The sequence below is a fragment of the Dipodomys spectabilis genome, unplaced genomic scaffold (genome assembly GCF_019054845.1).
Source record: "Dipodomys spectabilis isolate Male_0828 unplaced genomic scaffold, ASM1905484v1 ptg000422l, whole genome shotgun sequence".
In the NCBI taxonomy this organism is placed as follows: Eukaryota; Metazoa; Chordata; class Mammalia; order Rodentia; family Heteromyidae; genus Dipodomys; species Dipodomys spectabilis.
Window position 1 is genome coordinate 8,072,497 of NW_024871099.1, and position 117,785 is coordinate 8,190,281.

A 117,785-nucleotide genomic window follows, 5' to 3' on the forward strand; every position below is an offset into this window, starting at 1 on the left:
GGGCGCGAGTTGTAAGCAGAGGCCCCGCCCACCCCGCCTGGAACTCAGGCCCTGGGTGTAAATAGCCTATTTGCATAACCACGCCCTCCGAACGTGACCCCGCCTCCACGTGGAGGGGCCCTGCTCCTAAATGTCCTGATACCTGAGCCTAGACCCCCCCCAGCCTCACCCCATGAGCCCGGGCTCAAGTGCTGCCCGGAATCACACTGAGGGGAGAGGAGGCAGGAGGTGGTGAAAGTTGATGCCTCTTTCTGGGAGGATTTCGGGATGATCACGGATGCTAGAAATGGACACCTTGGTACAATGTGTGGAAAGGAGGGGGGGAATCTTTGACAGCTTTGGGGACCCAGGAAGGAACCCCATTTGGAACTCCTCAAGACATTCCATACAGGGTGAGGGGGAAGCAGAGAGTACGCGCTTGGGGGACTGGGGATAACTGCTGTACAGGAATTCAGTTAGGAGAAAAGAGAAGCCACATTTTGAGAGATCAAATAGGGAATCTATTGGCAGGTAGACTCCTGATTGAAAGCCCAGAATGTCTCTTGCACAAAGATTTTTTTTTTTTTGTCGGTCATGGGGCTTGAACTCTGGGCCTGGGTGTGCTCTTCAGCTCAAGGCCAGCACTCTACCGCTTGAGCCACAGGGCCACTTCCGGTTTTCTAGTGGTTTATTGGAGTAAGAATCTCACAGGGGGGCTGGGAAGGTGGCTCAGTGGTAGAGTGCTTGCCTTGCATGCATGAAGCCCTAGGTTCGATTCCTCAGCACCACATCAGCAAAAAGAAAAAAGCTGGAAGTGGCGCTGTGGCTCAAGTGGTAGAGCGCTAGCCTTGAGCTGAAGAGCTGAGGGACAGCGCCCAGGCCCAGAGTTCAGGCCCCACACACATACACAAAAAGAATCTCACAGGGATTTTTTTGCTCAGGCAACTCATCCTTAGATCTCTGCCTCCTGAGAAGCTAGGATTACAGGTGTGAACCAGTGCCCAGCTTGCATAAAGCTTTTAAAATAATCTTTCTTTATTGAGATTATATACATTTCACAATATTGTGGGATAGTGATACTTAGCTAAAGTCACAGATACATTTTAACCTTCACAAGGCGAATTGTCATTATCACGCTCAATAAAGCTTGTGAACTCTACAAACTGTTTCTTCCAAATTGGGTGATATGTACATTTCTTTTCTTTTGCTTAGTGTTAGCTGTTCCCTCTTTCGCTCTCCTTCCCTCCCTCCCATTGCTGCCCTTGATTTTTTTTTTTTCTTTTTGGGTCTGGTCGTGGGGCCTGAACTCTGGGCCTGGGCGCTGTCCCTCAGCTCTTCAGCTCAAGGCTAGCGCTCTACCACCTGAGCCACAGCGCCACTTCTGGTTTTTTTTCTTTTTATGTGGTGCTGAGGAATCGAACCCAGGGCCTCATGCATACAAGGCATGAGCCACCTTCCCAGCCCCCATTGCTGCCCTTGAGTTGCTTAATTCCCTTTCATCAATGTCCAGTACAGTTGATGGGCCCCTCTGCTGTATTTCTTCACCTGTTTCCTTCTGATTCTGTGCCCTCCTCCTAGCTTCCCTCAGATGTGCACATGTGTCTACCATATGTGGGGTCAAGAACATGGAGTCATCTAAAAACCATATGACAAATTAAGAAGAGGTCCTTTGTTTCTTGAGTCCTGTTTACTTTGTCATATCTCATTATGTTTTGAATTTAACATCCACATATCAGGGAAATCATATGCCATTTGTGTCTCTGATCTTGGCTTAATTTGCTCAACATGACTTGTTCTAGTTCCATGCATTTCCCTGAGAATGCCATTATTTTGTTCTTTCTAATGGCTGCATAATATTCCATTGTATATAGATACAATTTTGGACCCATTCATCTGTAGTGGGGCATCTGGGTGTTTCCCTATCTTGGCTATTGTGAACAGTGCAGCAATGAACAAAAGGTGCATGTGTCCTTATATCCTGGTTCCTGTTGCTCAGGGTAGATGCCTAGGAGTGATATGGCTGGGTCGTAGGGGAGGTCTATATTTAGCTTTCTGAGGTACCTCCAGACTGCTTTCCAGAGTGGTTGTATTAGTGTACATTCCCACCAGCAGTCTTGCACAAAACTTTTAAAGGCAAAGACCATATAACCAGCGTGAGAAATTAAACCTAACAAAAGTGTTACACATAGGCAAAGCAAACAACCCAGGGGAACAATCCAGGGCCATCAGGACCCTGATTATCTAGGGGAAGCAAGACTTTCCTGGAGCTCAACAACTCAGGACACATCTGCCATCCACAGTACGTCCTATCACCTCTAGTTCGAGAGTCCCCATCTTCTATTAAGACGCCAAGATGGCATTACTTAGATTTACTGTCCATAGTTAAATACTTCATGTGCTAGCATACTTTTGAGGAGAGCCTCCAACATTGAGTTAGCAGGAGGAGGACTAGGTCAAGATGGCTGGCCGCTTCTTCCTGTCCCCCCCAGGTCCCCAGCAGGCCCTGGCAGAGAAGCCCAGCCCGTTATTGGCTGTAGCTCCAGCCCCCGGGTCCCCCCTTGTTTAAGGGGGGTGCTCCCCCAGGACTTGCTGGCACCCCCTGCCCTAGCGCTCACACTGTTGCCCTGTCAGGCCTTCTCCTACCCGTCAAGCTGGCTGCCCACTGCCTGTTCCATGACCCTTCCACCCCGCCAGGCAGCTAGGGCACTGGCCAGCACGAACCTGTGGCCAGAGACACCTCCTGTGAGTTCACCAGTGCAGCCACTACCGGGGTACAGGGAGTGAGCACCAGGGAGACACACACCCTGCCAGCTCTCATCAATAAAGCAGTGGGCTTTCTAAACCTGCCTGTGGGCATTGGCCTCTCTCGGCAGGGCAGACACTGGCTTTCATACAGGGCTGGCCTCAAGGCTGAAGAACTCTGCTCATCCTGAGGGGCAGAGCTAACGCTGGGTAAACCAACAGCCCAGGAACTGTGGCCACATGGTCCTGAGCTCTGCTTCTCCTCACCGCTTTACCTGGCCAAGGTGGAAGGGCTGGCAGTATTCAGGGCTGGTGAGGAAGGTGGGCACACATTTAACTTGGCATCTCCATCTTGGTTCCCTGTGACTGGAGTTGAGACATTTAAAGCACACGCACTGGCTTCTTTCTATAAACGCATGCTGGTGAGGTTGCTCACTGTCTGGCGGATGGTGTGGCCAAGAACTGGCAGGAGTCCTGTGCCCATCAACAGGGGTACCTAGCCGGAACACAGCCAGTGCTACAGTGACGTGGAGTCCTGACCCCCACTGGGGGGTGGGGTGGGGGAATGTGGACACAGAGTCCATCTAAAAGCCCAGACCTAGACCTGCTCTGCAGTTTGGGGGCCTTGGCGCTCCTCTGCACACATAGCCCATCTGTGAGCCAGGGTGTGGTAGAGGGGTATAGGGAGGGGCTGGCACCTCCCTTCCTCCACTCTCTAGTGGGGATGAGCTGGCAGAGGATGGCTGCATGGGACACAGGGACACAGTGGTGCAGATAAACGTGGTCCAGGTAGGACAGTGGGTACAAACAGGTGGTGGCCAAAATCAAGTCACAAGCCATGTCCCTTACAAGTGCCTCACGCCTGTAATCCTAGCTACTCAGGAGGCTGAGATCTGAGGATCAGGGTTCAAAGCCAGCCCAGGCTGAAAAGTCCCTGTGACTCTTATCTCCAATGAACCCCCAGAAAACTGGAAATGATGCTGTGGCTCAAAGTGGTAGAGTGCCAGCCTTGAGTGAAAGAGCTCAGGGGCAGTGCCTAGGTCCCGAGTTCAAAACCCAGGACCTCGGAGTGTGTATGGGGGGGGAGGGGTAGGGGGGAAGCCAAGTCCTTTGACGGCAAGTTCAGGAGCTGGACTGGCTGGCGCCGGTCCTCAGATGCGAGAATCTCAAGGCTGTAGTGTTGCCCAGTGGATCTCAGACTCTGATGCCGTCCATGCCTGAACCCCCTGCTGCTCCCCCCACTCCCACTATGGAGTCCAAACTCCTAGGTCTGGAGTTCACAGGCCTTGGGGCAGCCCCACACGAGGACCTGCCACTGCCTCTTGGCTAGTGGAAGGGTAGAAGTATCTTGGAGCCCAGGGTGACATTGAGATGGGGCAGCTTCTCCAAACCAAGTCTTTATTAAATACCTGTGTGCACACACGCGCATGTACGTAACACATGCAGGCAGGGCCCCTCAGGCCTGGGGCACCACCCCGTACAACTGGTGTGGAAGTAACCCCTGCTTCTCATTGCAGGAGTAGATCCATCGGGGACGGACGAACGCCAAGGAAGGGTTTTCCATCAGGGCCTGGGGGGGTGGAGGGTGAGGAGAGTACACAGAGGAATGTGTAACTAAGGGGTTGCCAGGGGATGGCAGGGCGGGTTTGGGCAAGGGGTTCCTTTGTTTCTGCCCTTTGGAGGCTCACCTCCTCGAAGCTGGGATGCCAGTCCTGGGCTGTGATCACAAACTGGACTCGGTCGCTCATATAGTCCTCGAGCTCCCTGGTGGGAAAGGAGAAAAGGGGCAGAGGGCACAAGAGGGACATCATACTCCATGTCATTCTCAAAGACTCCAGCCTCCCCCAGGCCCAGGCTCTGCCCCCTTGGAGCTGCCTGTGGGCCTCCGTCTCCTATGTGCTGGCCTTGCCCTGCCTCAGTGGTAGCGGCTCAATGTTGTGCCACATTCTAGAGATGGGTGGAGGGGACCACTTGGAAGGGGGGCAGCCTGAGGGGAGGCGGGGCATGTAGGGCTGCCCTGCATGGTGAGCGTGGCTGTCCCGTGGCCACCCCCCCTCCCTGCCCGCCCCAGTCTGGCTGGCCCTTTCTCCATCCTCCCCACAACCCCGATGCTCCCTCATGTCCCCGGGACTGACCCGTTGAAGGCCGTGACGTAGCGGACGAGCCTCCGGCGCTCATCCCCGGGGAACTCGCCGTACAGGAAGAAGTGCTTGCCCTGGAAGAAGTCTGTCGAGGGAGGAGGAGGAGGACTGAGTCACGTGGGGTGGGCACTCATGGCATGCGATGGCCCCTCAGAACCTTCCAGGAGGCTTATCTGTGTCTGTGCCTGCTGCAATGCTAGTTCACCGTGTCAGGTTGGTTTTGGTGGCGCGGTGCAGGCTGGCAGCCCCAGAGCCCCATGTGGGCCGGTCCCTTCCTCCCCACGTCCCCTGGGCTCAGCCACTTGCAGCTGCCACTGTGGGGGTGCTGCAGGCTCAAGTGTGCTGCCCTGTGAGCAGTCTGGCTGGCAGCTATCCCAGCAGCCCAAACCTCACCTCTAATGGGGCCCTGACTCCCTCCTCTTCCCTCCATCATCACCCCAAGAGGCTCTGCAGGCCCCGCCCCCCACCTCCTAGCACGCGTGTGTGCCTGGTGATGAAGACAATGGAAGCACACGGTGCCACCACTGAGGTCCCAAGGAACTGCAGTGCCCTTGGCACAGGCCCGAGGAGGGTGGGGTCAAGAGGGCAGAGCCGCTGGCACTGGGGGCCCAGGGGGACCCACGTGGGATCGCACCCCAGAGGAAGCTGAAGGGGAGGGCCAGCCCAGGAGAGGGTGGGCACGGCCAGCAGGCAGCGGGCAGGGCGGCACCATGCCAGGCTGCAGGGGGCACGGCACCGCTGCGATGCTGCGGGAGGGCCGCAGGGCCGCCCCACCTGGGAGCTCAGGAACCGGCAGGTCCGGGGGCTCCCTGTCGTCTTCACGGTCCGTGTTCTCGTCCGTGGAGCCCGCGTACGGGTCCTCGCCGTTCTCCCCGGACGCTGGGGGCTGCCGCTGCTCCCTCTGCTCTGCCACCCTGGGGGAGCGGAGGGTTTCAGAGGGGCATGCGCTCCCCTCACCCCGCGCCTGAGCCAGCTGAGCTCACCTCCGCAGCTCGTCCTCCGTGTCCCCGGACTCGTCCGCCCCGGTGTCCTGTCCTGCCAGGAGAAGCTCAGTCACACACAGCCTGCGCTTCTGGGAAACTGGCCGCCCCTAACTCCTGCAGTGGCACGAGGCAACCAACCCAGCACCCCAACCCCAGGGCCAGTGATCCCCACCCAGTGACCCTCTCCTTCCACCTTTACCTTACAGACCCGCCACTCGTCCCTCAGACCCAGCCTCCTCCCCCAGACCCAGGAGTCCAGGCCTTAGCCCTCCTCCTCAGACCCCAGCCCTCCTCCCTCAGACCCTAGCCCTCCTCCCTCAGACCCTAGCCCTCCTCCCTCAGACCCTAGCCCTCCTCCCTCAGACCCCAGCCCCCTCCCTCAGACCCCAGCCCCCTCCCTCAGACCCCAGCTCCCTCCCTCAGAGCCAGGGATCCACCCCTCCCTTAGCCTCACACCTGCCGGCTGCTCCTCACTATCTGTATCTTCCTGGGGTCCTGGAGAGGCTGCTTTGGTCATTTCAGGGGTTGGGGGTTTCGGGGGTGAGCTGGGTTCTGGTGCCTGGGGGGGCTTAGCTTTGGTCTGTGGACGCTGAGAAGGGGGATGGGGTAAGGATGGGGAAGGCTGCCCACAGGAAGGGGGTGGGTAACCACAGCCTCCCTGGTGCTCCCTCCCACCCCCCTTCCTCCTGCCAAGGCTCCAGACCTTTCGGGGACGCTTGGGGGCTTCGTCCCCACTGCTGCCGCTGTCGGAGCCCCCCTCATCCTCACTGCTGGAGCCAGGCCCCGCCATGAGGTACCTAGGGAGGAATGGGGGGGTCAGACAGGCAGATCAGTGTGGGTCATAAGGGGGAGGTGAGAGGGCACTGGGCAGCAGCAGCCACAGTACTTAACTACACTCCTGTGTCCCTCCTGCCTGCCCCAAGGACCCCACAAACTCTGAGCACCCTCTCTCCTCCCCTCCTTTTGTGAAAAAAGTATCCCAGTTCAGAGGGAAATAAAATCAAAGTCAGCTACACATCAGGAGAGCTAGCTGGTGATTCATGCCTGTCATCCTAGCTACTCAGGAGGCTGAGATCTGAGGATCATGGTTCAAAGCCAGCTTGGGCAGGAAAGACCGTGAAACTCTTATCTTCAATAAACCACCAAAAAGACAAATGTAGAGCTGGGGCTCAAAGTAGTAGAGCACTAGCCTTCAGCAAAAGAGCTCAGGGACAGTGTCCAGGCCCTAAGTTCAAGTCTCATGACCAAAAAATAAATTATAGGTATCTGGGTGGAAAACATGGCATCTGAATGCAGGTCGGTGCAGTGGCTGGTCATTTAGGATGATGCGGAACAGAACCTGTACGCAGGCTGGAACTAGGGCTTGAACTCAAGGCCTTGAGGTCTTGCTTGGCTTTTTCACTCAAGGCTGGTGCTCGGTCACTTGAACCATAGTGCTACTTCCAGCTTTTTTTTTTCTGGTTTACTGGAGATAAGAATTTCATGGAGGGCTGGGAAGGTGGCTCAGTGGTAGAGTGCTTGCCTTGCATGCCTGAGGCCCTGGGTTCGATTCCTCAGCACCACATAAGCAAAAAGAAAAAAGCCAGAAGTGGCGCTGTGGTAGAGCGCTAGCCTTGAGCTGAAGGACAGCGCCCAGACCCAGAGTTCAGGCCCCATGACCGGACCCCCAAAAAAAAAAAAAAAAAAGAATTTCATGGAGTTTTCTGCCCAGGCTGGTTTTGAAGCTCAGTCTTCAGATCTCAGCCTCCTGAGTAGCTGGGATGACGGGTGTGAGCCACCCCTGGGCAGCAACTAACAGGTCAGGTAGACCCCACCGCCCCTCCCAGCTCAGAAGTCTTCTGTGGCCCCTCTGCCCCCAGGGTGGGGTCAGGATGTCCCTTCCGCACGCCAGTCCTCTCTCCATGTTACAACATGCCCAGCCCCCCATCCAAGCCAGAGGCTTCCAGGAGGACGCCATGCAGAGCCCTGGGACTGAATGACTGAACTGTCCCATGCCTGCCTCTCCCCCCCCCCCCCCCCCCCCGCACAGCTGTCTGTGCCCCCTCACCCCCTGCATGGCTGTCCCCACGGCAGCTCCTTTTCCTTCTGTGTCAAGGACAGGTCACCATGTCCTGTGACCCATCCAGGTCCCAGGCCCTGCCCTGTCATAGAAGCTGCAGACTCTGGGCCCCCTGAGCTCAGGACTAGTGGGGGGGCCAGTCCTGGGGTGAGGGGGGGGCGGGGCTCACCTTCGGGAGGGGAGCCTCCGGCGCATGCGGTGACAGTCCAGCACCCACTCTTTGCGCACAATGCGGCCTCCCAGGCCCAGGACCTGGCTGTACTTGGGGGTGTTGGCAAAGGCACAGCTGGTAGGGGACAGAAGAGGGGATGTCGGTTAGCTGTGATCTGAGGGGCGCAGGGGAAGAGGGAGGGGTGAGGGAGGAAGAGAGAATAAGAGAAAACAGACAAGACCAGAGAGAAAAGCAGGCAGAGGCTGCAGACGGACTGCAAGGGACAGAGGGACAGAAGTAAAGGGGGAGGCAGGGAGGGGAGGGAGAGATGGAGGGGGACACAGGCTCCAGGGAAGGCACAGGCCTACATGAGGTGGGTGCTGTCCGGGGTCCAGTCTGGCCGGTACTTGGCCCCCAGCTCCAGGGCCTTGTCCCGCAGCTCGGAGCGGAAGGGGTTCTGGAAGCCGCTCAGCACCACTACCACGCCCTGAAGCACCTTCCCCAGCTCCTGCACGCCAGCCCGGGCGACCTTGGGCTTAGGGCCTTCTCCCCGAGGCTTCTCTGGTACTGAGGCCGGCACTGGGGTGGACACGGGGGGTGCAGTTGGGGTCCGGGTGGGAGCTTGCACTGCAGAGCCAAAGGGAAGATTCAGTTAGTTTGTTAGCAGACCTCCCTCAGACCCAGCGGTCCAGGCCCCAGCCTCCTCCCTCAGACCCAGTAGGACCCCGGAGCCCAGCCCCGAGGCAAACAAGGTGCTCACATTTGGGCTTCTTGAGGGTGGGTGACAAAAGCTGGGCTGATGGCTTGCTAGGGGCCTTCCTTTCTTCTATGTTCAAATCCAACTTCCTCTTCCCTTTGGGGGGCTCCTGAGGCTGAGGGCGGCGGGGTGGGGGGGCAGGCTGAGGACTCCAGTGGCTCTCCTCCCCGATTCCCCCATCGGCTCCTGATCTCACCTTGGAGGCGCTGCCTGCAGCCTTGGACGTGGGAGAAGCGGAGGCGGCGGCGGCGGCGGTGGAGCTCGAGGCCTGCAGTGTGGCCGCAGCGTAGCTGGGCCCGGCAGGCTCACTGGAGGTGGCTACAGAGGGAGAGATGGACCTGGGATGAAAGACCAGTGGCCTGGGGACCTGGCATTGCCCCCACAGCACCGGGCAGCGACTGGGGGTCCAGCGCTGTGGTTTTCACACGCACCTGGGGACACCTTGCTGATGCGGCTAAAGAAGAGCGAGCCGGGCCGCAGGGAGCTGGCGCTCTCGTCCTCCTCCTTCACTCTGAACTGGCCAAGCTTGGTCACGGTCCCCTTCTAAGTTCCCGCAAGGTCAGTGGGGTGGGAAGGCTGCAGGCAGGTGGTGTGGGGAGCTAGGGAGAGGGGGTCTGGGGGAAGAGGGGGGAAGCTTACCTGGGCAGGAGCCTCGGCCTCCTCTTTGTCTGGGGGGCTGTGAAGCCGTATAAAACTAAGGCCGTAGGGGGAGTCCTGGGGAAGCAGGGGTGGGAGCCGGGGTGTCAGGCCTGGACAGGGCCGGGCCCCAAAGACCCCTTTACTTGGAGCAGACAGGAGGTCTGATGAGGCTGACGATGAGGATGATACACTGAACTTGGCTGGCTGGCCCACCCAATCCACTTTCTGGCCTGAGCCACTTCCAGAACACAAACCTCCACGGGCGTGTCCCTCTGCCGCTGGAGGCAGGGGCAGATGTTGCGGGGAGCCTAGGACGTTCCCAAAGGGCCCTAGCTGCTCACTGCACCCAGCCCTGGAGAACTCAGCCTCGGCCCTGGCTCCTCCCGCCCCAGGCCCTAGGCCCTGGCCGCTCCCTGGGCACCTTGCTGTAAGGCTGGCTGCACACAATCTTCACACGGTCCCAGCGCTTCTCCGCAGCGGCCCGGACCAACTTGTCAGACCCAAATAAGCGGACGCGGTTGAGGTTGGAGCCACTGCGACTCTCGGAAGGGGACATGAAGGACGAGGTGACCAGGAGAACCTGGGTGGAAGGACACGTGGGATGAGAATCGGGATGGTTCCAATGATACCACCCAGGGACTGGGCAAGGGGGTGCAGGCCGGGGCAGCCCGGGCAGAGGAGCGGGAGGTCACCAGCTTCAGTGCCCGCATTTCTGGACCTCCAATGGGTCAGCCTCCAAGGGACTTTACATATACGCAGACATCTTAACAGGGTGTTGTGTGACATTTCAATACTCCACTCAGGTGTCACTGTTCCTTTACTGGGAATATCAAAGTCTCTATTAGCTACTTGATTTTTTTATTTTACTTTTTTGGTCGGTCATGGGGCTTGAACTCTGGGCTTGGGTGCTGTTCCTCAGCTCTTCAGCTCAAGGAGAGCGCTCTACCACTTGAACCACAGCGCCACTTCCGGTTTTCTAGTGGTTTATTGGAGATAAGAGTCTCACGGACTTTCCTACCTGGGCTGGCTTTGAATGCGATTCTCAGATCTTAACCTCCTGAGTAGCTAGGATGACAGGCATGAGCCACCAGCACCAGCTTTGATTATTTCTTTTTTTCTGACAGTTCTGAGGTTTGAACTCAGAGCCAAGCACTCTGCCCCGTGGACCACATCCCAGCCTTCTACCAGCTATATTGAGATATACAATCAATGGCTGCCGGCCTGTTGCCCTCCTGCATTCAAGGGCACTAGACAGTACTTTCCCCCTCGTGACACCCCCACGAGCTGTTCCTCTCCTTTCCAGATTCCGCCCTCTGCCGGTGGACCCTCAGTTGTTTCTGTAGCTTTTGTTACTGTAATAGACACAGGGGTGCGGCCATCTCTGTGGCATTCTGACTTCCTTCCTGTCCTGATCTCACACACCGGGGGTGGGATTTCTGGGTCATCCTGCAGTCTAGATGGGTCGTCCTAACCCACAGATATGAATGGCCCTTCTCTATACTCTTCCAGGGAGTCTTCAAGATCAGGTGACCTGAGGGCCACATGGGCCAGGGAACTCTCCTGTGGAGAATGGTCAGAGACTGGTACAGTATTTAAGCATCTTTTGGAAGTGCAACACGGAGCGGGCAGGAAGGCCAGGAGGAGCATAGGCAGACAGAAATGAGGATGCATCCTCCAAAGAGGCAGGAGAGGCAGGGGAGCAGTGTCAACTATTAGGGGAGTGTTTCTCCGCTCAGACCCAATTGGCTCTGGGATATGAGCCTTGCCTGGGGAAAAAAAAGAAAACACATTGCTGCAGGCCAGCTGTGCACTGCAAGCACTGCCAGGAGGCGGAGCTGGCGAGAGGCACACTTGCCAGGTTCTGCCAATAGGGGGAGCTGGCGAGAGGCGGCTTGCCAGGTCCTGCCAGTAAGAGGAGCTGGTGAGAGGAAGCCCGCTTTGTGGGGGTGGCTAGCAGGCTAGATGACTCCCAGCTAAACCCCAGGTGGGCTTCCTCCTGGGGCAGCCCCTTCCCACCGCCCTCCGTGAACCCAGTTTTCAGCTTAGCACACCTTCAGAGCCAAGACTCTCTTGGGTACAGCAGCATCTGGGGAAGCAACACCTCAAAGTCTGAATCCTGGCTTCTGGTGACCAGACTCCCACACTTGATCCTCTGTTTCAATCAGTCCTGCCTGTCTTCGGTCCTCTACCCAGGGGTGGGAGCTCCCATATTGTCCCTTCACCAGACCTTAGCCATGCAATAGCACCTAATTTCTAAATCCCTGTGTTAAATTCTCTCTGTTAAAAGAACCAGCTGTGGTCTGTCTCCCTGGGAGGCGGGGGCTGGTGCAGGGTGAGCCTGTCCTGTCTGATCCATGGTACAGAACTTGATTTTACGGGCATTGACTGTGCATGTACACAATCCAAAATATACTTCAATTAAAAACTATTGCAAGAAGAAAACACATCTGGCAGGAAACAGGTTTGTTCACTTTGACTCCTAAACTCTTTGTCACAGTAGTTTTATTTTTATCCACCCAACATTTTGTTAATGAGCTAGCCAGAAAATCAGAGACGAAGAAGAAAGAGAAGGAGAAAGAGAAGAAGAGGTGGTGATGATGGTGGTGGTGGTCGTGGAGGAGGAGGAGAAGGAAGAGGAGGAGGAAGAGGAAAAGGAGGAGCCAGGTACTGGTGGCTCATGTTTGTAATCCAAGCTACTCAGGAGGCTGAGATCTGAGGATTGCAGTTCAAAGTCAACCCTGGCAGGAAAGTCAGTGAGACTCTTATCCCAAATAAACCACCAAAAAAACCAGAAGTACAGTTTTAGCTCAAGTGGTAGAGTGCTAGCCTTGAGCAAAGAAGTTCGGGATAGTGCCCAGGCCCTGAGTTCAAGCCCTAGGACTGGCAAAAAAAGAGAGAGAGAGAGAAAGGAAAGAAGAACCTACAAACCAGGCTTGGTGGTACATACGTGTGGACCCGCTTCTCTGAAGGCTGAGGCTATGAACTGTTTGAGCCCTGAGGTCAAGACTAGCTTGAATAATACAGTGACACCCATTTCAAAAACATGTTAAAGGGCCGGGTGCCAGTGGCTCACGCCTGTAATCCTAGCTACTCAGGAGGCTGAGATCTGAGGATCGCGGTACAAAGCGAGCCAACGCAGGAAAGTCTGTGAGACTCTTATCTCCAATAAATTACTCAGAAAACCGGAAGTGGTGCTGTGGCTCAAGAGGTAGAGCACTAGCCTTGACCTAAAGAGCTGAGGGTCAGCGCCAGGCCCAGAGTTCAAGCCCCACAACCGACAAAAAAAAAAAAAAAAAAGTTAAAGAGCCAGGCGACAGTGACTGGAGCTTGTAATCCTAGCTACTCAGGAGGTTGAGACCTGAGGATTGTAGTTTGAAGTTAGCCTGAGCAGGAAAATCCACAAGACTACTATCTCCAAAAATTCTGGAAGTAGAGATATGGCTCAAGTGGCAGAGTGCCAGTCTTAAGTGGAAAAAAGCAAACAGACAGCAGTTCAAGCCCCAGTTCTGGCACAAAGGAAAAGAAAAAGAAAAAGAAGTTAAAGAAGAACTGTGCTGGGCTGCAGACAAGATTCAATGGTAAGAGGACCTGCCTAGCACCTCAGTTTAAACCCAGTACCCTCCTCCCCACAACCACACTATGCCTTTTTTTTTTTTTTGGTTGGACATGGGGCTTGAACTCTGGGTCTGGGTGCTGTCCCTCAGGCTCTTCAGCTCAAGGCGAGCACTCTACCACTTGAGCCACAGCGCCACTTCTGCTTTCTGGTGGTTCATTGGAGGTAAGAGTCTCATGGCCTTTCCTGCTCAGGCTGGTTTTGAACCTCAATCCTCAGATCTCAGCCACCTGAGTAGCTAGGATGACAGGCATGAGCCACTTGCACCTGGCTACTGAGCTACTTTTTAAATATTCACAACAAAGTAACAGGTAGCAGACATTCCTTCTTGTAAATATTTGTCACAAATAAAACGGTTAACAGAGGCATCCCAAACAATGAAGAATCCAACTGGGTATGGTGATGCATACCTATAATCCTGGCCCTTGGGAGGCAAAGACAGGATGATCACAGTTTGAGGCCAGCCTGGGCACCTGCTCACCTCATAGTCTTGCTCGCTGGTCCCGGCTGCTGAGCTGCCCACCAGCACCTCCACGAAGGCCGAGCCGTCATTGCCGATGTCCAGGCTGTGGATCTGCTCCTCCTTCTCCAACTGCGGGTGGAGAAGAGCCGTGGTGATAGCCTGCTGCGTGCCGGCTCAAAGGAGGACCCCCTCCCGGCCCACCAGGTCTGTGCAGTATCACCCCTGGGTCACTGGGGACCATGGCTGGGTGGTGTCACTCTCCCCCTGGAAGCTCCCCGATGGAGGGGCAGGTACATGGGAGGGATGGCGGGGCAGGGTGCGCCTGGTTGTGCTCACTGATTCCTAGGGCAGGGGCCCCTAGTTGCAGGCCTTGCCAGCCCTTGAAGCCTCACCTCTCTTCCATAAGAAGGAACACCTCAGGAACAAGGAACAGAGTAGCAGGGCTGAGGAGAGGGAGCACGCAGAGATGGAAGTAGAGAGAGACTTCATTTTTTTTTTTTTAAATAGAGACAAGCCTCTCTATGTAGCCCAGGCTGGCCTGGAACTCTGGATCCTCCTGCCTCAGCCTCCTTAGTATAGGGACCCCAGGCATGCTCTATCATACCCAGCTTCCAGGTTTTCTTTTTTGAACAGTAAAGACTACAGTGGAAATTGCCATGCCACAGAGTACGATACATGGTGAAACCCAAAAACAGACATGAAGCTGGTGCCCCGTGGCTCACGCCTGCCATTCCTAGCTACTCAGGAGGTTGAGATTGGAGGCTCGAGGTTCAGAGCCAGCCCAAGCAGGAAAGTTTGTGAGAGACCCTTATCTGTAACTAAGCACCAAAAAAGCCGGAAGTGGCACTGTGGTTCAGGTGGTAGAATGCTAGCCTTGAGCAAAGAAAGCTCAGGGACAGTGCCCAGGCCCTGAGTTCAAGCCCCAGAACCAGCCCAAAAGTGAAACAAAACAAAAGCAGATATGAAACAGGAAATACTGTGACTCTACTGGCAGAAAATTCAAATGAGACAAAAGGAAATGTGTGCTGACAAGAAGCAGGGCAGGGCCAGTGACAGCAGGCGTGTAAGGGAGCCAGGCCTAGCAGGTCTGCTAACGGACCTGGCTGTGGGGGCGCCTGGCTCCAGTCTGGGGTCCAACCCTCACATGCGTGCTTAGCAACATGCGTGTCACCAACTTCAAACAGCACTGTGGCAAATGGAGTGATTGCAAAGCCAGCAGGTCCCCGAAAGCAAGTCAGGTGCCATGGAGCTGCTGGACATGGCTCAAGATGGCTGCCATGGTGACACGCGTGGCAGGGCTCCCAGGGGACCCACCCGGCCATCCCCTCCAGGCCAGGCATGGCTGGCACCCAGGCTGAACGCCCTGTCTGGGAGCAGGTGACTGGTTTATCACAAGGCCTCCTGTGGCCACAGCAAACAAAATAAATGTTGTGTGGGGCCATCACGAGCAGGGCAGAGGGCCGCACCCCAGGGGCGAGGCCCAGGTGGTTGTGTAACACGACCAGATTGGAGAATGCACGTGCAGCAGAGAAGCCCAGAGAAGACACCTGGCCAGCAGGTAGCCCAGATCTCTCCCCTCGCATAGATTGTAAAGAACACAACTTAGCAACTGAGAGTTCCAAGCCCGCTGCCTAGGGGACTCCTGGCATTTTCCAAATGTCTCCTATGTGTGTGGGTGGGAAGGGGGGGGCTGCCTTCTGCTATTGCACCCCACTCTGAATTTTATTCCCAACCCAGACCCCGAAGGATCCTATAACCATCAAATCAAACTCTGTCTCTCTCTGCTCAGCCTCCGGTGCCCGTATCGAGTGGAGGAAAAGGACGGGTCCTGACAAGGTTTTTCAGTCCTCGAGTATCTTGGACAGCTTCCACCTGCACCCCATTAGCTCAGCCCCTACCAGGTCTCCCTGCTGGGGCTCCAATGTGCAGGGCACCTCCTGCTCCGCCATCTCTGTCTCCTGTCAGCATAGAAGGACAGCTTGCTTTCTTTAAGCATTCCTGCTCAGGGAAACCCTCTGAGCCTTCCTCATAAAAACGGAACAAAAAACAAAATAAGCCCTGATTCCTGTCCTCCCCAGCCAGAGACCTTCAATCCCCTTAATTGTTGAAGTCCCTCTCCAGTGACTATGATCTGATAAACTTCTATTTGTGTGTGTGTGTGTGTTTGCACACTTACATCAATACTAAGGTTCTAATTCAGGGCCTCATGCTTACTTGGCTTCTTCGCTTAAGGGTGGCACTCTACCACTTGAGCCACACCTTCACTTCCAATCTGACAGTCCATGTGCCGAGTTGTTTGTGGTCTTTCCCCACTGACAGAAAGGTCCATAGGGCTGAATACATTTGCTTCATGACGCCCACTTCTTCAGCCTGGAAGCTAAGGCAGACAGCCTGGTCTACACAAAGCATTCATAAACACTCATGGAATGAATGAGTGGCTGAATGAACAAATGAACCGGTCCACTCCTGGATGTCTATCAGCTTCCATGATGAAAACTTCTACCTCGGCCTCCTGGATGTTACTTCTTCAAAGTCCTAGAGGCCCATCAAAGCTGGACAACCTAAGCCAGGCACCAGTGGCTACACCTGTCATTCTGGCTACTCAGGAGGCTGAGATCTGAGGATTGCAGTTCAAAGCCAGCCTGGGCAGGAAAGTCCATGAGACTCTTATCTCCAATTAACCACCAGAAGACTGGAGGTTGAGCTGTGGCTCAAAGTGGTAGAGCACTAGCCTTGAGCAGAAGAGCTCAGGCACAGCGCCCATGCCCTGTGTTCAAGCCTCATGATGGACAAAAAAGAAAAAAACAAAAACAACAAAAACCAAACAACCAAAACTGGACATCCCAGAGTGCAGCCCTTTTTCAAGTTGTTTCCATTCTGGGTTTCTCCCTTTGGTGATGGCTACAATACCCCCACTTTCTCCCAGGCCCGAGAATGCTATGCTTTGCCTCTCTTTCCTCCTTCCTCCAACCCTTCCCCACTGCAGCCCTCACCCCATGTCCTGTCTCTTCTTCCCCCAGCTTCTCTGCTCCCATTGTGGCTGAGTTAACAGAACCACATGGTATCTCCGGGGATCACCACCATCATCAGTGAGCCTGACACTGACAGCCCCACAGTAAAATCATAAGTCCCTCCCTTTGTATAAACACCCACATGCTGACAGATCTCTTCTTCAGACATCATGTCACCAAATTCCCACAACAGCTCTGGGCTTGGATGTCATTATTCTCAATGAACAGGCAGAGAGAGAGAGAGAGAGAGAGAGAGAGAGAGAGAGAGAGAGAGAGAGAGCCTGAGGCCACAGAGGGAGGAAGATGGGAGATGTGGATTTTGAATCCAGGTCCCAAATGAAATTATCAGCAACTCGGATCTGTTTACACTTAAAAGACTGGCTCTCAGGCAGGTTGCATAACTTGCCTGAGCCTCAGTTTCCTCATCTTTAAAATTCAGATAATAACAGAGCCTGGGTCACAGGGTTTTATGAGGATTCAATGAGTCGAATCATAAGAGGTATGAAGACTGCCAGCTGTTGTTATTTTTTCTTTTCCTGCTGTGACCAGTGCTAGAACCCAGGGCCTCTAACCCTCTGTTGCCTTTTTCACTCAAGGCTGGTATACTACCACCTGAGCCTCACCTCTATCAACAAGAACACATTCAGGATCAGACACAATCATGTACACTTTCCCCCCACACCAACACTCCTCCATTCAAGACTAAGGAATGCAGCTGACAGAGAGAAGGATGGATGGCCTGTGGGCTGGGTGTGTGGCTTGGTGGCTCAAGCCAGTATGTAAAGTCAAAGAAGAATGATGGAAAAAAAAAATGTAGTTTAAAGTACCAATGAACTCAAGCTGAAGCACTGTAGTCTATTAATGGTTGCATACAGGTAAAACACACAGGCCACAAACAGATACTTAAAAGGCATTCAGCCCTCTTTCTCCTATCAGCTCCTTGGACCTGTCAGTAAAGCCTCTTTGGAAGTGTAGAGCCATCTCAAGGCAAATCATCTTTTCTTCTTTGCCTCCCCCACCCCAATCCACAGGGCTAAGGTGTGGATTCAGTGAAGAATGTGTGCAGAAAGCACTCAGAACCCAGCTAGTATTCTAGAGATGATGGCTTGAACTGGCCACTCATTTCCCCTCCCTAGACTTGTTTCCTCATTTTAAAATAAAGCTGGAAGCCAGGCACTGGTGGCTCATGCCTATCATCCTACCTACTCAGGAGACTCAGATCTGAGGCTCACAGTTCAAAGCTAGCCAGGGCAGGAAAAGTCCTCCAGACTCTTACCTCCAACTGACCACCCAAAAACTAGAAGTGGCTCAAAGTGGTAGAGCACTAGCTTTGAGTGACTGAGCTCAGGGACAGTGCCCAGGCCCTGAGTTCAAGGACCATGACTGACAAAAAAATAAATAAAGGTGAAGCCAGGTGCTGGTGGCTCATGCCCATAGTCCTACCTACTTAGGAGGCTCAGATCTAATCAGATCTAAGAATCAAGGTTTTGAAGCTAGCCTGGGCAGAAACAGAATTTTTAACCAGTAAAAAGGAGGCATGAGTCAGGCGCCAGTGGTTCACGAATGTAATTCTACTTACTTAGGAGGCTGAGATCTCAGGATCATGGTTTGAAGCTAGCCTGAGAAAAAAGTCCCCGTGAGACTTATCTCCAATGAACTACTCAAAAACTGGAAGTGGTACTGTGGCTCAAGTGATAGAGAGCTAGCCTTGAGCACAAAGAGACTCAGGGACAGTACCTAGGCCCTGAGTACCTAGGCCCACAACTGACAAAAAAGGAGGTTTGACTCAAGTGGTAGAGCACCAACAGAGCAAGCAAGCTGAATAAGAGTGCAAGGTCCCCAGAACTGGCCAGAAGAAAGAAGGAAGAAGGAAGAAGGAAAGAAGACGAAGATGCAGCTGATGTGTAGGCTAGGTAGTCCCAGTTACCTTAGTTGGAAGACCTATATGAAAAAGAAACAAAGGACATGGAGTGTGGCTCCAGTGGTAAGTCCCAAGTTAGGCCCTGAGTTCAATCCCCAGTGTTGTAAACATAACTCAATTTGCTTAATGATCTTCCTGGACACCTTTCAGCCTGGCTCCTATTGACTTTAGAAGGAAAGGTACATGGTCATGACTCATTCTGCTTCAGATGAGGAAACTGAGGTCCAGAAGGTAGAAGCACCCCACCCATGGCTGATGATTTCTAGGGTCATCTTGGGCCTGATCCATGAGTCTCTTTTCTCCTTCCTGAGGGATACACACTCGTTTTCCTAAGAAGCTGAGGCCCAGAAGAAAAAAAAGCGATTGGACCTGAAGCCAGTTGGCTGAGCGGAATCTTGCCCCTGTGAATGTTTAAGCCCTATGCGTGGAAGGAGGAGGAAGGGGTGGGGGTGGGGGAGGAGGCAGAGGAAGCAGAAGGAAGGGGGATAGGGGAGGAAGGAGGTGGGAGGACTGGATCACCTGTAGGACCACGGAGATAGTCTTTTCGCCTGCCTTGGCAGCCCGCCATTTCCGGTAAGTGTCTGCTTTTAGCAGGTTTTCTGCACAGTGAGTCTGCAGACAGGAGTAAGAAACGAGAATTAGGGCACAGACGAGACCCCTAGGCTCCCAAATTCTCAAGAGTATTCCTTTGAGTCTACCACAGCCTCGGCGATCTCCCTCCCCACACCCCCAACAAACACTCTGCCTCGGGTTTCCCCTGAAGTTCCTTTCCCTGGTTCTCCTATTGCTCCTTTTTTGCTCTGAAAGTTCCAGACGCCCCACCCCCCACCCCCACCCCCCCGCAAAGTTCCCAAACTCCACGTTGCTCCCAGAATTCACTTAGGGCCTCTGAAAGTTCCTCACCCATCACCCTCCCTTCGACTTTACCAAGTTCCCCTTTTACACCTCAGAAGCCTTTCGTGAGTTCCCTCCCATCTTCTAACACCCCCCGTACCCCCTGACCCCCCGCCCGCCACCCCCATGCCAGTCCCTCACCGAGTCCTGGCTGCTGCAGGACACGACGTGGCGGAGACGGATCTCCGGCATGTCAAAACCGTGGATTCTCCGGGACTGACAGAAGAAGGGTCGGCGTTGTGTTTTTTTTTTTGCTTTGTTTTTTCTTTTTTTTGGGGGGGGGGGAGGGGGAGCAGAGAAGGCGGGGAATGGGGGGCGGTGTTGCTTCTCGCGCGGGCTTCAGTGCGCAAGCGCGCGAGGCTATGGGCCTTTCAAACAGCGGCGCGCCGGCGCTTCCGTCACCACGGCGCATGCCCAGTCACGTCTCTCCGCTCAGACGCGTTGCGTTCCCTAGCAACAGTCTTCTCCTTTGGCCCCGCCTTCCTCCGAATCCCACCAGTCTCTAGACGGGTTTTCTGATGACGTCAAGGCCGTGATTGCTGGGCGCGTAGCAACAGGAGTGTCCACGGGGATTGGTGCCTGGAAGAAATCCCCTGTTCTCATTGGATGATATCGCCACCAATCAAACGGAAGCCTGCAAACGCTGCGGGCGTCCGACACGTCTTCGCGGTGAGCCCAGACTGATTTGCAACCGGATCTCCTGCACCTGTTCGTGCCGACACACACACACACACACACACACACACACACACACACACACACACACACACACACACACACACACACACACACACACACACACACACACACACACACACACACACACACACACACACTCAGATCTCTTTTAGCTTTCTGCCTCACACACACACACACACTCAGATCTCTTTTAGCTTTCTGCCACACACACACACACACACACACACTCAGATCTCTTTTAGCTTTCTGCCTGAGGCCAAGAGAGAGTAAGGGGAGGAGGGGAGGTCTTAAATTAAACGCAGAACATGTTCCCAAACCGCACACTCACTCACTCACACACACAGAGCAGTTTAGAATGCTTCCACAAATGCCTCGATTTCCCAATATGTGACCTGCGGGCATTTATCTCCTCCCTCGCCCGCCTCTGGCCGCTGACAAGCACCCCTCTGTTCAGAGAACCAAGGGTGCCAGACCTAGGCGAGGTCGGAGCTGGAGGCAGCCCAAACACAGAAGAGCAAGTATAAGCCCGGCAACAGGAAGAAGGGAAGGGAGACAAAGGCGATCGGCCCCCGCAGGACGAGCCTGGACAGGCTGGGTGTTCCCAGGTACGACTCCACCCACGTTGGGTGCCTCCTTGGGAAGACAGCGGAAAGGGGATCCCAGTCCTTCGCAGGCACTGTACACCCACAGGGAATCAAGTGACCTACCTCCGACCTTGGACTTAGAGAAAAAAAAATGAGTGGTGGAAAGGTGAGAAAAAGACCTTCTGGGGCCTGGTGGAAGAGGGAGGGGCTGGAGTTGGCACTCGAGACTCCATGGAGAAAGGGGCTGGCTCTGAGATGTTCAGGTTCCTTTTGGATGATGGTTTCGCCTCCCCAACCTGTAGGCTGTGAAGGACTGCCCTGGGTTCTGACCTCAGTCATCTCTCACCCCAGGGTGAAGGTGGGTCCAGACCCGCCCCTCCTCAGCTTCCTATAAGGGCAGAGGACCCAGGACTGCAGACACACACACCATGAGACCATCCATGAGACAGAGGACCTTCCTGCTGGCCTTCACACTGCTCTGCACCTTCTTGGGCCTTGGTAAGTGACAAAGGACCTGGGCTTCTTCCTGGGACAGCAGAAAGAGGATTGACTGACCAAGAGAGGGTGGGGTGGGGAGAGGAGGTCTCCCCAGAATTTCAATTAATGAAGGAGTCTGGCCAAGGGTAAGGAAAGAAAGCCTAAGTCCCAAGAGGGTTTAATGGGCTCTTGAATCCTCTGCCTTTGAAGCAGGGTCTCAAAATAAGACATCTGGAATTCTAAGAAATGACTAGAAAGGGAAATTTTTAACACTTAATTTTAAAAGAAGGGAAGGGAGATTTTTTTATCTGTATAGATTTGGAGTTCAGACCTATAACCTCCTCCTCTACCTAGACACAGGGGTCCAGGCCAGCCATAGGTTCCTTAGGACCGGTGTTTAGGACGCTTATTTTCTCTCTTGGCCCCAAGTTCCCCCTTCCACTCTAGACCCCAGCCTCACATACCCCTGCCTGAACCCCTACTGTCTACAAAACCTTTGTATACGAGGAGGAGAGTTCCACACCCAAGAACCAGCTGGACCTGAAGTTTCACAAAAGCCCAAGGAAACCTTTGCCAGGACCCCTCCCTGCCCCCGAGCTTGCTCAGAGGACCCTGGCGTCCCCAGGTCCCAGCCTTGTAATTAAGTAAGCAGACTCCAGGGGAGTCGCTTCCCGCCCCTCTAGAAGCCGCTTTCTGGCATTAGCCCCACTTCCTTGTCAGACTCTGGATGGTTCCCTCGCATAGAAGTCAGTGACCCTACCCAAGACAAAGCAGCCAGAGGCTCAGGGCCCCTTCATTTCTGCACCCCCAAATCATCATCTCCCCTCCCTCATTGGAAGTTCAGAATCTTAATCACCTAAGACCACACCACTCGTGACCACAGTCCTCTACACTGCAGGAAGCCCTCTAAGCTGCGAGGTGTGCAAGAGCGCGGGACACACATGCAGCGGGAAAATGAAGACGTGCGAGGCCGGCAAGGACGCATGCATGATTCTTGTGGGGGAGTCCAGCACAAGTAAGAGGGCGTGGCTTCTACCGATGGGTGTGGCTTGGGCTGGTGGGCATGGCTTCTGCCTTGGGAGGGGATTGGATGATCCAGGGTGATACCACCGGTTGGGGTATTAACAAGCATCATCCCTGTTCTCTGGATGGTTGAAGCCTGGGAAGAAAGATTTAAGTTCAAGGGAGAAAATGACTATTGGGAGATGGAAGAAAGAGATTGAGTGAAGGCAATAAAAATCGTTCGTCTTCAGGGATATGGAGAATGAGACCCTCCAAAAGAGGAAGAAGGGGAGAAGGGGATGCAGACATGGAAAAACAACAATAACAACAAGGCTGGGAAGGTGGCTCAGTGGTAGAGTGCTTGCCTAACATGCATGAAGCCCCAGGTTCTAGTCCCTAATATCACATAAATAGAAAAAAGCTGAGTGGTGCTGTGGCTCAAGAGACAGTGCCCAGGCCTTGAGTTCAAGCCCCCAAAACAAAACAAAACGAACAACAAAAATGCCAGGCTCAGCCGGGCACTGGTGGCTCACGCCTGTAATCCTAGCTACTCAGGAGGCTGAGATCTGAGGATCGCGGTTCAAAGCCAGCCCGGGCAGGAGAGACCGTGAGACTCCTATCTCCAATAAACAACCAGAAAACTGGAAGTGGCGCTGTAGCTCAAGTGGTAGAGTGCTTGCCTTGAGCTGAAGAGCTGAGGGACAGCACCCAGGCCCAGAGTTCAAGCCCCACGACCAACAAACAAACAAAAAAAAATGCCAGGCTCTGGTGGCTCATGCCTGTCATCCTAGTTACTCAGGAGGCTGAAATCTGAGGTGTACTGATCAAAGCCATCCTGGGTAGGAAAGTCCTTGAGACCCTCATTTCTAAGAAACCACCAAAAAGCCAGAAGGAGAGCTGTGGTTCAAGTGGTCAAGTGCCAGCCTTGAGCAAAAAAGTTTAGGAATAGTTCCCAGACCCTAAGTTCAAGCCCCAGGACTGGAACTCCCCCCAAAACAAGAGTCTGGACAGATCAGGGAATGTGATCCTGAAAGACACCACCCAGCCTGGTGTGGGATCACTGTGTGTGTGTGTGTGTGTGTGTGCCTCTGTCTCGGTGGGCTTGAACTCGGGGCCTGGGTGCTGTCCCTGAGCTCTATTTTGCTCAAGGCTAGCACTCTACCTGTTTGAGACACAGCTCCACTTCTGGTTTTCTAGTGGTTAATTGGAGAGAAGAGTCTCACAGATTTTTCTGCCCAGGCTGGCTGTGAACCACAATCCTAGGATCTCAGCCTCCTGAGTAGCTAGGATGACAGGCCTGGAAAGTCACCTTTGGGATCAGGAAATCGCTCACACAAAATCTAGTGACAGCATAGAGGGACAGCACAAGGGTGAGCATAGATGCATCTAAGAATGTTGGGGTTGGGAAACAAATAGCCTCCTGGGGTTTGTTGGCAGAGACTTTTGGAGGTGGAGGGAGCAAAGTGCTGAGGGCTGGATGAGACCACTGTACACAAGCATGGGGGTGGCCACAGCAGCTTGGGAAAGAATTCCAGGCAGGCTGGACTGGGAGAAGGCTGGAGGGGTAGGATAGACCGGGGGCAAGCGACTGTGTCATGGAGGCATCTGGTCTACTAGCTACTGAACTGAAGCACCCCAGGCAGGCAACCAGGCAGGTTGCCAGGGCTATGGCTACGGGAAGCAGGGCTTGGCTTATGCCTCCCACCCACCCCTCTGTTCCTGTCGCCACCCTGCAGAGGGCCACAAGTCGGTAAACACCTTAAAGGCTTGCATGAAGTTCAGCGACTGCTACTCAGGCTTCGTGTCCACCACCATGGGCCCTGATGACTACATGGTGTCCAACGCGCACTGCTGCCAGAGCGACGGCTGCAACCGTGGATCGGTAGTCCGTGAGTGCCAGTGTGACCTCCCCCCTCCCCCGCAGGACAGATGACATCTTGCAAGCACCTTGCTGGTTTCTCAGCCCCCGTTTCCTCACCTGTAGGATTCAGTGGCCAAGCCAAGCATGGTAGCACATACCTGTCATCCCAGTACTTGGTGGGAGGCTTAAGGCAGGAGAATCACTAGTGGAGGCCAAGGGAAAGCAAGTAAAGTCTGTATCCATTAGCAACCCCAGAGTTCCTCGGGATTGGGGGAAGATGAGGGTAAGAGGTGTCAGAAGCCCCCAGGTACCTTACACTTCTCTCATCTGAAGCTCCACAGAACAACCGGACGAAGAACGGCCTGACGTGCCCCTCCTGCATCGTGCCCTTCCAGGAGACGTGCCCGAAAACCGAGGTCGCCAGCTGTGTTGGCAAGGAAACCCACTGCATCTACTTCGCGGGCAGCGTCCAGGCTGGTGAGGACGTGGTTAAGAGATCTGGAGGATGGAACTTATTTGGTCCAGTGAAGGGGGCAGCAGGCTGGGGGGAGAGGGGAACTCCTGGATCATTAGGGAAGGTACTCACCACCATGCTCCCTTCCCCTCCACAGGCATCATCAATGCCAGATTTGCCACCCGAGGCTGTGCCACACAGAGCGCCTGCCACACCAAGGTGGGGGCGGAAGTGCCCTCTCCTTCCTACCTCTACTTCCTCCGCCGGGCGGACTGCCTGCCAGCCTCCCATCCTCCCGGCAGGGCCAAGTGAGAGTGTGGCCTTAGGTCCTCATGTGTCCCCAGCACCCCCCCCCCCATGCCTATAAATTAAAACAGACCCACAGAACAAGTCCTATCTGTAATGCATCTCTAAGAGGTGGGTGGGAGAGGGTGTGGGTCTCCACCCCCCCCCCATCAATCCCCTCTTCAGATAAGGGGAGACCCTGCCTTTTATTTAAGGGGTACTGTTTTGCCATGCCCCTGGGCTAGTTCCCACATTCTGTCTCAGTTTACCATCACAACTCTGAACTTTTTTTGGGGGGGGGGGAGGTTGGTTCAGATAAGGTCTCACCATGGAGCTTAAACTAGCCTTAAACTTGCAATACTCTGGCTTCTGCCTCCCAGGGGCTGGAATTACAGGCATGCAATGCCATACTCAGCTTGTGTTAGGAAGGGTCAGAACCTCATTTGATTCCAAGACTGTTATGCTTCAGAGTCCTGGCTCACCTCTCACTTTTTTGCCTCAGTTTCCACTGAGGGCATTTTAAAGCCTTTATGAGTGATGATCCTGCAGACCATTTGCGTAAACAGTAATCACCCTGACAGCTGCCACTTACCAATGGCCATTAGTTGGCAGATGCCAAACCCTGGCACCAGCTGGGAGAGTCCAGATCACGCTCCAATAACAAGCCCCTAATCTCAGTTGCTGAAAACAACGAAGCTGTGTGAGTCAGCTAATGCCACAATAATGCTGTGTAACAACCATTTCCGGCCCAGATATTCTTGTTTCTAGGGGTTTGTGGGTTGGCCTAGGTGGCTCTACTTCTAGTTGCAGGTTGACTGGTTTGGATTTAGTTCAGGGGCAGGGCACGAAGTGTCTGTTCTTTCTAGTTGCAGGTTGACTGGTTTGGATTTAGTTCAGGGGCACGAAGTGTCTGTTCTGTGAACTTCTATAATGTTCTGGATCAGGGATTCTTGTTAGAGACTCTCATGTCTGATCACAGGATCACAAAAATTCAGTGCATGTAAATCTCACCATTGCTCCCAGCTATTTCCTGGAAGTACTGGGGACTGGACTCAGGCCTTAAGCTTGCTAGTCAGGCCTTCTGTTACTTGAGCCATAGCTCCACTTCTGATTTTTTTCCTGGCTCACTGCTGAGACTCTTACCACCAATAACCAGCAAAAAGCCGGAAGTAGAGCTATGGATTAAGTGGTAGAACCTAAGTCTTGAGCACAAAAGCTCTGGAACAGCACCCAGCACCTGAGTCAAGCCTCAGGACTGGCACACACACAGATCCCCTGCATGGAATCCCCCTTTCAAGACCCAAACATCACACAAGATTTTGCTCACTTTTTATTTATTCCTCCAAAACACACCATAGGCAGACCGTACCCACACTTTGTCCTACAGAGTTCCCCACTGCAAGGGACATGGTGTGGAATCCCACTGTGGGAAGGAATGAGGACCTCTGATCCACAACCCCATGCGCTTGGGGGCTCGTGAAGTGCTGGCAATGGCTGTACCAAGATTGTTGGTACATTTCCTAAAACGTGTGCTTGCCAAGTGGCCTGAGATGTCACAGACACACCGATGGCAGCCAGCAACCTATCTTGGAGTTTATTCTTTTCTTCTTGGTTGCTCCCAGAGACAGAAGCCTCACTCATAGCCTAAAATTCACCTAGTCAAAGGAAGCCCAGTGGGGTAGTGCCTGCCTGTAATCCCAGCATTTGGGAGGCAGAGATAGGAGGATCACTTGAATTCAGACCAGCTTAGGCAACATAGCAAGACTCCATTTTAAAAGAGAAAAAAAGGCAACTACCTGCCCCCCCAAACACCACCTACCCTCCCCCCGAAAACATCATGAACCCCATGGTGTCAGACACTGCAAACCCAGTGTCAGAATCAGATGCAGCACTGCATTCTTATAATCCCAGTGGCTCAGGAGGTGAAAGAAGTCAGGACCGTGAGTTCCAGGCCAGCCTGGGCAACAGAGTCCCTGTCTCAAAAACAAAGGCAGTAAATGGCGGGAAAACAGAAAGACACCCCGTGACCACTGTATGAGCTGGGCATAGTGATGCATGTTTGTAATCCCAGCATTTGGGAGGCTAAGGCAGGAAAACTGTGAGCTCCAGGCTGGTCTAGGCTACATAAAGAAAAATACGGCATATTGAAATATTTTGGGGGAGGATGTGGCATTAAACAAAACATACTGAGTTTCACTCCTTTCCTTTTCCCCTGGTCCTGGGGTTTAGAACTCAGGGCTTTGCACCTGCTAGGCAAGCCTTCTACCACTTGAGCCACCCACCTCCAGCCCTCCCCCCACCCCCCGCTTTGTTTGCTAGTTATTTTTCCAATAAGCTTTTGTATTTTTGCCTGGGCCTCACCTCTGACCAAAATCCTCCCGACATGTTCCCCGTAGCTGGGATTACAGTCATGTGCCACTGTGCTCCCAGCCATCGTGCTGGGTTGAGGGCTCTCAGACCAGTTGAGACAGAGGACAGTGGCGTGCCAGAATGTCACATAGACACACGAATCTCTCCTGGCTAAGGCTGAGCGGCTTTGCCCCCCATGCTCTCCCTGTCATGGCCCCTAGGTGCACAGTGGTGGGGATGAGTGTGCTGTGGCTGGGGTGCCACCTCCTTCCTACCTGAGCCTCGATCACTGGCCTTCATCATGCCAGCTTATGGTTCTGGCCCAGCTCTTCCATTTCTCAGATGGGAAGGTGAGGGCTGGCTCGGGGGACAGGGCCAGGGGCCAGCCTGTGCTGTGGCTTCCCACTCCCCTGACTTGGCACAGGGTGTGCTCATCCATTAACCTGGCCCCCGGGCTGCCCTGTGGCAAGAGGCAAAAATGGTGGTTCTCACTAGGCGCCAGCCCTCACACTTGCCATCCTTGCTGCTCAGGAGGCTGAGATCTGAGGCTGATGGTTCAAAGCCAGCCTGGGCAGTTAAGTCCGTGAGACTGTTATCTCCAATGAACCACTAGAAAACTGGAAGTGGAGCTGTGGCTCAAAGTGGTAGAAGGCTAGCCTTGAGGGGGGGAAAAAACTATTAAAAAAAAAGGCAGTCATCATCCTGCCACTATTCAATGAATCAGCACCCATATGTACCCTGCAATATCCAAGGTGCTGGGGAACACTGGAGGATAAGACAGGCAAGGGATCAAAGGCCATAAACAGGCAACGAAACAAGTAAATCAAGGTTAGTTTTGCTACGGGGAAGACCAGCTTGGGCAACATGGGTATGTGGTCCCCCTGGGGGTGGTCAGGGAGGGGCCTCCCAGAAGGGGCAATAACGTGAAGACTTGATGGACAAGAAGCCAGTGGTGGAAGAAGCCACGGAGAGGTGAACAGCAAGTGCCAGAGCCCTGAGATCTGCAGCTCCCTGGGGAGGGGCCAGGGCAGCGGACCGCAGTCTGGCAGCGCGCTGTTGAGCCTTCAGCCTGGGATCTCCCCCCGCTCCCCATCTACCATGGGTGATGAAGCATCTGGTAACACGTGACTTCCTTGCACATAGCTGGCCACCCAGCTCATTGCTGGTACAGTGGCCTCTGCCTTGCTCCTGGCCCCTCGCCGCACTCTCTGCCTGTGGGGGACACTGGTGCTCACACAGCACCTTGTGTGCACAGGCAAGCAGAGGCCTCTTGGGGCACCTGAGGAAGCCGGCCATGTCCCAGATGTCTGAACTGGGGCCTGAGGGTGTGGCTCAGCCGGAGCCAATTTGCCCAGAGTGCACAAGGCCTTGGGTTACATTCTCAGCATGCATGTGCACCCATATACACGCACCTGAAGTAGTGCAACGGTTCACTCACTTCTTTGAAAAGGCAGGTGCAGAAAACACCAGGCCAGAAAGGGCTACAGTTACAAAAATGACAACCACAAAAAAGACCTTTAGATAGGAAAGACAGGAGCACACACCTCTGAGACACCCAGATCACCTAGCACCTGTAAAATGGGTGTAGTCAGTCACACACCTGTCAGTCAGAGAGAAGGCAGCTGCTGGGATCCAAGTCCACCAGGAACCCATGGGAGGCATCTGAAGTGTGGGCTCCTGTCCCCCCCCCCCCCAAAACTCAGGACTTCCTGGCCTCTGGCCACCCTCACCATGCCCAGATCTGCCCCCTCCCTGCTTGTTTTGTGGGAGCATTCTCCCTGCATCAGGCCCTGGAGTCTCCCCAGATGGACAAGGTTGCAGCTCTCGTCTACCATGCACGAAACAGCAACCGAAGTTCACAGCCCTTCTGGGACACAGGAGTCTGAGAGCCCAGGGGCACCTCCCAAGTTAAGGTTCACTGCCTCTTGGGGTCCTCTGTGCAGGTCTGTTCCCCCCAGAAAACCTACTGAGATTGTTTGTCCTTGAGGCTCAGCAATCCAATCCAATACCGGAACCCCTCGCTCCAACAACGGAGTCGGGGGGGGGGGGGGGTCCAGTCGTGGCTCACCCTAATCAGGAATCGTCTGCCTCCCCTGGAAGGCCAGAAATTCCACCTGAAAACCAAGACGTAACCCTTTTTAGAAGTCGGAGGTGGGGAACCCCTAAAGCCTTCAGCCTGGAGGCCGCACTCCCTGGAAACGGGGAGTCCTGACCTGCACACTTTCTCCCCAGACCCCAGAAGCTAGGCAGCCAGAAATCACACACTACAGGTCGGCGCCGGCACCCCGCTCCCCGAGACCCCACCCCTCCCACCTCAGAGACCCCGATTTCCAAGCCCACCCCCCACAATTCTAAGGGAGAATCCGGATCCCTCACGGGGTGGGCTCGGGAGGCACCAGCACGGCCTCGGCGTCCGCCCGCATCTCCTCCAGGGCCTGCAGCAGGACCCCGTGCGCCGCGCGGTAGCCGAGGCCCCCGGTGGCGGCGGCGCCCCCCGCGGGCCACAGGAAGGAGAGGGCGCCGAGCGCCGCGCCCCCGGCCGTGCCCTCCCCGGCCCAGGCGCCCAGCCGGGCCTCCACCTCGGCGCGCGTCACCGGGCCCGGGAAGCGCGCGCGCGCCGCCAGCGCCCCGGGGGCCAGGCCCAGCGCCCGCTCGCGCCGCGCCAGCGCCGCGGGTTCCAGCCCCAGCGCCCGCCGCCACTCCGCCAGCTGACCCCGCAGCAGCGCCACGTCGCACGCCCAGCCCAGCCCCGGCACCGGGGCCGCCGCGGCCGCCAGGCTGGCCAGCAGTGCGGGTCTCCAGGCCCCGGCCCGCAGCGCCGCCGCCTTGCTCCGCGCCGCGCCCGGAGACGCCGGGGGCAGCGCCAGCAGCAGCGCCCCGGCCTGTGCCGCGGGCAGCGCGCGCCGCAGCCAGGCGCCCAGAGCCGGGAGCCCGGGCCGCAGCGGGAAGACGGGCGGCGGCGCGGCCTCCAGCACCTCCCACGTCTCGTCCTCGGGGCTGCAGGGCCCCCCGCGATCGGACTCGGCGCTGCCCGAGGTCCGGGCATCAGTGGCCCGCGCGCGATCGCCGCCACCCGCCTCCAAACCTGGCGATCCGGCGCCAGGCTTCTCCCCCACCTTCTCGCCCGGGCTGCTCAGGTGCCCGCCGCCGTCCCCGCCACTGCGCTTCTCCCACATGTCCTCGTCCACCCGTGCCTCGGGGGGATCCCCGCCCTGGCCATCGGTTCGCACACACACCAGCGGCGCATCGGGCGACACCAATCCACGGGCCTGGGCCCAGTCGTTGTCCGTGGGGACCCCCGGGGTGACGAGGATGAGGGCGTCGTAGTGGCTCGGGTGAGAGGTGGGGGCGGGGGTCGCCCCCATGGGGTCCAGAGGGATGGCCCACAGCACCACATTGGGGCGCTCCGGGGCCGGGAAGGCGGTGGGCACCGTGGGCATTGTAGCAGGCACAGCTCCTGGGTCCCCAGGATCCAACCCGAGTAGTTCGTTCAGCACAAGGCCTACGTTGGAGGTGCCGGCCACTGCCAGGTCCAGCCGGGCGCTGCCCAGGCGCTCCAGGCCTGCTCGCACCCATGACAATGCCGCCTCCAGGCCACCGGTCTCAAAGGCCTCACGCACCGCCTCCAGCTCTGCAGCACCCAGCACCTCGAAACCATCCTGGGCCGGTGGCAGGAACCTGCGGAGGGCGGCAAGGGATGGGGGGGTCAATGACAGAAAGGCGCCAAGTGTGGGAGAGGATCAAGGCTGTAGTAGATGGAGAGAAGCTAAGGAATCTAGAGGGAGGAGCGGGAAAGGCAGGGGCCAGGCTATGGGAGGAGCTTAAGGGAACGAGGGAGCCAGGATGCCCATGCCCGGGAGGGGTGGGCTGAAGTTCAGATATCCAGCAGAGCCAAAGATGGGAAGCCTGGTGAGACTGCTCTGAGTTACAGTCCTTGGGAGCAGGGTTGTTCCACGAGGCTGCTAGGCAGGATAGATGGAGGAGGGGTGGACCACACTGCAGTCTAAATGAATGCCAAGCACTATTTGACAAGAACCTTGTTGAGGTCCCCAGGGGCAATCTTTCCCAGGGCGTTAGAAGCCCTCTGTCGGCAGAAGTCTGTTTTTACCAAGGACGTGTGGCTAAAGAGAACAGGGAAAACAGAACATTAGACCTGTAACTCTCTCTTTGAGCCTCATTTGGAGGCCTATAAAATGGAACAGTCAGCAGGGTGCCGCCTGTAATCCTAGCTACTCTAGAGGAGGAGAGCTGAGGATTGTGGGTTGAAGCCAGCCCAGGTAGTAAAGTCTGTGAGATTTTTTTGGTCAGTTGTGGGGCTTTAACTCTGGGCCTGGGCGCTGTCACTCAGCTCTTCAGCTCAAGGCTAGCACTCTACCACTTGAGCCACAACGCCACTTCCGGCTTTTTCTGTGTATGTGGTGCTGAGGAATCGAACCCAGGGTCTCATGCATGCCAGGCAAGCACTCTACCACTGAGCCACCTTCCCAGCCCCTGTGAGATTTTTTTTTTTGGGGGGGGGGGGTCTGGTAGTGGGGCCTGAACTCTGGGCCTGGGCCCTGTCCCTCAGCTCTTCAGCTCAAGGCTAGCGCTCTACCACTTGAGCCACAACGCCACTTCCAGCTTTTTTCTTTTTGCTTATGTGGTGCTGAGGAATCGAACTCAGGGCCTCAGGCATGTAAGGCAAGCGCTCTACCACTGAGCCACCTTCCCAGCGCCCCCTGTGAGATTTTTATTTTCAATAAACTACCCCCAAAAAACTCAGGGACAGCACCCAGGTCCTGAATTCAAGCCCCATGACCAGCACAAAAAACAAGTGGCTCACACCTGGAATCCTAGCCAATCAGGAGGCTGCGATCTGAAGATCCGGGTTCAAAGCCAGCCCAAGGAGGAAAGTCCCTGTGTCTTTTATCTCTAATTAGTTATCAAAAAGCTAGAAGTGGGATCCCTCCTTATTCTTCTCTCTAGATAAGAGAATTTGTTCCTCCCCCCCAATGGCTTTTCTCTTTCAAATAAAAAAATGGGGAGCTGGGCTCTGGTGGCTCATACCTGTAATCCTAGCTACTCAGGAGGCTGAGATCTGAGGATCCCAATTCAAAGCCAGCCCAGGCAGAAAAGTCTGTGAGATTCTTATCTTCAATAAATCACTCAGAAAACTGGAAGTAGCCCAGTGGCTCAAGTGGTAGAGTGCTAGCCTTGAGCTGAAGAGCTGAGGAACAGTGTTCAGGCCCAAAGTTCAAGCCCCATGACTGACCAAAAAAAGTGGGGGGAGGTGCTGGGAATGTGGCTTTGTGGTAGAGTGTTTGCCTAGCATTCATGAAGCCCCTAGGTTTGATTCCTCAGTACCACATACACAGAAAAAGCTGGAAGTAGCACCATGGCTAATGTGGTAGTGACAGCCTTGAACAAAAGCAGTTCAGGGACAGTGCCTAGGCCCTGAGTTCAAGACTCTGGACTGGCAGGGGAAAAAAAATGAAGCCAGAAAGCAGTGGCTCCTGCCTGTAATCCTAGCTACTCAGAAGGCTGAGATCTGAGGATCTCAGTTCAAAGACAGCCTTAACAGCAAAGTTTCTGTGAGACTTTTTTTTTTTTTTTGCCGGTCATGGGGCCTGAACTCTGGGCCTGGGCGCTGTCCCTCAGCTCTTCAGCTCAAGGCTAGCGCTCTACCACTGGAGCCACAGCGCCACTTCCGGCTTTTTCTGTTTATGTGGTGCTGAGGAATCAAACCCAGGGCCTCATGCTTGTAAGGCATGCACTCTACCACTGAGCTACCTTCCTAGCCCCTCTGTGAGACTCTTATCTCCAATTAACCACTTAAAAATGGGAAGTGAGGAAATGGTGCGTGGCTCAAGTGGTAGAGTGCTAGCCTTGAGCTGAAGAGCTGAGGGACAGCGCCCAGGCCCAGAATTCAAGCCCCACGACCACAAAAAACAAACAAACAAACAAACTGGAAGTGGTGCTGTGGCTTAAGTGTTAGAATACTAGCCTTGAGTACAGAGGGACTCAAGGACAGTGCCCAGGCCCTGAGTTCAAGCCCCACAACTGAGAAAGAAAGAAAGAAAGAAAGAAAGAAAGAAAGAAAGAAAGAAAGAAAGAAAGAAAGAAAGAAAGGAAGGAAGGAAGGAAGGAAGGAAGGAAGGAAGGAAGGAAGAAAGGAAGGAAGAAAGAAAGAAAATAAAAGAAGTGGAGATGTGATTTAAGTGGGCTGGGTCCCAGACTTGAGCAGAAAAAGCTAAGGGATAGTGCCAACACCCTGAATTCAAGCCCCAGTACTGTCACTCACACACACACACAGCTGACAATTGGGATGGGGATAGGGGGCAATTTAAGAGGTAGCCAGCAAATGGGCAATGAAATATTAATGCTCATCAAGGTTTTGGTTTTAGGAAATGAGTATGGCTGGAGAACCAGGATGTTGGTGGAGAGATCATCTGGGAAAATCTTTGTGGGATCCTAACTTCTGTGGAGAGGTAAAATATGGAATTCTTCAACATTTTGCCTGCAGGCTGTATTTTAGTGGTAAGTCCAGGCTTATAGAATTCTTGCCAGGGGTGGGGGTGGGGAATAGGGGTTGTTTTCACCTCAGAAGGCTGGCAAGAACCCAGACATTCGAGACAAGTCCGGATCTCCAATTGATCTGTGGCTGGGGAGGGGCCTAAATGACAACAAAGGGTCAAACAGACACCGCTGACTTAGGGTGGAGCCTCTCGGATCTCAAAATCTGCAGAGCTGGGCGGGGTCTGGATGAAGAAGGAGAACCTCTGCAGGTAGCCAAGCCTAGCTCCAAACTCACTCTACTCGAGTGGGGTCTAGACTTAAGGGAACAGGCCTGTCTCTCCCACCCAAACCTGATCCCGCCTCTCACCTCTGCAGCGCCTCGGCCTGGCTCCGCAGCGCCGCCCGCAGGCGTTCTAGCTCCTCGCAGTGGTCGCCGCTGCCGTAGTCCACCGGCAACACGAAAAGGGAAGCCGCTCCTAGCCCGGCGCTGTCCAGCAAGGCCTCTGTCTGATCCCGGGCCTGGACCTCATTATGTGACTCGCTAGGACGCAGACTCCGCACAGCCAATAACGGGGTCCCTCGAGCCAGGGCAGCCCGCGCTGCCTCTCCCAGAGCTGGGGCTAAGGGCTCCCCATTCCCTTCAGGTCCGGGTAGTACCAATACCAACACGTTGGCCTCGGCAGCCCAGGGCCCTGGCGCCGCGGGTGGGCAGCTCAGCTCGCCTAGGAAGAGGCCGGGGCCCGCAGTTCTCAGGTTTGGGACCCCAGATTCCGGCCGTGCTTCGGGGATCTCTACAGTCTCCACGTTCTTGCCGCACAACGCGGAGATCAGTGCAGACTTTCCCGAGCCTGGAGGCCCCAGGAATAAAGCAGTCACGTCGCCCTGCGGAGGAGGCATTGCTGGAAAGCAAAGGGTGGGGGAAAGACACCGATCAAGGCGAACCTTTTTAAAAATGTTTTCTTCCCCACCTCCCTCCCGAGCCGCACCACTCTGAACCCCACACTTCAGTCCCCGACTTCCACTCTCGGGTGTCACCCTTTGGGACCTGGAAATCTAACGCCCAGGGCTGTATTCCCTAGACACCCAAGCACCTGTCAACACCTTTTTTTTTTTAATCTCCCCCTAAGGACGCAAACATTTCCCATTCTGCTTCCAATAGTTAGAAATCCGGCAAGTCAATCTCTTATCGCCACCCCCCCCACACACACACCCCACGCCATACCCGGGGGCGCCCTCCCCTCTCCCCCGTTCCAAATCACCGACCGATTAAAGATCAGACACCCCAGGAAGCGAAGCGCAGTCAGAAGCAAACCGGTCAGCCGCAGAGGAGCCCCCGCGCGCCCCGGGCACCCGGAGAACAGAGCCCAGAGAGAGGTTAGGGGGACGCCTTCTGGCGGCTCTAACCTGACGTCACTCCCTCCCTCCACCAGGGGGTGTGTCCGGGAGCGTGACCAAGAAGGTTCAGCGATGGCGACAGCGCCCCCCCCCCCCCCACTTCCCCCAAGAAAGGCCCGAGACGTCCCCCGGCTCCCCGCAGCGTCCGCGGCGCCCGCCGGGGACAATAAAGGGAGCCAAGGCGCCTGCGCAGTAAGCGCGGGTCTTCGCAGCACGCGCGGCCTGACGTCATCATCGCGCGCCCCGGCGCTGAGAGGGTTTCCCACGCACCTCCGTGGCTGGCGCGACCCCGCCATGGCCGGACGGCGACCGTCTGTGACTTGGGTTTCGGACAGACTTTTTAGGAGGAAAGGCTGACGACACCTTTTGGGGCCTCCGGACCATGTGATGGGACCCCCCACATCCCTACCTTCACCTCCTCGAACGCCTCCCACGGGCGCGGCGAAAGGCCGTCCTCGGCTGCACGGAGATATTCCCGGTGACCGGCCTTGGAATCGAGAGCCCGAGACGGTGTCCGGGAGCCGCAGGACCCCCGCGGGCTGGCAGTGGGCGTGGGCTCTGGGCGTCACAGCAAGGGTCACAGGATGTCACCCGGGAAGAGATGGGCTAAAGGGTGGGTACCACTACACTTCCAGTCTCTTGAGAGGCTGGACGGATGAGGCTGGTGCCAAAGATCAAGGGTCAAGGCTAGGGGAGGGGCGTGGCTCAGGCGCTGTAAAGCTCTGGTCTGGCACGTTCGAGACCCTAGGTTCGATTCCCTGTAGCAGCTCCACCTCCTCCACCTCCCCCCCCCCCCCAAAGGGGATCTACTCTCAACTAGTTTGGTGAAGGAGGACAACCTAATTGGAGAGGGATGAGATTCTTTTTAGTTAGAACGTCTTTAGGGTATGTATGGGATGGTGTGTCGTGAGGCTGTAAGTGGACCGTGTATGGCTGGTAACAGATGATCAGCTATATATGCCCCTTTTCTTGATCAGAGGGGTCCCAGTAGCCACGGAGGACCAACATCCCGAAGACACCACGGGGCCGCAGGATGCGTCCAAGGAGAAGAGTCCCTGCAGCCCTGGAGGCAACCTCTGTGAGTACTGCCATCTAGAGGAGGGTGGGTGCAGAAGCAGAGTTTAAAAGGGATCTCTCTTCTCCGTGTCCCCGGCTACAGGACTTCCCTTGTTGGGAGGGGCTGGGATGGTCCAGCTACCTGCCAGGAACTACCTTCTCTTCACCCTTGTACTCAGATAAATGCTTGGCCTGCCTGCTCAGGCCACACACACCGAAAAAGGCTCCCAATTCTACTGTAGACTTGCAGCTGAATCGCGCCTCAGTTTCCCTGTCAAGAAAGTGGTCACTGCTTGCCTGGCAGGGCTGTCACAAGAGTACCAGTAGAAGAAAGCCTAAAGCAAAAGGGCTGGGGATGGGGGGAAAGCATGGTTCAACTGGTAGAGCACCTTTCTATTTATCATGACGCCCCAAGTTCAAATTCCAGTATTCCCCCCAACACATACAAAGGCGGGTGGAACTTGATATTAACGAAAGTAGCTAGTTTATATGGTAGCAGCCCCTTCAACAAAGGGTTGTTTGCTGGATGTGTTCATTCTCATATTAGTGAGTTTAATAATGGACTCTATGTCATTGGAACTGTACCAAAGACCAAAGGGTACCAGAAATGCACTTACCTTGAACAAGTTATTGTGCATTGCAACACTTAGCACAGGGGACAGGAGAGTGTCTGAGAGGTTAGAATGGGTTGATAGGCTTGGGGTTTGTGTGTGATTTTTAGGAAGTCTTTAAAAAACCCTTTTGGCTCAGGATACCTCCCCTGCCTTGCAGTATGCAGGACTGGCTTCGTCTTATCTCAAAGGAGGGAAGAAACTGGCATGGTTCAAGCCTGTAATTGGTACAAAGCAGCGGTCACTTATCTTAGACATGTCCTTGGTTTTTGTTCTGACCTGATTGTGGTGTGATCTGGTCTGGATTCATCGAGTCATTCATCTTTTTTTTTTTTTTTGTCAGTCATGGGGCTTGAACTCTGGGCCTGGGCGCTGTCCCTCAGTTCTTCAGCTCAAGGCTAGTGCTCTACCACTTGAGCCACTGCACCACTTCCAGTTTTCTGAGTGATTTATTGAAGATAAGAGTCTTGAGGAGTTTCCTTCCCTGGCTGGCTTTGAACTACGATCCTTAGACAGGCGTGAGCCCCTGGCCCGGCAATTCATCTTCATTCATTCAATGGCTTTGTCTGCCTTGGATGTATTCTGTGAAATTGTTTGCATACATTGGAACGCCAAGGCCTAGCTGTGAGTAGCAGGTCAGCTACTAGACGTTTTGAGATATTTTTTCCTGTCTCAGTAGCATTAATTGCAAAGATTGAATAGCATTGTTTTGAGCACTGATATAAATTTTACACTCCTTTTAACACCCTGTAGAGTAGTTACTATGATTATCCCATTTTCCAGATGAAGAAATTGTTGTCCTTACTAGGAAAGTGGAGCTAGGGAATGCTATAATCACTGCATTTTTTGGTGGGCAGACTCTGGGTTCTAACTCCGGTTCTGCCTTTTCATTTCTGACTCTCCTGACTCAGTCTGCTCATCCATAAAGTGGGTCCACAAGCAGATATCCTGTACCACTGCCCAGCATTAGCCTAGAGCCGGGCCCAGAGAACATCAATGGTAACTTTTGGTGTGATTCTGGGGCTCAGGAGAGGCCCTGGAGGCTCCTGCTGGCCTCCCCCGACCTCTCCCCATCCCTCAGGCCGCCTAGGGGCCCCACAGTGCACCCACTGCCTCATCACCTTCGCCGATTCCAAGTTCCAGGAGCGTCACATGAAGCGGGAGCACCCGGCGGACTTCGTGGCCAAGAAGCTGCAGGGGGCCCTCTTCATCTGCTTCATCTGCGCCCGCTCCTTCCCCTCCTCCAAGGCCCTGATCGCCCACCAGCGTAGCCATGCTCCAGCTGCCAGGCCCTGCCTGCCCGGTGTGCCCACTGCTGCCCAGCCCACCTTCCCCTGTCCTGACTGTGGCAAGGTCTTTGGGCAGGCTGCTTCCCTGAGGCAACACCGCCAGGTACATGAGGCCCACACCCCTCCTGGTCCCTTTGCCTGTACTGAGTGCCGTCAAAACTTTGCCCAGGAAGCTGGGCTGCATGAACATTACATCCAGCATGCTCGGGGGGAGCTCTGAGTGCACCCCCAAGCCCTCTCCACACACACACACACACACACACACACACACACACACACACACACACACACACACACACACACACACACACACACACACACACACACACACACACACACACACACACACACACACACACACACACAGACAGAGACTTTCTGGGGGTCTGGGGAGGGATTCTTTCCATCCCCACGTTGGCAATGGCTCTTGACAAGGTTCTCATCCAGCACTTTGTTCTTTGGTGGATACAGGGCCGTTAGGGAAGCAAAGAAATCAGATCTTTTGAAGAAAATGAGAAGGAAAAATGACTTCTTTCTCCCTCATTTCCAGCTAAATAACTAGCTGCAGATTATATAATCACCTTTAATTTTTCCCAGATGGATGCCATTGACTGTAGGAGCAAATTGCCCTGGATCTGTGCCTGCGTGGGTAGGAGGAGTGGAGGCAGGGAGCTGAGGCCCTGTTGCTCTGTAGTGCCAAGCTCCATCTTAGACCTGGAGCAACTCCCAAGTTGTCGGGGATGGAGCATCAGGGACCTGAGCTGGACCCAGAGTCAGGAAGGAGTTTAGGTTCATCTCTCCTCTATTCCTGTTAGCATTCCCCCCTCCAAAAGAGGGACCAATGCCACTGGATAGCACTAGTCCCCCAGATAATTTATTTTCTATTTAAGCAATTCTGTGTAGCATTCTAGTTGTACTAGAATACGTCTTATATGCAAAGAAGAGGTGGCATGAATAAGCTAACAGTAGCTAAAAACAAAGCATCTCTATTAAAGTGTCTAAATTGGGAGCTCTGGCTTTTGAGTGGGAATTGCTAGAGCACATAAGGATGGAGGGGAGAGGGGGAGGCGCTCAGGCCACACTGGCCTAGTCCTTTAGGAAAACTAGTTTGGAATCAAACAGAAATACCTTCGGTTTCGTGATTTACTTGGCCAGCTCTGGGAGAATTCCCGTTGAGGCCCTATTTTAATTTTTCTTGCGTGGCCCAATGTGAGGGCTTTACATGGTCAGCAGGAGCAGGGCAGCAGCTACAAGCTGGAGCTGAGCAGTAGCAGCTGCCTTCAGACTGGAGATGAATCTCACCCAGGCCCATTTTGTTTTCTGATATTACCTATTCTGTCCTTGGAGACTATGACTAGAGCCTCACATACAGTCTTCAAGGACTCCGGATTGAGGGATTAAAGTCTGAAAGTGAGGTGTGTGGTAGAGACTGATAGCTGTCTCTGAAATTTTAGTTATGAAGACTACATGTCCCAGATTCCCTTGCAGTTAGGTATAGTCACATGATGGAAAATACCTGGGTAGAATGCTCAAGTATCCTGGGAAAGGGACAGGCCTTTTCCTCATCCTTCCTAACTGGAATGTGAACATGGTACCCACTCATCTTGCACCACAAGAACAAAAGCAACCTGAGGGATGGCAGAGCAAAAAGGTAGTGGGAGTCTGGGTCTCTGGCCTGCTTCACAGAGCACTTGGAAGCTACTATATGAGAGAGCAAACTGTCTCAAGCCACCATTATTTTGGGTCTATGTGACGTGCAGCAGAACTTGTAGCTTAAGGCAGGGGTCTATACTACAGCCAATCCTGCCGGCTGCTTAGTTTTGCAAATAAACTTTTATTGGAACACACTTAAGACTCATTATTTTATTGTTGATGTAGTTGTGTCTGAGACCCCTGTGGCCTACAGTAGCTCTTTACAATCAAAGTTTGTTAATCCCTCATAAACTAGGACAATTGCTGTCCTCACTGCCCCAGATGAGTCTAGAAGCAAGGATTCCCAACCTGCGGAATATCACCTTCAGCAGAGGGTGTGTGTGTGCAGGATCTGGGGTAAGTCTACATAGACCTTCAGCAGAGGTGTTGTGTGCAGGATCTGGGGTAAGGGTACACAGACCTTCAGCAGAGGGTGTGTGTGTGTGTGTGTGTGTGTGTGCAGGATCTGGGGTAAGGGTACACAGACCTTCAAGCAGAGGGTGTGTGTGTGCAGGATCTGGGGTAAGGGTACACAGACCTTCAAGCAGAGGGTGTGTGTGTGTGTGCAGGATCTGGGGTAAGGGTACACAGACCTTCAAGCAGAGGGTGTGTGTGTGTGTGCAGGATCTGGGGTAAGGGTACACAGACCTTCAGCAGAGGGTGTGTGTGAGTGCAGGATCTGGGGTAAGAGTACACAGACCTTCAGCAGAGGGTGTGTGTGAGTGCAGGATCTGGGGTAAGAGTACACAGACCTTCAGCAGAGGGTGTGTGTGTGCAGGATCTGGGGTAAGGGTACACAGACCCTACCATGCCTGTTCACCTAGTGTCTCAGCTGCAGCCTGCCACATGGCTGTCATGCTGGGGTTTTCTGCAAACATTTCCCAGACTCTCTTGAGCTGATGCCCTAAAGTTTCATACCTGAAGAATGTGGACAGAATGGAGAGAAGTCAGGCAAGGGACTTGCCCACTTGGGGTAGAGGGGAGGCAGGGCTGAGGAAATGGTGATTACAGTGGTTATGGAAGCTCTTCAGCAGTTCTTGGGGCTCCAGCTGGGTCCCCTAGATATTTAACCCCAGCCATGCAGCACCATGTGTCGATCCCTGCATCAGTCCCCTGTGATTTATTCTCCCAAGTTCCAACCACCCGGCAATTTCACTTCTCTTTCTGTACCTGACACTGATCCCTGAGTAGCCTCACTTCTTCAAGTTGGGGTTTCGGGCTCTCTGGCACCTCTGACTCTCACGTTCCTCTCCAGAATGCCCTGCTTGCTGCCCACAGACTACCCGTGCTCAACACGGTGGTATAAAACAGGGCCTTTGGGCAGTATGATGTTAATCTTGTCAGCTTGCAGGAACTGTAGGTATCTAGACTGGTACAGCACATCCTGCCCATCAGCACAGCCTCTGCTTCCTGGCTGCCTCAGGGCAGGCAGCTCCGCTCTCCACCACACCCTTCTGCCATCTTCTGCCTCACCATAGTCCAGAACAAAGGGAGTCTTTGACAGTTCTGAGGCTCTGGTGCTCAGGAGTATTGGTTATGGAGACCCCATTTCAAAGAGGATCATGTTCTATGGTGAGAGATGTGAGGGAGTTGAGGGTACACAGCATCTGGCTATATAGTTCATGATGGCCTGGAACTCATGGTCTTTTTGCCTTAGCCTTTAAGTGCTGGGATTACAAGTGTGTACTGCCACACCTGGTTGAGAAGTATGGCTTTTGAAAGACAGGAGTCCCAGTGCCAATGTCCCACAAACCATTTTCTGCTTCCTGGGGCTTGGTGGGTACTTCTTTCCAGGCTCCCTTTGAATGCTAGCTGTGGACAGGGAACTGAGCTCAGCAAAGGCAAAGCAACGGACACAGCAGGCTCCTCAGCCTGGCCCGAGGGAGGGACGTCCATCTTAAGAGGCACCTCGCCCCCCAGCCATGTACCCAGACCCATTACCTGAGTGAAAAGCACAGATTGCTGTGTCTGGAATCTGAGGATGTGAGTGGGCCTCACCTCCATGTTGGTGCCTGCAGGAGGACCCGGGACAGTGACCAGCAGGAGTGCCCTGCACCTACCTCCACACCACACACTGGACCCCTAACACAGAACTGGTTTTTATTTCGACCTTCATGGATCTACTGCTAAGACAATACAGATGGGGAGCCCAGCCCAGCGACCTGGGATCTCCTCCGCCCCTCCTCCCACCCGCCCCTTGGTGGAGCTCGGCCTACACCTCCCCGCGCGCATGCAGCATGAAGTGGCCGTGCAGCTCCCCCAGGTTGTCGAAGGAATCCTCACACTCGGTGCAGTGGTAGGTCCCCCCCTCCTCCTCGTCTTCGTCTTCCTCCCCCCGCCCCGTGGCTCGGCCCTCCCCTGCCCGAGACAGCTCCTCCTCTTCCTCGCCCAGGGCCTGGCCTTCAGGAGCTGGAGCTTCCTGGGGTGCTGTGGCCGGGCAGCAGAGCCGGCAAGGTGGGGTGCCTGGAGGGACCTCCCCAAGTGGTGAGCGGCCACACAGCTGGCAGGGCTGGGCTGGGGGGCCCGAGGGCTGGGCTGCCCGAGGGGCCCGGCGGGATGGGCCTCCCCTGCCCCCTCCAAGGCGCTGCTTCACCTTGTATCCAGGGTCATATTCAGGGTCATCAGTGGTCTCCTCTTCCTCCTCCTCCTCATCTTCCTCCTCTTCAGAGTCTGGCTCTGAGAGGGTGTATTCAGAGTCAGAGGAGTGCTCAGGGCCTGTGGGGACACATAGGACAGACAGGGGTCTCAGAGGACAGAAGGATAGACGGCCCTGCCAGCTGGCCCTCCCAGAGCCCTACTCAGGCTAGCCAGGGTGGAGGGCAGGCCTGGCCCTGGGCATGCACCCTGTATCTGTGCAGCAGCATGTGATAGCTTGCAAGGACTGCACCTATTACTGTAGCTCTGTCCACTACATTCATTCCCTCCCTCCCTCCATCCCTCCCTCCCTCCTTCTTCCTCTCTTACTTGACTCAAGATCTTGCTGCTTTCCCTAGGTTGACCCAGAACATAGGCTCCTTTCTGCCTGGGCCTCTCAAGTGCTGGGATTACAGATGTGTACCACCTCACCCAACCATCTATTGTTATATTAAAAGCTGCTTTAATTGGGTTTGGGAAGGTGGCTCCATGGTAGAGTGCTTGCCTTGCATGCATGAGGCCTTGGGTTTGATTTCTCAGTACCACATAAGCAGAAAAAGCCAGAAGTGGCAGTGTGGCTCAAGTGGTACAGTGCTAGCCTTCAGCTGAAGAGCTGAGGGACAGCACCCAGACCGAGTTCAGGCCCCGCGACAGACAAAAAAAAAAAACAAAAAAACCTCAAGCCCCAGTACCACACACACACAAACTAAAAACTAAAAAATAAATTCGATCTTGTGTATGAGGCCCTGGTGGTACTGGGTGGTACTGAGTGTCGGGTGGTGCTGAGGGCCTCACACTTGCCAGCCTGGAAGGATTCCGCTGAGGCAGCCTGGTTATTTTTAGGATGGGATCTGGCTTCCGCCCAAGCGCGTGCCTGAGCTGTGATGTCTCCTTTTAGGCTTCCATCTTCACTTCACTGGGAACCCCAGGTGCACGTGACTGCGTCCTTCCACACAGACACCGTCTCAAGGACTTCTGCCTGGGCTAGCCCGGCACCCCAATCCTCCCCATCTCAGACTCCCAGGCAGGTAGGGATTAGAGACATGCACCTGTCAACCCACCTATGGGTTGCAAAGGGAGCTTGTGAACCAAGATCCTCCCTTCCTCAGTCTAGTAGCTAGGATTACAGGCATGAGTCACCAGTGCCCTGCAAAGTCCTATCCCAAGGGTGCAAAATCTACATGGATATCCATTAATTCTCAGCAACCTTGCTTTCCTGGACCATTAGCCTCAATGACATAGTCATTCAGTGTGATAAGACAGATGTAAACATCATCATGTAAATATGTGTGTATATGTGGGCATCACACAAATAGAAACTTGCTATAACCTACCCCCCTGGAATAGCACCTCTGCCCCTCAAAATGGTTATCTATATGCATCGGAAAGCTATTTCCTTCTTCCTTCTGTTTTTTTTTTTTCTTTCCTTTTGCTTTTAAAAGCAATGTTGTTATGTCTATTCTTGTGTATGATTTCACACATGTGACACAAGTCCTATATGGAGGAACTGGGCCAAAGGGAACATATATTTGCTTTTTCCTTGTTGTTTAACCTCAGGGCCTTTGCGCCTCTCTGTCCATAGACAGATCGAGTTCATTCCCTCCCCTCCCCCACAGCTGTGACTCAAGTGTCACCTTATCAGGGACATTGTGCTCCCTGGCACCCCCTCCCATGCTTTCTCTGCTTGCTTTCCTCCATTCACATTTCTGGTGGTGTGCTCTCTCCTGTCCCAGCAGGGCCTTGGCTCACTGTGGTGGCCCCCAACATCTACAGTGCTCTTCATGCCTGCCTGCCTATTCATGTAGTGAACCTGAGGGCTGGACTTGCCCACCCTGGGGTCCCGGCTCTTGTGCATTCTGCCATGACTGGTCTGCCGACCCAGCTCCATTGTCCTTGAGCTATGGTGTGTGCGTCAGGTGCCCTCCCCTGGGACCAGGCAAGAGGGACAGGTCTGCTGTGGCACCACGGGGCTGAGCTTCCCCAGCCTAGCAGGTTCTAAATGTCTGCTGAGCCAGGCGCCCGGTAGCTAGTCATTCTAGCTACTCAAGAGACTGAGATCCTCACTGCTTGAAGCCAGCCTGGGCAGGGAAGTCAAGCAGGAAAGTCTGTGAGACTCTTATCTGCAGCTGACCACCAGATAACAGGAAGTGGCACTGTGGCTCAAAGTGGTAGAGTGCTAGCCTTGAACAAAAAGTTCAGGGACAGTGCCCAGGCCCTGAGATCAAGCCTCATGACTGATAAAGATAAAAAAAAAATTTTTAATTAAAATTTAAAAAAAAAAAAGTCTGCTGAAGGGCTTCCATTAGCTCTTGTTATCTCTTATTCCTACCCTATCCTGCTATCTCCCAGCCATTCAACAAACTTTCTTTCTTTCTTTCTTTCTTTTCTTCCCCCACCCTCTCTCTCTCTCTCTCTCTTTCTTTTTATCAGTCCTGGAGCTTGAACTCAGGGCCTGGATACTATCCCTGAGCTTCTTTTGGTCAAGACTAGCACTCCACCACTTGAGCCACAGCACCATTTCTGGCTTTTTCTGTGTATGTGGTACTAAGGAATTGAATGCAGGGCTCCATGCATGCTAGGACAAGCACTCTACCACTAAGCCACCTTCCCAGCCCTCAACAAACATTTTCTGAGTTTCAATGTTTTTGGGGAGGTGGTGAGGATGGAGCTCAGGGCCTGGTTCATGCGAGGCAAGAGCTCTACTACTAGGCCACATCCTCATCCTTTTCCTGGGGCCTTCCATGTGCTGACCCCTCTGTCTGGAACACAATCCCCCACTCTGGCTGCCTCCTATTCACCCTTCGGGACCCAGCACAGGCTGTCTCCTATGAGACCACCACCCTTATGCCCCAGATCCCCAGCCAGGGTCTCTCCCCCATTTCTCTGCCCTACTCTCCCACTCCAGCATCCCCCAACACTGTCCAACAGGCTGTGGCCTTCAGGGCCCCGTATGTCTCCATCAGCCTTGAAGCTCCCCCCAGGACAGGTGTGATATATGGGCCCCGGCCTGACCTCCCTCCTCTGCCAGCAGGGCTTGCTCCCTCCACATCACCTTGTGGCCCACCAGGTGGTCAGCAGGCCCTGCTCAAGGCTCCTCCCACTCCTGTACCCCATCATACCACGCTGGGCCATGATTGCTTAGGTCTGGAGACTCCTCAGGAAAGGTCCTTAGGACAGGTCCCATCTCATGTCCCTAGCTGTGCTGAGCATGGGTCAGGGGCAGGATACATTGTCTGAATGGCTGTGGCATAGAGGGAGTGCCCCCACCATCCTCTCCCCTCGCCTGCAGAGCCTGAGTGCCCACTATGACGCCCACTATGACTTCACGCAGCGGGCCTGTGACAGGCCATCAGGCTGTTGTCCATGGCAACAAGCAGGTCTTGCCTGTCCACCAGGACCTAACATGGACCCCAAGCCCTTCTGTGCCCACCATGTCTTCTCCACCGAAGAGATCTTCAAAGTCCAGCATGGCCCCAGCTCCCTCCACTGGGCCTCCCATGCCCACCACAGCCTCCAAATCTGCCCCCGGAAAGACCAAATCAGCAACACCCAACAGCTCCTCACTGCCCCCAAAGCCAGCAACAACCTTCACCACGGTTATGAACCCAGGCAGCTCCAAGTCTGCTAAAGCCTCAAGTACGAACCAGCGCAGCAGCAGATCCCACGTCCGCAGCAAGGCAAGGGCACCCAGCCGGGCGAGCACCGACACGAAGGCCAGCAAGGCCAGCAAGGCCAGCAAGGCCAGCGGCACGGGACACCACCCTCGGAGGAGGGCACACAGCCGGGGTCGAACTCCAGGCAGAAAGGGAAGCCATGCATCCAAGAGGTCGCCGAGCCGGGCCAGCACCACCAGCAAGATGAGATGTCAAGGTACCAGACCAGGCGGAGCCAAGAAGGCGAGAACTCCTACTTCCCAGAGAAAACAGAGTCGGGGCAAGGGTTATGCCCGACCCAGAACCAGTGCCCAGGAAAGGACCGACGGCCAACCCCGAAAGATGAACAGGGAAAAGAGTTACAGCCCACCAGGAGTGTCTAAGAGAGGCTGCTTCACGCTGGCCGCCCTCCTGAGCAGGGCCAAGAGCTTCAGCCCAACTGGAACCGGCTTCGAGCACGTGGGTTACAAACAGACCATAGTGTCATTGAGGAGGGTGAAAAGCTTCAGCCAGATGATGCCCCTCAGAAGGGCGCGGAGTTACAGCCCCAATGACCCGTCCAGCAGGGTCAAGGCTTGCAACCACGCTCGAGTCCCCAGTCGGACCCGCAGTCCCAGCATACCAGGTGCCGTGAGAAAATCAAGAAGTCGCAGTCGGAAGTTGAGTCCCTATAGGAGCTACAGCTACAGCAGGTCTAGAACCCCTAGAAAATCAAGAAGTCACAGTCGGAAGATGGCTCATGGCAGGAGCCACAGTTCCAGCGGGTCCAGAACCTCTCACAAGTCGAGGAGTTACAGTCGGAAGAGGACCCACGATGGGGTGAGAAGTTACAGTTGGAAGAGAAATAGTAGTCGAGCACGAAGTCGTACCCGGAAGGCAACTCCCTCCCGGGTGACAAGACAAAGCCAGTCCAGACCGCCTCGAATGGTGAAACCCCAAAACCAATCTAAGACCCCCAAAAGGGAAAGCAGTGCCAGCAAGGAGAGAGTGAGCATCCAGTATAGATTATCTAGCAAGGACAAAGGATACAGCCAGTCACAAGGCTCCAGCAAGGAAACAGACCACAGCCAGGCTAGGGTAACCAGCACAAAGAGAGACCACAGCCACTCCACAACGCCCAGCACGGACAGGGGCCACAGCCAGTCCAGATCGTCTAGCAAGGAGACAAGTCGCAGTCAAGCTGGTATCACCAGCAAGGAGAAAGGCTGCAGGCGACCAAGACCTAGACCATCTAACACTAAGAAAGACCACAGCCGATCGAAGATCTCTAGTAAGAAGAGGGCCTTCAATCAGTCTAAATCTTCCCAAATGAGAGATTGGAGACAATCCAGAGCACCCAACAGAGAGACAGATCGCAGTCAATCCAGTATCTCCAGCAAGGAAAAAGGTCACAGCCTACCTAGAATGTTCAACCTAGAGAGAAAACGCAGCCGATCAAGAACTTCTAGTAAGAAGAGAGCCTACAGCCGATCTAGACCCCCCAAAACAAAACAGCACAACCAATCCAGAACATCCAGCAAAGACACAGATCCCAGTCACTCTATAACCCCCAGCAAGGAGAAAGGTCGCAGCAGACCCAGAATATCTAACACAGACAGAGACCCCAGCCAATCCTCAACCTCTAGCAAGAAGAGAACGGATAGCCAGTCTAGACTCCCCAGCGAAACGGTTGAATCTAGCCAACATGTAATCTTTGACAAAGAAACAGATCCCCGCCAAACTGAAAGTGAAGGCGTTAGCAACATCCCTAAGAGCTCTCCATCTAAGACGGACAGTCCAAGTCAGAACACAGACCAGAGCAAGACACGGAGCCCCTCCCCACCCAATCTCCTCAGTGAATCCCAAGCCCAAAGCCAGGATGACAATCAAGCCAACACCACCGCCTTTAAGACCATCTTACCTGGGGAAAGGTCTTCATTATCTTCTTCCAAGCTGGCATAGCCTCCAGTCTCGGCTGGCTCCCGGGTCTCAGTCATGGCCAAGGGAGCAGACAGGAGACAGGAGCAGAGCAGCAGCTGGGCAGCGTCCCTCCCCGGCCAGCTCTCCAGTCACAAGTTCTTCTAACACAGGATGTTGGCAGGTAGAGAGGGATGCTGGACATGAGGAAAGAAAGGCCTGTGGTAACTCAATAAATTTTTACATAGCACTTATCCCCTACTGCAAGCCCAGCTGTGCGTTTCCTAGTAGGCAGGGGTGGGGCGCCAGCTGTCAGACTGTCCACCCAGCTTTGAGCACCCATATTGCCCCCGTGGCCTCTCATTTTCCTCATCTAACCTAGACTTTTATGGTTATACGTGGGGTATCCCTAGCATGGGCACCTATGAGAACTAAGAGTGGAGTGGGGCCCAGGGCAGACATTACCTCTAGATGCTGCATTGGGTGGGGTGGGGGGAGGCAGGCTGGGAGAGGATCCAGTGTGTGGAGGAAACATGGTACTTGGTACAGCAGTGATATGCCCAGCAAATCTAGAAGCATGTCAGCATTTAAACAATCCAAGGGGCTGCACTAGGTAAGTGAATGTTGACTTTCTTCTGCATCTACTGACAAGTGCCTGTGTTTGAATGCCACAACTGTCACTCTACAGCTGTGTAGCTTTCAACAAAGGACTTCGCTCCTCCGGCCTGTCCCCTTCTGTAAGAATGGCATGCACTCCTCATATCCAAGTGGAGACAAGATCTCAGGAAAGCAGATGAGGAGGAAGCTGAGCCACAGAAAGGACAGACACATAGTCACGCATCTTACCGTCTTCTCCGTGGCTGTACTAGGGTTTACAGTCATGCTTCAAGGTGTTTTCAAGACAAACTATGTTTATTGGCATAACTTGCTGGTGCAGCAAGAACTCTACCACCAGTCTTCTTAACCCTAATCTTGCTATCTGGAATGTTCTCTTTCTCCCCAGTCAGCCTAGAGAACTCACCATTCAAAGCCCAGCAAGTTTAGCCAATAAAAACAGAAGGATTAGCCAGGCGCTGGTGGCTCATGCTTGTAATCCTAGCTACTCAGGGAGCTGAGATCTGAGGATAGCAGTTCAAAGCCAGCCTAGACAGGAAAGGTGGTGAGGCTCTTATACTCCAACCAACCACCAGAAAACTGGAAGTGGCATTGTGGCACAAAGCAATAGAATCCTACCTTTGAGCAAAAGAGCTCAGAGGTAACACCCTGGCCTTGAGTTCCATCCCTACAACAACAACAAAAAATAATAACAAAAACCGGGAGAGTTAAGGCTTAATTTTATGTAAATGATTAATATATGTATTTCTTGCACTATTTGAGTTGTATTTTTCTAAAGGATTACCTGAAATGCAAAATTAACTATGTGTGTTAACGGTGTGTATATACACATACATACATGCATACACATGTACCCATTTTTATGCTGGGGATAGAATCCAGGGCTAGCAATATTAGGCAAGTGTTCTACCTATAAGCCATGCCCTCTAGCATTTTTTTTTTTTTGTGACTGTCCAGGGGCTTGAACTCAGGGCCCAGGCACTGTCCCTGCGTTTTTTCACTCAAGTCGAGTGCTCTACCATTGGAGCCACAGCTCCACTTCTGGCTTTTTGGATGGACTTTCTTGCCTGGGCTGGCCTTGGAACTATAATCCTCAGATCTCAGCCTCTTGAGTAACTAGGATTACAGGCGTGAGCCACCAGTATGTAGCCTCACCTTTGTTTTATATATATGTGTGTATATGTAATGTATATACACATATGAACATACAGGTTCCTGAACTCAAGGCAACCCACTCACATTCTGCTTTCTTGCTCTACCATTTAGGCCACATCTCCCTTTGGCTTTTTTTTTGCTGATTATTTGGAGATGGGAGTCTTGTGGACTTTTCTGCCCGGGCTGGATCAGAATTTCCACCTTTGGATCTCAGTCCCCTGTGTAGCTAGGATTACAGGTGTGTGAGCCATCAGGGCCTGGCTATATCTTGTTTTTGGACAGAGTTTGCCTCGGCTGGCTTCACAGTAGATCCTTTGGCCTCTACATCCCAGGGATCTGGGATTACAGAGGCTGGCCAAGACACCACACCCACTTCAGGTATTTGCTATTCTAGCGTGCGCGTAGTCTGGCTAGGGGGACAATCAGGACATCTGAGGTTTCCACCAGTCTAGCTTACCCTTCCCTTTGCCAACACACCCAATACCAGAGTATTCCAGTAATCAGGGGGAGGCTTCTCTGGGGCGACCAGGCTGGCTCCCACAATCATAAAGGGTCATTCAACTACTACAAGTAACGGTGACACAGACCCCCAGAGCCAACACTAACCAGCCCCAAGATGGCCCTAAGTAAGGAAGCCTGACAGGCCACAGGCTTCCACAGAACAATAAGGACCCGGCCCCACAATGCCCCGCGGCAAGTTCCCAGGGTGCCTGGCGCCCGTAACGACCACGCTCCCCAACGCCATGCCGAAAGCCCTCGGCGTTGCCACGACGACGGCCGGCGTGTGACAAAAGGGACGTGGGGGGGGGGCTGTGCCTCCCAGAACGCCCCGAGCCTGACGGGACGGCTCCCGCACCGCCGCCCGCCGCGCGCCCCTCCCTCTCCTCGTGCTCCCCCCTCCCCAGGCCGCCCGGGGGTCGGGGTGGGAGGAAGGGCAGCCTCGGGTGCCGCCCATCCGGGCCAGCGGGCTCGGTCCTCGGCCACGCCGGCCGCTCGGGTCCCCGCGGCCCAGGCGTCTCGGCGGGCTCCGGGGTGACGCCGGCCGCCGCTCCCAGCATGCAGCGGGGCCGTAGCGCCCGCTTCCCGGCATGCCCCGCGCGCCCCGACCCCGGACAACTCACCGGCGTCGGCGGCTCGGGCTCGGCGGAGGCGGCTGCACGCCCGGGCTCTGCGCCTGCGTTGCGAGAGGAAAGAAAAAAAAAAGAAAAGAAAGAAAAGAAAAGGAAGAAAGAAAAAGAAAAGGAAAAAAAAAAAGGCAGGGTGGGAGGGGGAGAGCGAGGGGCGTGAGGAGCCTAGGGCGCTTGCGCGGCCAGTTGGACCATTCCCGGGGCACGGTGGGAAGAGGGGGCTCTCGGGAGTCGGGTCGTCGACGCCACCCACGCAGCGGTTGCGGTGCTTTGGCCCCTCAGTACCCGGCTCGGACTTGGTACGGTCCGCGGTCTGAACGACCGAGGCGCTTCGGGGGCATTGCGCGTGCGTGTGCCAGGCGGGAACGAGCCTCGTCAAATAAATAAATAAATGGGCGACGCTGGGGAGTGGAGGTCGAACTGCGAGGCCGGGTCTCAGACCCGAGGCTTGCTCATTTGCATAACCCTCGCGCGGGGGCCCCCGAAAGGCCTCCTGCCACGGGGCGATTTGCATATTCCTGGGAGAGGCTGTCCTCCGGAGCGCAGTGATTTGCATATGGGCCAGCGGTGGGGGAGGGTCGCCTGAGCGGAGCGCCTGCGCAGAACTGCAGGCTAGGGCGAAGTGTGTGTGTGGCGGAGGAGGGGGGTGGGAGGGAAGGACGGGACACCCTGGTCGTATTCAGGGACCCTTCGAGCACAAAGGGCCAAGACCTCGACCAACACTCACAGCTTCTCACCCAGGATAACTTGTGCCGGGTAGATTTTTGCAGTGAACAAATAACCAGTCTGGTCCCCATCCTAGTAACGCCCCCCCAAGGAAAAGGAGAGCCACACGGATTAGATTGTTACCTAGAACTGTTAAGACTTAGACTAAGGGGGAGCATAACACGAGCGTCTGCCCCAGCCTAGGGTTCTAGAAAGGCTTCCAAGAAGTTATTTTTTTTAAGCCAAGTATGAACAGGAGCCAACTAGAATGGAAATCATTCTGGCAGAGGGACCAGCAAGGGCAAACGCCCAGGAGCAAAGAAGTGCGTGGTTTGATTGAGGAAAGGAAAAGCAGCCTCCCACTCCAAGAAAGAAAGGCTCCTCTGGGTGATTTTTTTGAATCAGGAGTGGGAAGAGCCTCAGACCAGTCAGGCTTCGGAAGAACAGATTGTCATGTGGCAATTAAAAAATTCTCCAATGGGTTCCCATTAACTCTTTTATCTTTCTGACCTCACCCACCTTTCGTTCATGAATCCACCCTTCACACACCCTTAACAGCTTTACCTTCTTGAGCCTTAGGTCTTGCTGTTCTCTACCGGAGCATATTTTCACTCTGATTTCTGTAGAGCTGCTCTGGGCTCCCTATTCCTGTTTTGGCACTATGCCAATCCGAGAAGCAATAACCAGGATTCCAATCTGAGTGGGGTTACTTTAAAAGAGAAGGACTAGCACCATAGATGGTGGTTGAAAGCAGGCTGACGGGAACAAGGGACTTAGAGGCCCCTTTTGGCTACGGAGATATGCTTGAAACTTAGCATAATAGTCCCTCAAATCCCCTCCCTTTATTGACTTTAATAGTCCTCAATCCAATCTGAAATCGTTTCTTTGTTTCCTCTCTCCCCCCCACCCCCAGTCTGTTTCCTCACAAAGTCTCCCTGAGGGTCTCTGGATGTGCCCCACCTAGAGAGTATCTGATTTCACCTTAGTGTTCAATTGTATCACCTGACATTTTTTTTCTTGGCTGTTTCAAGAACTCGAAGCAGTAGCTGGCACACAGTAAGGATTTTGTTATTATACTTGTTTTTGAGCATGGGTCTTGCTATTATAGCTCAGCCTGACCTTGAACTTTTGCTCCTCCTGCCTTTTTGCCTTGACTGGATTTTATTTTTAACAGTCTCTAACCTGGTGCAAAGCCTGCATTTGGGAGGTAGAGACAGAAGAATCTAGGGTTTCAGACTAGCCTACCCTACATATCAAGACCGTCCCAAAACAAAGACAAAAAAAGATGATGGGGCTGGGTGCTGGTGGCTCACGCCTATAATCCTAGTTACTCAGGAGACTGAGATCTGAGGATCCAGGTAAAAAGCCAGCCTGGGCAGGAAAGTCTGTGAGACTCTTATCTCCAATGCTGTGGCTCAAGTGGTAGAGCACTTGCCTTGAGCTGAAGAGCTGAGGGACAGCGCCCAGGCCCAGGGTTCAGGCTCCACAACTCACACACACACACACACACACACACAGACAATGTTTCTGTTACCCAGGCTGGCCCAAACTCTAGCTTAAGCAGTTCTCCTTCCAGAGCTTTGGAGAGCCACATGCATGCAGCAGCCCAGGTCATAAAGGTTTCTTTCCTAACCTAAAGTTAGAACAATACACATGAGGGCTGGGAAGGTGGCTCAGTGGTAGAGCGTTTGCCTTGCATGCATGAGGCCCTGGGTTCGATTCCTCAGCACCACATATGCAAAAAGAGAAAAGCCGGAAGTGGCATTGTGACTCAAGTGGTAGAGCGCTAGCCTTGAGCTGAAGGGCAGCGCCCAGGCCCAGAGTTCAGGCCCCACAACCGGACCAAAAAAAAAAAAAAGAACAATACACATGAGATCTAGGTAAATGAGTGAGGAACCTGCCATGCTGTAGTAGGGAGATCCCAGCTGGAGCTGAATGGGTTTGTTGGGTTGGTTTTGTTCTTTCTTTCCTCTCTAAACTTTGTAGCTCAGTTTCCTAATGGTTAAGTGTATTTGCTGGCTGCTGGTCTTTGAGACTGGCATCCACCAAGCAGTTGCCGGCCTTTTAGTAGACTCCCTATTCTCTCTCTCAAAATGTGGCTTCTCCGTTTTCTCACCATACAACAGTGCCACACTGAAGGGACTTGATCTAGAGGACATGAGAAGGTAGAGACTGGTTTTGAACAGGGCAGGGACAGTAAGACGCGAACGATGGAAGTAGTGGGCCTGTGGCTCAATCTCAGTGCTCAGTGGTTGAGGCAGGAGGATGGAGAGGGTTCAAGGCCAGCTTGAGTTATGTAGCAAAACCCTGCCTCAAAAATATATAACAACAGCAAAAAAACAATAACGTTTCCCTGGAGATTAATGTCAGGGTAAAGGATTCGGATGTAGGCTATGAGGATGGGACTGGGTGGCTTAGTAGCTACCAGGCAGACTCAGTGGCTTATTTTATTACACTGAAAATTTGGATGGCGAGAGGAACTATCTAGGGTGTGGTCAAGAGCCTTTTCCAGTCTAGGCACCAGCAACTTGGGCTCTCCATCCCTTCCCTCCCCGACCCTTAGTCTCCCACCCAGTGATGCAGCCCTGGGCCTAGGGACAGATACACAGCCACCCCACACACTTGTTCTCTCCTCAGTTTAATGGTGGTTAGTGGGATTGCCAAACCCCCTCCCTTTCCCCTCCCCGTACAAAAATGTGTGTTTTTTTAAACAAGAAAAAGGGGGCAAAAGCCAGGAATAGGGGGGTAGGGGGTGCAATCTGATATTTCATACAGATTTTTGAATTTTTAATATATTATATATAAAACCATAGAGACCACGCACCCTCCCCCCAAACTCCTTTCTCCTCCCCGGGGGGCCTGGAGGAGAGATGGGGAAGGCCCCCCCAGGAGTGGGTGGACAAATATGGGTGGGACAGACATCAGGAGGAGGTGGAGGGACAGGGAGCCCAGGAGCCTAGGGAAGGGGGTTGGGGATAGAGCTGGGGCTGCCTCCCTCACTGCCCCCATCAAAGTTTTGACACAAAGACACAGAATCCTGTTTCCAGGCCCGCCCCCCCACCCGTCCCCCCACCGTGCAAACATGGCTTTGCAAAGAGGTGCCCAGAGCTCTGTGGAACTCTTACAATGGCTGGCATGGGGTCTGGGACCCCCAAAGAAATCTGTATTCCCCTTCCCTGCCCACCCCTCCCTTCCCAGAATCTGATCCCTCCCCACAAGACCTGGTTCTCTAGCCTAGGGGCCCTGGCTTTCCCCCAGTTATGTTCCCACAACCCAATCCCTACTGCCCTCCCTGGACTTGGGGGTGGACCTTTGGCCCCTGCCCCCTGGGGGACCCGGACCTCGGGGGCCCTCACTTCTGGCCCTAGCACAGATCCAGGTATCCAATCCCCCATCCCTGCCCAAGCATCTGAGGTGTTAGTGGTGAGGGGGAAGCCCACCATCCCAGACTCTGGTAATGTCTTTGCTGGTTCCTTGCAGCTGGCAGTAGGGGGGGACCCGGCCCAGGCCCAGGCCTGGGGTGGGGGTGGGGTCAGATGAAGAACTCTTCTTTCCTTTTATGCCCATCGCTGCCATTGAGGAAGGCTTCTCTTGCTTCGCCCTGCTCATCCAAGCCACTGGCCTCATGGGTCAGATAGGAGCCTAAGGTATGGTAGATTTCCCCCCAGGCAGTGGGATGTTCATGTGGACCGGCATGTTGGGCACAGACATGGAGAGAGGAAGACAGACCAGGCCAGACAGACAGAGGGAGAAATGGAACACAGGAAGAGGGAGTCAGGTCCAGGGAAGAACGGAATATGACAGGACAGTGGCAGAGAAAGAGGTAAAAAACGAGAATTAGGATTCCAAGTGCTCTGCTCTCCGGGGACTCTCAGCCTGAGGTCCCGCAGGATTCCCAATCTTCCAATCCACCCCTTTCTTCTGGCTCTAGGCCCCGCCTCTTTCCAACCCCACAGCCAACCACACCCATCGCTAGCCCTCGGGCCCTGCCCTCACCCCCACTCACCCTTCTGTCGCACGGAGCACCACACCATGCCCACTAGCACGCATATGATCAGAAACACCAGTAGCGCCAGGATGCCGCCAACAATGGCGTAAGGAACCGACGTCTGGGCTTCTACCACCGCACCAGGGTCTGCCAGAGGGACAGACAGGGCACGAGAAAGACCACGTCCTTAGGGATGTGGTCCCAGTCCTGGCCACACCTTCCTGCAGACTACATCAGAAACCTTGCCCCTTTCTCTGCGACACCCTTCCAAAACTTACTGCTCCCCCTCAGGCCCTTCTAGGGGTCCTCTTTCCAGATGCTCCATTTCCTGGAAAAATACTTGGTTTTTCTCCCAATACCTGCCCTGCCTTCTGCCGGGATAGAAACATGACAGACATCCTCCCCCCAGCCCACCCCCTCCGTGACTCCAGCCCTGCGCCCGGCCCAGGGCCGCCGCTGCCCTCACCGTAGACCACCAGCACGTAGAGCGCCCTCGCGTGGCCGTGCTTGTTGGACGCCTCGCAGGTGTAGGTGCCGTTATCCGCAGAAACCAGGCCGGGAAGCGTGAGTGTCTCCCCCACGGCCTCCGCCCTCTCAGGCAGAGACTCATTCCCCCGGTTCCAGCGGATCTGGTTCGGCCTGGTGGGGGGGACAAAGGACAGTGAGAGTTAGGAACTCATGCTCCTTCCTAGCCCTTCATTGCTAGAAGACCATCAGGCCTGGGTCCAGCCTCCCCTGTCCGGGGATCTCAGGCTTCCTCGCCCTCCCAGGCCCTTCCACTCCTAGAACCCCCACCCAGAGTCCTGGGCTGCCCCAGGACCACCTCAGGATCAGCGCCCACCTGGGGTTGCCCGTGACGGCGCACGTCAGCACCAGCGTGTCCCCTTCCCTCACCACGGCTTGGGAGGCGTGGATCCGGGCCGTCGGGGAGTCTGTGGGCAGAGGGAAGGGGGGGGATGGCGGTGGGGCCAGGCCCGCCCTCCTCCCCCAGGCACGGGCGGCTGGCGTGGGGATCCCCGGGGTGGACCCTGCCCTCCAAGCACTTACACTGGACGTCCAGCACGTACTGCGTCTGCTTGCTGTGTCCCGAGGGCAGCGCCTGGTTCTGCGCCTCGCAGATGACGATGCCGCCATCGTCCTTCCGGTCCACGCGGAACCGCACGGTGCTCGCCACGCTCCACACCTTGCCATTTTCCTGGCCACTGCTCACGCCTGCCCCCAGCCCCGCCCCCCAACAACGTCAGGCCGAGGCTCCAGCTCCAACACCCCACCAATCGCAACGCAGGCGGCTCGCCAAGCCCCGCCCCCGTCCGCAGACCACACCCCCGCCGGAGCCAAGTTCTACCACAAGCCCCGCCCCTTCCGGAGCCCCGCCCCCGCCTGCCTCCAGCCCGGGCACCTTTCAGCTCCTTGCGGTCGCGGTACCAGCGCAGGACCGCGGCGGGACGCGATCGAGGAACCAGGCAGCTGAGCTCCACCTCGCCGCCCTCCACCGCCTGCTCTCGGACCTCCACCACAGGATTCTCCGGGGCCACTGCGAAGGCGAGAAGGGGCGCAGGGTGTCAAGGGAGGCACCCTCGAGGTGGACTCAAAGCAACCAGACGAAGCCGTGCACTGGGGGCTCACGCCTGTCAGTCTGACGACTCAGGAGACTGAGATCCGAGGGCGGCTACATCCAAAAGTCCATGAGACTCTTACCTCCATGTAACCACCAAAAGGCCAACAGTGGAGTTATGGCTCAAGTGGTAGAGCACCAGCTATGGGACAGCTCCTGGACTCTGAACTCAAACCTGAGTATCTCTCCCCCCCCCAGCCATCCCCCCCAAAAAGCAACCAGGCCAGACACTGGTAGCTCACGTCTGTAATCCTAGCTGCTCAGGAGGCTGAGATCTGAGGATGGCAGTTCAAAGCCAGCCCGGGCAGGAAAGTCTGTGAGACTCTTATCTCCAATGAACCACCAGAAAACCAGAAGTGGTGCAGTGGCTCAAGTGGTAGAGTGCTAGCCTTGAGCTGAATTGCAGAGGGACAGCGCCCAGGCCCAGCAGAGTTCAAGCCCCACGATTGAAAGGGGAAAAAAAAGCAACCTGGAGCAAAGATGTTCTGAGTGTCAGGGGTCAGTCACAGAGATCAAGATGTTCAGGAAGGCAGCCATGGTTGCTGGAGCCAGATGTCCAGGAACTGAACCACAGCCAGGCCAAGAAGGTCTCAGGAGAAGAGAGGTGCAGCCGAGGAGGGTGGGGGGCAGTACCTAGCACAGTGAGCGTGGCGATCTGGTGGTGTGTGTCTTCTGTGTAGAGCTGGCAGAAGTAGCCACCCTCATCCTCTAGGCGGGCATCTGAGAGCCGGATCCGCACCCGACGTGGGGAGAACTCTTCAAGCTGAAAACGCTCATCCTTCAGGGCTAGAGAGGAAAGGGGGAGACGTGAACATGGGACAAGCTGACCACAGGAGCTCACATCCAGCACTCTGCTTTTCTCCAGCTGGACCTATGAATAGTCTGAGCTGTCCAACTGCTTCCTCCCCGTGGGACCCATCACGATTCAGGTCCTTCTGCCTGCTGGAACCAGAAGCCAAGCCCCAGGCCCCTTCCTCCCTCCAGAATCAGTTATGTCCAAGCCCCAGCACTCACCTCGGGTGCCATTGAAGAAGAGGGTCTGCCGAGCCGGGTTCTGGATAACAACTATAGATCCATCATATTGGTGCAGACGACAGGTGATCTCAGCCACCCCACCCTCAGCCACTGTCACGTTCTCTGTCTGTACTTCTTGTCCGGCCCCTAGAACAGTGAAGATGATAGGAGACTCAGTCTTTTCCTTCTGTTTCACTTCCTTGTCCATCCAAGTAACTCACCAGTCTGTCTCCTGCCCTCTCAGCCAGTACATTACATCCAGCATCTCCCACAGGCTAGGAGCCAGGAGATCTCCAGCTCTGGAGGAGTTGAGACCAAGCCCCTGTGGCCTATGCTGCATGGGACAGCCCAAGGACACACCAAGGTCACAGAAGGCTCTAAAAGAAAGTCCCATTGGGACACTGAGCTGGAGTGCACCCAGTGTAGGAGGCTGAGGTGTATTCAGCAAATAGCACCTACCGTACCTGGGTACTCCCTGTGGCTTGTCTCCAAGCCACAGACATGGCCTCAGCAAGCAAGCTTGACTGTTCCTCCCAGAAAGGAGGGGCTCTGCCTCCCCTAAGCAAGGCAGGCCTTTCTATGGCACCCACCAGTAGCATTCGCTAGAGGTGACATAGGAGTCGTGGAACCTTCTGCCACCCACAGATGGTTAGTGGCCATGTTCCACTAGTGCTAAGCCCCATGAAAAGAGAAGCCCAGGAAATGGCCAGCCCCAATGTCTGCCATGTGAGTGGATCCATCAGCCACCAATGCATCACAGGGTAAATGGAGGTCACAGAAATAATTCCAGGTAAGACCAAAAGAAGACTGCCCACTTGACCTAGCCCAGCTTCAAGAAAAAATAGAATGAATGGTATTTAAGTCAGAAAGGTTTTGCTTTTTTGTTTTTTAAAATCTACTGGGTTTCTTGTTTTTACCATTACTCAGGGCCTGGGTGCGCAAGGCTGGTGCTCTACCACATGAGCCACAATGCCACTTCTGGTTTTCATTGGAGATGACAGTCTCACGGTCTTTCCTGCCTGGGCTAGCTCTGAACTGTGATCCTCAGATCTCAGCCTCCTGCGTAGCTAGGATGACAGGCGTGAGCCACCAGTGTCCAGTTGTCTAATGGGTTTTGAACTGAGCTTGTACTTGGTAGAGCCACTTGAGCCATGTTCTCAACACTTTTTTTGTTTTGTTTTGCTTTGTTTTTTTGGTCCGGTCATGGGGCCTGAACTCTGGGCCTGGGCACTGTCCCTCAGCTCTTCAGCTCAAGGCTAGCGCTGTACCACTTGAGCCACAGCGCCACTTCCGGCTTTTTTTTTCTGCATATGTGGTGCTGAAGAATCGAACCCAGGGCCTCATGCATGCAAGGCAAGCGCTCTACCACTGAGCCACCTTCCCAGCCCCATCCCAACCCTTTTTGATTTTGAAAGGGTCTTAAGCTTTTGCCCCGGCCTTTACTTTTAAATATAATTTTATTATTAACTTTCTTGTTTATGTGGTACAGAGGAATCGAACCTAGGGCTTCATGCATGCTAGGTAAGCACTCTACCACCAAACCATATTCCCAGCCGCTTACCCTGTTATTAATCCTTCTGCCTTCCACATAGCTGAGATTATATGCATGTACTACCAAGCCCAACCCTAGCCACTTTGAATGGTTTGTTCCATTGTAAAGTTAATGGATACATCACACACTAGGCTATGAGGCTACTTTCCCAGCATCCTTTGCAACTGAGCAGCACCATGTGACTGATCTCTGACCATCTGGATATAAATAGGAAAGATAAATACATCGTTCCAAGTAGCCCATAACTCTTGCAACCCTTCAGGCTGGGTGGGTATGGAGCACTCCAAGGAGAGCCCCAAGAAGTGTAGGAACACAAGCTGGCAGGATCTCTGATCCACAACTGACTACTCTCCTTGGTCTGTCCATTTAGGATTTGGATGAGAGCAAGCAACACACATTTTTGTTAAGCCATAAAGATTTCGGGGCTAGCTGGGTGCCGGTGGCACACAACTGTAATCCTAGCTATTCAGGAGGCTGAGATCTGAGGATCGTGGTTCAAGCCAGCCCAGGTAGAAAAGTTCCCATAAGACTCTTATCTCCAATAAACTATTCAACAACAATAACAAAAAAAGCCAGAAGTGGCACTGCAGCTCAAGTGGTAGAGCGCCAGCTTTGAGCACAAAGAGGCTCAGGGACAGCACCCAGGCCCTGATTTCAAGCCCCAGGACTCGCCAAAAAAAAAAAAAAGATTTCAGGGCTGTTTGTTATAGCAGCTAACTCACCCTGACAAATCCATCAGAGGAGCAAGTGGAAGACTAGAAAAGGTTGGCTGGGAGACTTGCTAGCTAGAGGCCCTGGACTCGTCCCTAGCACCCCTTCTCCCCTCCCCATAAATAAAAAAGAGGAAAAAGAAAAGAAGAAATGGAAAAAGAGAAAGAAGAAAAGCTACCGTATACAGAAAACAAAGCCAAGACTAATCAGCACTAGCCTTTCTGCCACCATCTCTAACATCTCCAAATAGCAATCACCACAGTAGCTACGGTTTGTTAGGTAGCTGCCAGGCTCAGCCCCGTGCTGAGGGCCTTACTGATTTATCTTGCACTTAATCTTCGCAGTACCTGCTCAAGGAAACCACTGCTGTCTCTCTCCCTCCCTTCCTCCTTTCTCTTTCCTTCTTTTTTTTCTCCCTCCTTCCTTTCTCTTCCTCTTCTTCTCGCCCTCTCCCTTCCTCAATGGTCCTGAGGTGGGAACTCAGGACCTCCTCATATCTCTGCCACTTGAACCACTTGAATCTTTATTGATTGCTTGGTGCTGGGGATTGAACTCAGGGTCTGACATCCCAGTTCCCATTTTACAAGTAAGGAAACTGACCCAGACGGATGGCTGGACTTGCCCAATGTCAGAACCAACTGGCAGAGCAAGCAACCTGCACCTGGATCTTTCAGACTGCCTATCCAGGACCTAAGTCCACTCTCAGTTCTCAGGGTGGCATGGTCAGCATTGGCAAGGGATTGTGGGACATGAGTGTCATGGGCTTGGGATGATGTCTTTGTTATTATTTGCGATGGAGGTGTGTCTAAGTGGTAGTGGTAAGTGGGTTGGGCTAACTGCTGCCCCCTGGTGCTGGAAGTGTGTATGGTATTTGATAAACACGAAGGAATTGGGGGGGGGGGGCGGGAAGAGAAGCTGCCCAACAAACTGGGGCACCTGGCAGGGTTTCATCACTGCAAAACCAGTAAGAACCGTTATTGTCATGGGAAACGCGGGTGGGTCGCAGCTGTACCACCTGCCACCAGTGCGACCTTGGGCAAGTGTGCTTACCTTGCCCAGAAAACCAGAAAACCAGAATGCTGCCAGTGCCAGCCTCATGGGAGCCAGCGTGGACCCTGCGGTTCAGGGAACCCCATCTGAAGGCCATGGTTATTTACAGCCCATGCCCGGGGAAACGGACTTGGGTGTCTTGGCCCTTTAAAAAAAAAAAAAAAAAAGCAAAACACCTCGCTGAGGGTCCTGGATCTGACACTAGTGTAAGCTAAGCCCCCCATTTTACAGATGTGGAGAATGAGGCTTGGGATGGGGCATCCAAGGCAAGTCAGTAGACTAAAGATACCCCTCTGTGGGAGCCATTTCCACCTCAGGATCTGCCTCCCCCCACCCCAATTTACCCACTGTTCTCTTAAGGGTGCACATGGGGTGAGGGGGGGGGCTTTTGTTTTCTTTCCTCCCCCTCCTGAGGAGTCAGTAACCAACAGGGCTTGTGCCTGGAATACTAATATTTTAAGAGCTTTTGTTTCAGGGTTCGGGGGTGGTGGGGGGGCGGGACTTTGTGGTTGGAGAGGGGCTGAGCCTTTGGGACTGGGGCGCTGGCCCTTTAAACTGTGTTGACAGATTTTTAGTAGTCATAGGGATGGGGTGCCTGGATAAAGGGGCAGGGGAGGGTTTGGAGAAGTGCAGCTGAGCAGGTGATAATGTAGAGAGCCAGGAATTCAGCTTCTTCTCTCAGACCCAGGGGTCCAGGCCTCAGGCCTCCTCCCTCAGACCTAGGGGTCCAGGCCCCAGGCCTTCATCAGACCTAGGGGTCCAGGTCCCAGGCCTCCCCCATCAGATCCAAGGGTCAAGGCCTTAGCCATCAAGGAGTCCAGGCCCCAGCTCTCTTTCCAAGTCCTCCTCCCTCAGATCTAAGCATCCAAGCCTAAGACCTCCTCCCTCAGACCCAAGACGTCAGGGCTCAGCCCTCCTCCCTCAGATCCAGGGATCTAGGCTCTCTGCATCCTTCCCCTTTCCAGACAGGAGTCTGAGACTCCAGCCTCCTGCCCCCCTCAGACCTAGAAGTCCAGGGCCCAGCCCACCCCCCCACCCCCTCCCTCCTTCAGGACCCAGAAGACAGGGGTCCAGAGCACACAGCTGGCGGATGTTTCCACGGAGACTAAACAGGATGGGGGGAGCACTTCCTGGGTCCTGAGTCAGCGAATGCCCAAGGGAGTCTCAAGGTCACTATTTCAGGAAGGTCACAGCCACCCCCCCATCTGTATCCGCTCCCCAGGGGGTTCCTGGCATCAGCCCTCCTTCCCCCTTCCTCTCCTAGGGAGGTGGTACATCCCTGAATCCCGATGGAACCCCCCCTACACCCCCCCATCAATGGCGGAGTCCGAACATCCTCACACAAAGCATCAATTCTTCACCAGCTCAGCCTTGTGAAGGCGCCTGTATTTGCAGGACCTAGGCATCAGGGTCCCAGCCCCCCCCCCACTGAAAACCCCAGCTTCATCCTCTCTCCGGACCCAGTCCTATGACCCCCCCTCTCCCCACCCCACCCCCAGCCACAGAACTTCCAAGTGCGACTTACAGACTCCTCCATCCTTAGACCCAGAGTCCAGGACCCAGCCTCCTCCCTCAGACCCAGGAGTCAAGACCTCAGACCTCCTCCCTCAGATTCAGGGGTCCGGACCCCAGTCCTCCTCCCTCAGATCCAAGAGTCCAAGCCCCAGTCCTCCTCCTTCAACTCATGCATGCTGGCCCATCCCCTCCCATCTTAGAAACTTTGGGCTCCAAGTCTACAGCCCTCAATCCCCAGAGCCCCAGTCCTGCCTTTCTCTGTCCATTGTCTCTTTGGGGACCCAGGCATCATCAGGTGGGGGCGTCCGGGTGAGTCAGCAGCCTCACACACAAAGTCCTCCCTGTGGCCCCCACGTTCCTGGAATATTAGGGACTCCCTGCATTCCAGGCCCAGGCTGGGAGGGAGTAGGACTTGGGAGGGTCACCCTGGGTGCAGGTTCGTGGAATAAATTCCTGCTCCCGGAAGAGTACCTCCTACAAGACCCCCCCACTCTGATCCGTCACCCCCCCCAGTGCCCCTTATTCACCCCCTTTCTCTGTGTCACCCCAGCTGTATCCCACCCCCTACCATAATGCGTGTTGCACGGAAGCGCTGGGGGCCTGAGCTCTGTGGACTGGGTCTGCCCAGGCAGAAACCATGAGTGTTTGGGGAGAGAGAAAGCTGTCTTTGTGTTCCCCGAGACGGGGACAGGCCAGGCTCGCACGACATTAACCCACCCCCCCCCCCTGGGCCCCAGCCCTGCTGGGGTTCAGGCCTTGGAATCCATGATGGAACCTGACTCCCACCCCTGGGGGGGTGCTGGGGACTCAAGGGTCCAGTTCATGGGTGGGTGGGGTGGGGGGGTGTCATGATAGAAATCTCCAAAGATCTACCCCTCTGGGTAGCATACAATGAGGGGAGGGTCCCCCTCTTCTCAGAGTGGCTGGTCAGACTTTAGCAAGGGGAAAAGTTGACTCACCCTGGGAGGAAAACATTATTTGGAATCAACAAGCTCCCCCCTCTGCCAGGCTCCCCAGTAACTGAACGGCTTCTTTCTTCTTTCTCGCTATGTGCATATCTGCTTTCTAGGCTGTTTTCCCCTCTTACCCTATTTTGGGGTTTGAGGGTCTCTGTTCCCTCCTTAGTTCTCACCCGCCTCTCTCACACCTTCCAACTTGCCCACCCTGAACACTTCTTCCTATTGACAGCAATCCCATCAGGCCTTCGGCGAGCCTCGGCGGCTGAGTGGGCCAGGATGGGAAGAATACGGTTTTGAAAAGACACAAAAATTGCTTCCATCTTCCATGCCCACTCCTGCTGGCTGGATCCCGTGAGGGGAAGAGGGAGAGAGAGGGGGGAATCCCTCATCCATTCCCTTCCACCCACAATCTGGTGGCCAAGACCACTCTGAAATAGCCAATGAATGACCAGGAAAGCAGGCCAGGACACTTAGAGGCCAAGTGTCACCGCTTCCTATTCCGACTCTGCAGAAGAGGGAAACTCAGAGGCTCAGAAGAGAAAGGTGACACAAAATACCAGAGGGGTAGCGACCTGGGATCTAGGTCCTTAGCTTCCAGCCCAGAATTATCTCCATAACGCCAAGCTTGCTCTGCATCTATAAAGTCCAGGCCTGTAATTGAGCAAGACATTTACAAGAGAAGAGTTGGCTACCAAGCAAGAGTGGCTACAAACAAACCAGGGGCAAAGGCTAGGTGCAAGTTCTTGAGAAAAAAAAAAAAAGGCATGGGAGGAAGGAATCCTGGGCCAAGTTGGTGGATCAGCTGAGAGACATTCTCATCCTGAGAAGCCAGTCCTTCCATTCTACACTCACAGACCAGAATTCCTTCCACAGGCCAGAAAGGCCAAGATCCAAGAACTCCAACAGCTCAAGATTGCAGAATTTTAAAGATGTCAAGATGCCAGCACGCAAAACCCTCATCGAGGTTCTAGAACTTCAAAGATGTCAAGGTTCTAAGGGCTTCCAGATTCTAGAATCCTAAAGATGGAAATGTTCTAAAGCCCCTCAGAGCTTTTGTTTACTGGGTTCATTGGCTCCAACATGCTATGAACCTGGCTTTAAAGTCTAAAAAAAAGAAAAAGGAAAGAAAATGGGTGGAAATGTAGCTAAGGTAACAAATCTCCCACTGGGGAGATCGGGGTTATGTGTTGTGAAGAAAGGATGGAAAAGAAGGTTACAGGAGAAAAGGGAGAGCATCTGGGTTCCTGAGACGAGGCGGGAGGGGGCTCTACCTCAAACCTTGGAGTGGGGTAGGTATGACCCGACTCCATGAACGGAATAATTTTCCCCTCTGAGCTGACATTCTTTATGTGAGTATATATGTGCTGGGCCTGGAGCTTGAACTCAGGGATTCAGTGCTGTCCCTTAGCTTTGTCACTCAAGGCTGGTGCCTACCACTTGAACCACAGATCCACTTCTGGCTTTCTGGTGGCTAACTGGAGATAGTTTCTCAGACTTTCCTGCCCGAGGCTAGCTTTGAACCGTGAGCCTTAGATCTCAAGTCTCCTGAGTAGCTAGGATGACAGGCGTGAGCCACCACGCTTGGCTGACATTCTCTTGTAAGTCACTTTACAGAAGGGGAAAACTGAAACCAAGGAAGATGGGGGTGTTTTGTCACTAGCTGCTTTAAACCCACATTCCCCCCCAGTCCTGTGCCACCTTGTCACAATTCCTTTCCCAAATCGCTGTAGCGTACACCCCAAACCCTGCTTCAGCTCAGCCTCTTCCAAAAGGGGTTTGACCCACCAGGGAAGGGGAGACCCATGGTAGCTCTGACACACACAATGTGAGTGTTTGGGTGACATTTCCTGACCTTGTCTCCATCCTCAGGGTCACCCTGTCTTGGGTGTTCCCAACTTCCCACAGTGAGTGACAAGGGTATGCAGATGGCTCCCTGGATGCCCCAAGGGGGGCTGCTCTGTCAGTCAGAGCCAGGATGTGTGGCTGGGTGGGGAGGGCTGAGGGGGGAGCATATGTTCCGTCCACGTGTGTACCACTTCCACACACATCCACATGGCCGGTCTCCCCCTGGGGGGGGGGTTCCATCAGCTGCTGGGCTGGACTGGAATTTCTCTCCAGGGGTACAGTGGGGTGCAGGCATGTTGGAAGGATGGGGGATCCCGAGGAAGACATTGTGTGAGCAGGGGAAGCAGATGGGCAGGGGACAGAGAAACATTGGGACAGAGAGAAGGAAAGAGATGACAGAGGTTAGGAAGAGAGACTAGAGGGGCACAGAGAGAAAGGGAAGAGAAACGGGGTGACAGCGACACAGGGGCTGAGGTGGAGAATGGGGGCATAGTGAGAGAGCCGAAAATACAGAGGGACAGGGCAGGGTGAGTGTTGACTGGGGGGGTGGGGGGTGGCTACAGAGTGACCCAGGGAAAAGGGGGGGGCAAGGGCAGGATGGAGTGATGGGGAACAGAGAGGCAAGGAGAACGGGGGACAGACAGAAGGGCTTGGAGACCGAGAGAGGACAAGGTGGAGGGACAAGGAGAGCGAGGGATCCGGAGACAGAGGGATGCAGAGACCGGGACAGAAGGACAGCGGGGTCCGAAGGGGAGAAGGCGGGCTGGGATGTGTGGGTACGGGAGGAGGGGGGGGTGTCTCAGGCCCTTTGTCCCCGCGGGGATCCGGGCCTGTGCGGGGTGTGGGGGGGGCTGCGGCACGGCGGCCGGGCCCGCGCCCCCTCCCCTCCCCTCCCCCCCGCCCCGGCTCGCGGCCCGCGCGCTGCGCTTTGTCCGGGGGAGGGGATCCGAGCCCGGGGCCCCGAGCGCGCATTGTTCGGCCTCTACGGCCCCGCACCAGCGGGGCTGTCACCGCGGCGCGAACCCCCTCCCCTCACCCCGCAACGCCGCCGCCGCCACCCGCAACCCAGTCCAGCCGGCCGACCCCCAGCCCCCGACCCTACCTGGCCCCGCCGCGGCCGCCCACAGCAGCAGCAGCGGCCACTGGAAGCGCCGGGCCCGGCCCATGGTGCCGCCGCCGCCGCCGCCGCCGCTCGCTCCCGGCCCGGCACCTGCACCGCCCGCGCCGCCAGCCCCGCCCCGCGCCCAGGCCCCGCCCCCTGCCCGCCCGGAGGCGTGGCTTTCTCTCCGGAGGGCGTGGTTTGCGGCGGTGGGCGGAGTCGGGAGGGGAGGCGCGGAGAGGCTGCGTCCTGGGAGCAGGTGGAAGGGGCGGCGCGGGCCCCCGGGACGGGTCCACGGGTGTTGTTGCGGGCGAAGGCGCCGAGGCGAGCGTGGGCCGGCCGCACGGAGAGGCCGCGCGTGGGAAGGGGAGAGGCGCGCGGGAGGCCCGTGCCGGGAGCGCGCGCCCAGGCTGGGGGGGTGGGGTGAGGGAGGGGTGGAGGGCGTGGGTGTGCGCCCCGAGGGAGGCGTGACCCGGGAAAGGTGAGCGGGAACGGACAGGTAAGGGTGCAGAGCCCCCACGGCTGGACAGGTTTCCCCCCCATCTCTCAGGCTAGGGCCCACCGGGGGCCCCCTCCCTCCCTGACGCGAAACCTGGGGTTTCAGCCTCATTCTCCTTGGAAAGCCAGCTCCTTGGAAGCAAGCCTGGATCCTGAGCCCCGGGGGAGAGAAGAGGGGAGGGAGGGAAGGAGGGAGGGAGGGAAGGAGGGAGGCTTCTATGGATACCTGCCAGGCCTAACCTCCCAGCGCCTTCTCCTGGTCCCCTCCTGCCTGCGCAGTCTGCCCTCTCCCGGTCATTGAGGCCCATTCGAGATCCCAGTCCCTTCTCCCTCCTAGGAGTTGGGGGACCCCCCCCAAAGCCCATTTCTAGGAAACTGGAGACCTACCTGGTGCAGAATTATCACCTGCAAGGTGCAGGAAGAGTGAGAAAGCCACGGGAAATAGGAGACTTCAACCTCTCTTGCGCCCATTGACAGCCAGGTAAACTGAGGCCCCGCTATGTCCATTCTGCCACGGTTTTCTCTTTGTCTCCATCACACCTAAAATTAAAAAAAAAAAAAACACACACACATCCATATGGATGGGACTTCATGTCCCATCAATCCCAGGACCCCAGGACCATAGCTCCTAGCATCCTCTTCTGTCCTCCATTTCCTGTATCCCCAAGAACATGGCTGTTTGTGAGCTCCTGTACACTGGAGAAAACAAGGCTGCCAAGTCTATAATTCCTGTTTCTTCTTCTTCTTCTTTTTTTTTTTTAATGAATCAGCATACATTCGTTATACAAGGGAAATTTCACTGTGACATTGCTGTACATGCGCACAGTGTACCCACATCAGCCTTTCCTACACTCTCCCTTCTGAAAACAATGTCAACAGGTCTCTTAATGCAAATCAACTCCTTCGACCCCGCATTCACCCTCATTCATTCTCTTCCTTAGCCCTCCCCCAGACTGCTGTTGCCCACCCTCCCCCCAACCCCCAACAAGAGTCCGTTTTACTTTTCTGTCATTCATTATTTTTAATGTGTATTAACTGGACCAAGGGGTTTCGCCGTGGGATACCTGACATTGCATCTATTCTATTTGAATCAGAATAATTCTCCATTGCTTTCTCTTTCTCCGTGCCACTTCACAACCTCTTATTGATCAACAGCTTTCATTGAGATTTCTTATCTGGCTGCTAATTTCCCTGTTTCCCGTGGTTCACGTTCCGTGGCCTGACCTAAGTGGAAAGAGAAGCGTTTGACTTGCATTCGGATCTCTGGCTGGGGGTTGTGGAGTGGGTTTTATAGCCTGCTTTCTCTTACTATCCCCAGGAACAATGCCTTACACTTGGTGAATGGCAAAGAAAAGGTTTATTTTGGCAAAGGATGAGGAGCCGCAGCTGCTGACGTCCTTCTTGGCTGGCAGAGTCCCCAGGTGGCATGGGGCATCACATGGCAAGACACAGGGAGCACACATGTCTCTATTGGTCTCTCCCTCCCTCCCCCCCCCCCCCCCGCCATGCTTACAAAGCTGCCAGAATTTAATCATGGGCACTCCACCCCGATGATTTATCTAATCCTACTCATACCACAGGCCCCACCTCTCAATGACATGGATTAAGTTACTACCCTCTTAATTCCTCCTAATAGGGAAGATTATATTTCAACATAGAAAGCCTTCCTAGGACATATTTAAACTACAAGAGAGTACCAGTAGTTACTTTTCCTAAAGATACAATAGGCTCTTTCTGACCAAGGGGCTAATGAGTGTCTATTACCTCAGCCCTGAGGAACACGTGTGTGTGTGTGTGTGTGTGTGTGTGTGTGTGTGTGTGTGTGTGAGAGTGTGTGTGTGTGTGTGTGTGTGTGTGTGTGTGTGTGTACCGGTTTGGGAGTTTACACTCAAGGTCTCTTGCTCCCTTTTAGCTTTTTTGCTCAAGGCTAGAACTCTACCAATTGAGAGCTCTACTTCCTGCTTTTGGGTGGCAAGTTGGAGGGAAGAGTCTCAGGGACTTTTCCTTTCCTGCCTAGGCTGGCTTTGAACTAGGAATCCCCCAGATCTCAGCCTCCTAAGGAGCTGACAGATGTGAGTCACCAGCAACTGGCTGAAAAAGTACATCTTTGAGGATATCTTCCAACAAAATCCGCCAGGAGCTGGTGATTGCTTGTACAGGGTCTGTTTGTCCAACTCTGCTTGAGAAGCAGCAGGAAACAGAGAAGCTATGTTTGAGCAACTCCAGTTGGTGACTTGGAGATGAACTTCCCTGGTCCTAGCAGAGGGAGTTGTAGCAGAGTCTTGCCCTTGGCCCTGACTGAACCCAGTCAGCCTTGTAGATAAGATTCCAGAACTAAGATTCAAGTGGTACTTGGTGTTTGACATTTCAGTGGGTACATTAGCACTATTTGTGAAGGACGTGTGTGTGTGTGTGTGTGTGTGTGTGTGTGTGTGTGTGTGAGAGGGGGGGGCCGACTCTGAAAGAGGGAGACATTTGAATTTACATAGCCTTTCTTTTTATATTTGTTTCTTCTTGTACAGTCCTGGGGATCACACCCAGGGCCTTGTGTGTGCTAGGCTAGTGTTCTACCTCTGTGCTACACCCCGAGTTTCTCCACATAGTCTTTCAATTCAATCTCTTGTCCCTGATGAGTCCAAGAGCCCTGGGCTGTGCTTGGGTTCTAAACTTCCAATAACAGTGTTTTTGCTTAAGTCAGCACAAACAGCTTTTCTTTCTTGGAACCAAAGATCTTTGAACAAAAATTCAGGAGCCACTAAAGATAAGGTCTTGATCGCAGATGATCGCCGATGACATTAAGAGAAACTTGTCCCTAGCTTCAGTATCTGCTGGAGGGCATCGTGGGAAAGGTGAAATTATCCTCAATTTAAAACATGGACCAGCTTAGAAAATGTCATTTTAGCTTTGATCTGCCGCAGGGCATTATGGGAAATCCAAGTCTGGCTGGTTTACTTGGAGGACAGCATCAAAAATATAGCTTTCCCTTTCTTTTCTTCCCTCCCTCCCTCCTTCGTTCCCTCCTTCCCTTCCTTCCTTCCTTCCTTCCTTCCTTCCCTCCGTAAGCTCCAGTGTATTCCAAACACTAAGAACACAGCAACAAGCAAGTAAATAAAATGCTTCATCCACTGTGACAATTATGGCATGATTTTGACAAAAATAAACACAAAGATCTAAGATGCTTCAGTTAACTACTAATGCATTAAAAAAAAAAAAAAGCACCTTAGCATGGTGGTGTAAAACCACAGGCTTTCTATTTTATGAATTTATAGGTTATGATTCCATTTGTTTAATTGAAGGGTCTCACTATGTAGACCAGGCTGGCCTCCACTCTCAATCCTCCTACATGGGCCTCCAAAGTGCTAGGATTACAGGCATGTACCACCACACCCAGCCAAGATTTCTCTTCCTGAAACTACCACCAGGACACTTGTTTGGAGGAAGTCCTAAAACCAAACCTTTTTCCTTCATCTGTCCCTAGACATCACTGGTGATATCCTATCTTTTTTTTCTTCTTCTTCCTGGGAAGTAAATTTAGAAATATAATTTATCTGTATGGGTTGCTTTAATAAACCACAGGGAAAAACAACTTCTGTGATAATTGTGCCATTGGAATAGTTGTTTTGCCCCCCCCCCCAAAGATAAACCTCAACATCCCATCTTAACTTCTAACATCCTAACTCTAAGCTTCACCCTAAAGAGAGACAGAGTAAAAGAAATGGTAGTCCAGCTTTTCTCCACCAGTCCTAAGGCATCTTGGCAAATGAAACCCAGCTTCTCTGCCCTTTCCTAAGCCCCCAGCAAAATGCAGCCTGGTACTGATTTCTCACTGAGTACATCTAAAGAGTTGGAACTAATAAGTTCTCTCTGGCCATGGCCTGCCCCAGAGCACCCTGGGAAATGCAGACCTGGCTCCTTAGAACAATGAAGTCGTTTTGACCTTGGATGTGGAAGAAGAGACGAATAGAAGGTTAGTGCTTGTGTGGCTGAATGAGAAGACTGCATTTGATCGCCAAGTGTGGTGGTGTACAGCTATAATCCCAGCACTCAGGAAGCAGAGGTAGAAGAATCACACATTTGGGATCAGAAAAGTCTGATTAACAAGCCAAAACCAGAAGTAGAGCTGTGGTTCAAGTGGTAGAGCATAGCCTTGAACAAAAAAGCTAAGGCAGAGTGCCCAGGCTCTGAGTGCAAGCCCCAGCATGCACACACACACACACACACACACACACACACACATTGTTGCTGGTGGACAAAAGTAGATGTTGGGGAAGCTTAAAAGCATAGCGTTGCGTGTGCTGGTGACTCACACCTGTCATCTTATCTACCTAGAAGACTGAGATCTGATCAACCCAGTATGAAGCCAGCCCAGGCAGGAAAGTCTGTGAGATTCTTATCTCCACTTAACCACCAGAAAACCAGAAGTGGTGCTGGGACTCAAGTGGTAGAGCACTAGCTTTGAGCAAAAGGAGCACAGGGACAGAACTCAGGCCCAGTGTTCAAGCCCAGGACTAGGAAAAAAAAAAGAAAAAAAGATAGGGTTAACTTAACTCTTTAGTGACCACACCGAAGACAGGGGCCTCAGATGCCTGCATCCTAGTCTGACCTACAGTTCCAGAAACCTAAAGAGCCAATGCCCCTTACCCCCACGTTCATATTCCCAAAGATAGATGCTAGAGAGACCAGGAAACTTAGCTTGTTCATTCATATAAAAAATTTATTGATAATATAAATAAATAATATGAATATTAGCTAACAACAGTAACAATTTTGGCAAAAAGTATTAATAAAGCCAAACAACACGCTGATGGCCCCCAGCTCCTCTGCAGATATCTCGGTGAGACAATGTTGTGGTGGGATGTTGGCGTTTCTTTGTTGTTGTTGTTCTGGTCCTGGGGCTTGAACTCAGGGACTGGATACTGTCCTTTAACTTTTTCTTTCTTTTGCTGGTCATGGACCTGAACTCTGGGCCTAGGCGCTGTCTCTCAGCTCTTCAGCTCAAGACAAGCGCTCTACTGCTTGAGCCACAGCGCCACTTCCGGCTTTTTCTGTTGATGTGGTGCTGAGGGAATCGAACCCAGGGCCTCAGGCATGCAAGGCAAGCGCTCTACCACTGAGCCACCTTCCCAGCCCTGTCCTTTAATTTTTTCACTCAAGGCTTTCACTCCACCACTTGAGCCACACCTCCACTTCTGGCTTTTTGGTGGTTAGTTGGGAGATAAGACTCTCCCAACCCCAGAGCTGGCTTCCAACTGTGATGCGCAGATCCCAGCCTCCTGACTAGCTAAGATGACAGCACGGGCCACAGTAACTGATCAGATACGAGTTTTCTTTCTGACAGTGGAGGAAACAGAGAGGACAATGTACTGGCATACAAGTCTGCAGAGCTGGAACTGAGGAAAGGGCACAGGGGTCCCTGGATCCAGCCAGGGCAAAGGCTTTAAGAGTTCAGGTCCAGAGGAGAAGATCCCCTCCTAGTCTGGCAGTCGTGAGAAGGGTCATGGTGAGGCTGAGGTAGGTGGGGCGGGGCTGGGGGACCCCACCGCTGCGGTACTGGGCATCTCCAGCGGGGTGGTTGCAGCCACTGCCAGTACAGCAGGACACACTGACTCCAGTCAGGCTGAAGGTGTCGGCCATGTGGGAGCCTTCGCACCATGAGGCCGTTGCGCAGCCTCGCACTGTGTAGTTCGTGTTCTCCATCTCTGAGGACAAAGGAGACAGCGTGAGATTTCCTGGTTCTCTCTTAGACCCGGGATTCTCCAGTGAGCAGCCTGGCACCTTGCCCGTGGGTGCCACCTGCACTGTCACCTGGAGAAAGCAGCCAGTGTGGCCCAGGCACCTGGGATGGGAATCTGGGAATTCTACATTATTCTCATTATGCAAGGAATAGTCATGCATATCACCCAGCTACACGGAAGGCATAATAGGAGGATCAAGGGTCCAAGGCTGGCCCTGGGCACAAGAGAGGGAACCTATCTGAAAAAATACAGCCAAAAGGGCTGGGAGTGTGGCTCACATGGTAGGTGCCTGCCTAAGAAACCCTTTAAGTGCCAACATAAAATTTATTCTGAATGTAATCTAAGACATAATTTAGTGGCTGCTTGTTGTTGTTTTGCCGGTCGTGGGGCTTGAACTCTGGGCCTGGGCGCTGTCCGTCAGCTCTTCAGCTCAAGGCGAGCGCTCTACCACTTGAGCCACAGCGCCACTTCCAGCTTTTTCTGCTTATGTGGTGCTGAGGAATTGAACCCAGGGCCTCATGCATGCAAGGCATGTGCTCTACCACTGAGCCACCTTCCCAGCCCCATAATTTAGTTTTTGCTTTTAAGAGTATACAAGGGAGTTTTCCAGAAGCTCTGGAATAGGTGATGTGGCTACAGCTTAAATGCAAACATGGAGTCAAAAGTCCAGCTGATTTCTATTAAAACCAGACATCAAAGAGATTTACAGCACAGGAAAACCATGCTAGTCTTCTCATTTCATGTTTTTTTTCTTAAAACATGGCTGTTTTACATCAAAAAATGCTATGGATGTTCATGTTTATGAGACTTTCTTTTTTTTTTTACACAAAAGAAAAAGATTTTATTGTCTTATTAGTCAATATCCCTGGATGCCTTTTTTTGTTGTTGTTGGTCATGGGTCTGAACTCGGCCTGGGCACTGTCCCTCAGCTCTTCAGCTCAAGGCTAGCAATCTACCACTTAAGCCACAGTGCCACTTCCGGCTGTTTCTGTGTATGTGGTATTGAGGAATTGAACCCAGGGCTTCATGTATGTTAGACAAGCACTCTACCACTGAGCCACATTCCCAGCCCCACTTCCAACTTCTTGCTGGTTCATTGGAGATAAAAAGTCTAATGGAGGACTTCCCTACCCTAGACTGACTTCAAACCAAGATCTCAGCCTCCTGAGTGGTCTAGAATGACAGGTGTGAGCCACTGGCTCACTAACTGACTCCTCATTTTTAATTTCTGCGGCACCACATATCCGTAGATCTAACTGACACACACAGGTGTGGAGAGAGTGAAGGAGCCAAAATCTCCGGAGAATCCCTGGACTCCAGCTGCCTTTGGGAAGTAGGCCCCTGAAGGTCACAGGAAGTCCCAGCCATCCACAGGAAGTCCTTCGCCCTCAGAAGTTGCCCTGTGTGGACCCATGGTGGAAATACTTATTTCCTAATGGACAGTCTTTAATAGACTTTGGGGTTGGTACTCAGGGCCTTCCGCTTGCCAGATAGGCACTCCAGCCCTAGTTACCACCTCCAGCCCAAGTGCTAATTCTTTGTCACCTGTGGGGCTTGAACTCAGGGCCTGGATGCTGTCTTTGAGCCCCTGAGCTCAAGGCTAGGGCTCTACCACTCGAGCCACAGCGCCACTTCCGGTTTTCTGGTGGTTTATTGGAGATAAAGAATCTCACAGACTTTCCTGCCCAGGCTGGCTTTGAGCCCCGATCCTCAGATTTCAGCCTCCTGAGAAGTCTGGGATCACACCCATGAGTCACCGGGCTAATTCCTAATTCTGCCCAAGTCCTAATTCTCGGCTTCCAATTTGCACTTCACCTTTAGTACCAGTGGCTTCCAGGCATCGGTCCATGGGGCCTAGGCAGGGGATGAGGGTGGCCTCCTCCTCCGAGCACCCATGGGTGCTGTTCCCCTCACAGCTGTAGCACTGCACAGCATTGGGCGGCAGCTGCTGCAGCTGCATGGCTTGGGAGAGATGACACAGAGACAGAGGTTAGCGGTGGTCCTCCCCCCCATGTGGTCCCCTCCTGGGGCCCGGGCGCTAGGCGCCCTCCCCCCCTCCCCCAGCCCCATTGGTTAGGCATGAGAACGATACTTCCCTTTGTCCCTGAGGAAACCCCACCTTTCCACTCTCCATGAGCCCCACGTCTGGCCAGGCCCCAGACCTCGCCTTGCCTCTCTGTGACATCAGACAGTCCCTTCCTTCTCAGAATTGACCGACATGGTGGCCACTGCCTACCTCGATTACACTGAGTTACTAGAAATCACTGCCTCATCTAGTTCTTATGTCAGGTGCTCTGCACTGGGTGGCATCGGCAAAGCGTTTCCTCCCCCCGCAATGGAAAGTTCTGTGGGAACAGAGCTTTTCCTGGGGAAGGGGGCCGCTGGAAGTCTGAGGATAGCACATCAAAGTCAAGATGCACCATCTGGGGCAACAAACAGAAGGATCGTGAGTTTGAGGCCAGCGTTGGCTTCTCAGCCTGAATTAGAGAAAAAGATCTTGTCTAAAACAGGTGTGGGGGGGGGGGGGGGAGGTGTAGTATATCCCGTAAAACCACTGGACAGACCAAAAAGAAAAAGAAAAAAAGGATCCAAGGCAGGGAGGGTTATATCAGAGGTAGAGCCTTTGCCTGCCATGTGCACAATCCTGGCTTTCATTTCTGACACTGTGGAGGTGAAGAATGAGATGTAATCGATAAGCATTGGCCAGCCAGGTGAGCTCTTGCGGGGGGAGGGGAGATGCAGGAACACTCCTGGCTATAGGAAGGGTGTGTGCAAAGGCCCTCAGGCAGGATGGAGTTTGGCACAAACCACAGGAAGATCATGAGGCAGGTGGGTGCTAGAGCAAGCCCTTCTGATTGGATGGTCTGATTTAAGTCGTGGAAGTGCTTGAGGAAAGACTGAAGGACACATTACTTGCTGCAATGTTAAGCCAGGGAAAAGGAGAGGTGACAGTGGAGGTGAGCAGCAGTGGAAAGATTCAAGACATAGGAGGCGGAAAGCTTGCGTCTTGGCAAGTAGATTGATGGGCTCATTGAACTCCACAAAATCTTTCTTTCCACTTTTTTTTTTTTCCCCCAGTTCTGGGGCTTGAACTCAGGGCCTGGGCGCTGTCCCTGAGCTTCTTTTGCTCGCTACCACTTGAGCCACAGCACCACTTCCAGCTTTTTCTTTGTATGTGGTGCTGAGGAATCGAACCTGGGGCTTCATGCATGCTAGGCAAGCACTCTACCACTGAGCCACCTTCCCAGCCCCTTTGTTTTTTTTTTTTGTTGTTGTTGTTTTTTTTTGGGTCCGGTCGTGGGGCCTGAACTCTGGGCCTGGGCGCTGTCCCTCAGCTCTTCAGCTCAAGGCTAGCACTCTACCACTTGAGCTACAGCGCCACTTCCGGCTTTTTTCTTTTTGTTTATGTGGTGCTGAGGAATCGAACCCAGGGCCTCAGGCATGCAAAGGCAAGTGCTCTACCACTGAGCCATCTTCTCAGCCCTGTTTTGTTTTGTTTGGGTCCGGTCATGGGGCCTGAACTCTGGGCCTGGGCGCTGTCCCTCAGCTCTTCAGCTCAAGGCTAGCGCTCTACCACTGAGCCACCTTCCCAGCCCGTTTTTTTTTTTTTTTTTAAGGAGAACCCTGAGGCTCAAGAGAGCTGGAGCGAATGGATGAACATCCCCACATCTGGCCGGATACTAGACTTCCTGCCAGGTACCTCCCTTGGTAAGGCCCCGCCCCGTTGACGGCCCCGCCCCTTACCCGGGCCCTGGTTGCACTTGGTGGAGTTGCAGCACTGCAGGAAGTGGAAGGTGTGGTTGCTGTGGAAACCGGTGGGCCCTGGGCAGCCGGGAAGTTGGCCACAGCCTTTGATGTGCTGCTCATCCTCCCAGATCCCTGTGGGGGCGGGGACGTTCAGGAGAGGTCAGAGGTCAGGTAGCAGTGAGGGGTTAAGACTGGCCTTGCCCACTGTAGCAGGTGTGTACCCATTCTTTTTTTTTGGGGGGGGAGTGAACCCTCATTTTATTTAGGGTAACTAGAGAAAGGACATTTCCTGGTCTGTCCATGTTGATGATGTTGGAGTCGATGTGATCTACATGAAAGGGCTTTGGAAGGTGAGCCCTTACCCTTTTCTTTCCTTCTTGCTCTCTCCTGGAAGTTGGGACACAAAGTCCAGAGAGCTCTGGCAGCCATTTTGGGCCACGAGGCAGTATGTAAGGAATAGAGTGACATCGAGTGGAGGACAGGGGCTCCTGATCAACTCAGGAGCTGTCCTTTCCTAACGCTGGCCTCAGGAGCTGTCTTTCCTAACGCTGGCCTTCCAGTGGCTGCAATTCTGTGTGCAGTGTGAGGGAATTCAAGCACTTCTGTTGTGTGGGGGACTCACTTCCGGGACCGTGGTAGGTCACTACATCCACGCACTGCTCTCGGGGATGGCGGCACTGCAGGCTTTGCTCCCGGCCCCTCTCGCAACTCTCCGTCTGAGGAGCTGCAGGACATACACTCCAGGTAAACGGCCCACGGGAAAGGAGCGCGTCCGGCCTGCTGGGGAGAGGAGAGGGGCCTGATGGAGACGCGCTGGAGGTATAGTCCTGGAGCTCCAGCCTCCTCCTGGGTTCCCCCAAACACCCCAAGCCATTCAGAGCCCATCTCCTCTTTTCCAGCCCCATGACCCACTCCAGCTAGAAGCTCCTCTAACACCAGCCTCCTCCACACCCAGCCTTCCCTACTCGGTCACAGAGGGAAGATCCTTCCATAGATCCCTCTTGCTTTTACGATAAAATCCAAGCAGGACACAAGCAGCTCACGTCTGTAATCTTAGCTACCTTGGAGGCTGAGATCTGAAGATTGCAGTTTTGAAGCCAGCCTGGGCAGGAAAGTCAGTGAGACTCTTTATCTCCAATCAACCCGCAAACAGCCAGAAGTAGAGGTGTGGCTCAAGAGATAGAGCAGCAGCCTTGAGCAGAAAAAGCTCTAGCACAGTTCACAGGCCCTGAGTTTAAGTCCTAGTGGGGGGAGGGGGGCACCCGCGTGTACACACATACATACATGTACACACACACACACATCCTAAATAAACAGAATACAAGATCTTTAGTGTAGCATTCAAGGCCCATGGAAGACCATGACTTTCAGGCTCTACTCCACTGATTTCTCTCAGCCCCTTTGGGCTAACTGGCCCCTGGGCCTTTGCATATGCAGTTGCCTTAGCCTAACCAGTCTTCCCTGGCTTCTGACTTTCCCCAGTTCCATTCAATCTTCAAGTATCATTTCCAACGTCAGCTTTTCCAGGAAACCCCTCCTGTGGCAGCACATTGGGTTAGTGCCCGCGCCCCTCCATTTCCCCTCTCTCAGCCCTGCCCACTCTAAGCACTGTCTAGTGTCAGGCTGGAAGCCCCAAGAATGTATGACTAAAAGTGTCTCAGCCACGATTTTTGTCAGTCGTGGGACTTGAACTCTGGGCCTGGGCGCTATCCCTCAGCTCTTCAGCTCAAGGCGAATGCTCTACCACTTGAGCCACAGCGCCACTTCTGACTTTCTGGTGGTTCATTGGAGATAAGAGTTTGACAGACTTTCCTACCTGAGCTGGCTTTGAACCTTGATCCTCAGATCGCAGCCTCCTGAGTAGCTAGGATGACAGGCGTGAGCCACCGGCACCCGGGGAAGCCCTGGCCAATTGGACCAGTTACTTTTCCCTGGAAACACGGGGTCACCGCTGGGCCGGGGCCTTGGCTCACACCTCTCCCGGCCCAGCATGCCCTCCCTTCCCAGCCTACGGCATCCAAGCTGTGTCAGGGCCAAGATTTAGGAGGAAGACCAAGTGTGAGCCAAGGCTTTCCACTGGCAGGCTCACGGTCATTAGGTGAGTCACTCCCGGCCAAGGCCCAGTCATCACCATCAAAGAGGAATAGCCAAAGGCCCACGACCATGTCTTTTCAAGCGAACCCCACACAGATGGATGGTCCACGGCAGGGCATCTGCGTGGCCGCGCCCGGCTGGGCTCCTCTGTGAACCCTTCTACCTCCGCGGCTCCTCCCAGGGCCCTGGCCTTCCCTGCACCATCCATGCTTCTCGTTTCTTCTTCTTCTCCTCCTCTCCCCTTTCCTCCCATCCAACCTTCCTTCCTTCTCTCTCTCCCCCACCCCCTCTGGTTGGTAATGGGGCTTGAACTCAGAGCCTGGCATTGTCCCTGAGGTCGTTTTGCTCGGGGTTAGCCCTCTACCACGTTGAGCCACAGCTCCATTTCTGGTTTTCTGCTGGTTAACTGGAGATAAGGAGTCTCACAGGTGGGCTGGGAAGGTGGCTCAGTGGTAGAGCGCTTGCCTAGCATGCCTGAAGCCCTGGGTTCAATTCCTTAGTACCACATAAACAGAAAAGGCTGGAAGTGGCGCTGTGGCTCAAGTGGTAGTCTTGAGCACAAAGAGGCTCAGGGGCAGTGCTGAGGCCCTGAGTTCAAGCCCCAGAACTGGCAAAAAAAAAAAAAGTCTCACAGATTTTCCTGCCCTGGCTGGCTTTGAACTGCAATCCTCCTATCTCAGCCTCCTGAGTAGCTAGGATGATAGGCCTGTGAGCCACCGGCGCCCAGCCTTTCTTCCTGCCTTCCTTCCTTCGTCCTTTCTTTCCTCCCTTCGTCCCTTCCATCCTCCCCTCCTTCTTCCCTTCTCCCTCCCTTTCTCCCTTCCTTCCTTCCTTGGTCTCACTGTGTAGCCCAAGCTGGCTCCAAATTTATGATCCCCATGCCTCTGCTTCCCAAGTGCAGGGATTACAGGTGTGCACCACTGCACGCAGATGCTGGGCCTTTCACTTTTCATGTTAAAGATGATCTCCCACGGGGCAGGGGGTAATCCATCAACGTGGCTTCATTTCTATCCACCCACAAACTCTCTCCTGTCTGTTCAGCCAGCTGCCTCCGGGCTGTAGCACACACACCTGGCTCACGGCCTGCCCTGCCGGGGTAGGCTGTGGTTTGTCATCCAAGGGCCCACAACAGGGCAGCTGCGTCCTCAGCAAGGTGGAGGTAAGAAGAGGCTGGTAGGACCTTTAAGTGGAGCTTAGTGTGGGTACTAGGGCCTGGGGCAGGGTCCATGAGATTTTCTGCTCAAGGATGGTGCTCTACCAATTGAGCCGCTGCTCTACTTCCAGCTTTTTGGTGGTTTATCAGAGATAAGTGTCTCATGAACTTTCCTACCCAGGCTGACTTTGAAGTGTGATCCTCAGATCAGCCTCCTGAGTAGCTGGGATTACAGGCGCGAGCCACCGGTGCCCTCCTTGGAGAGGCTCTGCAAGGCCCAGGAGCCAGCTTGGCACGTCTCTCTGGCACCCCATGCCCACTGGAGGCCAGGCTTGTCTCTGTGATTTCTAGCTACGTTACTATTTTCTGCTGCATGCCTTGGCATCTTAGGCGAGGTGCACGCCGCCTGCCAACGCCTCGAGAGAAACTCGTTCACAGATCTGGGGACTTGTCTTTCTGGGGTCCCACTGATGGTAGGATTGTACCTCGCGTTTTCCTGCTTCTGCCTGCAACCTGGGGCTCTCGACTAGCGAGCATGCCTGGGCAGACAGATTGGAAAGCGAAGTCGAGGAACAAGCCAGGCTGGCTGGGGAACCCCCACATCTGCGCTCCCCTGATTTCCACGGCTGCAGCCCGCACAGCCGCTTCACATAAGGCACTGCATATGATGAGATCTGGAAGTCTCTGCCCCACATTTCACCAAACAGGAAGAAGGCCTGCCTGCCTGCCTGCCTGTCTACGTGACTAGACACCTCCATTTTGCTACTTCTGTCATCAACTCTGGCCACTTTCTTCAATGCTAGCCTTCACGAGGGCTTCTCTTTTTCTCCTCTCTTCCCCCTCTCCCCTCCACCTCCTCCATTGGTACTGAAGTTTGAACTCACAGCCTTGGACCTTGCTATGCAGACACTCGATCACGAAGTCACACCTGTAATCTTTTCTCCTTTCTTCTTTTTTCCTCCTTTCTTCCAGATAAGAGTCTCACGCTTTTGCCCAGGGCTGGCCTCAGCCCTTGTGCGATCCTACATCTGCCTGGTGTAGCTTAGATCACAGGCACACCCCAAAAACGCTTCCCCGCTCCCCCCACCAGTCTGTCCTCCATGCTGGGACTGGGTTAATTTGTTAAAAGTATAAAGATATGGGGCTGGGAAGGTGGCTCAGTGGTAGAGTGCTTTCCTGGCATGCATGAGGCCCTGGGTTCGATTCCTCAGCACCACATAAGCAGAAAAAGCCGGAAGTGGTGCTGTGGCTCAAGTGGTAGAGTGCTAGCCTTGAGCTGAAGAGCTGAGGGACAGTGCCCAGGCCTAGAGTTCAGGCCCCACAACCGATCAAAACAAAAACAAAAACAGTATGAAGACACGCTGGGTGTCAGTGACTCACGCCTGTAATCCCAGCTACTCAGGATAGCTGAGATCTGAGGATCACAGTTCAAAGCCAGCCCTGGCAGACGTAGCTGTGAAATTCTTGCCTCCACTTAAGTCACCAAAAAGCCAAAAGTGGAGCTGTAGCTCAAGTGGAGGAACACCAACCTTAAGGGGGAAAAAAAAGGCCAGCCAAGAGTGCAAGGCCCTGAGTTCAAGCCCCAGTTCTGACACAAAAATAAATAAAAAATTAATTAAAAGAGTGGGCGTTAGCCAGGCACCAGTGGCTCATGCCTGTAATCCTAGCTACTCAGAAGGCTGAGATCTAAGGATCCAGGTTCAAAGCCAGCCTGGGCAGGAAAGTCCATGGGACTTATCTCCAATAAACCACCAGAAAACCGAAAGTGGTGCTGTGGCTCAAGCGGTAGAGCGCTCATCTAGAGCTGAAGAGCACAAGGACAATGCCCAGGCCCAGAGTTCAAGCCCCAGGACTGACCAAAAAAAAAAAAAGAGGGTGTTGTGTCTCTCACACAACAAGCAGCCATACGAGCCTGTGGGCAGCAGATAATGAGCGAGGTGAAGGGACATGGTGCAAATGTGAGGCGGGGTTATAACTGAGTTGGTGTTGGAGGTGTTATTGGGGTGGCATGGGCTGATGGGATAGAGTGCTAGCTCAGGGCTGCAGCCAACAGGGGCTGTGGCATGTCCTTACCAGGCCTGGGTGCATTGCAGAGGTTGGAGCCGCACACCATCTCCCAGAGGCTGAAGATCTGCGCCCCCACGCGGTAGCTCATGGTTCTGTTGGTCTTGTTCCTATTGGCACAGCCTCTCTCCACCTCCTCCATGTCCCCTGTGGGGCAAATGGGTTTTGAGTGCCCTGGATGCTCCCTGGGCCCAGGCAACCTTTAGATACTCAGCCTCCGTCACCCACTTCCAGCACTGACCCTGGCCAGGTCTCTTGTTTTTGTTTTTTTGTTTTTTGTTTTGGTCTAGTCGTGGGGCCTGAACTCTGGGCCTGGGCGCTGTCCCTCAGCTCTCCAGCTCAAGGTTAGCGCTCTACCACTTGAGCCACAGCGCCACTACTGGCTTTTTTCTTTTTGCTTATGTGGTGCTGAGGAACCGAACCCAGGGCCTCAGGCATGCAAGGCAAGCACTCTACCACTGAGCACCTTCCCAGCCCCAGGTCTCTTGTTTTGTTTGAGCCCCAACTCCTGTGTTTTCTAGAAGTCTCTCCTACTGCTCCAACCTAACAATCTCATTAGGAATGAATATGCCAATTATAGGAATTTTTGTTGTTGTTGGTCATGAGGCTTGAACTCAGGGCCTGGGCGCTGTCCCTCAGCTCTTTTGCTCAAGGCAAGCATTCTCCTCCTTGAGCCACAGCACCACTTCCAGTCAGTTTTCTGGTGGTTAATTGGAGACAAGAGTCTCATGGACTTTCCTGCCCAGGCTGGCTTTGAACCGTGATCCTCAGATCTCAGCCTCCTGAGTAGCTAGGATTACAGGTATAAGCCACCTGCGCCCAGCTGTTTTTTCTTTTATTTTTGTGTTTATGCCAATCCTGGGGCTTAAACTCAGGGCCTGGACACTGCCCCTGAGCTTTTTTGTTTTGTTTTTGCTCAAAGCTAGCATTCATATACTTTCCTGTCTAAGCTTATTTCCAACTATGATCCTCAGATCTCAGCCTCCAGAGTAGGTAGGATTACAAGTGTGAGCCACCAATGCCTGGCTGGGTTTTTGTTGTTGTTTTGTTTTTGTTTTCATCATGGAATCGTGACCTGCCTAAAACTGGAGATCCTTCTACTCTGCCTACTGTGTGTTGGGATTATAAGTGTGCACAACCACATGCCTAACAAATAGAAATATTTCATAGTTTTATTTTTGTCTGACAGTACTGCGGCTTGAACTCAGGGCCTTGTGCTCTTTGCTTAGCTTTTTTTTTTCCACTCAAGACTGGTACTTTACCATTGGTGGCTCACTGGCTTTCTGCTGGTTAAGTGGAGATCAGAGTCTCTCAGGTTTGTCTGCCTGGGGTTGCCAGGTTCACCGTGATCCTCAGATCTCCAGAGCAGCTAGGATGACAGGCCTGAGCCGCCAGCGTCTGGCCTAATTATTCATTGAGCAGCAGGGTCTCCACCTTCGCCCAGGCTGGCCTTGAACTTGACATCATTCCTGCCTCAGCTGGTCAATGCTGGGATTACAGGCGTTGGCGGGGGGGGGGGGGGGGGGGGGGGGGGGGGGGGGGGGCTGGGGAGTCTCACCTTCCCAGGTTCGCAGGATGGTGATTCTGCAGAGGTCCAGGCCCGGGGCGCACTCCTCCACTCGGCAGCGCTCGGTGCTGTTACACCGCACACAGCGCAGGGCCCTGGAAGCTGGGCGGGGGAGGGGGGTAAGGTGATGACCGACCCCGGCCCCGAGCTCCCCGCGGAGGCCACGCGGAAATCCTGGCCCCGCCCACCTTCCCGCAGAGAGCCAATCACGGCCAATTGAATTTCCCTTAAGGTTCTCTCCCCGCCCCTAGGCACTAACCCCGCCTCCAACTCCGCCCCCAAACCATAGCCCCGCCTTCTAATCGCGCCTCAGGGCTGAGCCCCACCCAATGGTCTTTCCCCCCGGGCGCTGTGCAGGCCACAAGCCCCGCCCCGTTGTGATTTCTCGGCCTGGCTCCTCCCCCACGTGTTATCCCCGCCCACCTCCCTCTTGGCCCCGCCCCGGGGCCCGGAGCTGGCTCCCCCCGCCCCAGCCCCGCTGGCGTCCAGGCCCTGCGCTGTCCACTCCGCGCCCGGCCCCGCGCCCGGCCCCCTGGCTTCCCGGACGTCCCTTTCCGCTAAAAGAATTAGGAGTTATTACTCACCCTCGGCCTCCCGCGGCCTGGGCACCGGGGAGTGGTTTATTCATTGCGCCCGCCCGCCCGCACCCGCGCAGTTCCTTCCCGCTTCCCTCTCGTTCCTCTAACCTGAGCTCCCACGTTTCCCGGCGGATGCGGGTGAGCCCGCGGAAGTGGATGAGGGTGGGCAGGCCCCAGATCCCCAGCCCCCTCCACCCCATCCCAGCCTCCCCCCATCCCACCCCAGGTCCCAGCCCCTTCCATCCACGGGGGGGGGGTCCCATCCCCAGCCCCCCCAGGGTTCCAGCCCCTTCCATCCACGGGGGGGGGGTCCCATCCCCAGCCCCCCAGGGTCCCAGCCCCTCCCTCCACCTGGGGGTCCCATCCCCAGCCCCCTCAGGGTTCCAGCCACTCCCTCCACCGAGAATCCCATCCCCAGATCCCCCCCCCCCCCCCCGGGATCCCATCCCCAGATCCCCCAGCCCCTTCCGTCCCATCCCAGCCTTCCCCTGGATCCCAGTCCCTCCCTCCACCCGGGATCCCTCCCCCAGCATCCCAGCCCCAGCCCCCCCCCCATCCCAAGGTCCCAGTTCCCTGGTGCTGTACACACTCTGCCCTCCCTTAACTTTCAAAAGTGGCGAGGGGGCGTCCAGCAGAATAGCGAACACAGGCCCCAGTTGGGACATCAGAATAGGTTTCCTCAACCTCTCCTTACCTAAGGAGTTCATGGACTGTCACATTGCAATAGGCTTTAGAGCGCCAAGGAGGCCTACCAGGCGATGGTCCTCCCTAGACGCCACCCTCCCTAGATGCCCGCCGCTGCTCTGCTGATAGCATGCTTAGAGCACCTATGTGCCACAGAGCCAGGATCTTTTAGTGTGTGGAGGGGAGGGAGTTGCTGAGAACCGAACTCCTACCCACATGCTTACTCCCCAGCTCATTAGCTACCCCCCCCCCCCCTCAGCCCAGGTAGTGCAGCCGGCCCTTACCTGGGATGCAGGTGGAAATCCACAGTAGCTGTAGCAGCAGGCGGTTCATGGTCCCTGCTCCCGCTTTCCTGTACGGCTCCGGTAGGGCTCAGAGAGACAGTTTTGTGGCCCCAGGGTTCCTCCCAGCCTTTGAAGCACTGGCCTCACCACTCTCCCACAAAACTTCCCTTTCCTGGGGTTACTTACAGCTGGCCAGCCCCATCCAGCATGGCTATGTCCTGACTCATGAATTGAGGTCACAGCTCTGTGTCATCAGACTGTCTAGGTTCACCTCCCCAAACCCTCTCTCCTCCTCAACTGTGTGACAAACCTTGTTTAGAGAAAGATTACTCAATAACATTAGGATTCATGTTAATTCTGTGAGAGAAGATAGCCTTGAGGCTGAGTTAAAAAAAAACAAACCAAAACCAGCTGTCATTATCACTTCGAGAGAGAGGATCTGAAACTTGATGACGTGACAAAATAGCTGTCAACTGCCTTGAAACAATTCAGTCCTCTCGGAGAAGAGACCACCTAACATAGTGGGGAAAGCACTGTGGTTTAGTAAAGGAGATTGTTTTTGCTTCAAGAAATAAGACATTCCATGAAGTATTTAGGCATGAATGATATTAGTGTCTACTTTTAAATCCTTTAGAAGAAGAAAAACGCAAAACAAACAAAGCTGAGCATGGTGGCCCCTGCCTGTGATCCCAGCACTGGAAAGATTGAGGCAAGGAGGGAGCTCGATGCTTGGCTGGGCTGAGACCCTGTCCTCAAATGAATGAGAAGGGAGGGAGGGAGGGAAGAAGGGGGGGGAGAGAAAGAGGAACAGAAGAGGAAAAAGAAGAAGGAAAGAAGGAAAGCCGGGTGCCAGTGGCTCACACCTGTCATCCTAGCTACTCAGGAGGCTGAGATCTGAGGATCATAGTTCAAAGCCAGCCTTCGCAGGAAAGTCTGTGAGACCCTCATCTCCAATGAGCCACTCAAAAACCAGAAGTGGCGCTGTGGCCCAAGTGGTAGAGCCCTCACTTTGGGCTTGAAGAGCTCAGAGTTCAAGCCTCAGAATCAGCCAAAAAAATCTGTCAGAACTAGAAGGGAGGAAAAAAATAAAATAGTAAAATGCCAAAGATAAAATAGTCTGTGTTTCTTGATACATCCGGCCAATCAGAGCAGTGTCACACTTGGAAAATGCTTGGAATAATAGCTGACCAAAATAGGAACGCATTCTTGCAGCCTATACCAAGGATCGACTTTGTGCTAGACACTCTGAGGGTTGGGGACACAGCAGGAAACAGCAAAGCCACCACCCCAGTGGAGCTGAGGGTGGAAAGTTGAATTTTGTTATCTAATCTTTCCCTGTCAGCGATAAACAAAGCTGGGGAAACAAAGCAGGCTGAAAGGAGGTAATGGGGTATAAGGAGGTAAAAGGGGAGCGGTTTTAGGTGAGGTAATCCAGAAGGCTCCCCATTTCCCCCAACCCCAAGCAGATGGCTTTTTTTTTTTTTTTTTCCAGTCCTGGGGCTTGAACTCAGGGCCTGAGCATTGTCCCTGAGCTTCTTTTGCTCAAGACTAGCACTCTCCCACTTGAGCCACAGCCCCACTTACTGCTTTTTTTTCCGTGTATGTGGTATTGAAGAATTGAACCCAGGGCTTTACTCTACCACTAAGCCAAATTCCCAGCCCAGCAGGTGACACTGAACAGAGAAGGAAGAAGTCTGGTGGACCTGAAGGACAACCTTTCCAGGAAAAAGGAGCAGCCAGTGCAAAGGCCCTGAGGTAGAATGTAAGTGATGAAATCTGAGCTCAGGGTGGCTGATGAGTAGCTACTTAAACAGGAATAATTAGTCTTAAGCTGGTAATTGTGTGTGTGTGTGTGTGTGTGCGCGCGTGTCTGGGTGTGTGCACCTGTGCCAGTCCAAGGGCTTGAACTCTGGGCCTGGGCACTGTCCCTGAGCTCTTCAACTCAAGGTGAATGCTCTACCACTTGAGCCACAGTGCCACTTCCAGCATTCTGAGTGCTTTATTGGAGATAAGAATCTCATGGACTTTCTTGCCTGGCTGGCTTTGAACTGTGATCCTCACATCTCAGCCTCCTGAGTAGCCAGGATGACAGGCATGAGCCACCGGCGCCTGGTATCATACTTATGATTCTTGCTACAGGCAAGGGGCATAGTACAGACTCAGTAAAAAGGTAACCACCAGGGTGGTTGTTTGGCTCCAGCTCTGGACTTTGAGCCTGTGTTTCCCCTTCCTGGAGTGACGGGGAATCTGCACACACGTCATGGGGTCTGAAGTGACGCTGGTGTGGGCCACTGGGGCTGAGTCACCACGAGCGAAGGTGGACCTCAGTCCTGAGAAGCCTCTGCCTTCCGCCTCTGCTTCTATGGAAAAGTGGGTCCCTTCCTGTGCTGGGCAGGAAGAGGGAGGAAGAGGCCAGTGATGTGACAGGGAGAGGAGGAGAGTTGGGGTGTGGATGGTGCAGGCAGGTGTGGAGCCCCCCCACTCAGCTCCCGCTCCCCTGGTTCTCCCACCAGTCAAATGGATCTGGGGTGGGTGGGAGGAACGAGGACTGGGATTTGGTGGTGCAGGGGCTTGGGTTGGGGGGGGTGTGAGTGTGTGTGTTTCCACGCAGGCGCAGTTCCCACTTCCGGTTGCGATCTCATGACTTTTTTTGGCACAATTTCCTCTTTTATTTAAAGAATGACGAATGTTTCCTGGAATCGTTTCATCCTGCCTCGGATGTCTCTGGCTTCTTACATCCCTTTCTCTCCTCTTCTGTGTTAGTCTGTCTTCATTCTTCTCCTTGGCTCGTGTTTCACACACACACACACACACACACACACACTCCTCCGCCTCTCTCTCTCCCCCTCTCCCTCCCTCCCTCTTTTTGTGTGGGCCAGCACTGGGGCTTGAACTCACAGCTTCCTGCTCTTACTTGGCTCTTTCCATTTAGGCTAGTGCTCTACCATTTGAGCCACAGCTCCACCATCTGACTTCTTTAGCTGGTTCACTGGAGATAAAAGTCTTTTTTTTTTTTTTTTGGTCAGTCGTGGGGCTTGAACTCTGGGCCTGGGCGCTGTCCCTCAGCTCTTCAGCTCAAGGCAAGCGCTCTACTGCTTGAGCCACAGCACCACTTCCCGTTTTCTGAGAGGTTTATTGGAGATAAGGGTCTCACAGACTTTCCTGCTCAGGCTGGCTTTGATTTTTTTTTTTGGGTGGGGGGGTCTGGTCGTGGGGCCTGAACTCTGGGCCTGGGCACTATCCCTCAGCTCTTCAGCTCAAGGCTAGCGCTCTACCACTTGAGCCACAGCGCCACTTCTGGCTTTTTTCTTTTTGCTTATGTGGTGCTGAGGAATTGAACCCAGGGCCTCAGGCGTGCAAGGCAAGCGCTCTACCACTGAGCCACCTTCCCAGCCCTCAGCTGAGTCTTTGCGGCCTGCATTTATTTTCTGCTTTGGCCTCTCCTATATGTCTGTCTCTCTGTCTCTGCCTCTTGTCTCTCTCTGTCTCTGAGTCTCTCTGGCAGTTTCTGACCCCACCTCTGTCTCCCATGACTCTACCTTTGCAGGCTTCTTCTCCCTCTCGGGACACGCACCTATAAGTCCTGGTGACATGTGGAAGGCGGGGATGGGTTGGTGTCAGGGCCGGGGCACTGGCAGAGAAGCAACAGGAATGTTCCTTTCTGCTTTACTTTGACTCACCTGGGCCTCACCCACCTCCTGGCCTCAGGCTGTGCTGTGATCAAGCCCAAGAGTTTCGGGGGACTTCTTGGGCTTGAGGGAGGTAGGATTTGTGCAGAAGCAGGAGAGACAGAGGAAGGGGGGGGGGGGGAGGACAGAATTCCAGCTGGAAAGACAAGAAACCAACAACAATTGTCCAGAAGGAAGAGGATAGAACAGATATGGGTCAGAGGCAGTGGGGGTGCGGGGCAGGGGAGGAAAGAGGGCTGGAGAACTGGATTTGTTTATTTCCAATGAACTTCTCAAAAAAAAAAAAAAAAAAAGCTAGAAGTGAGCTGGGAATGTGGCTCAGTGGTAGAGTGCTTGCCTAGCATGCATGAAGCCCTGGGTTTGATTCCTCCGTATCATACACACACACACAGAACAAGCCAGAAGTAGTGGTGTGGCTCAAGTGGTAGAGTGCTAGCCTTGAACCAAAGAACCTCAGGGACAGTGCCCAGGCCCTGAGTTCAAGACCCAGGATCAACACATACAACAAAAAAAGAGAGCAAGAGACCCACCCCAGGGTGGGTCTGAACTTGGTGGCTCATGCCTGTAATTCCAGCTACCTGGGAGGCAGAAGACAGGAGGATAGTGAGGGTTTTGTGTGTGTGTGTGGGGGGGCAGTCCTGAGGCTGGATCTCAGGGCCTGGACACTGTCCCTGAGCTTCTTTTGCTCAAGGCTAGTGCTCTACCACTTGAGCCACAGCACCATTTCAGGTTTTCCAGTGGTTCATTGGAGCTAAGAGTCTCATAAACTTCCTTGCCTGGGCTGGCTTTGAACTGTGATCCTCAGATCTCAGCCTCTTGAGTAGCTAGGATGACAGGCGTGAGCCACCAGCCCCTGGCGAGATCCTCCTGTTTCAACTTCCTAAATATTGGAATTATAGGCATGGCCTACCACACCAGACTACATTCTTTAGATGCCACCTGGTTTATAGAACTCTGTCATAGCAGCCAGACTGACAGACAGGTGGCTCTGCTCACATGTCTAGGCCCTCAGCCAAGATGGTAGGGGCGGCTGGGTGCCAGAGGCTCACACCTGTCATCCTATCTACTCAGGAGGCTGCGATTTGAAGCCAGTTTGGGCAGAAAAGTCCCCATGAGACTCTTCAATTAACCACTCAAATACCAGAAGTGGCACTGTGGCTCAAGTGGTAGAGCACTAGCCTTGAGCACAAAGAGGCTCAGGAATGGCACCCAGGCCCTGAGTTCAAGCCCACAACTGACCCCCAAAAAGATAGCAGGGGTATTGGCAGCTTCTCCATGGAAGCCATGTTTTCCTAATCTGCAGACGCTGGCCTGGGGCTCTCTCTCCCAGTGGTGGAAGGGTCCTGGTGCAGCTTGGTGTAACTTCTCGAGATATCGGCTCAGAACCCCTGCCACATTAGAAATGCCACTGGTGGCCAGCTCCACCCTGTCCACAGTTCTCAGAGGGTTGGGGCAAAAATCAAGCAGGAAGCTGGGAACCAGTGGCTCACACCTGTAATCCTAGCTCCTCAGGAGGCTGATAGCTGAGGACAGCAGTTCAAAGCCAGCCTAGCCTGGGCAAGAAAGTCTGTGAGACTACCAAAAAGTGGAGGTATGGCTCAAGTGGGAGAGTGCCAACCTTGAGCACAAAAGCTCAGGGACAGCACTCAAGCCCTGAGTTCAAGCGCTAAGACTGGCACCAAAATTAAAAAAAATAATAATAATAATGCTGCAAGATTTGAGGCTCCATCGGGTTGCTGAAATGCTGAGAAAACAAACCTTATCTAGGGGAAGTATACATTGTTACAACACTCTGGAAGGCAATTTCAAGTGTTCTCAGAATTACAAACTCAGGAAATCTTTTGACATGGCCAAACCCCTAAAGTTGAGTGAGGTAATGCCTGCTTTAGTCTGAGCACTTTGGAGGCTGAGGTAGAAGGACTGTGAGTTGGAGGCTGGCCTGGGCTGCAAAGTACAATCCTGCCGCAAAAGAAAAAAATCAACACCAGCAACAAGAACTATAATTTGGAGAGAGGAGAACCAGGAGGAGGTGGAAAGGGGACACGAAGTGAGTGCTGGATGAAAAGAGCGAAGAAGCCGGGCGCTGATGGCTCACGCCTGTCATCCTAGCTACTCAGGAGGCTGAGATCTGAGGATCGCGGTTCAAAGCCAGCCCGGGCAGGAAAGTCTGTCAAACTCATCTCCAGTGAATCACCAGAAAACCGGAAGTGGCGCTGTGGCTCAAATGGTAGAGCGCTCGCCTTGTGCTGAAGAGCTTGTGGACAGTGCCCAGGCCCACAACCGACAAAGAAAAGACCCTAAAAAGCAGGCCTGGCTCCCAAGACCCCGCCCCCAGGACACATCTAGCCCCGCCCCGCCCCGGCTCGCCCCGCCCACTGACGTCACTGTTGCATTATGAGTCAAAGCCTGGCTGACCAATCAGCTGCCACTGGATCATACAATGGGTCCTAGCAACCGAGCGTGACGTGGGGCTCACAGGGGTGGAGACCCCACCTGTGGGGCGAGTGTGAGGGCAGAGGGAGAGCCTGCAGGGCAGGTGAGTCCCCACGGCCAGGGCTGGCCACCTGCGCCCTGCTGGTGGGTGCGCACAGCCCGGAGGGCTTGGGAAGGACCCAAACCTGACCCCTCAGCTCTAATTCCAACCCCAAGGCCACTGACTGCCACTGTCTGCCCCCTTGCTGCCAGGACCTTTCCCAGGCCTACTGAGGTGGGTTAGGGAGCGGTGTGGGAGGGGGTGGAGAGAGCTGGCTGAGGGAAATGTCCCTCAACCTGGTGGGGGGGGAGGGTCACCCAGGGTGGCTGGGGCTCAGGAAAAGCTTCCACAAAGTCACAGACCGTGAAAGAATAGTGATCGGGGTGGTGATGCTAAAAACTGAGCACCTACTATGTGCCAGGCACTGGGTTTTGTTTTTTTATATGTGTGTGTGTGGGTTTTTTTTTTTTTTTGGTGGTTTTTGTTGTTGCTTGTTTTGGGTGGTACTGGGATTTGAACTCATGATTTCACCCTTGTCTAAGAAGGAGTCTCCCACTGACGGCCACTTACGTAGTCATGTTTGTTTTAGTTATTTTTCAGATAGGGTCTAGCACACTCCCATTTTGAGACACAATTCCACCTCTGGTTTCTTTTTTTCTTTATTTTTTGGTCAGCCCTGAGGCTCGAACTCAGGGCCTTGGCACTGTCCCTAAACTCTTTTGCTCAAGGCTAGCGCTCTACCACTTTGAACCACAGTGCCACTTCTGGTTTTCTTTTTGGTTTGTTGTTTTTTTGTCGACTGTGGGGCTTGAACTCTGGGCCTAGGCACTGTCCCTCAGCTCTTCAGCTCAAGGCTAGCGCTCTACCACTTAAGTCACAGCTCCACTTCCAGCTTTTTCTTCTTATGTGGTGCTGAGGAATCAAACCCAGGGCTTCATGCATGCAAGGCAAGCACTGAGCCACTTTCCCAGCTCCCCCCTCCCCTTTTCTTAAAATTTTTTTTCTTTTTAGTTAATTGGAGATAAGATTCTCACGGCCTTTCCTTCTCCAGATAGTTCTGAATTGAGATCCTCAGATCTCAGCCTCCTGAATAGCTAGGATTATTGGCATGAGCAACCAGCTCCCAGCTTTATTTTAATTTTAATTTTCTGTGTGTGCTGTCCTTCAGCTTGAACTCAGGGCCTAGTCAATGTCTCTGAGCTTCTTTGGCTCAAGGCTACTGCTCTATCTCTTTTTTTTTTTTTTTTTTGGTCGGTCGTGGGGCTTGAACTCTGGGCCTGGGCGCTGTCCCTCAGCTCTTCAGCTCAAGGTGAGCGCTCTACCACTTGAGCCACAGCGCCACTTCCGGTTTTCTGGTGGTTTATTGGAGATAGGAGTCTCACAGTCTTTCCTGCCCGGGCTGGCTTTGAACCACGATCCTCAGATCTCAGCCTGAGTAGCTAGGATGACAGGCGTGAGCCACCGGCACCTGGCCAGGGTATTATTAAGTCAATAATTGGGGCCTACTGAAGCCAGGCACTGGTGGCTCATGCTTGTCATTCTAGCTACTCAGGAGGCCGAGATCTGAGGATCGTGGTTCAAAGCCAGTTTGGGCAGGAAAGTCCATGAGACTCTTAATCTCCAATAAACCACCAGAAAACTGGAAGTGGTGCTGTGGCTCAAGTGGTAGAGCGCAAGCCTTGAGCTGAAGAGCTGAGGATCAGTGCCCAGGCCCAGAGTTCAAGGCCCAGAACCAACACACACACACACACACACACACAAAAAGCACACTGGCATGGAGGAGCTTCCTGTGTTACACAGCAAGTTAACCACCTGGGCCACGTGTCCCCCAAGTTTCCTGTCCCACATTAAGACCCTCTCCCCTACCCCTCCTTTCTTCCCCAGACGCAGACTCTCCCTGGGTGTCCACCCAGTGCTCTGACCCCACTGGTCACCATGGCTACGTCCAAGTTGTCCTCGGTGTCTGGCGATGAGGACACCACCATTCTCATGACCAAGGAAGAGCTGGAGGCCCTGCGTACAGCCTTCGAGTCCGGCGACATCCCGCAGGCCGCGTCTCGCCTCCGGGAGCTGCTGGCGTCCACGGAGAGCACCCGGCTGGAGGTGGGCGTCACGGGCGAGTCAGGAGCGGGCAAGTCGTCCCTCATCAATGCCTTGCGTGGCCTGGGGGCTGAAGACCCTGGTGCGGCGCTCACTGGGGTGGTGGAGACCACGATGCAGCCCTCACCTTACCCACACCCCCAGTTTTCTGATGTCACCCTGTGGGACCTGCCAGGGGCCGGGTGTCCAGGTTGTCCAGCTGATAAATACCTGAAGCAGGTGGACTTTGGGCGGTATGATTTCTTCCTTCTGGTGTCCCCCCGGCGTTGCGGGGCTGTGGAGACCCGCCTGGCCTCTGAGATCCTCCGCCAGGGCAAGAAGTTTTATTTCGTGCGTACCAAGGTGGACGAGGACCTAGCCGCCACACGCACTCAGAGGCCCTCGGGCTTCAGCGAGGCTGCCGTGCTGCAAGAGATCCGGGAACACTGCTCTGATCGTCTGCGGGCAGTGGGTGTGACCGATCCCCGTGTCTTCCTCGTGTCTAACCTCTCCCCAGGCCGCTATGACTTCCCGTTGCTCGTGGCCACCTGGGAACATGATCTCCCGGCCCATCGGCGCCATGCGGGCCTCCTGTCTCTGCCCGACATCTCGCTCGAGGCCCTGCAGAAGAAGAAAGACATGCTGCAAGAACAAGTACTGAAGACGGCCTTGGTGTCCGGGGTCATCCAGACCCTGCCCGTGCCCGGCCTGGCCGCTGCTTATGACGACGCTCTCCTCATCCGCTCCCTGCGTGGGTACCACCGCAGCTTTGGCCTGGACGACGACTCGCTGGCCAAGCTGGCCGAGCAGGTGGGCAAGCAGGCGGGCGACCTCCGCTCCGTCATCCGCTCCCCGCTGGCCAATGAGGTCTCGCCGGAAACCGTCCTGAGACTCTATTCCCAGTCATCCGATGGCGCCATGCGGGTGGCCCGTGCCTTTGAGAGGGGCATCCCTGTGTTCGGGACCCTGGTGGCCGGGGGCATCAGCTTCGGCACTGTGTACACCATGCTGCAGGGCTGTCTCAATGAGATGGCAGAGGACGCACAACGTGTGCGCATCAAGGCCCTGGAAGAGGACGAATCCCAGGCAGCAGAGGTCAGCTTGGAGGCAGCTGGTGACAGTAGTGTGGAAAAGCGGGGACCTGCGGAAGGGGGTAGTGAGGACACTCCGCTCTCCACCCGCAGGAAGCTGGGCCTTCTTCTCAAGTACATGCTTGAAAGTTGGAAGAGACGCGACTTGTCAGAAGAGAAATAAAAGTGCAGCCCCACCCCCACCCCTCAGCCCCACTCCAAGCCTTAAAACCAACCTGCAATCCAACTGAGCCAATGTGATTGTTTTTTTTTTTTTTTTTTTGGTGGTGGGGGCGGGAAGAGATATGTGGGGAGATCATCTGGCTGAGTAAGAGGGTCACATATTTGTGGGGTTTTTTTTTTTGGTCAGTCATGGGGCTTGAACTCTGGTCCTGGACGCTGTCCCTGAGTTCTCCAGCACAGGGTGAGCGCTCTACCACTTGAACCACAGCACCACTTCGGGTTTTCTGGTGGTTCATTGGAGATGAGTCTCACAGCCTTTCCTGTCCAGGCTGGCTTTGAACCTCAATCCCTAGATCTCAGTTTCCTGAGTAGGATTACAGGCATGAAGCACCAGTGCCTGCGGGGTCACAGGTTGAATGGGGTAGGAACTGAGCCGGGGTGGGGGTGTGTTGTGGGGGTGGGGAAGCTCATGGTATGGCAATGGGTCCAGGACACCTCAGTGGCAGCCCCTGATGATCTCTGTGCCAGGACAGCACAGGCCTGGTGCCAAGATGAGAAGCCACAGCTCACCAGCTTCAGTGGCAGTGTTTTCTGGAGCTTGTAGGATGGGACACGAAGCTGAGGAGCCGGGGGGGGGGGGGGGGGGGGGGGAACACCTGGGAAGGGCCGAGAGCTCTGCGCAGCCTCTGACCTGACAGGTGGTTCTAGCTGCACCCGAGGCTGGATTTGGGGTGTTGAAGTTGAGCAGGGCAGGCCCTGCCTGGATACTGGTGGAAGGGGGTTCAGTTCCCATGGGGACGGGGGAGGGGAGGGAGGAGGACTCCATCCCATTTCCCAGGATGTGGCTGCATGTGAGTGTGGAGGAAAGGCACACGAACAGGCTTGCACAACTGTTTATTTGCACTACCAGATGGTTCCCCTCCCCCGCCCAAGCTCAGAGCTGTCCATCCGCCTCACCTCCAGAGCCGGCTGGGGCCTCCCCTGTCATGCCCAGGGCCACTCCCCTGCTGGCCCCATGGGGCTCAGGGTGGGCTGCTCCACTCAGGCTGGGGTGCAATGTCTCCAGTCACCCCCTGAGCAGCCGACCCCTCCCCCCTGGCTCTCTGATCTTCTCTGGCAGGGGCGTCGCCACCCCTGGCCCGTCTGGCCGCCTCGCTGCTGCTCTGTCAGCGTGTACTGCTTGCTCCCTGGCCGTCCACCGGGGACCCCCCCGTGCGTCCCCACACTGCGTCCTCCCTGGGTCTCAGGCCAGCAGGCGGCTGTACTCTGCCAGGGCGGAGGACTTCTTCACCCCGTCCCAGATGCGGGCGGCGTAGTGGAACCTGCGAGGAGCCAGGGGTGATCAGGATGAACTGGACCACCCAGGACCCACGCATGCCCAGCATAGGCCCCAGAGGAGTGGGAAACTGAGGCCCATGTCCAATCCAGCATGACTCGGTTGCCTGGAAGCCCCTGACACAGGGACACACAGATGCTCATCTGAAGGTGCCAGGTGTACACATGGACCCCCAAGCCACACCTGGACGCTGTGTCCCCCACAAACACCCAGTGTGCCTCCCGCACCCCGCCCCAGCTCAGCCCCCGGAGGCCGCACGGCCCCGCTTCCCAATCTTCCTCCTCCTCGGAGGCGTCTAGGACCCACTTGCTCTGGGCCCCAGACACGGATGCCCAGTGGCACAGGGGGTTGGGGTGGGTGCAGGGGAGGGGGTAGGGGGAGGATTATGAGGGACACAGAGCTGACTGCAGCTCCCGTGCAGCTCTGCCATCCAGAATGAGAAACCGACCTTCACACTTCACCAGGCATCCTGGGCCTGCTCCCAGCTAAGTGGCACCTAACGGTGTGAAGGTGGGTGACTTTGCTGTGACATTTTCTTGGAGCCTAACTTTCCCCTAGAAACATCTGATGACCTAGAGTGCTGGCTCCTCAGGACTGGAAGTGCCTGGGGGCAGCCGGTTGTCTGCAGGATAGGGGCCTGTGGGACAACAGCCAGCTCCACTGTTCCAGAAAGTTCCAGAAAGTTCCAGAAAGGTAAGGTCAGTTACACAAAGTCCTCCCTATGCAGACTCTTACTTTTTTTTTTTTTGTCAGTCATGGGGCTTGAGCTCTGGACCTGGGCTATCACTGAGCTCTTCAGCTCAAGGCCAGCGCTCTACCACTTGAGCCCCAGCACCACTTCTGGTTTTCTGGTGGTTTATTGGGGATAAGAGTCTCACAGACTTTCCTGCCCCGGCTGGCTTTGAACCAAGATTCTCAGATTTCAGCCTCCTGAGTGCCTAGGATTACAGGCATGAGCCACCAGCACTTAGCGCTGGTTTCTTTTGGTGGTTTGTTTTTTTTTCCCCCAGTCCTGACATTTGAACTCAGGGCCTGGGTGCTGTCCCTGGGCTTTTTTTTTTTTCCTCAAGGGTAGCACTCTACCATTTGAGCCACAGCACCACTTCTGGCTTTTTCTGTGTATGTGGTAACTGAGGAATCGAACCCAGGGCTTCATGCATGCTAGGCAAGCACTCTACCACTGAGCCACCTTCCCAGCCCTCTTACCAGTTCTTCTCGGTGAGGATGGTATGGGACAGCTGTGGCCGAGCCATGGACATCACCTGACTCCGGAGCTTGCTCACCAAGGACTGGAAACTGGGGTGGCCCCGGTACCCAGGCAGCAGGGAGAAAAGTGGGCTGGAACCAGGCCCTGGAAAATTGGGGTGCGCACCTCTGAGTTCAGCCCTAGCCAGCTCTTCAGAACTCTGAAACACGCCCCTAAGAAAGGGCCCCCAAACGCCTTGGGGACAGGCCCACCCCTCCCACCATGGCCCAGCTGCCCCGGAGGGAGTGAGGGCACCTGCTCTGGGCGGGTTCTCGCTCTCCGCCTCGCTGTCCATGAAAGGCACAAGGAACAGGTTGACCTCGGAGTCCAGGAAGTCGGGCGGCAGTCCCGGGAAGACGTTGCATTGGAGCATGGACAGGGTCCCTGTGGGAGGATGTGGTCAGCTTGCCGGTGCTGGGGCTGAGGCGGGGGGGGGGGGGGGACAGGGCATGGGGGGGGATGTGGGCTCACCCTTGTACCGCAGGTGGGAGTGGGCCATGAGCTGGTCGATCATCAGGTGCATCTGGCGCAGCTTCCGGGGGCAGAAGTCCTCCCGACGAGCCTTGTTCTGCAGAAAGACTGGAGGGGGGGGAGGGAGAAGGGGGGGAGGCCGCAGGTGTGAGGCTGGCCTCTCCTTTACCACGGGGGTGGGGAGGATGACCCAGGGGCAAGGCCTGGTTTCTGCAGGAGTCCCTGGGGTGCCGCAGGCTGGGGGATCGGGGTGGTGGGAGGGGAGAGGAGCGGGGGGGGGGGGGGGGGGGGGGAGGGGAGGTCCTGCCAAGGGGAGGTCAGGAAAAAGCACTTGGCACAAGAATAGCAGAGAAGGTGGGGTCAGGAGGAGAAACCCACTAGGTCACCCCAACACCCACTTCCCTGTCAACAGCTTATACTACAGGCGGGACCAGCAACAGGCAGACATGGTCATGTCCCCTTCTGTGCAGGGACCTGTACCCAGACTCGGTGGCTTGAGCTGGGCTGCTTCCCCGCCCCCACCCCCACGCTCCAAAATGCTCCTTACAGGCTCCCACTCCCTGACCCCCCCCGCCATTCCTCCCTCCCTCCTGCCCCTTCTGGTCCCGAACCAGCTCCTACCCAGGTGTGGGTAATACTCAGTGCCTTCCTCGGAGCCCGCGGAGCTGCTGGACTCATGGCTGGGCGACGGGGTAGAGGGCTTCACCATCTCCGCCGTTTGCAGGAATCTGGGGTGCAGAGGAGTGGGTGATACTGGGGCACTGTGGCCCCTGCCACCCCCCCCAGCCCAGATAGGCACCTCACACAATGTTGAGAGGTCAGGCACAGCAACCCCAGAGCAATGCTGAACCAATGAGAACTGTGTGAAACATTTTTTTTGTTGTTGGTTGTGGGGCTTGAACATGGGCCTGGGCACTGTTCCTGAGCTCTTCTGCTCAAGGCAAGCGCTCTACCACTTGAGCCACAGTGCCACTTCCAGTTTTCTGGTGGTTCATTGGTGATAAGTCTCATGGACTTTCCTGCCTGGGGCTGGCTTTGAACTGGGATCCTCAGATCTCAGTCTCTTGAGTAACTAGGTTTGTAGGCTTGTGCCAGCAGTGCCTGCCTCGCTCTGGGTGAAAGTGTAAAAGTTCTAAGAGTGTTTACCAGCCCCTCCACTCCCACCCGTTTTTTTCTTCTAAAAGAAAATGAGTGGGCGTGGTGGCATGGCCTCTTGTGGTCCCATTTACTTGGGAGGGTAAAGGTGGGAAGGATGCCTGAGTTCGAGGCTAGCCTAGGTCTCAAAAGAAACAAAAACAAGTTTAAAGTTTTCAAAAGGTTGCAGGTTCCCAGCAGGTTGTTTCCGTGCACCCCTTTGCCCTCCGTGCACAGCCCCCAGCCCTGCAAGCAGCATCCCCAGGGGGTGCCCGGCTTACAACAGTTGTTGTAACAGTTGCCTGCAACAATGTTTCCCCACACCCACAGCTGCCATCAGGGCTCTGTCTGTGGTTCTGGTTGGGGACACGGGACCGGATGGTTCTTACCGAAGGTGTGACTGGGAGGTCACAGCACCCCAGCATAAACTTCCCTCTCTTTCCTCCCCTGACCACAACCCCTCACCGTACCACCTTCTCTCCAGCCCTGACCACGCCCCCTGCCATGCCCCGCCCACAAGATTGTTCGTGGCCCGCCCCTCACTTAGCCCTGACCACACCCCCTTCAGCCCAACTCTGGCCCCGCCTCCTCGCTGTGCCTCACCTCACCCTAACACGGGACTCGCCCCTCACCGTGCCCCGCCCATTCTCCCCAGCTTGAGCCTGACCCAGCTTATAACTGCACCTTCACCATGCCCCGCCCTCCCCAGCTCTGGCCCCACCCCTAGCCAGGCCCCGCCCCGCCCCTCGCGGTGTCCCACCCTTCCAGCCCCGGCCACGCCCCTCGCCCCGCCCTGCCTCCCCAGCCCTGGCTGTGTCACTCAGGGGGAATGGCCGCGCAGCCTGCACACTTGGCTTGGTGTTTCAGAGCTCGGGGCTTTGTTCCCCTCGGCACTGCGTGGTACCCCACTGTCTCAGGTACCAGGTCCCCTGCCCAACCACCCAGTCAAAGACGTTTATGGGGCTTCCAGTCTTGGCTGTCATGAACAAAGCAGCTCTAAGTACCCTCGCTCGCGTCTCTGGATGCGGGATCGGTTTATGCCGTTTCTGGTCACTTCCCGGGAATGGAGAAGGAAACAAGCAGAGCCGGCCGGGATGCGGGCGGACCTGCGCGCGCATGCACACACATGCACATGCACACACACGCACATGCACACACACACACACACACTCCAGCATGACACCCACCGGATCCAGGGGCCGCCTGGCTCAAAATCAAGCCTCTTCCCGGGGCCTCCCCAGCTCATCCCCCACCTGTTTTCTTTACCCCTCTTCTCAGCACCCCGCGTGCACACTGGGACCCGGTACCCTTGCCACGTGGACGATCCCGGATCCTGGTGTGTGCGTGGCGGTAGGCCATGGTCAGGTCACCTAAACCCCCAGCCCCTCCCTCGCTGCCACCACTTCCACTGTCACCACACACACAGGAAGCCACACTGCCGGCTCTCTGCTGAGCAACCTGTGTATTGTCCCCACGTCCCACACAACAGTTATGACCAAGAACCTGCGGCCAACGATGCCCCAGCCAGCCAGGGCTAGGATTCAAACCTAGGGCCAGCTGACTTATGCAGTATCTACTTCCTAACCTCAGCTTGTCCTCCCTCCCTCCCTCCCTCCCTCCCTCCCTCCCTTCCTTCCTTTTTCCCTCCATCCCCCACTCCCCTTCCTCCTCCTTTTCCAGGGCCCGGGCCTCATTTCATTTCCTGCCTGCCCAGAGGGTCCTGGTGACTCCCCGCTCCCCCCCTCCCCCTCACCTGTACAGACTGAGGTCTGTGAACCAGTCCTGGACCACAATCACCACATGGCAGACAGTGAAGAGGAAGGCAGCGATCTGCAGGGACTGCGGCGTGGCAGGAGGGAGGGTAGAGTTGGGGGATGGCCCTGCCCAGACTGGGGACTCTGATGGCAGGACTCAGCCAGGAGCAGCAGCAGGACCAGGCCTCAGCCCTCTGTGGGCGCTGCGTGCTGGGCTCCTGTGGCCCTCTGGGGACCAGTGGGGCAGAGGACGCGAGGCGTGATGTGGCACTGCCAGGGAAAGCCCCTCCCACCGGGCCCTCCCTCCAGCCCTTGGGGTACCCTGATGCCCAGCTCCCCACCACAGCCCGGCACCCCTTCACCTGCATCTCAACGTAGGTGTGGGGAAGGTTGTACTCGGGGGGCAGCTTGCGGTCGTTATTGATGAGGTGGTCCAGGATGGAGGGGCTCAGGATGGGCTGGAGGGAGCAAGGGGGTGAAGGTCACTCAGTGAAAGGAATGGCCCGGGTCAGCAAGGGCCCCGTGCCGAAGACAAGTCCAGGTCCTCTGCAGCCAGACCAGGCCAGAAACGGTACCGGACACAAGGAAGCCTCTCAAAGCCCTCCTGCGCTTCATTGTTCTTCTTGGGGTCTCAATACATTTACCCTTGGGCTGGAAAGGTGGCTCAGTGGTAGAGGGCTTGCCTTGCATGCATGGGGCCCTGGGTTCCATTCCTCAGCACCACATACACAGAAAAAGCTGGAGGTGGCGCTGTGGCTCAAGTGGTAGAACGCTAGCCTTGAGCACAGGGATAGTGCCCAGGCTCTGAGTTCAAGCCTCAGATCTGGCTTAATAAATACATTTATCCTTCGCTGGAGGCTCCACAGCCCTTAAAGATGCTTTGTGATGCCTCTTGTTTCATAAGCTTTCAAAGCTTCGCGATGATAATTATTTAGGTCAAAAATAGTTGGCTGCTGGGGTTGGAGGCTCATGCCTATCATTCTAGCTACTCAGGAGGCTGAGATCTGACGATCATGGTTCAAAGCCAGCCTGGGCAGGAAAGTCTGTGAGACTCTTATCTCCAAAGAACCACTCAGAAACTGGAAGTGGTGCTGTGGCTCAAGTGGTAGAGTGCTCGCCTTGGGCTGAAGAGCTGAGGGAGAACGCCCAGAGTTCAAGCCCCAGGACACACACACACACACACACACACACACACACACACACACACACACTACTAACTGTATTAGTGGGAAGCTTGTGAGGATTTCAAAAGGTCATGGGGCACAGTAAATCACCAGCTAGCGTCTGAGGAGGGAAAACCTGGCAAGGAGAGACCTGCCCTGCCCAGGGCGCCCCGCATGTTTGGAGGACCCCTCAAGGTTCTGACTTAGGATGCTCCTGGATGGGCCGCATGGTGCATGCGGGGGTGGGGGGGGGGCTGGCACCTGTGTGTCCAGGAACACGATCCGCTCCTGTGTGATGAAGAAGTCGATGCCACTGGTCTGGTTGCCCCCTCGTTCCTTCATCTCAGCGCTCTGGGCCCGGAACACGTAGGCTCTGTGGAGGGAGGGGGGCAGGGGGGACCTGAGAGTGGTTCCTGACCTCTGCTGCCCGAAGGCTGGAGAGGAGAGAGGAGTGGGGTCCTGGCCTGTCCATATGGCCTCCCTATGGGACCTGTGCCCAGGAGCTACTTTACACCCCACACTTCACTCCTGCCACTCAGTTCATGAGCTCAGCCAACAGAGCCCGGCCAGGGAGGTGCTTAAGAGCGGGAGGCAAATAGAATTTGTGTGTATCCTGGTCCTGGGGCTTGAACTTGGGGCCTGGCCGCTGTCCTTGACCTTTTTTCCTCAAGGCTGGCACTCTACTACTTGTCCCACAACCCCACTTCTGGCTTTTGTAGTTTATTTATTTTGTGGTTAGTTGGAGATAAAGAGTCTCCCAGACTTTCCTGCCCTGGCTGACTTCAAAACATAATCCTCAGATCTCAGCGTCCTGGATTACAGGCATGCACAACCAGTGCTCCTATTTTCTGTGTCTCCCCCTCCCCCCTCCCCCATCCTCCTCCAGTAACCATCAGAGCCAGGGAAGGGTGGCAACTTCCCAGAAGCCTTTGGCAATAGCAATCACAATGCTCAGGCCTCCTGAGCTGCTCCCCCGCCCCCCCCCCCGGGTCTTGCCTCCCCCTGGCCTCCCCCCACACCCTGTACCCCCTCACCTCTGGTCTTCCTCTGGGGTGTTGCCTGACAACAGGGACATCACCATGGACTTGCCTGTCCCCTGGAGACCCAGGACCCCGACCACTAGCATGTCGGTGTGATCCAGCAGGTACTGTGGGTGGGGGAGACGAGGGGACCATGACCCTCACAGCCAGGGGCTAGGGTCAGGGTGATGGGGGGGGGCAGCAGAGGAGTGTGTGCCTTGTCCACCTGCTTTATTAGATAGTAAAGACAAATGTCCACGGACTCAAGCCCTCATTTGTAAAGAGGGAATATTCTGGCCTAAGCTAGGAAAGAGGATGCTGTGCTCCAGACTCTGTGGGACAGGAGGGGAGGAGGGGGGATAGAGGAGGGGGACAAAGGGGACAAGGAGGGGGAGGTCGGCGGAGGGGACCATGATGATTGCGGGAATCAATGAGCGGGCATAGGGACGTGGGCAGACTCCAAGAAGACAGGCCTGGGAAAGGAAGGGTCCCGGGGCAGCCGCCTGGCAGGCCCCCCCCACTCCAGGTGTCCGGGCACAGGGACAGAGCCAGCCAAGGAGAGTGCTGAGCACATCCAAGCTCTACCTGGGGCTCTGAAGAGCCTTTTGGCCTCTGAGTCACCTGCACTGCTGCCAGCCACCACCAGGGGGCGGACGAGACACACCTCCAGGCTATTGGCTCCACTCATTAGTATCAACAGAACTTTAATAATGATGATGATGATAATAATAATCAGAGCCATGACCAAGCATGGCAGGTGGTTGTGCACCTGCCAACCTAAATTTGGGAGTGCAACTGTCTCACTTGGATTTTTGTTGTTGTTGGTCATGGGGCTTGAACTTAAAAGGCCTGGGCACTGTCCCTAAGCTATTTTGCTCAAGGCTAGCGCTCTACCACTGGGAGCCACAGAGCCACAGAGATAAGAATCTCATGGACTTTCCTGTCCTGGCTGGCTCTGAACTGTGATCCTTAGATCTCAGCCTCCTGAGTAGCTAGGATGACAGGTGTGAGCCACCGGTGTCCAGCTCCAGATTTTTTAAGCCCTTAGTGATATGAACACAGAGCCAGCGGGGTAGGCAATTTGAGGGGTGGCATGCTGTCCTGGTTAGGTCAGGCCACACTTCCAGGAGGAAAAAGCAGGATGGGGAGGCAGGCAGGCTGCTCCAGGAAGGACAGGGGAAAGCGGGGAGCCCCTGCCAAGGGATGGTTTGGGGGAGGGTCCACAGAGCATCTGGAATGGGAGGGAGAGCACCTTCTTTGCTTTCTTTCTCTCTCTCTCTTATTTTTTTTTGGGGTCCAGTCGTGGGGCCTGAACTCTGGGCCTGGGTGCTGTCCCTCAGCTCTTCAGCTCAAGGCAAGCACTCTACCACTTGAGCCCCACATCACCACTTCTGGCTTTTGTTTTTCTGCTTATGTGGTGCTGAGGAATCGAACCCATGCAAGGCAAGTGCTCTACCACTGAGCCACCTTCCCAGCCCCTCCTTTTTTTTTTGGAACTTGAACTCAAGGGCCTGGCGCTGTCCCTGAGCTTCTTTTGCTCAAGGCTAGTGCTCTACCACTTGAGCCACAGCGCCACTTAGGACTTTTTCTGTGTCTGTGGTACTGAGGAATTGAACCCAGGGCTTCATGCATGCTAGACAAGCACTCTACCACTGAGCCACCTTCCCAGCCGCCCCCTCACCCCTTACTCCCCCCTCGCCACTTTTTTTTATTGTTTTAATTTTGGATAGGGCCTTGCTACGTAGCCCAGGCTGGCCTGGAACTTGCGGTTCTCCTGGATCTCCCTCCCACACACCGGGATTACAGGCATGCACCACTATGCCCGGCTGTGAGAATTCTCAACAGCATGGAAGTGTTTCAACAAGCAGCACAGCTCGGCTTACTCATGGGGGGGGCTCTCCTTGGAGCAGAGCAGCAGGCAGGGTGGGGGACAGGATGTTGGGGGACAGGGGAGCCGGTACCTCGATGGCACTGTCGCACCAGTTCATCTGGTCATCCACCAGCTTGATGCTGTGCTTCATGCGCTCAGGGGGCAGCAGTTTGGCCTGGCCCACGACAGCTGTGCGGAGAGTGGGAGACAGGGCTGTGGTGAGGATCTGCGTGGGGTGGGGTGGGGGGCTTCCAGCCGGGCCCCGCGTGCTCCCCCCCACTCACGGTCCATGGCGGTGGGGGCGGCCGTGCCCATGCCGCGGTTCTGGATCTGGTACACGGGCTGCGTGGGTCTCTGCCCCTCCTTCTCTCCCTTGGGTGGCGCTGGGGCGGCGGCGGGGGGCGGGGCAGTGCCCTCGGGGGTGGGGGCGCCCGTGGTGGGGGGCCCCTTCCCCTCATCCCGGGCCTTCATGAGCACGATGGGCTTCTCCAGGGGGGCGGGGGCGGGGGGCAAGGCGGGGGCCGCGGGTGGGGGCGGCTGCTTGGACTGTGGGGGAGAGAAGGGGGGCGGTGATGGGGGGTCCCCCCTGCACCCCGCCCCCTCCTCCCGCACCCCCTGTCCTCAGGGGTCCGCTCACCCGCTCGGCCGGGGGCTTGGACAGGATGATGGGCGTCTTCTGCATGAGGGCCGCGCTCGAGTCCTCACTGGCGTCCTGTGTGGAGGGAGGACAGTCACTCTGCGCCCCCCCTCTCCCCCCCACTGCATGCCGGGCTCCCCACCCAGCTTCCCATCGGTCATTGCGGCCCTCCCGCTGGACATGGACACAGAGAGGCTCTGGCGCTCTGCAGGGTCACACAGCCAATGTGCCAGGGCGCTGGGAAGTGACCTATGGGAAAGGGGGGTAGGGGGGGACACACGGGGTTTCCCCACCTGGGACACCTGAACTCAGGGCTCGGTCCCTGAGCCCCCTTATGCTCAAAGCTAGCACTCTACCACTTTGGAAGTGTCACGGCTCTGGGACGAGGGGGAGAAAGGGGGTCCTGGGCCGGTGCTGGGCAGTTTGCTGAGGGGTTAAAGGTAATGGGGGGGGGGGGGCGAGGCTGTAGGAAGATGAGAAATGGTCGCATTTGTGCTACGGCCTCAAAAGGAGGCACCAGCGAGCGGCCAGCCCCTGTGACCCATTCCTCGTGTTTGTATTTTCACCCCTCACAAAGGGGCCCGGATGTTAAGGCGCATCGGCCTTGCCCAGCATCTCTGATGTAGGGCAAAGTTCTAGAGAAGAACTGGAGGCACAGCTGGGCATGGTCGTGCATACCTGTAATCCCAGACTGCTGGGTTGGAGGCCAAGCCAAGCTACATAGCACTCCTTGGGGTGGGCATGGCTCGGATGACTGAGAGCCGGCCTCGCATGGTTCTTGGCTCAACACCGAATCCTGTAACCCTAGCTCACGCCTGCCGGGAGATCTCGGGAGGCTGAGATCTGAGGGTCTCGGTTCAAAGCCAGCCCAGGCGGGAAAGTCCGTTAAGACTCTTCTGGCCAATGAACTTCCAAGAACGGCTCCCAGGTGCACCCGTCTCAGCGGCTGGCTAAACACGTGGGGGACACAATGGGGACAGGAAAGGGGCACGCTTACCCGCCTCTCTCTCTCCCACGGTGCAAGGTAGTCTCTCTCCCGACCGCCAGGCCCAGAGAGATTCTGGGGGCCGATGGAGCCTGGCTCCTTCCACCGCCGCCGCCGCTCCATCCCGTAGAGCCCTGGCTGACTGTGCCCCGACTCCGACATGGCTCCCCTAGACACCAGAAGCGGGGTCAGGGAGGGGGGCCTCTGGCTCCACTCGGCTCACCTGGACCCAGGCTCTTCCAGTCAAGGCTACAGCGGCTGCTCTGATTGGCTATCCCCGTCACATGTGGGGGCGGGGCTAGGAAACCTACCATCCCACATTCAGAAGCTGGTTTGGTTTTTTGTTTTTTATTTTTTCTGGGTGCTGGTCCTGGGACTTGAACTCAGATCCTGAGTGCTGTCCTTTTGCGATCAAGGTTGGTGTTCTACCACTTGAGCCACAGTTCCACTTCTAGCTTTTGATGGTTCATTGGAGACTAGGGTCTCATGGACTTTCCTGCCGAGGCTGGCTTTGAACCGCGATCCTCAGATCTCAGCCTCCTGAGTAGCTAGGATGACAGGCGCGAGCCACCGGTGCCCGGCTCTGGTCACAATCTATTCCCCATGCTCCGCCCTTCTCTTACTCCCTGTTTCACTTCAAGTATCTCCCCACCCAGCCGGGCTCCAGTGGCTCACACCTGTCATCCTAGCTACTCTGGAGGCTGAGATCTAGAGGATCGTGGTTCAAAGCCAACCCGGCCAGGAAAGTCCATGAGGCTCTTATCTCCAATGAAGCAACAAAAATCTAGAAATAGAGCTTGTGGCTCAAGTGGCAGAGCACCAGCCTTGAGTGGAGAAAGCTCAGAGACAGTACCTAGGCCCTGAGGTTATATCCAAGTACTGGCACAAAAATAAAAGTCTCATCACCAGTACATAAGGTGTTCAGTGATCCGTGGCTGCTTAATAATGTTCAGAGATCCCTGGGGGGAGCTCCCAGGTGTCTGTGCCCCCTTCTAGAAGGGTCCTTGCTGGCTAATTTACTCAGTGACAACAGGGCCGTAGTGGCAGCCAACCTCCAGTTAGCTCAGGCCTATGGGCCACATCTGCTCTTTCCTCTGTTTACCCAGATTACAAGGTCTGGGGGAGGGCACCTGGCCACGCCCCCCTCCCTCCAAAGGCAGAGGCAAAAAGTCGAGATGGAGACAGCATGGCCTGCAGAGTCTACAGTAATGACCGGGCTCTTGCAGCAAATCTGCTGACTACAGATTGGCCCCCAGGGACCCCTCCTGACGGGAATTCCCATCTCATGACCTGTGACCTCTCCCCCACCCACACACTGGGTTGGAGATGGCCTTCAGACACAGACAGAGGAGCCCAAGGCGGGAGCATTGGCCAGTGCTTGTGGACGATGACTCATTCCACACTTAAATGGCTGTTTGCGTCTGGTTGGAGCTAGGGACTCCTTTCCCTGCAATTAAGTGTCTGTTCACCTTCTCTTGACTGCGTAAGTGTCCATTTACACACCCAAGAAGATCCCCTTCCCTGGCCATGAATGCTCCTTGCCACAAGTTTCTGTGATGACTCTCAAGATCTCGGTCTATAGCTGGGCACCAGTGGCTCACACCTGTCATCCTAGCTACTCAGGAGGCTGAGATCTGAGGATCGCGGTTCAAAGCCAGCCCAGGCAGGAAAATCCGTGAGACTCTTATTTCCCATAAACCTCTCGAAAACCGGAAGTGGCGCTGTGGCTCAAGTGGTAGAGTGCTCGCCTTGAGCTGAAGAGCTGAGGGTCAGTGGCCAAACTCAGAGTTCAAGCCCCACAACCAACAACAACAACAACAAAAAAGATCTTGGTCTACTTAACAGCCCTGAAGGTAAGCATGTCACATGAATGTCACAGCCCACTGACAAGGCAATCTGGGGACCCCTCAGGGCTGTTTTCCAGCTCCTTTGTGGGATGGCCTCCATGAAATTTACAAAGCCAGTCTATTTAAGTGTCTACAGTCTATTTAAGTGTCTATTTAAATCTAATTTACCCATTCTTTTTTTTTTTTTGGAGGGGGGTCCGGTCATGCGGCCTGAACTCTGGGCCTGGGCGCTGTCTCTCAGCTCTTTAGCTCAAGGCTAGCACCCTACCACTTGAGCCACAGTGACACTTCCGGCTTTTTCTTTTTGCTTATGTGGTGCTGAGGAATCGAACCCAGGGCCTCAGGCATGCAAGGCAGGCGCTCTACCACTAAGCCATCTTCCCAGTCCCAAATTTACCCATTCTTTAAGGGAAGGAACTTCCTCAGAATATAAGCATCTTGGGCTGGGAAGGTGGCTCAGTGGTAGAGTGCTTGCCTCGCATGTATGAGGCCCTGGGTTCGATTCCTCAGCACCACAGAAGCAGAAAAAGCCGGAAGTGGCCCTGTGGCTCAAGTGGTAGAGCGCTAGCCTTGAGGTGAAGAGCTGAGGGACAGCACCCAGGCCCAGAGTTCAAGCCCTACGAACAACAACAAAAAAGAGAAGAGTATGAGCATCTCTTCACACACCCCCTCTTGGGAATCTTCCAGAAAATAAATGTTTGTAAATTGTAGTTGTTTTTCCCCTATCTGTCCTGGGGTTTGAACTCAGAGCCTGGGCACTGTCCTTGACCTTTGTTGTTTGCTCAAGGCTGGTGTTCTACCACTTAAGCCATTCTGGCTTTTTGGGTAAGAGTCTCATGGACTTTTCTGCTGGCTTTTCCAGGCTGGCTTCAATGAACCATGATCCTCCTATTTCAGCCTTTTGAGTAGTTAAGATGACAGGTGGGAGGCACAGAAGCTTGGTTTATGTTTGTAAATTATCTGGAGACATTCTCAGTTCCCATGTTATTAATGCATAGCCTCTTGTCACACCCCAGCATTTAATAATCTACTGCTAATTTTTGTTTTTGTTTTTGGTCAGGTCGTGGGGCCTGAACTCTGGGCCTGGGCGCTGTCCCTCGGCTCTTCAGCTCAAGGTTAGCGCTCTACCACTTGAGCCACAGTGCCACTTCTGGCTTTTTTCTTTTTGCTTATGTGGTGCTGAGGAATCGAACCCAGGGCCTCAGGCATGCAAGGTAAGCGCTCTACCACTGAGCCACCTTCCCAGCCCTACCGCCAATTTTTCTCAGGACTCCAAACACAGAGGCTTCTGGGTGAAGGTGTGTGTGTGTGGGGGGGGGGGGGTGTTCCTACCCCTGGGAATCCACCATTCTAATTTCCATGGACACACTGCCTGTGCAGGAATTTATTTTTCCAGGTGTGGGGCTTGAACTCAAGGCCTGGGTGCTGTTCCTAAGCTTCTTTTGCTCAAGGCGGGCGCTCTTACCGCTTGAGCCACAGTGCCACTTCCGTTTTTTCTTGTGGTTTATTGGAGATAGGAGTCTCAAGGACGGGGCTGGGAAGGTGGCTCAGTGGTAGAGCGCTTGCCTTGTATGCATGAGGCCCTGGGTTCGATTCCTCAGCACCACATAAGCAAAAAGAAAAAAAAAGCCAGCAGTGGTGCTGTGGCTCAAGTGGTAGAGTGCTCGCCTTGAGCTGAAGAGCTGAGGGACAGCGCCCAGGCCCAGAGTTCAGGCCCCATGACCGGACCCCCAAAAAAAAAAGAGTCTCACGGAGTATCCTGCCCGGGCTGGCTTTGAACCGCGATCCTCAGATCTCAGCCTCCTGAGTAGCTGGGATGACAGGCAGGAGCCACCGGCGCCCTGCAGGTTGCTGTTTCTTGAGCGCAGAGACTTGCGGAGGGCTTGAGCGGCAATCTCTACAAATCTGTGAGCATCTCCCAGGATGGATTTGCACATTGTTTATATTTTTCCCAATCCAAGCTCCCGCCAAACCGACTTTACAGAACCTTACAGCAACCCTGCCCAAAGCTCAGTTCCTGCTGTCACCCCGCCACCCGCCTCCCGCCCACCGCTAAACAGTCGGGGCGTGGCTTGGGGGGGCGTGCCAATAGCCCCGCCCCGCCCCCGACCACGCCCCCTCGCGCGCGCGCCTCTCCCCGGGGCTTCTTACCTAATGCCGGCGCTGATTGGTTTGCTGGGAGACGACGCGCGCTCTCCCGCGAGAGGACTGGAGAGGGGGCGGGGCGCTCCCACCAGGGCCCGCTGGCCAAATAAACGGCGTCGGGGCAGATCAGGAGTGCGAAAGAGACAGAAAGAGCGGATCTCGACCACTACGGAACCGACCTTGGCGTCCCGGAAGCGACACCTAAGGAAGAGATTCCGCTTTCGGCCGAGTAGAAATCAAGTCCTGGCTCCTGCGCATGCGCTGCGGCCTAGGCGCGCGAGAACCGTCCCTCGGGCCCCGCGGGAGCAGGCGCCGAGGAGAGCTGTCTTCGGGGCGCTTGCGCCTTTCGGAGCAGAGGCGGGAGCGCGCCGCTGTGCGCAATGCGCATGCGCGGCGGCGGGGCGGGGACCTGGAGATGACGTAGGCAGGCTGGAGTGAGCCTGGAGAAATTTCCACGTCCTGTACGCAGTGATGACTGAAGATTCAGGAATGGTTTAACCTGACATGTGTCCTGGAAGGGGTCCCAGCCAGTGCTGGCAATCACCCCGGGGGCAAATCACTTCGGGAAGGGACTTCAAAGTGTTGATCGACAGGAAGGGACACTCCAATCGGAGGTCCAAGCGGGGCCTGAGGACCCCCTCCTCCTGGGGTGCGTGTCCCCCCTCTTCTCCCTGGGACGCAAGGCCTCCCCTCTTCCCCCGGGACTCAAGGTTCCCCCTCCTCGCCCTTCGATCCAGGCCCCCCTTCCCTCCCTGGGATGCAAGCCCCCCCCTTCCCCCTAGGATGCAAGACCCCTCCTCTTCCCCTGGGATGCAAGGCCCCCTCCTCTTCCCCTGGGATGCAAGGTCCCCTCCTCTTCCCACTGGGATGCAAGGTCCCCCCTCTTCCCCCTGGGATGCAAGTGCCCCCCTCTTCCTCCTGAGATGCATGATTGGGCAGCCGAGATGGGCTAGCCAGATCCCTAACTGATGAAGACACGCGTGCAGGGGCAACCCCACGTAATGAATCTCGGGGAGGAGGCGGCCAGTCAAAGGCGGGAAAATTCAAAACAGCTCCGAGGCACAGCCGTGCCAGGTGCGGCCTGAAGAGGGCGCGCGCGCGCAGCCACGGGGAGGCGGGCGGCGACCTAGCGCGATGCTAAGTAAGCCTTGTAGGTAATGGGAAATTCCCTGGTTTTCACTGGAAATCTCACCTATGTCTGTCTGTCTGTCTGTCTGTCTCTCCTTCAGCTCAAGGCTAGCGCTCTACCACTTGAGACACAGAGCCACTTTTTCTCCTTATGTGGTGCTGAGGAATCGAACCCAGGACCTCATGCATGCAAGGCAAGCACTCTACCACTGAGCCACCTTCCCAGCCTTCTTTTTCTGTTTTTACAGTACGGAGGGATGGAGCCCAGGGCATGGTTTGCATGCTGACAAGCAAGCACTCCAGCACTGAGATACATCCCCAGCCACTCTTGTGCCTTTTTAAAAAACTGTACTTGAGACGGGGAAGGTGGTTTCGTGGTAGAGTGCCTACCTAGCATGCAGGAAGCCCTGGGTTTGATTGCTCAGTACCACTTACACAGAAAAAGCTAGAAGTGGCGCTGTGGCTCAAGTGGTAGAGTGCTAGCTTTGAGAAAAAGAAGCTCAGGGACAGTGCTCAGGCCCTGAGTTCAAGACCCAGGACTGCCCAAAAGAAAATTGTATGTGAACAAGTAAATACGTATACATACTGATGGTTAAGGAACTCAAGGAGTAAACAGTAAAATTAAGGGCTCACCTGTGGTCCCCAACTTTTTTCATTTCCAAGGCTTGGCTTCCACATTTCCTCAGGAATTTCAGTTAGAGTTGCGAGAGCATTCTCCATTTTCTCTGATTTGCATTCCTTTGCCTTGGCTCCTCATCTGTTGATAGTTGCACATCTAAACAGCCCTCAGAAGCTAAGGGGATTCCAATGACTTCAAAAGGAAAGCATCAGTGGCTCACACCTGTAATCTGGGCTACTCAGGTGGTTGAAATCTGAGGATCACAGCTCAAAGCCAGCCAGTGCGGAAAAGCCCATGAAACTCTTTAATGAACCACAAGAAAAGTGGAAGTGGCGCTGTGGCTCAAAGTGGTAAATCAGTAGCCTTGAGCAAAAGAGCTCAGGAACAGATTCCAGAGGTCAAGCCCCAGGACCCACCCCCGCCACCCCCCTCCAAAAAAAAAGGAAAAGAAAAGGAAGCCAGGTGCTGGTGGCTCACATTTGTAATCCTAGCTACTCAAGAGGCTGAGATCTGAGGATCATGGTTCAAAGCCAGCCCAGGCAGGAAAGTTCAAGAGACTCTCATCTTCAATTCAGCACCAAAAAAAGCCAGAAGGGAATCTGCGGCTCAAGAACAGCACACAGACCCTGAGTTCAAGCCCCCAAGACTGGTACAAAAAATAATAATGAAGAACAGACCTGTCATAGACCTTGGGCCCATTGTGAAGCAAGCTGTTTTCCCTGACCATGATAACCTCCCCGCCATTCCTCATTTATCAGATGCAGAAATATGTCTGCAAGCATAGGCCCCCGCCGCCCGCTCAGCCCAGCCCCACCCTGTGTCACTCCTGGGCGAGTTCACACTTCCCCTCAGTACTAGGCAGCTTGCCTAGTGGTGAGTCAGGAGGTCAGACACTCAGAGAGCAGCTTACATTAGCCGCATGCCAGGCGGTGATGAGGGCTCGCCCATCTCCTGGTGGACAGACATTTCCAGCTGTTCCTATAAACATCTGTTGCCATCAGAATGCTTGCGCATCAGGTGGTGTGCCCAGGGCAGAGTCATTGCAGAAATTAGCCACTGAGTGTCTGCTCTAAGGCAGAGTTACCCAACCAAGGGGCCATGTACAAGGAGAATTTTATGAATGGTTGCCACATGGTCCATTCATCTCTTTCTTAACTTCTCTGTTTTTCTCATTCATTCATATGAATGAATGGGAGAGGTGTTGGCCGGCTGATGCAAATGTATAGCTGTACATTCAAGAGGCCCAGCGTATAACATTGTGACTACTTTTCATAAATTGTAGCATATCTTTACAGTTGCTAAGAGGGCTGGGCGCTGGTGGTTCATGCCTGTCATTGTAGCTACTCAAGAGGCTGAGACCTGAGGATCATGGTTCAAAGCCAGCCCCAGCAGAAAAGTCTCTGTGAGACTCTTTTTTTTTTTTTTTTTTTGTCGGTCGTGGGGCTTGAACTCTGGGCCTGGGCGCTGTCCCTCAGCTCTTCAGCTCAAGGCAAGCGCTCTACCACTTGAGCTACAGCGCCACTTCTGGTTTTCTGCTGGTTTATTGGAGATAGGAGTCTCACGGTCTCTCCTGCCCCGGCTGGCTTTGAACCGCGATCCTCAGATCTCAGCCTCCTGAGTAGCTAGGATTACAGGCGTGAGCCACCAGCGCCCGGCGTCTCTGTGAGACTCTTATCTCCAATGAACCACCAGAAAACTGGAAGTGGCGCTGTGGCTCAAGTGGTAGCGTGCTTGCCTTGAGTTGAAGGGCTGAGGGACAGCGCCCAGGCCCAGAGTTCAAGCCTCATGACCGACAAACAAACAAAACCCAGCCTGGGTAGAATAGTCTCTGTGAGACTCTTACCTCCAATCAAAAACTATAAGTGGAACTGTGGCTCACAGTGGTAGAATGGCAGCTTGAGCAAAAGAGCTTAGGAATAGCCCCTAGGCCCTGAGTGCAAGCCCCAAAACCAGAAAAATAAGTTAATTAATTAATTAAATTGCTACAAGAATTTTTTTTTTTTTTTGGTATATGTGTGTATGCCATCCTGGGTTTGAACTCAGGGCCTGAACACTGTTTCTGACCTTTTTCACTCTACCACTTGAGCCACAGCTCCCCTCCCTACTCATTTTTGCTAGTTCATTGGAGATCAGTCTCTCATGGACTTTCCTGCTTGGTCTGGCCTCGAACTGTGATCCTCAGATCTCAGCCTCCTGAGCAGCTAGGATGACAGGCGTGAGCCACCAGCACCTGGCTTTAGTCAGAATAGATTTCGATGTTCTCACGCCACAGGCACATAGACAGGAGGTAGCGGTGCAGGGTGTGTGGTGGGAAGAACGTTCCCCTGGCTCAGCATTGCTAGACCTGCCCAGGCCGGGGGCTGGCAACTGAAGTGGGGATGCAGAGAAGGTTCTGGGCAGAGGTCCCCTCCATCTGTGGGCCCTGGTGCTTTCTCCAGGTAGCCAGGGTGAAGACAGAGAGGAACGAGAGGCCTGGCAGATGGTGTGGGCTGCAGAAGCGACTATTGTTCAGGGTGTGGGGACCCCCACCCCAAATCCGGTGATAGAAGCAGTTGCAACAGGCAGTGGGAGAAAATGAAACTCAGCTTGTTTTTTTTTTTTTTAACTCTGGAGGACGCAGGTGCAGGCTGGGTGCAGGCGCAGACGCAGGCTAGGTGCAGGCTGTGCGCAGGCGCAAATGCAGGTTAGGTGCAGGCTGGGCGCAGGCGCAGACGCAGGCTAGGTGCAGGCTATGCGCAGGCGCAGACGCAGGCTAGGTGCAGGCTGGGCGCAGGCGCAGATGCAGGCTAGGTGCAGGCTGGGGCGCAGGCGCAGATGCAGGCGCTGGCACCGGCACAGGTATGCGCATGCGCAGGGTGGGCGCAGGCACAGGCGCTGGGTGGGGTGCGGGCGCATGCGCAGGCCTGCACCCCAGGTCTGTCAGGGGCGCCCTTTTTCACCATCTCTCAGGCTTCTGCTCAAATGTCTCCTCTGTGGCCACCTTCTTTGACACCTTTTATCTTGGTTTTCGTGTGTGTGTGTGTGTGTGTGTGTGTGCGCGCGCACACATGCTCTCGGATCCTGGAGTTTGAACTCAGGGCCTGGGCACTGTCCCTTAGCTTTTGTGCTCAAGGCTGGTGCTCGACCAGCTGAGGCACAGCTCTACTTCCGGCTTTTTGCTGTTCAATTGGAGCTAAGAGTCTCTGGACTTTCCTGCCTCAGCTGGTTTCACTCCTCCAATCTCAGCCTCCTGCATAGCTGGGATTACAGGCATGAGCCACCACACCCGTGCCTGACTTAAAAGTTACACATTCTTGAGTCTTCCAGCCCTGACTCATATTAATTTATAACTTTCACCCCTGCGGGCAAACAGTATAAACTTCTGATTGTTCCGGAGGGAAATCTTTACAATGTAAACATGAGATCACATCGGTCCTCACAGCCCTGGTGGCTCATAGTTGAAATTTCACCTCTTTCCCTGGCCTATAAGTCTATAAGTTTTTGTGTTTTGTTGTTGTTGTTGGTGGTGGTGGTCATGCAGCTTGAACTCTGGGCCTGGGCTGTCCCTCAGTTCTTCAGCTCAAGGAGAGCGCTCTACCACTTGAGCCACAGCGCCTCTTCCAGTTTTCTGGTGGTTAATTGGAGATAAGAGTTTCACGGACTTTCCTGCCTGGGCTGGCTTTGAACCTGGATCCTCAGATCTCAGCCTCCTGAGCAGCTAGGATTACAGGCGTGAGCCGCCAGCGCCCGACCTGTCTCCATGTTTGTCCCTAAAGAATCTTGTCCCTGTCCTCCCACTGTCCTGCTCCAGCCCTTCCGGCAGCCCTGGGTCCGGTGGGGATCACCTGTAGTCCCGGTCACTGAGGAGGCTGGGCTCATGAGTTTGAGGCCAGACTGGAAAACATAGAGTGACCCTGTCCTCCAAAATATATTCTCTCTCTCTCTCTCTCTCTCTCTCTCTCACACACACACACACACACACACACACACACAGATTGTGTAGCCAGGCTGGCCTCCAACTCCCCATCCTCCTACCTCAGCCTCCCAAATGCTTCCATCACACACACGAGTTATTTCTCTAGAGAATTTAAGATGCCGGCTGAGATCCATGTACTAACTTTCCAGGGCCAGTTCAAACACCACATTATACAGCAGAGATAAGTAATATATTTATTTTCCTTAAACCCCGCCCCCCCCCCCCCACGCAAGGAAATAGCCAGGCATGGTAGCATGTGCCTATAATCCCAGCACTCAGGAGGCAGAGGCAGGAGGAGGCCAAGTTCAGGCTAGCCTGGGCTACAAAGCCCTAGTACTGGCACACACACACACACACACACACACACACACACACACACGAAAGAGAGAAAGAAAATGTATTTAGCTAGGCCCAGTGGTGCACACCTGTAATCCCAGCTGCCCAGCCAGCCAGCCAGGGCAAATCAAAAGAGTGCACTTCTAAAAAGTGAAGCAAAAAAAAAAAGGACCAAGGATGTGGCCCAAGGGCTAGAGCACCTGCCTAGTAAATGCAAGGCCCTGCGTTCAAACCCAGAATCGCACACCACATTTGCAAAAAGGCAAAAAAAGATGTTAACGTTTTGTTGTTGTTGTTTTTTGCCAGTCCTGGGACTTGAACTCAGGGTCTGGGCACTCTCCCTGAGCTTCTTTTTGCTTAAGGCTAGCACTCTACCACTTGAGCCATAGCGCCACTTCTGGCTTTTTCTGTGTATGTGGTACTGAGGAATTGAACCCAGGGCTTGATCATGCTAGGCAAGTACTCTACCACTGAGCCACATTCCCAGACCGATGTTAACGCTTTGGAAGCAGGCCTTGCACACAAAGTGGTGAATGCAAACCTGCCTGGCAGGAAGGGGCAGAGGCCGCAGCTGGGCCTGCTGGGACCCCATGGGCCTGGGAAGATGGAAAGCTGATGGACAGGTGGGCCTCCCCCCCAGAAGGGAGGAGGGAGGGGGAAGGGGGAGAGGGAGGGGGCATGTGGGAGGGACAGGAAGCCTGAGTCAGACCCACCCCAAAGTTATCTGGGCTCTCATCTCTGCGGCTAGAGTTAATAACACAAGGCTGAAGGCTGTTAAACACGGGCGGGAGTGTTACTGCCACAAGAAAATAAGTGCTTGCGTGGGTGGGCGGGGCTGGCCTATGCTAATCAGCCGGGCTGGGCTGTGCCCACAGGTGTGGAACTGCAGAACCACAGCAGGGCCCCTGGGAGACAAGCAAGGCGGGGAGGGGGAGAGGACCCTCATAGCCCGGGATGATCCCAGCTAAGCAGGAGGCTGAGATCTGAGATCATGATTCAAAGTCAACCCTGGGGAAGGGAAGGCCGGGAGACTCTCATCTCCAATGCACCAGCAGAAAAGCCCAAAATGGAGCCATGGCTTATTTGTAGGACATTAGCCTAGAGTTTAAAAAAAAAAAAAGGAAAAAGCCAGGTGCCGGTGGCTCATGCCTGTCATCCTAGCTAGTCAGGAGGCTGAGATCTGAGGATCACGGTTCAAAGCCAGCCCAGGCAGGAAAGTCTGTGAGACTCTTATCTCCAGTAAACCACCAGAAAACTGGAAGTGGCGCTGTAGCTCAAGTGGTAGAGCGCTTGCCTTGAGCTGAAGAGCTGAGGGACAACGCCCAGGCCCAGAGTTCAAGCCCCACGACCGACAGAGGGAGAGGGCGAGGGAGAGAGAGAGAGAGGGAGAGAGAGAGAGAGAGAATGGTAGCTCATGCCTGTAGTCCCAGCACTCAGGAGGCAGAAGGCAGGGAAATCTCAAGTTCAAGGCCAAACAAACTAAAAAGATAAATACATGCACACACAC

General features: G+C 54.6%; 9 protein-coding genes across 17 annotated transcripts; 3 read left to right on the forward strand and 6 right to left on the reverse strand.

Annotated features, from left to right (window-relative positions):
- Window positions 1-4,102: 4,102 nt before the first annotated feature.
- Window positions 4,103-19,620, reverse strand: Xrcc1 (X-ray repair cross complementing 1). 2 transcript variants are annotated; one of them, XM_042667907.1, is made up of 17 exons: window positions 19,495-19,620; window positions 18,979-19,071; window positions 13,546-13,656; window positions 9,873-10,031; window positions 9,452-9,526; window positions 9,244-9,355; window positions 9,009-9,130; window positions 8,816-8,927; window positions 8,424-8,682; window positions 8,074-8,190; window positions 6,549-6,642; window positions 6,302-6,434; window positions 5,846-5,897; window positions 5,637-5,776; window positions 4,857-4,947; window positions 4,410-4,485; window positions 4,103-4,291 (listed from the first exon to the last, which is right to left on the reverse strand). In XM_042667907.1, the coding sequence occupies exons 1-17, from the start codon at window positions 19,543-19,545 to the stop codon at window positions 4,178-4,180; spliced, it is 1,911 nt and encodes a 636-aa protein (XP_042523841.1). In that variant the 5' UTR covers window positions 19,546-19,620; the 3' UTR covers window positions 4,103-4,177. The 2 variants fall into 2 exon arrangements, with proteins under 2 accessions (XP_042523841.1, XP_042523842.1); XM_042667908.1 differs by lacking the exons at window positions 4,103-4,291; window positions 4,410-4,485 and having other exon boundaries at window positions 4,861-4,947; window positions 5,846-5,892.
- Window positions 19,621-20,220: 600 nt separating this feature from the next.
- On the forward strand, window positions 20,221-24,767 carry LOC122097426 (phospholipase A2 inhibitor and LY6/PLAUR domain containing). 4 transcript variants are annotated; one of them, XM_042667914.1, is made up of 6 exons: window positions 20,221-20,802; window positions 20,988-21,134; window positions 22,012-22,128; window positions 23,852-24,004; window positions 24,310-24,453; window positions 24,588-24,767. In XM_042667914.1, the coding sequence occupies exons 2-6, from the start codon at window positions 21,065-21,067 to the stop codon at window positions 24,740-24,742; spliced, it is 639 nt and encodes a 212-aa protein (XP_042523848.1). In that variant the 5' UTR covers window positions 20,221-20,802; window positions 20,988-21,064; the 3' UTR covers window positions 24,743-24,767. The 4 variants fall into 4 exon arrangements, with proteins under 4 accessions (XP_042523848.1, XP_042523846.1, XP_042523849.1 ...); XM_042667912.1 differs by having other exon boundaries at window positions 24,318-24,453; XM_042667915.1 differs by having other exon boundaries at window positions 24,372-24,453.
- Window positions 21,482-38,173, forward strand: Znf576 (zinc finger protein 576). Of its 3 annotated transcripts, none has more exons than XM_042667917.1 (3): window positions 21,482-21,492; window positions 35,906-36,032; window positions 37,703-38,173. In XM_042667917.1, the coding sequence occupies exons 2-3, from the start codon at window positions 35,912-35,914 to the stop codon at window positions 38,128-38,130; spliced, it is 549 nt and encodes a 182-aa protein (XP_042523851.1). In that variant the 5' UTR covers window positions 21,482-21,492; window positions 35,906-35,911; the 3' UTR covers window positions 38,131-38,173. The 3 variants fall into 3 exon arrangements, with proteins under 3 accessions (XP_042523851.1, XP_042523850.1, XP_042523852.1); XM_042667916.1 differs by lacking the exon at window positions 21,482-21,492 and adding an exon at window positions 35,228-35,567 and having other exon boundaries at window positions 35,932-36,032; XM_042667918.1 differs by lacking the exon at window positions 21,482-21,492 and having other exon boundaries at window positions 35,950-36,032; window positions 37,533-38,173.
- On the reverse strand, window positions 29,405-35,042 carry Irgq (immunity related GTPase Q). Of its 2 annotated transcripts, none has more exons than XM_042667911.1 (3): window positions 34,964-35,042; window positions 33,927-34,458; window positions 29,405-30,742 (listed from the first exon to the last, which is right to left on the reverse strand). In XM_042667911.1, the coding sequence occupies exons 2-3, from the start codon at window positions 34,454-34,456 to the stop codon at window positions 29,437-29,439; spliced, it is 1,836 nt and encodes a 611-aa protein (XP_042523845.1). In that variant the 5' UTR covers window positions 34,457-34,458; window positions 34,964-35,042; the 3' UTR covers window positions 29,405-29,436. The 2 variants fall into 2 exon arrangements, with proteins under 2 accessions (XP_042523845.1, XP_042523844.1); XM_042667910.1 differs by lacking the exon at window positions 34,964-35,042 and adding an exon at window positions 34,823-34,948.
- Window positions 38,174-41,677: 3,504 nt separating the features above from the next.
- On the reverse strand, window positions 41,678-51,101 carry Znf428 (zinc finger protein 428). The gene is made up of 3 exons (XM_042667940.1): window positions 50,677-51,101; window positions 47,790-47,982; window positions 41,678-42,317 (listed from the first exon to the last, which is right to left on the reverse strand). Exons 2-3 carry the CDS (start codon window positions 47,863-47,865, stop codon window positions 41,815-41,817), a joined length of 579 nt encoding a protein of 192 aa, XP_042523874.1. The 5' UTR covers window positions 47,866-47,982; window positions 50,677-51,101; the 3' UTR covers window positions 41,678-41,814.
- A 2,910-nt stretch (window positions 51,102-54,011) lies between these two features.
- Cadm4 (cell adhesion molecule 4) lies at window positions 54,012-66,819 on the reverse strand. The gene is made up of 9 exons (XM_042667947.1): window positions 66,739-66,819; window positions 58,005-58,151; window positions 57,624-57,776; window positions 56,775-56,909; window positions 56,423-56,587; window positions 56,217-56,307; window positions 55,842-56,014; window positions 55,394-55,522; window positions 54,012-55,029 (listed from the first exon to the last, which is right to left on the reverse strand). Exons 1-9 carry the CDS (start codon window positions 66,800-66,802, stop codon window positions 54,920-54,922), a joined length of 1,167 nt encoding a protein of 388 aa, XP_042523881.1. The 5' UTR covers window positions 66,803-66,819; the 3' UTR covers window positions 54,012-54,919.
- Window positions 66,820-72,466: 5,647 nt separating this feature from the next.
- Window positions 72,467-85,276, reverse strand: Plaur (plasminogen activator, urokinase receptor). The gene is given in 8 exon segments (XM_042668094.1): window positions 72,467-72,932; window positions 74,784-74,930; window positions 76,713-76,847; window positions 77,338-77,428; window positions 77,430-77,488; window positions 82,033-82,173; window positions 83,585-83,695; window positions 85,140-85,276. Coding segments are annotated over 8 exon segments (987 nt in total). The 5' UTR covers window positions 85,189-85,276; the 3' UTR covers window positions 72,467-72,678.
- Window positions 85,277-93,208: 7,932 nt separating this feature from the next.
- Irgc (immunity related GTPase cinema) lies at window positions 93,209-94,637 on the forward strand. Its single transcript, XM_042668148.1, has one exon. It carries the CDS (start codon window positions 93,237-93,239, stop codon window positions 94,632-94,634), a length of 1,398 nt encoding a protein of 465 aa, XP_042524082.1. The 5' UTR covers window positions 93,209-93,236; the 3' UTR covers window positions 94,635-94,637.
- Window positions 94,638-95,547: 910 nt separating this feature from the next.
- Smg9 (SMG9 nonsense mediated mRNA decay factor) lies at window positions 95,548-110,550 on the reverse strand. 2 transcript variants are annotated; one of them, XM_042668131.1, is made up of 14 exons: window positions 110,420-110,550; window positions 106,261-106,417; window positions 105,264-105,338; window positions 104,911-105,172; window positions 104,718-104,815; window positions 102,772-102,884; window positions 101,999-102,110; window positions 100,937-101,032; window positions 100,574-100,659; window positions 98,308-98,414; window positions 97,687-97,794; window positions 97,471-97,599; window positions 97,176-97,320; window positions 95,548-95,955 (listed from the first exon to the last, which is right to left on the reverse strand). In XM_042668131.1, exons 2-14 carry the CDS (start codon window positions 106,408-106,410, stop codon window positions 95,877-95,879), a joined length of 1,560 nt encoding a protein of 519 aa, XP_042524065.1. In that variant the 5' UTR covers window positions 106,411-106,417; window positions 110,420-110,550; the 3' UTR covers window positions 95,548-95,876. The 2 variants fall into 2 exon arrangements, with proteins under 2 accessions (XP_042524065.1, XP_042524064.1); XM_042668130.1 differs by having other exon boundaries at window positions 106,261-106,416; window positions 110,246-110,550.
- Between the last annotated feature and the right edge of the window lie 7,235 nt (window positions 110,551-117,785).

Excerpts from the sequence above, each read along its gene's own strand:
- LOC122097426 (XM_042667912.1), top strand. The coding sequence starts at position 21,065 with ATGAGACCATCCATGAGACAGAGGACCTTCCTGCTGGCCTTCACACTG. Across the intron at positions 21,135-22,011 it reads CTGCACCTTCTTGGGCCTTG|GAAGCCCTCTAAGCTGCGAG; the intron begins GTAAGTGACAAA and ends TCTACACTGCAG. Across the intron at positions 24,005-24,317 it reads CAACCGTGGATCGGTAGTCC|AACAACCGGACGAAGAACGG; the intron begins GTGAGTGCCAGT and ends GAAGCTCCACAG.
- Xrcc1 (XM_042667907.1), bottom strand. The coding sequence starts at position 19,545 with ATGCCGGAGATCCGTCTCCGCCACGTCGTGTCCTGCAGCAGCCAGGAC. Across the intron at positions 9,356-9,451 it reads AGGCCGAGGCTCCTGCCCAG|AAGGGGACCGTGACCAAGCT; the intron begins GTAAGCTTCCCC and ends GCGGGAACTTAG. Across the intron at positions 8,683-8,815 it reads CACCCTCAAGAAGCCCAAAT|TGCAAGCTCCCACCCGGACC; the intron begins GTGAGCACCTTG and ends TTGGCTCTGCAG.
- Cadm4 (XM_042667947.1), bottom strand. The coding sequence starts at position 66,802 with ATGGGCCGGGCCCGGCGCTTCCAGTGGCCGCTGCTGCTGCTGTGGGCG. Across the intron at positions 56,588-56,774 it reads CGACCGCAAGGAGCTGAAAG|GCGTGAGCAGTGGCCAGGAA; the intron begins GTGCCCGGGCTG and ends GGCTGGGGGCAG. Across the intron at positions 56,308-56,422 it reads GTACGTGCTGGACGTCCAGT|ACTCCCCGACGGCCCGGATC; the intron begins GTAAGTGCTTGG and ends CTCTGCCCACAG.
- Smg9 (XM_042668131.1), bottom strand. The coding sequence starts at position 106,410 with ATGTCGGAGTCGGGGCACAGTCAGCCAGGGCTCTACGGGATGGAGCGG. Across the intron at positions 105,173-105,263 it reads CCAAGCCCCCGGCCGAGCGG|TCCAAGCAGCCGCCCCCACC; the intron begins GTGAGCGGACCC and ends TCTCCCCCACAG. Across the intron at positions 101,033-101,998 it reads TCGTGTTCCTGGACACACAG|CCCATCCTGAGCCCCTCCAT; the intron begins GTGCCAGCCCCC and ends TGCTCCCTCCAG.
- Irgq (XM_042667911.1), bottom strand. The coding sequence starts at position 34,456 with ATGCCTCCTCCGCAGGGCGACGTGACTGCTTTATTCCTGGGGCCTCCA. Across the intron at positions 30,743-33,926 it reads CAGGCCGAGGCGCTGCAGAG|GTTCCTGCCACCGGCCCAGG; the intron begins GTGAGAGGCGGG and ends CGCCCTCCGCAG.
- Znf428 (XM_042667940.1), bottom strand. The coding sequence starts at position 47,865 with ATGACTGAGACCCGGGAGCCAGCCGAGACTGGAGGCTATGCCAGCTTG. Across the intron at positions 42,318-47,789 it reads TAATGAAGACCTTTCCCCAG|GCCCTGAGCACTCCTCTGAC; the intron begins GTAAGATGGTCT and ends GTGTCCCCACAG.
- Irgc (XM_042668148.1), top strand. The coding sequence starts at position 93,237 with ATGGCTACGTCCAAGTTGTCCTCGGTGTCTGGCGATGAGGACACCACC.
- Znf576 (XM_042667916.1), top strand. The coding sequence starts at position 35,539 with ATGTCACCCGGGAAGAGATGGGCTAAAGG. Across the intron at positions 35,568-35,931 it reads GGGAAGAGATGGGCTAAAGG|AGGGGTCCCAGTAGCCACGG; the intron begins GTGGGTACCACT and ends TTTCTTGATCAG. Across the intron at positions 36,033-37,702 it reads CAGCCCTGGAGGCAACCTCT|GCCGCCTAGGGGCCCCACAG; the intron begins GTGAGTACTGCC and ends CCCATCCCTCAG.